This window comes from Sminthopsis crassicaudata, chromosome 3, assembly GCF_048593235.1.
Source record: "Sminthopsis crassicaudata isolate SCR6 chromosome 3, ASM4859323v1, whole genome shotgun sequence".
NCBI lineage: Eukaryota > Metazoa > Chordata > Mammalia > Dasyuromorphia > Dasyuridae > Sminthopsis > Sminthopsis crassicaudata.
The window spans coordinates 228,708,844-228,853,022 of NC_133619.1; the positions used below are offsets into that span (position 1 = coordinate 228,708,844).

Consider the following 144,179-nt stretch of genomic DNA (forward strand, 5'->3'; position numbering starts at 1 on the left):
ATAGAACTCTAAATTTTCACCTCTGGTCCATCAAATTGGGACAAGGATTGGGAGAAAAAAAAGTAAAAAACAGCAATATTTAAAGAGCTATGGGAAGGCTGTAATACTAATTTAATGCTGAAGAATAGAGCTGCAAATTATTCTAACATTTTTGAAAAGCAATTTGGAATTATGCAAGAAGAGTTACTACATCAGTGTATACTCCAAGAAGTCTAACAAGAAGAAAAGAAAATATATATACACACAAATACTCATAGCAATATTAAATTACCAAAAGCTATAAACAAAATATAGTTCAAGTGGTTAGAAAGTGGCCCAAAATATTATGGTATATGAAAGGAATGACTATAATTTCTCAGTCAGGATCAAATATCACAATTATAATGAAACATTAGAAGTCTTGCATGATGCACAGTGAAGAGATGCATCCAAAAGAAAAGAACAATGTAAACAGCAATAAAAATCATCTTCCTCTATCATACCTGCCACTTTCCAACTAAAATGGACATCTTAGCTTTGTAGTAAGACATCTATTTATTCTTGATAACTTCCAGAATTTCCATGTTATCTCAACTAACAAATATACATATGTTATATTTAATAAAAGCATTTGAAAGTTAGGAAGAATAGTGTATTTTTGAACCTAGAGACAAAGGACCTGGATTTGAATCAAGACTACTAATTGTGACTCTGGATAGTCTATCATGATCTTTCTGAGCCTCAGTTTCATCATGTGATACCAAATTCCCAAAGTAAAACTTTAAATTTACTTTAAGAGACTTTAAATTTACTTTATTTTGATACATTTCTTGGTAACTAGATGGTGAAGTAAATAGAGTCCTGGACCTCAAGTCAAGAAATTCAGCCTCAGATATTTCCTCGCTATGTTATGCTGAGCAAGTTGCTTCAGTTTCCATGAGTATAATAACAGCACTTATTTTCCATAGTTGTTATGAGAATCAAATCTGATTACAGTTTTAATGTGCTTTGTAAATCTTAAAGTGCAGTATAAATGTTTGCTATTATTAAATACATGATATGAGATTTAATTATTAAAAAAACAAATTAAGAATCATAATTTGAGAGCTAAAAGGGACCTTAGAAGTCATAGTTCAAGCATCTTCATTTTACAGATAAGGAAACTTGGCTGAAAAGGTTATGTGGAGTTGTCATGAAATCTAACAAAAATGACATGTTATCATAATTTCACAAGTGTTGGGAATTACTGTGTTCACAAACACTTTTGCCATCCTATATAGGTAGTGATAGACAAGAAAAATAATGTACTTGCTAAATCATATGGATAAATGGAAAAGTGTTTACAATGTACTCATATTAGGAAGTTAATGACTCACTCAAACTTTAAGTTCAGTTGGTGGTTTCCACCAAAGTGGTGGTTTAGCACTTAGTGCTAAAGAGATAAAATTTATTCTCAGTCCATCATAAGTTTTCTTCTTGTCTTATAATCCTCAGCAGCCATCTCAGTATATACCTAATCGAAACTTAAATATTTTAAGTACAGGCTTTAGTAATGTTATCAGGCAATTAGCAAATTCTTGAGCTGTTTGTCTTTGTTGTCAAGAATCTTTTTTATATTATTAATGCCTAGGATATAAGTAACTTCATATTTTAAAAAAGCAAAACACACCACTGCATTTTTTGCTCATAACATTTTTCTAAAAAATACTTGTGAACATATATTTCATTTTCAAACAAATATTACAAAGGACATGAACCCTCATAGGCAATTATGATTCTACGTTAGATGCAATCTTCAAAGAAACAAATTTTTAAATAGAAAAAGAGTTGCACAGTGTGTACATGTGTGTGTGTGTGTTTATGACCATTTGGAAATACTTAGAAAAAGTTTGGAAAGCAATATTAAGGTGGATGCATAACTAAAAAACTAAACTTTTGTCAGTTTCAGCATTCCATAGCATTCCCATATGGATGCACGTGTATGATTCAAGAAGCAGATCTAGAAAGTCAACCTAAATGATTCTACTCAGAGAATGACATAAATTGTGGTTTATGGTGTGACACCAAAAACAATGAGGTAAACATGAAAATACATAGTATGTGTTAGTTTCTTAGAAAATAAAAGAAAAAAACCATCTGTAAGAATAACAAAGTTAAAAACATATGGTAAAGCAGTTCCCTCAAGAAAAACGAATTGTAAAATAAATCATGAAACTGGAACGAAGTGAATAAATAAAAATCAAGCCAGTATGAAATCAATGTCCTTTCTGAAGGATTAATCATATAGTAAGAAGCTAGATAGGGGTGTTGCTCCATGTATAACACTTTGCTCCAAAAGTGTCAAAAATTACCAGATTATAAAAATGAAGAGAAGGGAAATTATTGGTATCATTGTCTCTATTGACTCATTCTCTTTTTCTGTGAACATTCATTTTAAGTGCTGTTAATCAATTAATCTCTCTAACATGTATTTAATGGAGGGGAGAAAGCCTATGAACTTTCCTTAATAGATGAAATCTTAAGCTTTAATAATCAACACCAACTTCTTGGCTTTCTTTCTTTGGGTAGAAGTTAATTTTATGATTTGTAACATAAAAATTAATTCCTACAAAAAGCAGACTCTGATACTGGGGAGAAAACACTTAAAATAACTTTTTTTTTTTTTTAAATGGAACAGATGGGTCAATTAATCCTTAGCATCCATCATCCCTTGGAGGCTATAGCCATACCAAACTGGTTTTCATCTGATTGATTTTAAGATTAATGACAGAATAATTGTTTATTTGTATTAATAGAATGAGTTTCTTTAATGTAGCTTCACTATACCAAAAAAAATCAGAGGTCTTTGAAACCATTACCCCATCGATGTGCCAAGAATTGTGAAAATGACTGATCAATGCCCTCTCATACTTTGTCATCATTGTCTATTCTATGTCTTTCCATAAATACTCTACAGAGGGAAATGTTCAATATCAACATTATGAGAATGGCCAACTATTATAACTCAGTTTCTTTATGTCTAGTCCAACAATTTCTCTAGTCATATCTATCCTTAAACACATGCTTTAACAATACTTTTCATTTTAACAATACTTTACAAATCATAACTGGTAAAACTATATAATTATGTCTATCATGCATCTTACTGCTGTAATATTATGATATTGCCTTAATTGTATTGTCCCATGATTTTCATCCATAGAACTAAAAAAAAAAACAAAAACAAAAAAAACACTGGTGTTAAAAGAAATGAACTTTTATACGTGTGAGCAGCTTGAGATCATTGAAATTACTGTGAAGCTTCCAAAATTCAATCCTAACTGATTTCCTTCTTTTTCTATTCTGGGTCCAGTTAATTGTACATATGCAGAATCAATTCAATTTAGAAAATTATCTATCATTTCAAATTTTTCCATGTAAATGATTAGTCCTAATGCTATGTATTTTACTTCACTTGGTATCAATGTTCAGTTGCTCACTGAGCAGTTATTGTTTCTATAGAGGTTAAATGATTTGGATATATATTTGAAAAGATTTGTATGAAAATGATTTTCAAGACAATATTTCATTTTACCATGTTATCAAAAACAATAAACACAGCTTGATCTTGTATCCTTTACATGTTTTAGCCAACTGTATAATTATCATGATGTTGTTTGTTCCAGGAAATAATATTGGAATGTCTGTCTGTTTCTGTCTCATTTTATTCTCATCAAAATTACCTCCATAAGAACATAATTCTTAACTTGTGGCTTGGATTGAAATCTACCAGAGTATTGGAAGTATAGATCATTCCCATAAAAATATTATAGAAACAAAAAGTCAAGATATTGTGAAGAGTTCCTGATGCTCACCTCTTGGGGGAAGAAAAGGGGGAGGCAAAAATATAATGCATAGATGGAAATCAGGAAGATCAGAATTTGAATCCTGTTTTGGATACTTAATAGCTATGTGACCATAGGTAAATCATTTATGCTCCATGAATCTCAATTTCTTCATCTGGAAAATGGGAAGAATAATAACACTTACTTCAGTGGGCTGTCATGAAAATCAAATGAAGTAAAACATATTTAGTTTTTGAAATTCAAGAGGCAGTTCAAAGAAGGAATAAATAGAATGTCTCATTTTTTTTTAAATTTTCTCTTCCATGGTATATTATCTTTGGATTAAAGGGAAAGAAATGCAAATGGTTACTAAGAAATTAATACTAAGAAAAGTGAAGAGATAACACATCACCTACCAAAAAAGCTAAAAAACATATAGATTCCTTTAAAAACTCTTAATGTGATACTTAAACTAGGAATAATTGTTATCATCCCTTTCCCTTGCCTTTATTTTCCATTGTTACAACTGATCCTAATTTCTAAGCACATCTTTTTAAAAATTCTGTTAAAGATTTCATCTAACCAATCAATTCCTATTTCTCAGAAGCATCCATTGCTAAATCTGCCCTTCTCATGTCTTCCTATTCCTTTGTTTGTAGTATGAGGGCACAAGACAGATATGGGATATACACAGGACATGGTTACCTTTTCTAACAGGACTGCAGTCCCAATGGCTTCAATCCATTATAATAGAGTTTTTTTCTCCCTAAATAAAACCTAATCACAAACCATTCATATAAATAAAAACTTCATTTCCAAGGCCAAAATTATTACTTAATTGGGTCTTTAAGTCTGCCCCAATAGACAAAAAGCCTAATATGGTTTTAAAAAAGAAAAGAAAAGCAAAACCCTAACTCAGCCTATATACAAATAGTGCTCTTATTATGTGATACTTGTCTCTAAAATTCCCAGTAGCGTTGAAGCTGGGACAAAGGACACACTATTCTTATGTTTTCAAAAAACTTTCTTGTTTATTTCCCTCTTGGCAGATTTCTCTTATACTATACCTGGCAATACTGCAGAGATGGTAGACAGATACCAGACATACCTTAAAAAAAGCCCTTCAAAGCCATGAATAGAGGTCATGCAAAGCTACCAATGATGCTTAAAGCCCACAGTTGTCAAAACAGATCATTGGCTCACTTCCCTTTATAACTCTAAATCTTACATGAGTATTGTCATCTAGCATCAACATGGCAAACTATTGTTTTCAAGGAATAGCTGCTTAATGTTTGTTGAATTGAAATTAAATTTGTACTTAGATCCAAGTAATTGATTAAAATGTTGAATAGCAGCCATAGAATAAAGAACAGACTCAAAGGACAATCTAGAGACCTCTCTCTAAGCCAATATTGACTTGTGAGAGGCCTGTTCATTTTTATAAATGAGAATCTATTAAACAATAGTCCCAACCTGGACCATATCTCTTCAGATTATCCACGCAAAAAAATGCTTTGTCAAATATTTTGCTAAAATTGAGACACACCATGTCTGTAGCACTCTCCAATCTACTTACCTTGTCAAAAAAAAGGTTACTTGCTTTGGAGAAAACTATGAAGATTATTATTGATCATTACCTCCTTTTCTAAATGCTCATAAATCATATTCTTGATAATATACCCTTAAATTGGAGTCAAACTTACTAGTTCATAGTTTTTTGTTTTTGTTAGTTGTTTCTGATGTGTCCAACTGTTTATATTCCTTTCTTTTCACAAAATCAGAATATTTTCCTTCTTCAGTTTTGCTATATATCTCCAGTCTTCACTATTTTCGATGATTTTATGAAGAAAAAACTAAACATTCACATCTTTCAGTTATTTCAACATCCTAGAATGTAGTTTCTTTCTACATGGTAGCTTGAACTCAGTGACAACAGTTTGGTGATGTGCTATCTCTTCACTTTTCTTGGTATTAATTCCTTAATAACCATTTGCATTTCTTTCCTTTTAATCCAAAGATAATGTATCATGGAAGAGAAAATAAAAAAAAAACTGAGACATTCTATTTATTCCTTCTTTGAATTGCCTCTTGAATGTCAAAAACTAAATAAATATTTGTTTCATTGTCCTTATTCTTTATCATCAGCTTCAGTGCAATTCTAAGCTTCATTCTTCCTGACACTAATTTTATATGACTGTGTCAACCTTTTTGTATTCATCTGTCCTTGTTTCCATTTTTTAAACATTTAACAAAATATTTATTTTGGTTTATATACTCACGGTAGAGTTACATCAGCAATTTTAAATAGTTACCCTTTTCCTTTTCAATGGAGAATTTCATTCTTAAGAGTTCCCATGGTTAGGTCAAGTTGAGACGTGACCTGAGGAGAAAAAGAGCCAGCATACTCAATGAATGCAGAGGCAGTGGAGCTCACAAAATCTAGAACAAAAATCACATTTTTCTTGGCTTTCTTTTATCTCTGTCATAGATGCTCAGATAGAATGGTCACTTGCCTATCAAGTTCCTAAATGCATTATTTCAACAACAAGTTCCTTCTAAGTTAGTCAGCTCACAATGACAAACAAAAATAATGCCCTCCCACCACACTTTTACTGCTTTTTTGAAAAATGCTGCTTTTACCTAAGAGAGAACTAGAACAGTTATCCTAGTAGTTTAAGTTCCTCAACTTACTATACAAGGCTTCTATGCCAGTCTTGGGATAAGTTTCCAGATTCCTAATTCCGTTGATCTAGTTAACTTAGAATAAATAACATCACTTCTGTTTCTCACTCTTTTTATCAATCCAAATACACTTGAACATGATTATCTGCTTCATATCCTAAATTTCCTGGTTATAACTTCTACATATTTCTACCTACTTTTACAATTGTAATCAATTATCATTCTATATATTTTGTTCCTTCTTTGAATTACACCTACCTCCCAGAGCCAAATTTCAATCATGAGCACTAACCCATTCAGGCTTGGTAATACAATTCTACAACCTTGCTAGAATCTCTAATTTATTTTGTTTATTATCTATACACTTTATTTATATATGAAATCTAAACCCATAATTGTGTCTATGGATCATGTATCCTATGAATGACTCTCTTCTGATATAACTTTACTTGCTATTTCCTGTCGTTATTGGCTATATGTATGTATGTATGTGTGTATATATCTGTGTGTGTGATTTTCTTATGTTTGTGTGTGTGTGTGTGTGTGTGTGTATGTGTGTGTGTATATATCTGTGCATGTATAGGGTTTTTCTCCCACCCCTCAATTTTCTGTTGAAACTACCTATTATGTGATTCATAAAACTTCTCCAGCATTGAAAACAAATATAGGCATATAGATACAGATATTATAAATATAAATTTCCTTGTCACTTAATTTAACAAACTGTATACATATACATATGGGTATGTATACACATGTGCATGTATACATATATCTATATTAGTTATGAAATTTTATGTTCTAGTTTTACATATATAAAGAATGCCAATATGTAACTTAATTCTCCAAATATGTCAATTTATTTTTCATTGGACAAAGTTATTTTAATTCAACACATATTTATCATGTTCCCACTATATGCAAAGAATTGTGCTAATATCTATGGATAAATACTGAAATATGAGACTTTACAGTTTACCAACAAGAATATGACATACATGTAAAAAAAAAGTTGGATAAAATTAGGGTAATGGAGAAATTCAGACAGTACAATAATAAAATTAGAGAAGAGAGAAGGATCATTTTCAGATGGAGGAAGGATATGGATTAAAGTGATAGTGATGATAGAAGATTTGAGTTTTAAGAAGAGAAGAGTATATTAATTAAAAAGGATGGAGGAAAGTATGGTCAGTGATTATGTAGCTTCAGGATTACAGGACAAAGTTCAGGTGCTGCATCCTGACATTTCAGTGGCAAAGGGTGTGAAGGTATAATGGGAATAAAGGAATTTACCAATCCTAAACTCAAATATCTATTAGCCCTGGGTGTGGAGGTTCTTACTGAAGAGAAAGCAATTTACTCCAAAAAACAGACCTGACCTGACTTAGAAGAGAGCTGGAAAACCCTTAGGATGTGTGGCCCTGGCCCATAAAGATCTATAAACATTCTCTGGAGGAAATACTAATTAAATGAAGGAGTATCAGATAGCAGTAGAAGCAGCTCAGTGAAGTCCCCTCAGTGAAGTCCTAAAAATATTATAAGGAACTGTCACTTTGAAGAAGTTACTTAATCTCTCTGGACTTCAAATTCTGATCTATAAAATAAGGGAATTGGATAATGACCTTTCAGATGCCCTTTTAGCCTGAACCTAATGACTAATAATTACCCTTTTAGCCTGAACCTATGGGAAAAGCATCCCAGTAGAGAACAATGACTGTGGAAGAAAGAGATTTGGAGAGAGAGAGGTGTTCCAGTTCGAACTTTACCCAAGGTGCATGAATTACTTGTCTGATTTGAGTTGTAACCAGGGCATAACAATTGATGAAAGAATATGTCCCTTTCTGTACACTCAGGGTGTATATGCATGTGAGGAGGTGGGGGAAGGGAGGATTTTTCATTATTATTTTCCCTTTTTTGTAGATGTCCTTTAGTTTGGCCTCATGGGAAATTTTGGGTGGGGGCTCATGAATTGAGATTTCAAATGAATGCTGACCTGAACATTATTATTTTATCTGAGAGTATATCTGTACCATACAAGAAGATATCATTGAAAGAGAGAGAGAAAGAAAGAAAGAGAGAGAGAGAGAGAGAGAGAGAGAGAGAGAGAGAGAGAGAGAGAGAGAGAGAGAAAGTACATTCTATAAATGGGAACAGCCTACCTAAATAGATATGAAAACAAGAGTCAGAGATCAAGAATAGGAAACAGCTGTTTGTCCAATCTTTGTTTATCCAATTACTGGAACACATAGTACATAAGAGAAGTAATGTGAAATAAGTCTGGAGATATTTGTCTGACTCAGAACTTACAAGGTTTTAAATGACACTAAATGACATTGTATTTTTACCTGAAATGGTTTGCATTGTTTTAATTTTTTTATCAATTCATTTTTTTATCTATTTATAATTCATTCATTTATATATTCCTTCATTTATTAATCAGGAAAATGACCTGCTCAGATTTATATGTTAGTAAGATAATGTTGGAAGCTATCTGGAAGACAAATTATAAAGAAAGAAATTTTAAAGAGAGAATGGAGATAGAAAAAAATATATAAAAGATTATTAAAATATAGGTAATAGATGATAAGCGTCAGAATTAAGGTGGTAGAAACAAATATGAGAGAAATAGAGATATAATTTATAAGACATTGTAACTGATTTTATATAAGAAATGGAAAGAACAAAGAATAATATATCTTCAAGGTTTTAAACCTGAATGATGAAGGAGGAGGAGGAGGATGTCATCAACAAAATGGGAAGTTAAGAGGAAGGATATATTTAAGCATATGTGGGAGAGAATGTCACATTTCATTTGCAACACCTGCACATCCAGAATACCAATACTTCAAGAAAATACTTGTAGGTGTAAGAAGTGAACTATTTTACACATATATGGAAAATTAAATATTGTTTAGAAGTTAGCTAGAAAGCATTTATCCAATTGAGTCTACTCTTGCAATTAATTCATCACTGCCTTTATTCTTACTTGATCTTCCTGATCACTAATGAAAGCTATATATAGCCTTTCCCGATGAGAAGTGGGAATACATAGTAAAAAAAAAAAAAAAAAAAAAAAAAAGAAGTACTGAAAGTGGAGCCAGGGGAGACAGGCTCTGACACTTACCTAATATTTGATCCATATCATCATTTAATCTCTGGGAGGTTCTATTTGCTGATTTGCAAAATATCATTATTATATTAGTGTTCTTATCCTGGCTACCTTAAAGGGTTTGTTGTGGTCAGGAAAACAGTATATAAATTTTGAAGCACTATGAAAGAGAAGTAGACAATGTGAGATAGAGCACTGACTGAGTAACTAGAAAGAACCTGTGATTTCAAGTCCCACTTGGGTCAGGAACTGATTAGATGACTTTGAACAAATGACTCAACCCAGACAACTCTCTAAGACTAGACATACCAGAATGGCTACCCTGTCTTCTTTGTTAAAAAAGGTTTCTCTCTTCTGAATCCCCTACACCCACAAAATCACAGATCCTGCTCATCCACCTACTTTTGCTCCCCCCCAAAAATGTGATGCAAATGTGATATAATAAAACATATAATTAGAATATTAACGATAACCATTAGGATATTACTATGTTAATATATATAATGTAATAACGTAATTAGAATGTCCCATAGGGAACATTACAAAGAGGACTGGCTATGAGTCAGAGAATCAGGATTCAAATCTTCTCTTTCTTATTATCACTTTGGGCAAGTCATAATCTCCCTTGGCAACCATCCTTAAAGTAAAAGATTAAAACTATATGGCCCCTAAAGTCTTTCTCAGCTCTACATTTATGATACCGTGATTATTCCTGGTTGATAGTCAAAAAACATTTATTTAATGCCTAACACTTGCCAGGCCCTGTGCTAAGTGCCAGGGCTATACTCTTTTTGCCCTCAAGGAGCTTACAATCTAATGGGGAAGATGCAAACAACTAATATCCAAACAAATTATATAGAGGAAATAATAATCAGAAGGAAGGAACTAAAAGTAAGATTTGTAATGGCTTCCTATAGAAGGTAGGATTTTATCTAGGATTTGAAGAAAATTATGGATGTCAAAAGGCAGGAATGAGGAAGAAAGCATAAGGGATAGCCAGACAAAAATGCCTAGAATTGAGAAATGATATGTCTTGTGTGAGGAATAATAAAAAGGCCAATTTCTTTCTTTTTTTATTAATAGTTTTTATTTACCAGATATATGCATCGATAATTTTACAGCACTGGCAATTGCCAAACCTTTTGTTCTAATTTTCCCCTCCTTCCCCCTCCCCCAGATGGCAGCTTGACCAATACATGTTAAATATGTTAAAATATAAGTTAAATACAATATATGTATACGAGTCCAAACAGATATTTTGCTGTATAAAAAAGAATTGGATTTTGAAATAGCGTACAATTAGCCTGTAAAGGAAATCAAAAATGCTGGACAAAAATAGAGGGATTAGGAATTCTATGTAGTTGTTCATAGTCATCTCCCAGAGTTCTTTCCTTGGGTGTAGCTGGTTCAGCTCATTACTGCTCTATTGGAACTGATTTGGTTCATCTCATTGTTGAAAATGACCACATCGATCAGCATTGATCATCATATACTATTGTTATTGAAGTATACAACCATCCCCTGGTCCTGCTCATTTCACTCAGCATCAGTTCATGTAAGTCTCTCCAGGCCTTTCTGAAATCATCCTGTTGGTCATTTCTTACAGAAGAATAATATTCCATAACATTCATATACCACAATTTATTCAGCCATTCTCAAATTGATGGGCATCCATTCAGTTTCCAGTTTCTGGCCACTACAAAAAGGGCTGCCACAAACATTCTTGCACATACAGGTCCCTTAAAAAGGCCAATTTCATTGAATCAAAAAGTGCATGGGACAGTCTAAGTTGCCAGAAGACTGGAAAGATGTGGAGGAAGAGGGCTAACTTATGAAAGGCTTTTAATACCAAACAAAAGATTTTGCATTTGATCCTGGAGGTAATAGAGAGTCTCTGGAGTTTATTGAGGGGAAATAGGGAGTATGGGTAACACAGTCAAACCCATAATTTGGGAAATTCACTTTGATAGTGCATGGAAGATGGACTGCAGTGGGGAAAGATTTGTGGCAGACAACCAACCTTCTAATAGTCCAGGTTTGAGGAAATAAAGGTACCAGAGTGGTAGTGGTATCAGAGGAGATGATAGAGATGTTACAAATGTGATATTGATAGGTCTCAACAACAGAATGGAAATGAGAAGTGTAAGAAATAATAAGTAGTTAATAATGACATCTAAGTTGTGAACCAGGGGGCCTGAGACTATGGTGGTACCCTTGACAATAATATGGAAGTTTTGAAGGTGAGGCTTTTAGGAAAATGATATTAATTTCAGTTTGGGGCATATTGAATTTAAATTGTCTATAAGGCATCAGTCTTAAAGAAAAAAAGATATTTTTTTGAGATGTCGAAGAGGCAGTTGGAGGTTCAAAACTGGCGGTCAGTACAAATTAGAGCTGAAGTAGATCTTAGAAAAATAATCACAGAGGTAATGATTGAAATCGGGGGAGCTGATGAGAACACCAAATGAAACAAGGTGTAGGGAGAAGAGGGCCCAGGACAGATCCTGCTGACCCATGGTGGGTCCTATATAAAGATGCAGCAAAGGAGATGAGAAGGAACAGTAAGATAAGTAAATGTAGAACCAAGAGAGAGTAGAGGGGAAAAAAAAGTGTCAAGGAGAAGAGATTATTCAACAAGGGCAGCAGAGAGGTCAAGAAGGATGAGAATTGAGAAAAGATCTTTGGATTTAATAAAAAAAATTTCTGGTAATTTGGAGAAAGCAGTTTCAGCTGAATGATAAAGTCAGACACTCCTCCATAGAGACAAAGAAGAAAATGAGAATGAAGGAAATGTGGCCCCTATTATGGATAGCTTTCTCAAGGGGATTAGCCACAAAAAGAATAGAAATATGGAACAATCATGAAGGTGAAAAGATGTTCTTTGTTTGTGGACATGTTTGTAAGTGGCAGGGAAGTAACCATATTGAGAATGCTTAAAAGTAAGTGAAGGAATGAGAAAAGATAGGGCACACTGCTAAAACAAACAAGTAAAAGAAACAAAACAAAAAACCCAGGATGGAATGAAATCACTTGGGCATGTTAGAAGGGTGGTATTTGGTAAGGAGCAATGTTGTCTCATTATATGAGAACAGTAATGAAAAAGGAGATAGTGACAGAAAGCATCTGGGTGATGCAAGATGAAGAGGAAAAGAGAAGAGGGATCTCTGGCAAAAATGGTCTCAAATATTTTAAAGTAAAAATATGAGGCAAGAGTGGTGGGGGGAGATAAGGTAATCAAGAAGTTCCTGTAATTGTGATAAGGAGATGAGAAAAGGTTTGGAAGAGCCACTGTGGTGAGCTAATTAAGGCTTGGTTAGCAGCAGTGAGGGGCTCACTAAAATTATATAATATGTTTGCACTGAACTCAAGAGAGTTAGATGATATTTTTAAACCTATATTCAATAGTACATGTAGATGAGAAAGGGGAGCAGATTGTGAAGGTCATCTTCAAAAAAAAAAAAAACCAAAAAACCAGAGGGAGAAGTGGAATCTCAAGTTATTATGCTCAGATAAAGGATTTTCAGAGTTCATGAGTATTAAAATGGTGCATTTGTGGGTGATGGTAATATGAAGGGTATCTTTTTGTGTGGCTAAGGGGGATAGAGGAGTAAATCACGGGAAATGAGTAAGTTGATTAACTGGGAGGGTAGGGTATGGAAAGAATATCTAATCTATCTATCTATCTATCTATCTATCTATCTATCTATTGATCTAGATAGATACATAGATATGTTGAGTCATTTTGTGTAAGAACAGGAATTAGGGAGGAAAAAAGATTGTAAGTCAGGTTCTGAATTCAGTGGGGAAAGAAGAGAAGTATCTTGAAGTATCTATCAAGAGCAGCCTTTCAGATTTTGTTTGGATAATAAATGGTGATTACTTTTGTTAATTGTAATGGTGGTAGGGAGAGAAACAAATTGGTAATGGGGAGCAAGTAGCAAGTGAGGCTGGAGGGATGACTACAAGGGCAGTCAATGCTGGAAAAAATGGTTAGGAAGGTTGTGATAACAAGAGGGAACCAGGTCTCAGAGTGAGCCAGAAGACTGAAGGAGTGGTTAAGGAAAAGATTAAAATAAAAGGAAGTTTGTTCATATTCATATAATATTTAAAAATCTACAACACAATTTTTTTTTCCCTTCACAACAACCTTGTTTAAATTTTGTAATCCCCATTTTGTAGATGAGAAAACTGTGGCTCTAAGAAGATAAATAGCTAGTGTAGTAGCTGGGATTTGAAGTTGGCTTTTAACTCTAAAATGAGGGGTCTTTTTACCATGTCTGTGGTATGGAAATAGTGATTTAAAAAAACCCATTCCCTCGTTAATGGTATTTCAGCAGGCATTCTTATTCCTTTATTGCCCTTTTCTATTTAATTTGCTGAAGTTAGAAATGTACACACTCAGCCAAAAGAAAATAAGGAAAAAATGAATTTGTTCTTTACAAATGAATTGAGGGCACTCTGCTGGAGCCTAGCAGATTATTGTTATGTCTACTGAGGGGTACAGAACTTAATGAGAAGATGTATAAAAATAGGCTGTTTTCAAAACACATCATATAATAACTTAGAAATCATTGGTTTCTTTAAGATTTTTTTTCTTATATTAGAAATAGTCATTTCCCCAAATCAATTATTTTCCTTTTTCATATTTTAATTCTATTTAGTTTAACTTTTCCTAATTGATGTCTGGAATTTCAATGGACAAAATAGATCAAAATTCTGTTAAAATTTTATAGGGTTTCACATTTGATAGCATAATATGACCTATTTGAAGCACAGTTATAACAAACCTCTCCACACTTTATCATTTTTAAAGAAAATTATGAGTTACAAAATCAAACTTACCAAATAAATTTTTAAGATAGATGTTAACAATTGATTGCATGACATGCTGCTATTTGTCACATTGCTAAGTAACTAGAAGATCTGAAGAAAGGCTGAATGAAGAAGTCAATTTAGTAAATGGCATTCTATATACAAAAAAATCTAAGCTTAACAATAAAATTGATGTTTATTGAAGTTCAAGATGATTTTTAAATTTTGCTTCAAATAATGTTACCTAAGAAGCATTAATTCAGTTATTTAGGTAGGGATTGATGGGTAGAGCTGAATCATTTTAGTTAGTGAGGTAATTTCTTTTCCCTAGATCAAGACAAGACAAACAGCAGTGCCACCTACTGCCAGGACTGCTTTTTTTCTGAAGCCAGTAAGAAGTGGAATTAAAAAGAAAGAGAATAAAATATTCAAATGAGCATGAATAATAATTGGCTTGGCTATTCTTCCTCATACTTGCCTCTAATAAAAATGATCATATTTAAAAAACCCAAAAACCTATTATTGAGGTTCATGGAATTACTTATCAATTTTTTTCCTCCCTCATTCATTTCATTTCAGAAAGGTATAACTATAGCTATTTTTGATATATATCAAATGAAATTTGATTATTATTATTTCTACAGGAATGAAGTATATTGTGTGTGTGTATATATATGTATGTATATGTATATGTGTGTGTTTTTTGCAAAAATACACTAATAAAAAAGCCCAGAAAAGAAAAAGTCTCTAAAGAGCCATTAGAAAGATTCGACAATTATAAGCTTTTTATTATTCTCTAGGGTCATTGATGGTGTTGTTGCTCCTTGCTTGGGCTTCAGTTGTATATCATCTGGAGTCTGTAGACCAAGGAAACTAATTTCATAGGAAGATAATGGTGGTTCTTCTCTCTTTGGGATTAAATATTTGACACTATAATGAACACAGCCAGTAAACTGGTAGTATATGTTGCAGAGTGTGGGGAGGGAGAGGAGATGGAGGAGAGAAAGAGGGTAGAAAGAGAGACAGAGACACAGAGAAACAGAATTAACCCGAGCACATATATGTACCTTCTTATTGCTCCACAGAAATGCCAATGGCACTATCATATATTTGTTTTCAACTCAATTTAATTCAGTTTAATAAAACTTTATTAAACACCTATTGTCTACAAGTCACTGAAAATACCTCTGCAATGAATTGACAAGATATGTAACATTAGGTATCTCTTCAAAGAGAATTTACCGAAAAATTAGAACCTCATCCTATGATGTTGATGTCAAGAAAAAAAAAAAAAAAAAAAAAAAAAAAAAATATATATATATATATATATATATATATATATATATATATATATATATATATATATATATATATATACATTTCACATGGATTACTGAAAAAATTATATGTAAAATAGTCTAAGATGTAACTAACAAATACAAATAGATATTGACTCTGAAATATTTAGGGCTTTTTGGGGGGAGGAGGGAGTTGTATAGAATGCTTCCTTCCAAAAAGGCTATTTTTTCATATTTCCTTCCTGTACTCTAGAGAATGGACCACATACTTCTGCACTGTAGCAATGCTGCCCTCTATACTTCCTGGCTTTGTCTTTCTCTACGAAACTGACTGACAAGTTTCTGCTAATCAGTCTGAGTCTAATATAATATTTTAATGTTTTAGGGATGTGATTTTAACTACTTATTCTTGGCTTAAAGATTGAACACTAAATGAAGAAAAGAGCTGAAAGTTCCCCACTTTGACTTCAAACTTACATTAAAAATAACTCAAATCTCAAAAATATTAGCAGTTTGGTTTTGGGTGCTAACTAGTTTGTCTACCTCTAAGTCTATCCTGGGTGCAGGAATCAATAGGAACAGCTAAGTAGGAGTTAAAAATATTTCAAAGTATCCAAGGAAATATTTTGGGGACTCCAAAATTCTGTCTTTCAATGAGGCCAATTTTTTTAATAATATTTTTCCAGTTACATGTAAAGAAAAGTTTTAATATTTATTTTTAAACATTTTCAGTTCCTTTTTGCTCACCCCCTCCCCAGGCCAGGCCAGGGGCCAGGTTTGCAAAGCTAAGAATAAATGGATGTTTGTTTTTTTCCTGAGTTGGAGTACTTTAACATAAGCCTCTCCTTATCAATTTAATTAAGAATTTTACATGTCTTTTTGGAATCAGGTAGTAGAATTTAGAAACATCACACTTCATTTTCCAAGAAAGTGTACAAAAACTAAAAAAAAAAAAAAAAAAAAAAAAAACACTTATTATTTTAATTAAATGTTATTTTATATTTGTTGTTCAGTCATTTTTCAATTATCTCCAACTCTTCATGAACCCGTTTGGGGTTTTCTTGGCAAAGATCCAAGAGTGCTTTAACATTTCCTTCTCCAGCTCATTTTACAGATGAAGAAACTGAGGTAAACAGGGTGAAATGACTTGTCTAGTGTCACTTAACTCTAAGTGTTAACTCTAAGTGAATGAGGCCAGATTTTAATTCAGAAAGATGAGTCTTCCTGACTGCTGTTATATGCATTGTACCATTAACTGCTCCAGTTATTTCATGTAAAAAAAAAAAAAAAAAATATATATATATATATATATATATATATATATAAATAAACTTCCTAGTTGTGTGACCCCAATTGCCCCAGCAAATATAGATATAGATATAGATATAGATACTTTACCATGAATGTTAATTGTGGTTAATATATAGCATCAGAAAGAATGATTGCTGAATCCTTCAAAATAACATCAATATAATCTCAAATGAAAGTTTTTACATTTCTATATGTGTGTATATGGTGTGAAATCAAGTAATATAACTAACTTTTTGTGATTATAATATGATCTATATTATACAGAATTGTTTTTCTTTTGGAACTACTTTTGGGGCTAGTTTCTGAACCAGACAAGAATATGAAGCTCATTTACTTTTTACTCATGCTTCATTATTTACCACTAAATAATATGTTACATAGCTTTATTAATCTGCTTCATTCACAAAACTTGGGGTTAAATGACTTTTGGACTAGTTGTAAAAATCAAATCCCTCTTAAAAGACAGGTTATTCAAAGAATGTGTTATAGATTCTGAAGTCAATTTCCATTTCTGGTCTTTCCCTCTTTCAAATTTCTCTTGTGGATGCTCCAAAGTAATAATGTTATATTTCTCTACTGAAAAACAAAACAAAACAAAACAAACAAACAAATAAAAATCCTCTCTCTGTCTCTCTATCTAGACATACACATATGTATAAATATAAATATATATGTATGCATACAAACCTCAATTTTTTTTTTCAATCCAAGCCTTTCACTTTCCAAAGGAAGACTCAAAGCCCCTCCAAAATAATGGCTTACGCAAGGTCACTCATACAGAGCAAAGTTGGGCACTGAATCTTGTTTCCCAATCTAGTGCTCTTTCTACTGTACCACTATTTGTTGTTCTTTGTATATATTCCACACTTCTACACCTCATTGCCTTTTCCTGGTCAATTTTCTACATCTATGAGAATCTTTTCCATCCCATATTTACCTCTCACAATCTGACAAACTTCAATGCACATTGGAAAAACCATGAAGTTTTCCATGATCTATATGCAACTATTTCCATCCTCTGAAATCTAATAGCAGAATTTTAGTACTTGTATCATATACTTCTTGTACTCTATATTAACATATTTTATATGGTATTGGATTTCTAGTTAAACCTTCCAGTTCCAGTTAGAACCTAGATAAGTCTAGTTCTCCCATAAACATACTAATAAATCTCTAAAAATTCACCACTAGCAACAGTCATAAAGAAAACTAATAATAAACAAGTATAAGTTTCTTCATCCAGTCCAAAAACAGACTACCAGCAATATGCAAAGAGAGAGTAAGAATAGACTAGCCAGGTCAGGCAGAAAACATGGCTTCCAAGCAGCCAGGAGCAATAGCAAGAGAAAGATTAGTCAACACAAGAGAAGTAACTAGACTAACATTCAGGCAGCACAATACCCAGGTCAATTTGCCCAAGCCATAGCAAGAATTCAGAGTTGTACCTGTGCCCAGAAGAACTCAAGCAGCCTAAGTAAGTCAAAGAAAGAGACCGAGTCAAGACTGGACCAGAACACCTTTCAAAAAGCTTTACTTTAGCCACAATTGAAGACGGGGCCAGATCAGCACCTAGGTGTCTAGGGTCCACCCCATAAATCAGGCAGTCTACAGCCAAATCAAGACACAGTTACCAAGCATCGAATACCCATGTCACAGTAAAATAAAGAGTTAGCTAATTGGGTTCTTTCTGGATTACAACAAGGGATGAAGCCATCCCTTGGGTTTTGGTCTGTGCAAAGAGGAGACAGAGGTTAAAAATTAAGCTGATCCACCAAAGCCCCGAGTCAAAATTAAGAATAGATCTTGTTCTATGCAGAAATTCCTTAGTCATTTACTCTCATTCAGGACCAAGCAGAACCTGCTCAGTTCATCCAGTAGCATGAAGAAAAGCAAAGTGAGCCAAACATAAGCCCTGATTTAGAAACTGAGCCTAAAGATATAAGTAAACAGACAAAAATGCCAAACTCAATGAAGAAAAATTATGGATTGAGAAAAGCCCAAGAGTTAACCCAGGGAAAGAGAGTAACTACACAAAGTGTAGCAGTACCTCAAACAAAAGGAATGCTGTAGATATAAGGAATGCAATAATAGCCAGAATAAATTGAGCAAGAGAAACAAAATATTATACAATATTATACAAGAGATCTAGAGACAAATATATATATATATATATATATATATATATATATATATATATATATATATATATATATATATATATATATATATATATATATATTAATTAGTAGCTTAGAACAGAAGGTGGTAAATTTTACCAAAAAATAAGATTCACTAAAAATTTAGAATACACCAAATAGAAATCAATGATTATGAAAAAAATCAAGAAATATTAAAACAAAATCAAAAGATTTAGGAGTAGCAGAAGGAATACCAACAAAAGAAAATCAAGGCATATACCATCAAAAACAATGGACCTAAAAACATAGATAGAATGTAAGAATGATGAAAGTTACTTGAAAATCATGATCATCATGATGATAATAATAAAACTAAGAAACCAAATTGGTTTTTATTGATTTTTTTTTATTTTCAAAACACATGAAAGTATAATTTTTCAACATTGACCCTTGCAAAACCTGTGTTCCAATTTTTCCCTCCTTCCCCCACCCCCTCTCCAGATGGCAAGTAATCCAATATATATGTTAAACATGGTAAAAATATATATAAGTAAATGAAATATAAGTATACATATTTATACAATTATCTTGCTGCAGAAGATAAATCTGATCAAAAAGGAAGAAAGATGAGGAAGAAAATAAAATGCAAGCAAACAACAACAAAAGAAAAGACAATGCTATGTTGTGATCCACACTCAGTTCCCACAGGCCTCTATCTGGGTGTAGATAGTTCTCATCATCACATTGGAACTGGCCTGAATCGTCTCAATGTAGACCAGAGTCACATCCATCAGAATTGATCATCATATAACCTTGTCATTGCCATTCACTTAACATCAGTTCCTGTAAGTCTCTCCAGGCCTCTCTGAAATCATCCTGTTGATCCAGAAACCATATTGTAAGAAAGAGTTAATTAAAACTGAACAGACTTATTAGGATTAGAAAATAAAATAAAAATTGAAAAAACACACTAATGACCTGAAAAACCACAAAATGAAAACTCCCAGGAAAATCAAAGCCCAAATACAAAACTTTCAAGTCAAAGAAAAAAATATTATAAGTAGCTGGAAAGAACTCACTTAAAAAGGGATCACAATCCAGATCATGAAAGAAAATAAGATCTTAGAATGCAATATTATTACAAGGAAAGAAAAAAGGGCAAAACAACAACTGTGATAAGAGGCAGAGAGAAGAACATAGCAGAGTAAAAAGAGATTGCTTCATTCATAGATTATTATATTAAGCCCAAACTTCTTTTCCTAAATCTAGTCTTCCTAACTCCAGGCATGGCTGGCACTCTATCCACTGTACCATCCTTCTGTCCCTTTCAGCCCTAGATAAATTAATAAAAAAAAGGAAAACAAGAAAGGACCTGATTAGTTTTAGAAAAGTTTGATACATCAGTTTCTAATAATTAGGGAGCATGCATAGATAAAAGTGGATGGTACTTTCACAAAAAATAAATAATAAAACCCTCATAAACAAATATTAAGTTAATATTTAACATAAATATTCATATTAAATATTAATAAAATTAAACTTATCTTTTGCTGACTATAATACAATTGAAATCATACTCAAGAGCACCTAAAAAAAAAAGAATTAAATATTCATTGTAAACTAAATAACTGTATTATGAAGAATTGGTCAATGACAAAAATCACAGAAACAATAGAAAAAAAAAATCATACAAGAAAATTACAACAATGATACACCAAAACTTCTAGAATGCAATTAAAGCAGTCTATAGGGGAAGTTTTATATTCTTAAACTATTCATTCCACTGACAATAGAATGAAGGAAATCAATAAATTAAGCCTGCAACTAAATAAATTAAGATAAAATAAAAAGCAACAAATAAAAAAAAACCCCAGCTAAATAACTAAAAATATCTATCATTGACAAACTTGAAAGCATTTCCCCACATTTTTACTACAGGTCAAATATATTTAAAAGTAAAATCTATCAAATATTCCAAATACCATAATTCCCAAATAATATAAACCATTTCCAAAAATGTAGAAAGGTAGATTTTTAATACATTCCTCCTATAATACAAAATAGATTTGATACACAAATCATAGAGAGATAAAACTGAAAGTCAACATCCCCAATAAATATGATATAAAAATTTAATAGAATATTAGCAAAGATCTAATGGGGGAAGACAACATGCAAAAAGAAGCTGAAAAGCAGGGGCAGGGAGTTCAGTAGGTACCTGGTGCAGGAACATATTGTTCAGTACAAGCAGTGCAGCTGATGGAAAATTGACCTCTATAAAGGTTTTAGGAGGAATTTGTTGTTTCTCCTTCCAGCTCTCCAATCAAAGAGGTGAGGGAACTGAGGATGAGCTGGAAAAGAATAGAACTGGTAATGAGATTTCAGGTTATCTTGGTTGGGGGGGGGGGGGAAGGAGGGCATTTCTTTTATTCTTCTGCCATAAAAGATAATGTTATAGATTCAATTCCATAAACAATTAAATCAACTAATACATTTTTATGTTGCCTGTTTATTTCTTCTTCCAGTGTAAAGGATTTACTTGTACCAGGCATTCATATACAGTTTTACTACTTCTCATGACCCAATTCCAGTCATTAATTGCTTCTTAGATAGAACTTTTGTTTCCCTTCTTGTCTATCATGCTCCCTGGATGAGTCTAATCAATTTCACAGCTTTGATTTTACTACCTCTATGTGAAAACCTAAATTTACAGGAAGACATCTATAGGATTATTGTAAAGAAAAAAAAATGTTAACATTATAGAAATCTCTGCTTCTCTGTTTCTGCCTCTCTTCCTATGAATATTTCTCATAGATTTTGCTATGACATTTTCATTGTTGGTAGAAAAGTGCACAGATGTTGTCAGCTTTAACAGCTCTGCTAAAGCCCCACTAGTGCAGTTTTAGTCATGTTTCTTAATTGCTTTGAATAGCATATTTTAGGGGAGTGTAAAAGGAATCCTCTCATCCCCACTCCACCCAGCTCCTGAGCACAAACTAGAGACCAAGAGATAAAACAATAGTTAAAAGCAATGTTGGACCCTAGCTCAGATAAAAATTTAATCTGAGGAACTCCCAGAGGCAGCAGAGAAAAGGACAGTTTTAGCCTGAGGGCTTCTCAGGCTGATTTTTGTCCTCTGCAATAGCCCAGATGCATGACTGCAGGAGCTTAACTCACTCCTGTAAGAGAAGGTATGGCAGACAAGCTACAATATGGGATAGGACTTGTAGTAGAGGACCCAGGGAGGCTGCACTGCAACCAGACATCAGACGATGGCAGCAGAGACCAGCATAAAGGAACTGGGAACATTCAGCACAGTGGTGTAGCAAAAAAGTGCAGCTGAGAACATTTCTGCAACACAGCAGAATCTGATGACAACACCCAAGAACATTAGGGTACCAACAATATCAAAGGAGAAGGATTTTCCTCACACAAATAGTGTGACCACCCAAATTCTCTGCATGTGTTTTCTGGTGAGGTGGTAGCCTGAGGAGCAATGGTAACCTTGCATGTCTGGGTGCTCTCTTATTTTTCCATGTTGTATGATTTTAAAAATATATATATTTTTTCTTATTGTTGCTATTTTGCTTTACTTTGAACTAATAGCCTATTTTCTGTCTAATAAAAGAAAAATATTCTTTTGAGTGAATATTAACCCACAAAGCAACTTGTATCTGGTCTAACTTTCTGGAACTTTGGGTATTTTTTTGACCTTCACACTCATCGTATTTTCTCTTAAATTATAATTATTTGTATACATATCTTTTCCTCAAAAAAGTCTTTCCTAGTCTTCTTTTGTTTTGGTGCCTTCCTTCTAAGACCATCTCCTATTAATCCTGTAAATAATCTGCTTGGACATAGATGTTTGTGAACTCCTTAAGAACAGGAATTCTATAATGACCTAGAAAAAATAACAACAAAATTTATATGGAAGAATAAAAGGTCGAGAATTGCAAGGGAACTAATGAAAAAAAAGTCAGAGGAAGGTGGTCTAAGTGTACCTGATCTAAAGCTATATTATATAGCAGCAGTCACCAAAACCATTTGGTATTGGCTAAGAAATAGAACTATAGATCAGTGGAACAGATTAGATACAAAGGACAAAAAAGGGTACATCTATAGCAATCTAATCTTTGACAAACCCAAAGATACCAACATTAGGGATAAAAATTCATTATTTGGAAGAAACTGTTGGGAAAACTGGAAATTAGTATGGCAGAAATTAAATATGGATCCACACTTAACACCATATACCAAGATAAGATCAAAATGGGTCCATGATTTAGGCATAAAGAATGAGATCATAAATAGATTAGAGGAACAGAGAATAGTCTACCTCTCAGACCTGTGGAGGAGGAAGGAATTTATGACCAGAGGAGAACTAGAGATCATTATTGATCACAAAATAGAAGATTTTGATTACATCAAACTAAAAAGTTTCTGTACAAACAATACTAATGCAAATAAGATTAGAAGGGAAGTAACAAATTGGGAAAATATTTTTAAAAGGAAAGGTTCTGACAAAGGTCTCATTTCCAAAATATATAGAGAACTGACCCTGATTTATAGGAAACCAAACCACTCTCCAATTGATAAATGGTCAAGGGATATGAACAGACAGTTCTCAGATGATAAAATTGAAACTATTTCCACTCATATGAAAGAGTGTTCCAAATCACTACTGATCAGAGAAATGCAAATTAAGACAACTCTGACATACCACTACACACCTGTCAGATTGGCTAAGATGACAGGAACAAATAATGATGAATGTTGGAGGGGATGTGGGAAAACTGGGACACTGATACATTGTTGGTGGAGTTGTGAAAGAATCCAGCCATTCTGGAGAGCAATTTGGAACTATGCCCAAAAAGTTGTCAAACTGTGCATACCCTTTGACCCAGCATTGCTGTTATTGGGATTATATCCCAAAGAAATACTAAAGAGTGGAAAGGGACCTGTATGTGCCAAAATGTTTGTGGCAGCTCTTTTTGTTGTAGCTAGAAACTGGAAGTTGAATGGATGTCCATCAATTGGAGAATGGTTGGGTAAATTGTGGTATATGAAGGTTATGGAATATTATTGCTCTGTAAGAAATGACCAGCAGGAGGAATACAGAGAGGCCTGGAGAGACTTAAATCAACTGTTGCTGAGTGAGATGAGCAGAACCAGAAGATCACTTCAACAACAATACTGTATGAGGATGTATTCTGATGGAAGTGGAGATCTTCAACATAAAGAAAAGCCAACTCACTTCCAGTTGATCAATGATGGACAGAAATAACTACACCCAGAGAAGGAACACTGGGAAGCGAATCCAAATTGTTAGCACTGCTGTCTATCTATCCAGGTTACTTATACCTTCAGAAGCTAATAATTAATGTGCAACAAGAAAAAGGTATTTACACACATATATTGTATCTAGGTTATATTGTAACACATGTAAAATGTATGGGATTACCTGCCATGGGGGGGAGGGAGTGGAGGGAGGGAGGGGATAATTTGGAAAAATGAATTAAAAAAAAAATGATATCTAACAAATCGTGGTTTATGTAGTAATGATAGAACTGGGGTTCAAGCCAAGGTCCTTTTAAACTTAATTCATCACCCTTTATACCATTTCTTTCCTGATAGGATGTAAATTCCTTGAACTCAGGGATTATTTTACTTTTGTCTTCATGTTCCCAGGCCCTAACCCAGTTCCTTGCACATACTATTTACACAATAAATGCTTATTGATTGACTAATTGTTAGAAATCACAGTCCTCTCTTGACTTACACAATGGTTATAATTTATCTGCTGTGACCAAAAATATTAATCACCTATTAACTATTTTAAATTATGAGCCTCTCTATATTTTACTGGGTTGGTCTTCAAATATTACACCTGTAGGCTATTGCCAATTCTATACTCAAAGCTTTTTCAATTTGGCAGAACCTACCAGAACTAAATGTCCACTGGCATAGTCTTTGAAAGCCCAGGATTTTCATTTTACTATCTAATAAGTCATTTTGTTTTACCATCTGTTTGAAAAATGTGAATTCATATACCCCTATACTGAAATCGTTTTTATTAAAGTCAAACAATTTCACTTTTTATGTCAAAAGTGAGAAAGCCTTGTTATTTTATCAATCACTTCTCTTTGAACTCCCTGATATTTTTGACTAGCAAAATCTGATTGAGGACAATCAAGAACAACAACAACAAAAAAAAAAAAAAAAAAAAAACAACAACAACAAAACAACCGTCTTTAAAATGGCCACAGCCTCTTAAGTTTCCAGGCATCAAGTAAGATGAACTGCCCAAGGACAATGTTTTCAGTTACCTACTACATTTATATTTATGTATACAATAAAGACACACATATAAGCTATTACTATTCTTCAAAGATATATCAACAAATAATGTTAAGATTCACTAAAATATTTAGATTATTCAGCTATCCTCAGTAAAGAAATCTAATAGTTACTAATGCTAAAGCCAGTGAGATCTCTTGAATCCTGAAACAGTTACTTGTCTTAATTTAAGGAATAAATGACTTGATAAACTCTCAAAAGAAATCCAGGAATATGTTAGCAGGGACTGGAAAAACACAAATCCAAAAATAGACACTGAAATTTATATTTGTTCTAAGGTCTTCAGGAAATTTCCCAAAGCTCCAAATAGATCATTGTATCAGTAAAAATAAAACAGCAATAAGAATTAAAAATGAAATGCAAAGCAGCAACATCTTATTTCAAGGACTCCATCCTCTCTGTCATCTTATGTATCATTTCTTACAACTTAAAATGTGGGAAATCTTAGTAAAAATTCTGTGAGCCACAAATTTTTCACCTATCTGTTTTATTTTACAATCACAGTCTGAGTTTCAACACAATATAATAATTATATATAATTTTAAATTTATAAATGATACAATTAAGTATAATCATCATTAAACTGCAAAATTCATGAAGTAATATTTTAATCCTTTGTGAATTATTGCTTTTTTGGGGTTTAGTTTTTTAAATTTGTTTTTGTCAAAACTCAATAATCAAAATACTTTCTAGTACCCAATGTATATAAAAAAGAAACTATAATGTGTTTATAAATATTTTCTTTATAAACAAAATATTATTTGTTTATATAGAGATGGTATAGTCACCGACCTCTCAATATTAATTTTGGTTTATTTTTATATTAGGAAGATATGTAGATGTATTTACATATAAACAGATATATCAAATGAAAAAAAAATTTAAAGCATAACAAAAATACCATAAAACTTACCTTTTTTGCTTTTCCAAACAAAATTCCTATTTTTCATTTGTATGAGACAGTTTAAAAATGTTTACTTTGAATTGTGGATTTTATATCTGATCTTTTGGGTGAAAAGACCCACTTGATTGTCCTCAATCAGATTTTGCTAGTCAAAAATATCAGGGAGTTCAAAGAGAAGTGACTGATAAAATAACAAGGCTTTCTCACTTTTGACATAAAAAGTGAAATTGTTTGACTTTAATAAAAACGATTTCAGTATAGGGGTATATGAATTCACATTTTTCAAACAGATGGTAAAACAAAATGACTTATTAGATAGTAAAATGAAAATCCTGGGCTTTCAAAGACTATGCCAGTGGACATTTAGTTCTGGTAGGTTCTGCCAAATTGAAAAAGCTTTGAGTATAGAATTGGCAATAGCCTACAGGTGTAATATTTGAAGACCAACCCAGTAAAATATAGAGAGGCTCATAATTTAAAATAGTTAATAGGTTATTAATATTTTTGGTCACAGCAGATAAATTATAACCATTGTGTAAGTCAAGAGAGGACTGTGATTTCTAACAATTAGTCAATCCATAAGCATTTATTGTGTAAATAGTATGTGCAAGGAACTGGGTTAGGGCCTGGGAACATGAAGACAAAAGTAAAATAATCTCTGAGTTCAAGGAATTTACATCCTATCAGGAAAGAAATGGTATAAAGGGTGATGAATTAAGTTTAAAAGGACCTTGGCTTGAACCCCAGTTCTATCATTACTACATAAACCACGATTTGTTAGATATCATTTAATAAACCAGAGAAACTTTTCCCCCATAAATAAATAAATTTCTCCCATATTTCTCTGCAAATCAAAGTCCCCAATCTCCTGAGATTAAGTAGTATACTGACTCACTAAACAATTTATTAAAAATAAACACAAAAATAAAAATTATCATTTACAGTATTTTAGAGGAAAGAATTCTGGGAAGATGACAGATTAAGTCAGAAAATATCAAGTTCTCCAAGTTTCTCTCACAAACAAGACAAAATAACACCTTAAGGAGAAGGTTTAGTGATTAAAAACAAGCAAGAGTTGGGGCAGAACAGTGGTCCTCTGGAGACAACCAAAGCATATCTGAAGAAAGCTGTCAGGACAGAGGTGTGGTCCCCAGGTGAATTTCCCTAAACCCACAAACATCAAGTCCTGGGTCTTGCTGGGTTAGGGAGTAGCTTTGGCTCCAGCCAGAAGAATTTTCACCTCCCAGACACTGTAGGGAGTCAGAGTTGGGGGAAAATTGAGGGAACCTCTGCTAATAACTGGAATGACAGCCCTGGGTGAGAAAGAAGCAGCACACACATAGTGAGTGCAGAAGCAGTAGGGCAGGGAGACTAGGCTGCTGGCTGCAGACACCTGTAGAAGGGTTTCTTGGTTTCAGTTCCAAGTAGGAGGAGAGAACTGAAGGAAGATCTGAAGCCAGAGGTACCATCCTCCATACCCCAGTACTACAGGTGAGTATTAGAGGTGATTACAACAATATGCTATAAATTAAAAAAAAAAAAAAAAAGTCAAGCAAAGGAGAAAGAACCTAACCATGGAAAATTAACTATGGAAAGAGTGAGGAGAATACTGAAGAAGAAAAGGCCTTTTCTACTTCAAATGGACACATGCCTCCCAAAAACCTTCAAAGAAAAACTAAAAAAAGACTAAAAATCAAATGAGAAAAATTGAGGAAAAACTAAAAATTCAAAAAAGAGAAAAGAGAAAAAAAAAAAAACAATACAACAAAAACAAGATTTTAAAAAAAAAAAATCAACCAAATAGAAAAGGAGATCAGAAATCTGCATTTATTTATTTATTTGTTTGTTTGTTTGTTTGTTTGTTTGTTTGTTTATTTGTTTGTTTGTTCATTTATTTATTTATTTATTTTTTTATTGAGGCTGGGGTTAAGTGACTTGCCCAGGGTCACACAGCTAGGAAGTGTTAAGTGTCTGAGACCAAATTTGAACTAGAGTCCTCCTGAATTCAGGGCTGGTGCTCTATCCACTGGGCCACCTAGGTGCCCCAATCCAAAATCTTTTTTTTTTTTTTTCATATCTAATAGTTTTATTTACCAGATATTTGCATGGGTAATTTTACAACACTGACAATTGCCAAACCATTTGTTCCAATTTTTCCCCTCCTTCCCCACCCCCAGATGGCAGGTTGTCCAATACATGTTAAATGTGTTAGAGTATAAATTAAATACAATATAATGTATACATGACCAAAGAGTTGTTTTGCTAAACAAAAAGAATCGGACTTTGAAATAGTGTTCATTTAGCCTATAAAGGAAATCCAAAATGCAGGCTGACAAAATTAGAGGGATTGGAAATTCTATGTAGTGCTTCATAGTCATCTTCCAGAGTTCTTTCACTGAGTGTAGCTGGTTCAGTTCATTACTGCTCTATTGGAATTGATTTGGTTCATCTCATTGTTGGAGAGGGCCACGCTCATCAGAATTGATCATCATACAGTATTATTGTTAAAGTATATAATGAACTCCTGGTCCTGCTCACACTCAGCATCAGTTCCTGTAAGTCTCTCTAGGCCTTTCTGAAATCATCCTGTTGGTCATTTCGTACAGAATAATAATATTCCGTATTATTCATATACCACAATTTATTCAGCCAATCTCCAATTGATGGGCATCCATTCAGTTTCCAGTTTCTGGCCACCACGAAGAGGGCTGCCACAAACATTCTTGCACATACAGGTCCCTTTCCCTTCTTTAAGATCTCTTTGGGAAACAAACCCAGTAGCAACGCTGCTGGATCAAAGGGTATGCACAGCTTGATAACTTTTTGAACATAGTTCCAAATTGCTCTCCAGAATGGCTGGATGTATTTCACAGTTCCACCAACAATGTATGAGTGTCCCTGTTTATCCCCTCCAACATTCTGCATTACCTTTCCCTGTCATTCTAGCCAATCTGACAGGTGTGTAGTGGTATCTCAGAGTGGAGTTAATTTGCATTTCTCTGATTAATAATGATTTGGAGCATCTTTTCATATGATTAGAAATAGTTCCAATTTTTTTTTTATCTGAGAATTGTCTGTTCATATCCTTTGACCATTTATCAATTGGAGATTGGCTTGATTTCTTATATATTAGAGTCAATTATCTATATATATTTTAGAAATGAGGCCTGTATCTGAACCTGTGACTGTAAAAATGTTTTCCCAGTTTATTGTTTCCCTTCTAATCTTATCTGCATTGATTTTGTTTGTACAAAAACTTTTCAATTTGATATAATCAAAGCTTTCTATTTTGTGATCAATAATGACCTCTAGTTCTTCTTTGGTCATGAATTCATTCTTCTTCCACAGGTCTGAGAGGTAAACTATCCTATGTTCCTCCCCAATCCAAAATCTTAAAGAAAAAAATATCTCCTTGAAAACTAGAATTGGGAAAGGAAAAGCCAGCAAAGTTATTAACTAAGAAATAACTTAACAAAACATCAGGAATGAAAAAATAGAAGACAATGTGAGCTCAAAGAAAAACAACTGATTTGTATAATAGATGAAGAACAGAAAGCATAATAACTGGACTACCTGAAAGTTACAATAAAAAAAGTCTTGATAAAATAATATAAGAAATAATTAAAGAAAATTGTCTTGAAGTGTTAAAGCAAAAGGAGGAATAGAAAAAAAATCTATTACCATTTCAAAGAGTTCTTCCAAGAAAACCTGCAGGAACATCATAGCCAAATTTTGAAACTTGTCAAGAGAAAACAGGTCAAGGAGAAGATATTTTGAGCAACACGAAAAAAAAAATCAAATATGGCAGAGTCACAATTAGAATCACAGAAACCTAGCAGTGGTTCATTAAAATATCTCAGTCTTGGTATGCTACATCAAGAACAAAAGAGGTGGAGTTGAAAATATTAGACCCAGAAAAGTTAAGTATAATCCTGAATGAGGAAAAAAAAAAAAGACATTCAATGAATTGCCAAACTTTCAGGATTTTGTTGCTAAAAGACCTAAACTTAAGAGAAAATTTGACATTTAAGATCCAAGAGAAATATAAGCTAAACATCAAAGCTCAATTCCAAGGCAAGGTAGCAGGGAGAAATAATAATGATCAATAGTAGAATTTATTAGAATGCTCATTTCATTCAGCATCAGTTCATGTAAATCTCTCCAGGCCTGTCTGAAATCATCCTGCTAGTCATTTCTTACAGAACAATAATATTCCATAGCATTCATATACCACAATTTATTCAGCCATTCTCCAACTGATGGGCATCCAGTTTCTTGCCACTACAAAAAAGACTGCCACAAACATTTTTGCACATGTGGGTCCCTTTCCTGTAATGTTCTTCTCTAAAATATAATGTTCTCTGGGAGCATCCTTAATTTCAACTCAGAGTAATAATCGCCTCAAATGCAGTCAGGGATTAAAAGTCCAGATCCTTTATTGTCTCCTTCAAAACAGCCCGGTTAGCTTTCTTAGAGGTCTATTTCTCTCTTTGGTTCTGCCTCTAGCTCCCTCTGAATCCAAAGCCTCCAGCAGCCCAAAGGTGGAAAATGGAATGAATCTGTCTCTGCCTCTAAGAGTGGGCTTGAGGGTCTGGCCTCCAATCATTACATCACTAGGAAACCATTATTTGTGGTAGGATTAAATCAATGCTAAATTAGATTTAATCATTGTCTCCTCAATTCCACTCAGTACCTTATTTCAAGTTCTGGCCCATAACATTTCCTTGTAAGATCAGATTAATCATACTGAATCATGCTAAATTAGATAATTATTGTCTCTATCAATTCCAGTGTCTTAGTACCTTATAAGAATCATAACACTTTCCCTCCTGTATGATCTATTTGGGATATGTCCATTAGAAATGCTTCTGTATCAAAGAGTATGCACAGTTTGATAGCCCTTTGGGCATAGTCCAAATTGCTGTCCAAAATGGTTGGGTCAGTTCACTATTCCACCAACAATGTATTACTGTCTCAGTTTTCCCACATCCCCTCCAGCAATTGTCATTATCTTTTCCTGTCATTTTAGCCAATCTGAGAGGAGTGTAGTGGTATTTTAGAGTTGATTTAATTTACATTTCTCTGATCAACAGTGATTTAGAACACCTTTTTATATAGCTAGAAATGGTTTCAATTCCTTTATCTGAAAATTATCAGTTCATATCCTTTGACCAATTATCAAGTGGAGAATGGCTTGAATTCTTATAAATTTGAATGAATTCTCTACATATTTTAGAAATGAGGTATTTATCAGAACCCTTGACTATAAAATGTTTTCCCAATTTATTGTTTCCCTTCTAATCTTGTCTGCATTAGTTTTATTTGCACAAAAAACTTTTTAACATAATATAATCAAAATTATCTATTTTGTGTTTAGCTACAATTCTTCTTTAGCCACAAATTCCTTCCTTCTCCACAAATCTGAGAGGTAAACTATCCTTTGTTCTTCTAACTTGCTTATAATATCACCCTTTATGTCTAAATCATGAACCCATTTTGACCTTATCTTGATATATATGGTATTAGGTATAGATCAATGTCTAGTTTCTGCCATACTAGTTTCCAAATTTCCCAGTTTTGTCAAATAGTAAGTTCTTATCCCAAAAGTTTGGGTCTTTGGGTTTGTCAAACACTAGATTACTATAGTCATTGGCTATTTTGTCCTGGTACCTAACTTATTCCACTGATTGGCTACTCTATTCCTTAGCCAGTACCAAATAGTTTTAATGACTACTGCTGCTTTATAATATAGTTTTAGATCTGGCATAACTAGGCTATCTTCATTTGCATTTTTTTTTCATGAATTCTCTTTAAATCCTTGACCTTTTATTCTTCCAGATGATTTCTTGGGAATTTGATTGGTATGGCACTGAATAAGTAGATTAAGTAATATTGTCCTTTTTATTATATTCGCTTGGCCTACCTATGAATATGATATTTTTCCAATTGATTAGATCTGATTTGAATGGGAAGTGTTATCTCTTTTAATTAGATCTATTTTTGCTTTTGCTTGATCTGAGTTCAGGGTTGCTACCCCTGCTTTTTTTTTTTTTTTTTTTTTAATTTCAGCTGAAGCATAATAGATTCTACTCCATCCTTTTACCTTTACTCTAAATGTATCACTCTGCTTTTAAATGTGCTTCTTGTAAACAATATGTTGTAAGATTCTGTCTTTTAATCCAGTCTGCTATTTGCTTTTATTTTATGGGAAATTTCATCCCATTCACATTCATAGATAAAATTACTAACTGTATTTCCTTTCAGCTTGTTTTTCTCCAGTTATACTTTTCTCTTACCTTTTCCCACTTTCCTCTTCCCCAGTATTTTGTCACTGATGACCGTTTCCCTCAAATAATCCTCCCCTTTTGCAGCCTTTACCTACCCTTTTCTTATACCTTTCCTCTTCCATTTCTATTCTCCCTTCTATTAGCTTCCCCTTTTCCTTTCCCCCTTCCTCTCTTACTTTCCTATAGGGTGAGATAAACTTCTCTGAGAAACTAAATGTTTCTGATATTCTTTGAGCCAAATTAATGAGATTAAAATTCATACAATGCTCATCCCCTCCCCTTTCCCTTAATTTCAATAGATCTTTTTTGCCTCCTCATGAGATGTAATTTACCACATTTTAACTCCATTTTCTTCTTCCAGTAGAGTGCCCTTTCCTCCTCTAGTTTTTTTTATATCATTACAAACAAATCAAATTATACCTGTACCATCTAAGTATATTCATTATATAGATACAGACCTCAAGAGTTAAACATAAATCTTCCCATAAGGGATATAAGCTTTTTAATTCTTAAAAGAAAAAAATTTTTTCTTTCCTTTTTACCTTTTTATTCTTTTCTTGAGTTCTGCATTTGAAGATCAAAATTTCTATTCAGCTCTGGTCTTTTCATCAGAAATAAATGAAATTCACCTGTTTCATTGAATGTCCAAGTTTTTCCCTGAAAGATGATGCTTAATTTTGTAAGATAGTAGATTTTTGGCTGCTGACTGACTTATGGTGCTGAGTAAATGTGGCCAGGTCCCACATTCTGGGGTTTAGGGACTCACAATTTGTCTTTTATATTTACTTTGGGTATCTCACAGATAATCTGCTGAACCACTGGCTTGTAACCAGGACACAATAGCCTAAAAGTCTTGCAGTAGATTCTCCAGTGCATGGATGAAGCAAAGTCCTGGCTCCCCACCCTAGTTCCCTTCCCTGGCTCCCTGTCCTGCTGTCTGGCTCAGCAGCCTCTCCCTCTGCCCTATTAAACAGAACTTTTCTGAAGTTCTTTGAAAGAATCTTCTTATGGAAATTTATTGTACTCCAAATATTTGTAGGTTCTGTCACTCCAAAACCAGTTCAGATGTGAGGAACACTAGGAGCTCAGATAGAGACATACTCTGGACCATATTGGCCCCGCTCACTAAAACCGATTTAATCAAAAGAGAAAAAATAAGGGCACTACATTATTTGCCAGCCATATTAATCTATATTGTTTTAGACTATTTAAAAAACTAGATAATATAAGATTAGAATATTACTGTGCTATCAGAAGTGATGGGTTGGTGGATTTAGAAAAGTATGGAAAGACCAAGGTCTTATGAAGAGTGGTTTTATTCACATTCAGAGAAACAGAGAAAGCAAAAATAGTAGCTTTACTACTAGATGTATATGCATGTATAAGAGTTTATGATTATAGCTATCTCTATAAAGTACATACATACATACATACATACATATGTGTATATATGCACACACACATATTTAAACTAGAATTTGGAAAGGGGAAGCCAGCAAAGTTAAAAGAAACCAAGGATGTGGGGAGTATGTAAAAAAGTCTAGCACCTCTGGAGTAAGGGCTGCCAAGCCCCCTAGGAAGCTGCTTTCTCCTTTTGGTGTCTACCTGATCCACCTTAGTCTCACATGTGGCTCCAAGAAGCTGTAGCATGCACAGCAACCACATCCCAGTAAATTGTTTTGGCAGACAGGCTACACCAGGTTGAGGGTAGCCTCTACAGGGAGTTAGAGGGTTGTCTGCTCCAAACCTATAAAGGCTTTCCCTGGGGGAATGGGCAGATGAGAACCATTTGTTCCAAAGGCCATGAAGGCAGGGGAAGTAGGTGTTGAGCTGTGCTCAGAGCTTAGTAAAACATCAGAGACACTAAGGCCATCCACTGCATCTTGAGCCATCACCAGTCATCTTGACTCTGTCCTGCCACTAAACAATGATGGCTTTAGAAGAGAATGTGAGGTTGACAACTTCATTCACTTAATTTCCAATTTACTCATGAATCAAAAGATATCACATACCATTTCCATTTCTCAAATTATCTCGGTCCTATGGCAACAGATGAATGACAAAGCAGCAAATGCTGATAGACTGAGAGCTATAGTCACAACCCTGCACACAAGCAACCCTGGTTGTCAATGGAAGCAACAGTGGGATTCAGCAGCCCCTTTTAAGGATCACATTGCTTCCTTCCATGTGTGAGGAAGAGGCTAAAAAAAAGTGCCCTAAAAATTGTCTGCTTACCTAACCTTGGCCCAATTACTCAGCAGACAGGGTTCTACTCTATGGTAGAGACACTAAAAATGTACAGAAGTTTCTGAAAAGCTTATTCTTCTCACTATTGGTACATGGAATGTGCATACACTTATAGACAAGACAAAATCTAGTGGACTTGAAAGAACAGCTTTTCTTGCAAAAAAACTCAACTGGTATTACAGCCAAATAGCAGCAATAAGTGAAACAAGGTTGGCAAATGAAGATTTCCTTACTAAAATAGGAGCTGGATACACATTTTTCTGGAGTGGCCACAGTGACAGGGGACACCTGAAGCTGGTAGAGGCTTTGCAATCAAAACTAATGTAGGAATGCAATTGCTACTTGCAGGAAAATGCCATGCCACCATCATCAGTGTCTATGCTCTCACCATGACAAATACTGATGAGGTCAGAGAAAAACTGGAGAGCTTTATTATTAATGTGCCCAAAAAAAGGACAATTTTATGATTCTGAACGATTTTAATGCTAGAGTAGGCAGGGAGTCCAGGGAAGAATGGAATTGGAACAATCATAACAATGGTCATTTACTGAAAACTTGTGCATCTCATGATCTTTTCATCAACCAACATTGTATTCCATTTCCCCAAGTGCAATAAAACTTTGAAGCTGTACCCTCACAGCAAACATTAGCATTTAATAGACTATATGATTGTAAAAAGAGATAGACAGGATGTGAAAGTGACCAAGGCAATGTGGTGCAGAGTGCTGCACTGATCATAGATATATCTTTTCCAAGCTGTATATTCACATTCAACAAACATGGTTGTCCCGAAGGCAAAAAGACCATAGAAGAATCAATGTTACCAGATTAGAGTGCTTCTCTGAGAGAGAAATTTGTTGCCAACTTAGAGAGTAAGTTGAGCCAACATACAATTGGCATCAATGGAGCAATAAAGGAGTAGACAGCATTCAGAGATTTGGGGTATAGCACTGCATTTGCTCATCTGGGTCAGAACTGATGTTGAGCAAAACAAGCAGAACCAGGAATACATTGTATACAATAATAGCAAGAATGTATGGTAATCAACTCTAAAAGACTTGGTTGTTCTCAGTACTTCAATGATCCAAAGCAAACTCAATAACCTTGGATAGAAAATTCCATCTGCATTCAGAAAAAGAACTATGGAGAGTGAATGTAAATCAACACATGCTAGGTTTACTTTTTTTGTGGAAATTTTAAGAATTAATTGTAGCATACTTGCTATAGGTGGAAGGAGAGGGGGAAAAGTAAAAAAAGTGCACAGCAGAGAACAAAAGAAAACTTATAAGGAAGCAAACAAAAGATGGTGAGGTATGAACACAATGTATAGGCTTTCTTGAAATGGAAATTTATATTTCATATTTTTAATTCTCTCATCTGTTCTGCTGTGAACATGGAAATTTTTTTCTAGTTTGTATTTGTGTTAAATAAACGCAATTAAAATTTTAAAAAATTTATATATTTTAGCTAAGAGGAAGACCACCACTATTATTACTGCAGTTGACTAATGAAAGCAATTGCACAATTTAATTTACTCAAGATATCCAGTAAAGTCTGTTCTCAAGAATTCTATTTTTCATTGAAAGATAAAAGCCAAAATAATTTCATCAAGAAAATCATTCCATCTTTTTTTTGTTTTCTCAAGTTTTTTTTGTTTGCCTTCAAGTTATTTCTATTAATTCTTTCAGCCTTTTAAAAAAAAACTATGACAACATTTTTCACAAAGAACAACTTAAAATTATTACTCTTCATGTTTCCCTGTTTCTTAAAGGTTCAGCAATATTTGAAAAAGATATATTTCTCCCATTGTCAAAAAAAGTATTACACTGAAAATTTTGGGATATATCAAATTAAAATATAAAACAAATATCTTGCAAAGCAACACCTAATATGCTGCTTTAAATGATAAAAATATATTTATAATATTGAAATAAAAATTAAAATACTATAATACTAATAATAAAATTGTATATCAAAAATATAAAAATATTTTGTATAATTCAGTAATAAATTAAATCTATGCAACATAATAAATTTAGTCAGTTTATAGGGTAAAAATTCCCAATTCTATTGTGATCTATTAATCTTTCTACACATGTTCACAAATTAAGTAATATTATGAGTTCACTACCCATGTTTCAAAATTCTATAGTTGTCTTTTTTATTTATTATTTTTTTATTTTTTACCCTAGCAAATTCTACAACTAAAATTATAGGCAAGAGATGTCCTTTCTCTAAATTTATCGTCTATTCTCTCCTTTTTAAGTGCCCCCTCAGTCTTAGATGCAAATTTCTGTTTTCAGTATGGCTATCCTTGATGCAACTTTTTTCCCAGGAATTCTCTGTGCTTCCCTTTGAAACAAGCTATCCTCAACATTGTCCAACTTGTGCTTCTGTGTTATTCCTTTATTTCAAGCTGATAATTTATTTCATTTCTTAGTTACATAGGCTTCCTTTTCTCCCCCAAGTTCTTCTTTACCTGAAAGTTGTCACATACAAATATTTTCATCTAATTAGAAAATTTCTGTCTATTTCAAATTCCCTAATATTCTATGAACACCAAAATCTTTTACCAAGACTTTATCATATTTCTTTCACTCATGATGTGAAACGAGGGACTCATATCTTTTGCTTGTTTTACATTTGCTCATTTTTTTGCCATCTGCTTCCTTCAAACAAAACAAATATTCTCTTCTTAGGACATAGCTGACATATTTACACACATTTACTCTAAATTTATAATAGTAAAAAAAATCCAAAACAAAACATATAAAAACTTGTTTCCTTGATGATAATATTCTTGTATTAAATTGTGGTGATTTAAGGATGATGATCATTCATTCTTAGTATTTTCAGAATTTGGAACAAATTTCCCTTTACAAGCTTTTTTTTGTTTCTTGATCCTAATCATTTGAAATTCATACAATTCTGCATAACTTTTAAAGTGCTTTCATCATTCATGTTTTATTCAATATTTATAGCAGATAATTCTGATTCTTTGTTTAGACTCTGCTAATTGATACATACTGAACAGAATCTTGGGACTATTGGTCTCTTCATCTTCATAAACAATGAATTTAATCTATTGATAACACTCTTTTGGGACCTTTTGTGACCTTATATATATAAGACCCCTAGTTTCTGCCTACTTATGGATAAGCTGTTACATTCTAAATCAAATATTTCCTTTAACTACCTTGCAGTCATAGTTTTTTTATGAACATCTCTATTTTCTCACTCAACTTTAATATGTCTTATGAACATATTTCAAGATAAAGTCCCCAACGTAAGCATACCTGGTGTTTGAATGATACAGTGTAATTCACAGAATATTTAATGAATATCTTCTTCAGACTGATCTCCCTATGAATTACATCTAAATTATTCTAAAATTTGAAAATTTTATTTTCAGTATTCATTTTTACTTTCTGTATCCAACTTAAAATTAGGAGATAAATAAGTTTCTAGTTCACAAATCACAATACTTAATAAATACCTGTTTCCATTTTAAAAATAGAGATAATATAAAACTATAACAATTGTTATAGAATTGTGATAGAAAATGAGTGATCACCTAGGACAGAAAACAGAGTAAACAGGATATAAATAGCTTTGGCAGAAAATAGTAAAGTTGGAAAGAAGAATGAATTTTGACGGAAAAAATTAACGAATATCATTTTGTAGAAATATTAGTTGCTAAGATTATATGATAATAAATTCTGATTGCCTTGGCTTTTCTCAACAATGAGACGATTTAGGCCAGTTCCAATAATCTTGTGATGATAAGAACCATCTATACCTAGAGAGAAGACTGTGAGAACTCAGTGTGGATCACAACATAGCATTTTCACTTCTTTTGTTGTTGTTTGCTTGCATTTTATTTTCCTTCCCATTTTTTCCTTTTTTGATCTGATTCTTCTTGTGCGGCAACATAATTGTATAAATACGTATATCTATGTTGGATTTACATATATTTTTGCCATGTTTAACATATATTGGATTACTTGCCATCTAAGAAGGGGTGGGGGAAGGAGAGGAAAATGGAACACAAGGTTTTGCAAGAGTCAATGGTGAAAAATTATCCTTGCATATGTTTTGAAAATAAAAAGCTTCAATTAAAAAAATTAGTTGCTAAATCTCAGTTATCACTCTCTGTGGCTTTATACTCAATCTATTTTCTTTTAATTGTACCAGTTATCTTATGCCTCTTATTTGCATTGGAGTCCAAACTTCTTTCTTGCTTGCCTGGCTTCTTTTTTCTCTAAAGTAAGGACACCTAAACATAACTGGAACCCCTACCAGCAGCTTCCCTATTTCTATTCTTTGGCCAAGGAAAAGTGAACTCAATATACATATTGAATTCAAATTGGATAAAGAAAATCCAATTTGATATAACTCCTTGCTTTTAAGTACTTTATATACTTAAATCACCCCATAGTATAAACTCTCCTCTTTGGCATTCAAAGTCTTTGGTTGATTATCTATTACTCTATATTCTAGTCTAGCTGTACTTGCTATTTCCCCATACATGATGTTGTAGTTGACCCCTATACCTTTCATAGGTTATATCTTATAACTAGAATTCTCTCCATCCTCACTTTTACCGCTTGGAATCTCTAGCAACTTGAAGATTCAGTTGAATTGTCACCTCCTTCTGCTTCTCTCCTTATTCTTCCAGTCCATCCTTCATCTCTGTCCATTTATTTTCTATATATGTTATTTATCTGAAAGTAGACTATGTTCCTAGTACAGGGCTTTTTAATGTGTTGGGGACATTGTTCCCCTTTGGCATTCTGATGAAGCCTCTAAGCTTCTAGTTCCCTTCTTAGGATATTGTAATGCTCTGAGATGAATAAAGGAAATTATATTGGATTATAAAGGAAACTATATTGAAGTAACTATCAACTTTTTAAAAATGTATAGACATTTAAAAATCTGCTCTAGTATAATCTAAATTTATTGGTGGCAGAGACCATTTCACTCTTGTACTTGTATCCTCCTTCCATAGCAAACTGATACATTAATAAAGGCTTATGGATTGATTGCTTAAATATATGCACATATATGACATAAATGTTTGTACTACATGGGTATATAATTAGTGGAAGAAAATACAAATTTAATATTTATAAACATCAGTAGATGAAACTCTTCATTCTAAATAATTCATATATATATGTATATATATGCATATATATGATAATGAAATCCATAAACTTATTTGATAGTTGTACAGTTAAAATCAATAGATGGCACAAAAGTGATTATGTCTCAATGAACTTCAAAAAAATTGAATTTTTTTTTTTTTTTGCAATAATGATTCCAGGTAAGGAAATAATTAAAGCTAGTAAACTCAAGAGATATAAATAGGGAAACCACCATATTCTTAATAGCACCATGAACAACGAGAAAAGATTAAATGTACATACATGACAAATGGCATAGTACCTAATGGTTCTCAAACTACGGCCCATGGCCAGATGTGGCCCACTGGTTTATGGCAAATGGGCTGAGGGGCTGAGACAGAGTGTGAGGTTTTATTTTTACTATAGTCTGGCCCTCCAACAGTCTGAGGGACAATGAACTGGCCCCCTATTTAAAAAGTTTGAGGACCACTGAATCTGACCTTAAAATGAAGGCAAACTGCAAAATGACATTAATAGCAACACATTAATAGTAGATCCCTCCTCAGATATTGTCTGAGTCACTTAACTTTGTTGAAATTGTTTCCTCATCTGTACAATGGGAATGATAACATTTAAGTGGCCTTTCAAGCTTTTTACATACATAATTCATGGGAGTCACTTGTCTATCTGGACCTAATGTAGATGCTTCAAAGTTATTCTATGATTTTTTGTTTAATTAATGAGTTAGAAATAAAATGTGAGGGGAAAATCTGGAAAGAAGGGCTTCACACAATGATCTAAATTTGGAAAATTTTACTTGAGGATTTAGAATCTAATGGGTAAAATGTCAGAATGTCAAATGTAGGCATCATTTTAGATAATTTCTTTCATGGTTAAATTAAGGTTGCCATATGTCTGGTATTTGTCCAGACAGTCTAGAAATCAAGGTTTCCATCTGGTGTCTGGGCAAACCTGCTGAAAATCTAAGAGTGCAACAACAGCTGTTACTGCTATCACTCCCTCCAAGACTGTTTTATTTTTCCATTCCTAGATCCCAAGGCAGTTTTTAATTTGGATTGCTTAAAATTTCAATACTACTCAACAGCTTCAAATTGAGGTTACAGAAGAAGTTAATGAAAGTTTTTTTGAAAAAGAGACAGAAGGTCCAGCAATCCTGAATCAAACACTATAAGAAATAGAAAATTTGTTAGGGATATAATTTAAGCCCCTACTTCTACAGAAGAGAAATCCCTGGCCTTAACAGGTCAAATTGAATTTTCCAAAGGAAATGTGATTAGCAAGATTTCATTGTCAAGACTAGATCCTAATGTTATTTCCACTAAACCTGGAGCTCTAGACCTTCTCTATTTCCCAATTAGTTTCTTAGTTGAGGAAGGATGGTGCTTTATTATTTCCTTTTCTACTTAGCCATTTAGACATTACCATTTGGAATCTAGAGGATAGTTATCATCATTAGCATTTATATATCAACTAGTAGTTCAAGCATAAAACAGCAAACTTTATTGAGTAAAGCATTATGTTTTGAAGAGTGGATTTACGGTTGCAGAGCAGGCTCATAAGCCCCATTGAGTGCCAAGATAGGCTCTAGGACATCTCAAGGACCAGCAGCAACTCTATTTGAACTGAAAAACGAAAATCGTGATTGGCTAAGCCTTCCTGCATACGAACAACAATCTTAAGTAAGCCTAGAGACATCAATGAGTCACAGGCAAAAAAAGAAAAACCGAAACAAACTTGCAAACAATACAAAAAAAAACCCAAAAACTAAATAGTAAGAAGAAAAGGGGGATGAAGATGGAGAAGGACAAGTAAATAACTTTGTAAATTCCAGCTCCTGGAACCGTTGAGAGTTAGCAAAGCCTAAAAAAACGTCACAATGTCTGTATTATTTCCTGATATCATGGTCTCAAAATACCTAGATTTGCGTCACAATAAAGGATGTAAAAAAAAAAAAAAAATCACAAAACTAGGTCAATCATGCTTGCGGGTGCTTTCTTTTTTCTTCCCCGCCCTCCCTTTTATCCTTTTTGCTTTGCTTTTTAACATCAATATAGGGAATTAAGGTATCCTAAAGCTGAGGAGTAGAAGTGGAGAGGCAATATGTGAACATTTCAGCTGATCTTGTAGGGAACAAAGAGCATCATCCCGTCTCACGGGGTGCTTCCATGATTGCGACCTTGAGGAAGGTCTTGGAAAAGGCGGGGAGGAATCAATGAGCATCTGATCCCTGGAAATTAGAGTCGTGACACAAAAAGATGCTTGCGCTTCTTGCTTTCTCCCCTCCTCCCGCTCCTGCCTATTCTGGCTGGCACAATGGGTGGGAGGAAGAGCCGCTGCAGAAATGCAAGCAGCCCTAATTTCCAAAGGGTAAGAGGGGGTGAGGAGAGGAGAGGAGAGGAAGCAGAGCAGACAAAGTAATGTGATGAAGGGAGGGAAAAGAGCAGAAGACTCAGTTAAAAGTAGGAATCCTTCCTGGAATCACACACACACACACACACACACACACACAGAGGTACATATAAACAAGCCGAAAGGTTTGTTTTACGAGTCTACAAGCCAAGAGATTAAAGGGATAACAGAGAGCACTGCAAGGTAACATGTACTGAAAGTCTGGGTTATCAAACATTCATATAAAAAAAAAAAAAAAAAAAAAAAAAAAAAAGTACCCGTGACACAGGTACCACGTGGGCAAAAGTCTTGCGCATGCGTAGCAGTGGAGCGCGCTCCAACTTGAAGGAGGGTGGCACCCGCGCTTGCGCAAAGCTCCTCTTTCACTTAAATCCTTTCTTATCCTCTAATTCTCTGTAACTCCCTCTCTCGGGTTAATTTCACTTTTTTAAGGTTTGTTTTACTTTTTAAAAATAAAGTTTCGATTTACACAGAAACCTTGCGCGACGTCCGCATCGGCACGATGACGCGATAATACGCCATATTAAGAGGCGGAGCTCGAGGACTTCCTTGGGAGAGGGGGAACTGTTACTCCTTCCCCCGATCTTTTAATCCTTTCCCTTTACCCCGCTCCTTTCTTCTACCTGGGTTCGCCCCTCCCCCGGCATTACGCCCCTCGAGTTCCGGAAAAAGAACGTCCCCGGCGGAGAGCCAAGCGCGTCCCTGGAGCCCGCCTGGAGGTGGCGGCGCGACTAAGAGGGCGGGAGTTGAGTGACCGGGCGGATCCACTTTATGTGTGTCAAGGGGGGAATAATTCAACATGGATGTATCCCGGGCCAGAATTGGTATGACGGAGAAAAGGGAGAAGAAAAGGGGAGGGAGGTGAAATAGGAATCCAGCTAGAGTTAGAAGTTTCCTCTCACTTAGAACCCCAGTCTTGCCGTATGAGACCTTCCTTAGACATCGGCCGGAGGCTCGTCCAAGAATTGCACTTGACCTTCAGCCCCTGTTTATTTCATCTAGGATCTTTCATTTGTCTCTACCACCACCCTTACCGCCCTCATGGTTGGGACTGTGTGCCCAAGTCCCCCAGGGTGGAGTGTCTGAAGTCTGAACTTGACCTTCAGCCGGCACTCCCCTCTTCACTCACCCTTTCAAAAATAAAAATCTCAAGTGGGGCCCAGCTGAATATAACCCTGCCCACCAATAGAGTTCTGGGAAAAGAACTCAGTCAATATAAAAGCAGTTTTCCCGGGGATGAAACCTACGTCCTTCCACCACAACTAACATTTTTTTTTTTTTTAAGAATTCGAAATTGATGATGGGTTGCTATGTTATGAAGTGAGATCCATCACAAGAAAAATAACTCGAATTAAAAAAAAAAAATTATTTCTGTAGAAGCCCTTTGGTGAACACGTTTCCCTCTCCAGGGCAATGAATACGGGCCTCTGACGGATCTCACCGGAAATGGAGCTCTGAAGGTCCACCTGAGCTCAATTGTACTGCTCTCCTACCCCGTTCGTGGGACTCTTTCATTTTCCTAAGAAAACAATAGGGAAGGCTTATGGGAGGGGGCAGGGAGAGGGAAGAGGCTCTATAGCCGAAGCAAACGTTCTGTACTAGGAGGCTGGAAAGGTATTTTAAGTGACCTATTCAAAATATACTTTCTTAAGGCGTGAGAATTTCTAGGGGTGGGGAACAGATTCATTTTAGTCTTTAACAATAGGCTTAGATTCTATTTAGTAATGTCTTCAACCTAAATGTCTTAAGGGAATAATTTTGTCAGTAAAATGTTGATACTAGATATATATAAAAAAAAAAATAAAGTTAAATTTGAACTTTTTTTTGCATATGTGAGGCTCACTAAATTGTTGGGTAATTGTGGCAGCATATTAATTTGAATTCCAATGATGAATTAGGGGAAAAAAACAACAACAAAGGTAATAATATATCTAGGTTCATTGTTGCATGTGTAAAGGGAATATAGATCCCAGTTGTAACTAGGTATAATCACTGTTAATTTTAACACTACTCGATTTTTAGTGAAAATGTTCCATTTCTTTTAAAGGTCAGAAAAAGACTAAATATTGTGTCTGAGGTAGTAAAAGTTTTTTTCTTTTAAAAAGGAAAGGAATAGGTGATGATAATCTACTAAACAAATATAACACTAATATAATAAGTAACAAAGATAATTTAAATATTGAGGTACACGGTGCCTTGGGGAATTTTTTTTTTAATTTTTTTTTTCCTGACTTCAGTGTTTTATTTCACAGCAAGAATGAAGCACATCAACCTATCCTTTGCAGCTTGTGGATTTCTGGGAATATACCACTTGGGGGCAGCATCTGCACTTTGTAAACATGGCAAACAATTATTAAAAGTTGTAAAGGCCTTTGCTGGAGCTTCTGCAGGATCTTTGGTTGCAAGTGTTCTGTTAACTGCACCAGGAAAAATAGAGGTAATTAAGTAGTAACTAAAATATGTGCCGTGTGGAGAAATTAGGATAAAATATCAAGATTTTTAGCTTTATCTAAATATTAGATTTGAAAAATAGGCTTCATAGGGAAATAAAAATATTAAAAACTTAAAATTGAGTTGATTTGGAATCTGTGCATTTTCCCCTCCCCCTATATACTTTTTTTTTAAGATTATATTTCATTGAAGAGAAGCTGAGGGAAAGGAAATATTGTATTTTTGTTTATTTGTTCTTGGATTCCAGCTCTGCTTTTTTCTCAAAGGGAAATTCTTTTATAAGCATATAGATAATAAATATTTTTTAAAAAACAATTGAGCAATCTCCCTTGTTTTCAGAAAAAAAAAATTCCTCTTTCAAATATGAGAACAAAATTCCTGACTTCGGATGCAGTGACAAAGAGTCAATCTTGCTTTTGATGAAGGTGAAATATTTTCACTTCATTTGTCTCATTTATAGAGCCAGTTCCCTAGGTGCTTTTCCCGTTTTCCTTTGACTTTTTCCTCTTCCTTTTATCCTCCATGTAAGGGAAATTCTTTGTCATCTGTTTTCTTTGTGGGGTCATTTTTACCACTGTTAAAACAAATATTAGTGCATATATATTTTCCTCTTCCCTTTCTCATGCAGCACCCCTCTCCCCTTGTAAGAGAAATTGTCTGTCACCTGTTTTCTTTGTAGGGTTATTTTTACCACTATTTAAACAAATATTAGTGCATTTATCTGTTCAAAACTGATATCTTAAAAATGTGAAAAGAGAACATTTTTAAAAATTGAAAATGAATAAGAATAAAGTTTTCCATTCAAATCAATGCAGATTAAAAAAAAAAAACATATTAAACATGTACTCTTGAATACCATAAATACCTGAGTAAGGTACAAACTCTAGATTATGTAATGTATGTGAAAGGCCTTAAAGCCTAGTCTCTTATTTAGGAGAAAACATTGGAGGCTAGCATTTTAAAGCCATTATATTTTTGTCCCAAAACATATGCTGCCCTCCCCTTAATATTGATCAGTGCAGAATTAAATAGTTAGGAAAGATAATACCAGAAATCACAATGCAGAGAAAAAGAACTTATGAGAATATAGCAAATCAGATGTTCTCAAGTATCAGTAATTCCCCATCCATTTTGTTTTTGCTATATTGTAGACACAATCCAAGTAATATAGTTGGAAAGGCTACTCTTAGATTATCTACAGATACAATGGAAAGAGTGATAAATTTGGAATTAAGGGACATAGTTTTGAATTAGAGCTCTGCTACTTGTATGATCTTGGAGAAATGAATTAACTTTTCTGGCCCTCATCACTTAAGTGAGGACTTGGAGTAGTTGACCCTTGAAATCCCTCGTGGCTCTAAACCTATGATCCTGTGACCAGCAACAGTTCCCAGTTAGATTGGTAAGATTTTCCTTCTGTGTCCCAGCAAAGTAAATATGTGAAGATCCATGAGAGGTCTCCTTAAGTCATTATTTGTATTCTTCACTGCAACTACCAGAATAGTAGGTATATGATATACTTTGTTTTTCTTGTGAGACAAAGGAAGGAGAGAAGGGAAACTGATTTTATTTTTGTAGAATTCTGTTGAGAAAATTCCCTTAATCCAAATAGATTAGTAGTCATTCTGTAACTTAGAATCTTAAAATGTTTTCTTGAGTGTCATTTGGCTAGGATGTACCAGAAAAGAGTTTTGAATCCAAGTCTTATGACTCCAGGTTAGCTGAGTAGCTAGTTTATATCAAGATGCCTGCCCGACCAATTGGAACATTTACTATGGACAAAGCATTGTGCTAAGTGAGAGGAATATAAATTAAAAAGTAAACTTTCAAAGAGCTCACCTTATGGAGGAGAAAGCACATGAATGGTTTTAGGTATAAGTCAAACAGAAAGATCCTTAGGGTACAAAATGGATACCAATGCTTATTTATGTCATTTCCCTTTATAAAATCATATATTTTCTGATATTTAACTGTTTGACAGTGCCAAAGATTTTGGTGGCAAGAGCTTTCTTTTCTGGGTCTTCAGTAACTGGCTATAGCACCTGCAAGAGTGATTGTCAGGCTGCATTTCCACAGAAGATGCTTCCCAGGATGGCTGCAGGCAATGATTGCTACACCAGAGGTTCTTGGGTTTAGGGTACTGGGGTTGGGGGATGATTGTCAACATAGTAGTAGTGGTATTTGGACTTCTCTGGAGCAAACTGTTTCCTGTCCCTTCTTCAGGGTGCTTTGCTGCCTAAGCTAGGGTGGCCTGTGAGTAATAGTTTACCAGTTGGTGGGGATTGTTGTAGCATCCCTGTTTTCTAGTTATTTTCACCAAATGACTAGGACATTCAAAATTCAATAGAATAACTCATTAATCTTTTTTTTTTGTTCCTTTTTGCAATTACTTAATACTGCACTAACCTGTATCATTGAATTACTGTAATATTACGATAATTTTATAAGGGCAATGTGGTCTACTGGGGGTTCCTTGTACATAACATTTCTTGTTCCCATCTCCATGCTTTTTCACAGGGAGTCCTGTGTGCTAGCTAGTCCAGGAACACATCCCTTGCCCCCAATTTTTGTTAAATTGGTCTTTATTTTGTATTTAATTTTCTAGATTAAGGATCTTTTCTGTTAAGACTATAAACTCTTTGAAGGCATGGGCTATTTTGTTTTTACTTTGTATCTCTAGAACCCAGCCTAGTGCCTGGCTCATACATGATAGGTATTCAATAATAATGCTTATTAAATTGCATTAGAATCTCACCTTTATTGCTTTCTACCTATCTTACTTTAGATAAGTAGCTTAGCCTCCTTAGGTCAGAGTTTCCTAATGTATAAAATGAAAGAATTTGATTCTATAGATGACCTTTCAGGTATCTTTCAAATGTAGATCTGTGAGCCTATGAATTTAAATTAGTTTTCATTATTTCTATCTTCTTGTATTATGTTTACAACTACCTTTTCCTCCTCATTTACCAGAGATGCCTTTAGCTAGTTGTCCATGAAATATTTATTGCATAAAAATGTCCCACTTAAAGGATTGGTATTCATCTCATTAGCTATATTATGCTTCCATAATTCCTTGTCAGATCAGTTTCTAACTGATATATATACACACCCAAATATTTTCATTGCTGTGAAAAATTAATGAATTCACATTTTATACATGTATAATTGAGCCAGAAGCAGCTGACACCAGTTATCGTTTAATTGCAGGGCAAATTAAGTCCTTGATATATTTAATACTTGGTTGACAAACACTTTCCCCAAAATGATTTGTGGTTAAGATTTTGTTTAATTCTAGTAAATATCTTATTTTTCAGGAATGTAATGAATTTACATACAAATTTGCTGAAGAAATTAGAAAGCAATACTTGGGTGCCATAACACCAGGTTATGATTTTATGGCACGTCTAAGGTACTTATTTATATTTCCTATGTATTGTGTCTTATGTAAAACCAAGAGTATATGAAGACAAAGTATTGAATACTTTCTTTACAAACTGTGGCATACTCAGCACTCTCTCTTTTAAAATATTTACAAGGTGTTTAATAATTAAAGGTGAATAATGCTTATCGTTTTCTCTTCTCTAGAGAAGGCATGGAGACCATTCTTCCTTCTAACGCTCATGAGATAGCAGAAAATCGACTTCATGTATCTATCACTAACACAAAAACCAGAGAAAATTACTTAGTTTCAAATTTTTCCTCCAGGGAAGACCTCATTAAGGTAAGGAAGTTGCATGTCACCCTATAAGAAATAAAGCAGAGTAGTGATTTTTTTTTTCTTTTGTCCATTTTGCAGAGCCTAAAGATATATATATGTGTGTATATATATTTAATTGTAGATGACATTTTACACTTCTTACAGATTTCCCCTGAAAAACTTAGTTCCGCAAACCTATATAATTTTCTTATTTATTTCGAATCATTTTCAGTTTTATATTTATTCTTTGAAACTGTTCACTGATTCTGTTGAGTGAGCTTGAAAATTAGTAGCATGAGAATTAAATATGCATGGGAGATTCCCTGACTAGCTAATTTACAATTAACAATATGCTTCATAAGATAATGGGTTAAGGGAGATGATGACTGTAAATGGAAAACAGGCAAATTCCATCTTTTAGTGTCTAGGGCAACCTGAGGATTTTTTACAATTACAGCAAGCAGCTATATATTCTGTGATTTAAAACATCATTTATTTGGGCTATGTGAAAGGAGTGCCATTTTTATTTGGTTAAAAGTCCAAATTTCAGAATTATTCTTCATATGTTTATAATAGCACAATTAGTTGACTAGTAGGTGATGGATTCTTTGACTATGGAAACCCATGAAACAACAACAACAAAAAATACTCAGTCCTTAGTCCTCTTCCATATTCATAGAATACTGACGTGTTAAAGCAGTCATAGAGAAGGAATAAGCATCAGGCATGTTGATAACACAGTGTTGGTATAAACCTAGCTCCTTTGACTCCATTTCCTATGTTTTTTGTATTGTAAGAGGAAGATAAAAGCATTAGCAATAAGAATTATTTGTCTATTGGAAAGTGTATCTGTTGCCTTAAACTAAAGAAAACAGAAACCACAATTTTAGATAGAGTGATATAGGGAAGAGGTCACTATAGGAAAGGGGCCTACCTTTCTCATCACTACCAGCTAATTATTTCTCATCAATAAACAAGTAGACAAAAGAGACCTAGGAGTGGCAATATTACTCAGACCAAAAGTCTTGCTATGGGCCAGCCTTCACTGCCATCATCTGAGGAAGAAACTCCTGTGTAGGAGGATCCAGCCATGAGAAGAGGGAAGAAAAGTATAACAAAGTAGAATAAGTCACAGGCTTTCTTTAAAGTTAAAAAAAAAAGAAGTTAGGGGCAACTAGGTGGCGCAGTGGATAGAGCACCAGCCCTGAAGTCAGGAGGACCCAAGTTCAAATCTGGTCTCAGACATTTAATACTTCCTAACTGTGTGACCCTGGGCACAATTGCCTCAGCAAAAAAAAAAAAAAAAAAAAAAAAAATTGAAAGAATTATTTTCAGCCTTCACCCAAAGGCAAGAAAAACATTAATTTATAGTTATAAAAAGACAAACATTAAAATAATTTTAACATTTATCAATATCTATTGTGAAGGATGAAGAGGTAAAGGAATTCTATGAAGAATTTGACAAGGTTCCCCAAACTTGCTAACTTTAACATGAAGGGCAAAGATGGATGGGGTAAAAAATGTTAAAAAGACAAAAGCTTTTAATGCCAAGGGGCATCACCTCTCCTTATAATTAATAAATGAATGCTTTATTAATCTATATTTATTTTTACATAAATGTGCATATTGCTTATATATAATGAATGCTATGTATATGTATATATATATATATATATAAATACACACAAGTGAATTGGAAGGTTTTAAGCATTGTTAATATCTTCTATCACCATAAAATATGAATTTAAATATATTCTAATAGAAGTAAATAGCTTATTTCTCTTAATGGTAGTTATATCAAAATAAACTATGGACAAATAGATTATCCACTAGGGGGAGTAAAGAACAAAATTAATCTCAAAAATAAGAAGTAACAGTAAGAAGAATTAAAACAGCTTCAACATGATCTCTATGAATAAACTAAGGCTAAAAATGGGAAATTTAAAAAGACAAGGATATTGATTACCATCATTTCTTCTTAAAGTTTAACCAATATAAAACAAACACTACAAGGAAGAGTCCAAAAGAGCACAGAATATGTGATAGCCAGAAGGCACTTGATCTCACTAAATGGAGGGAGTTGGTAGCTAATGTCAACATATTTAAAATATAAAATTATTTGTAAACCCATCAGAAAAAAATAGAAAAGATTACAAGTAGTATTGCCTTTCAAAGAAACATAGTAGTGTAGAGAAAACTTGTTATAAAACCCCAATAAACTACATCATCCCAGAAAATTACATGAAACAGGACAAATAGAATTTGTTTTTTTAAATAACAGTGATTTTTAATATTTTATTTTCATCATTAGCAACAGAGGAACTATTATTTGCATTGACTCTTTCCTAGTTCCCAGTATACTATTCAAAGGAATAAAAATGTCACTAGAAAGATGAAATAGGGAAGAGTAAATAGATCAAACAAATACACAATAACAAAATCCAGGTTATAAGAAACACAATCTTGAGAATAAATATTGAGGTGATCAGGTTAAAAAATATGCATGAATATATCTACATGATACATATAAAGGAAAGAAAGATAACAAAAAGTACAAAAAATATTGATGATGTATCAGTCCTTCTCTCTCCCCTCAATAATTATGAGAACATAAGTAACTACTGTCTATGCTTTTTTCAAATTTAGTGAAATCATCTATGTGAAAAATTCAAGCTTTACAAATGATTTCCTGTAACCTACTATATTTTTAAGTCATACATTTGACTAAAATGTGCTTAGAATACAAGAACTTATTGATTATTGATTATTGATTTTGTAATCAATAATTACAAAAAAACAAAAGAAGTCTTTCTTTTGCTAAAGAAAAATTCAGCCATAAAGGCAATCTTGTAGCAATAAATCTCTTAATTATATGCTAAGCATTCCTTGATAATTCATTCACCTCAATAACTTTGTCCTGCAATCATTGGTTTATTGAGGTCAAGCCAGACAAAATAAAATAAGTATACTTGCCTAAAGCAATTTGTCATTTTCATGGAGAATATTTTTTCATAGGAGCCAAATGGAAAAGAGATTCCTTGTAGTTAATGTTGTTCCCCTCGATAGATTATATTGTAATTTCATCCATTCCCAGAATATTACTGAGCCTCCTACAAGAGATTAATGATTACTAAAAACATATTGCATATTGGCAATTAGCAGATATATATGAAAAAAAAAATCCTCAATAGATAAGTGGTTTAAGAACCAGTTCTTAGAAGAATTGAAAACTACTAAGAAACATATGAAAGCATACCCTAAATCATTGCTAATAACAGTCATTCCTGAGATTTGATCATCATCTTGTTCTAAGCCTTTGTGATCCCATGGAACATTTATCCTCTGAGCCACCCCACTACCTGTTTGAGCCTAAAAGCCAACAAATTGGAAAAGATTATATAAGATGACAGTGATGAATGTGCAGGAGATTGTGTAAGATGAACACATGGTCTATTGGTGAAGCTGTGAATTGATTAAGCAATTTGGAATTATAAGAAGAAAATGACTAAAATGTCCATACCTTTTGATCCGGAGATTTGCTGGCATATGCCTCAAAAAGTTCAGTCTTAAAAAAAAAAAGAGCCTCATCTATATCTTTTTATAGTAGCAAAGAACTGGAAACAAACTGGATGACCTTTAATTAGGGAGTGTATAAACAAGTTGTGGTATGTGAATATAATGGCTTAGAAAACAGTACAGTAATTTTAACTGTCTCAAGCTATTTTCTGGTTTTGTTTTTTTTTCCCTCTCTGAGATAATTGGGGTTAAGTGACTTGCCCAAGGTCACACAGTTAGAAAGTGTTAAGAGTCTGAGATCAGATTTGAATTCAGGTCTTCCTGACTTCAGGGCTGATGCTCTATACCTATGCCACCTACCTGCCCCTGGTATATTTTTTGGACTTTTTTTTCCTTATAGTGCTTTATGTTTAGAAATCTTGAACAAAGTAAAATTCCTAAGGAACCAAAGTTGTAGGTGAGCCAAACAATAATAGAAAGCTGGATTAGATGCAAAAAACAGGTACTCATTGGTTAGAGCACTGGGCCTTGTGTCAGGAAGACTTAAGTTCAAATACATCCTCAGACACTTAAAATCTGTGTGATCTTAGGCAAATCATTTAATTTCTATTTCTCTCAGTTTTGTTGTCTATAAAATTGAAATAAAAATAGCACCTTGTGAGGAACAAGTGATGTATTATTTGTAAAGTGCCTATCATGTGATACCTATTAATATTATTAAGAGGAAAGGCTTCAACATTTTTCAATAATGACTTATGCTAAAGTGGCAAAAAAAAGCTATCAATGAGAAAATTGTATGATTAGAAAAAAGACATCTTATCACCCAATGATCAGCTTCACTGAAGACAATGAAACGTTTGAAAAAATAGAGGAAGTCCATTAGCATATTGGAAGTGGACAATATAAGCTGAAAGTCCACAAACAAGCATTCTACAAGATGGGGGGGGGAAACACTTTTAAAAAATCACCTGCATTGATAAGATTATTCTTTTTTTTTTTTTAATATCAAACAATGGGTAAGGAAGGGAAGCAAAGTGATATAATTTATAGAAAGAGCACTAGACTGAGGATACAAACTTTCTAGTACTAATTGTGTTATTCACATATGATTTTAGGTAAGTCACTTAAATTCTGTGACCTCAATTTTTATAATTGAAAAATGAGAATTATTATCATTATTGATTTCTTTCACTTAAGAAAGTGTATCTTTGGATCTTAGATTTGCACCAGTCTAGTAAAGCATTGCTGAATAGTATTCCCTTGGGACTTATTAGCATAATAATCATTTATATGTAAATGAATACTTCTAAAGTGCTTGAAAGTAAACACTTATAATCTTATTTATACCATTAATTTCTCTAGCAAATTGTTTCTTTCATATTACAAAGGTATGTTTAAGCTCATCCCAGGGCTAGAGTATTACAGCCTTTGAATATGGAATCCAAATAGGTTAACAGTTTGCCAACCAATTAATGAGCAATATACACATAAATACATGTATATCTCTAGCTTTGTAATCTATTAAAGCTGACAATGCTGTTAATTTGTCTAAATTGTAAACTGAAAAATGCTTTAGAGGTCATCTACTCTAACCAGTCTTGGTTTGTTCATCTATAAAATTACTTTAGAGATCTTAAAAAGTTAAGATTTTAAAATTTGTGATTGATCCCAAAATAAACAGCTAGTTAATGACAAAATTGGGACCAAATACCGGTCCCCTGATTCCCAATCCATTGTACTTTCCTACTTTATTAATATTCCAAAAGAATGTCATTTATATGTGGTTTTGTCATACATGCTCATTTGTTTTGGTATTCCATCATTATCATCTTAACCATCCCATAACTAACATTTATATGGTATTTTAATGTTTCAAAGGCTTTTTTAAACATATATCATATATATCCATGCAACAACCTGTAAAAGAATTACAGTTTTATACTAACCCTTTTACTGATATGGAAACTGAAGTTGAAATATGTTTTGTTTCAAAAGCAGGATTTGAATCCAAGTTTCTCTATTCCAAATTCAGCATTCTTATGCTTATACCATGCTGTCTTTATAACATGTCATTTTCTTAATATTCCTGATGAATAGTCAAGCCCATCCTCCTACCTGCATGCTTACCCTCCCAATCATTAAGCCAATAAATTCCCCTGGTTTCCTCTTCTCCTATACTTTTGGGATCTCTATTCCATTGCTAGTAATTCCTCTTATAGTCCAAGTCCTGCAAATCACATTAACACTGATACTAGGTTTTTTGCTGTATTCTCTATGTCTCTGCATGTTGTGTGTGTAGCCCACAGGAATTGAAGGTGGAGTTTTCTTAACTCATGCTTTGACTCTCATCATTAGTAACCAATTACTCTTTTCTCCTTAAAATTAGTGCCATTTAAGTATATATAGCCTGATTACTGGAAATAACAGTAAAGACCAAAAGATTTACAGCTTGAAACCTCACGTGTATAGACTACAGTACTTTTACTTTAGGTATGGAAAACTTAGATTGGTGGAGGCAAAGGGATCTGCTCGTGGTCACCCATAGGAAATGGTAAAAGTTGGGACTAAAACTTGGTGGGGAGGGATGTATGTAGTTTGAATCTAGTATCTTTCCATTGCACCTCACTGCTCTTCTGCTATCCTTTACCTTCAGAGACTTCAATAAACAGTTACTTGTAATTCACTAAATTCTTTAAATTCTGTGTTCTCTATTCTGTTTTAATTACTCACTAGAGCAATTATATCTTAGACTTGACCATCACTCAAAACTACTTTACCTACAAAATCCAGAACTCTGAAATTCTTGTCCCTATTTATAATCTCTTATCCTTTCACTTCCCTGCTTTAGTTGTCATTCTATATCTTCTGTCTTTATCTTCTAATCCATCAAAAGCCCTGATCTAATTTTCCTTGCTTCCTAATTTTGATCCTATGGTCAGTCATTGTAATTATTCCTTCTCTTCCATGTTTGAGCTCTCTACTCTTAATGCCATTCTTAAACTACACTTTACTTCAAGGTAGCATCCATCATCCATCATTTACTTCTCTATTTCCCAATTCTTGAGGGATAATATGCTGCTTTAGGAAGTCATGAAATTATTCTTATTTGGCTCACTGCAAATTCATTTATCTGAACTTTCACTGCTGTATAGTAGTCCTTTTTCTAATCTATTGACTGTCTTTCCATTCTGGATAATCTATAGCTATCAGAAGGCATAGAGATAAGAATTGATCTTCCTAGCACCAGGAGAGAGACCAATATAGGCAAAAGTTACTCTCTCTCTCTCTCTTCTCTCTTTATATATATATATATATATATATATATATATATATATATATATATATATATGTGTGTGTGTGTGTGTGTGTGTGTGTGTGTGTGTGTGTAACACACACACATTTAGGTGGGTTTTTTTTTTTTTTTTTTTTTTTTTCTGAGGCCATTGGAGTTAAGTGATTTGTCCAGGGTCACACAGCTGGGAAGTGTTAAGGGTCTGAGACCAGATTTGAGCTGTGGTCTTCCTGACTTCAGGGCTGGTGCTGTATCCACTGTGCCACTTAGCTGCCCCAATTTAGATTTTAATAAAAAAAAAAATTCTTGAAATTAGAGGTCGCTAAAAGTGGAAGAGACTGCCTTATCAGGGAACTGGTATTCTTTCACTGATACTCTTCAGGTACATATTGGGGAGCCACTTTTTCAGGTATGATGTTGAAGAGATTCTTTTTTAGGCATCATTTGGTTCACATGACCACTGAAATTCCTTCCAGCTCTGAATTTCTGTGCTTCAGAATCTCTACCATAGCTGTTCAAAATCCCATTTTCTCTTTTAATGTTCCTTACTTCATAAAACTATCTTTACTCCTAGCAGATTATCTCTCTTTCGACTTTGTTGCAGACATTTGATGTGAACTTACTCAGTTTTATTACTCTAAATCTATTTTTACAACTCTTAATTTTCCATATTCCTAGTCTCATATCTCTAGTGGTATGATAGCCATCACTTCCTAGATTTCTGCCAGAATTTTAGATTCAATAATGTTAAAACCTGAACTCATCTTATCTTTGAAACCTATCTTTTTCCCACTAACATTTCTATTTTTATTAAGGATACCACAATTTTAGATTTATATTCTTGGAATCAATCACCTTTGATGCTTCTTTGCCTTTCCTCCCCCCATTTAATTTCAGACAATTCTTGCTTTACATAAATTCAAATTATATAAATTTGATTTTACATAAAGAATTTTGAAAGAAATTCAGATGAAGTTTTTTTTTTTTTTTTTTAATTCATTTTTCCAAATTATCCCCTCCCTCCCTCCACTCCCTCCCCCCGATGGCAGGTAATCCCATATATTTTACATGTGTTACAATACAACCTAGATACAATATATGTGTGAAAATACCATTTTCCTGTTGCACATTAATTATTAGCTTCCGAAGTTATAAGTAACCTGGGTACATAGACAGCAGTGCTAACAATTTGGATTCGCTTCCCAGTGTTCCTTCTCTGGGTATAGTTATTTCTGTCCATCATTGATCAACTGGAAGTGAGTTGGATCTTCTTTATGTTGAAGATTTCCACTTCCATCAGAATACATCCTCATACAGTATTGTTGTTGAAGTGTATAGTGATCTTCTGGTTCTGCTCATTTCACTCAGCAACAGTTGATTTAAGTCTCTCCAAGCCTCTCTGTATTCCTCCTGCTGGTCATTTCTTACAGAGCAATAATATTCCATAACCTTCATATACCACAATTTACCCAACCATTCTCCAACTGATGGACATCCATTCAACTTCCAGTTTCTAGCTACAACAAAAAGAGCTGCCACAAACATTTTGGCACATACAGGTCCCTTTCCACTCTTTAGTATTTCTTTGGGATATAATCCCAATAACAGCAATGCTAGGTCAAAGGGTATGCACAGTTTGACAACTTTTTGGGCATAGTTCCAAATTGCTCTCCAGAATGGCTGGATTCTTTCACAACTCCACCAACAATGTATCAGTGTCCCAGTTTCCCCACATCCCCTCCAACATTCATCATTATTTGTTCCTGTCATTTTAGCCAATCTGACAGGTGTGTAGTGGTATCTCAGAGTTGTCTTAATTTGCATCTCTCTGATCAGTAGTGATTTGGAACACTCTTTCATATGAGTGGAAATAGTTTCAATTTCATCATCTGAGAATTGTCTGTTCATATCCCTAGACCATTTATCAATTGGAGAATGGTTTGGTTTCCTATAAATCAGGGTCAGTTCTCTATATATTTTGGAAATGAGACCTTTGTCAGAACCTTTCCTTTTAAAAATATTTTCCCAATTTGTTACTTCCCTTCTAATCTTGTTTGCATTAGTATTGTTTGTACAGAAACTTTTTAGTTTAATGTAATCAAAATCTTCTATTTTGTGATCAATAATGATCTCTAATTCTCCTCTGGTCATAAATTCCTTCCTCCTCCACAGGTCTGAGAGGTAGACTATTCTCTGTTCCTCTAATCTATTTATGATCTCATTCTTTATGCCTAAATCATGGACCCATTTTGATCTTATCTTGGTATATGGTGTTAAGTGTGGGTCCATATCTAATTTCTGCCATACTAATTTCCAGTTTTCCCAACAGTTTCTTCCGAATAATGAATTTTTGTCCCTAATGTTGGTGTCTTTGGGTTTGTCAAAGATTAGATTGCTATAGATGTATCCTTTTTTGTCCTTTGTATCTAATCTGTTTCACTGATCGACTGGTCTATGTCTTAGGCAATACCAAATGGTTTTGGTGACTGCTGCTATATAATAAAGCTTTAGATCAGGTACATTTAGACCACCTTCCTCTGACTTTTTTTTCATTAGTTCCCTTGCAATTCTCGACCTTTTATTCTTCCATATGAATTTTGTTGTTATTTTTTCGAGGTCATTGAAATAGTTTCTTGGGAGTCTGATTGGTATAGCACTAAATAAATAGATTAGTTTGGGGAGTATTGTCATCTTTATTATATTTGCTCGGCCTATCCAAGAGCACTGAATGTCTTTCCAATTATTTAAATCTGACTTTATTTTTGTGGCAAGTGTTTTGTAATTTTTCTCATATAATTCCTGACTATTCTTTGGTAGATGGATTCCCAAATACTTTACACTCTCAACATTTGTTTGGAATGGAATTTCTCTTTGTATCTCTTGCTGTTGCATTTTGTTGGTGATATATAAAAATGCTGAGGATTTATGTGGATTTATTTTGTATCCTGCCACTTTGCTAAAATTCTGAATTCTTTCTAATAGCTTTTTAGCAGAGTCTTTGGGGTTCTCTAAGTACACCATCATGTCATCTGCAAAGAGTGATAGTTTGATTTCCTCATTTCCTACTCTAATTCCTTGAATCTCTTTCTCGGCTCTTATGCCAAGGCTAGCGTTTCTAGTACTATATTGAATAGTAATGGTGATAGTGGGCAACCTTGTTTCACTCCTGATCTTACTGGGAAAGGTTGTAGTTTATTTCTATTGCATATTATGCTTACTGAAGGTCTTAAATATATGCTCCTGATTATTCTAAGGAATAATCCATTTATTCCTATACTCTCAAGAGTTTTTAGTAGGAATGGATGTTGGATTTTGTCAAATGCTTTTTCTGCATCTATTGAGATGATCATATGGTTTTTATTAATTTGATTATTAATATGGTCAATTATACTAATAGTTTTCCTAATATTAAACCAGCCCTGCATTCCTGGTATGAATCCTACTTGATCATAGTGTATTATCCTGGGGATGATTTTCTAAAGTCTTTTTGCTAATATCTTATTTAAGATTTTAGCATCAATATTCATTAAGGAAATTGGTCTAAAATTTTCTTTCTCAGTTTTTGATCGACCTCGTTTAGGTATCAGTACCATGTCTGTGTCATAAAAGGAGTTTGGTAGGACTCCTTCATTCCCTATTTTTTCAAATAGTTTATATAGCATTGGGGCTAATTGTTCTTTAAATGTTTGATAGAATTCACATGTAAATCCATCTGGTCCAGGGGATTTTTTCCTGGGGAGTTGATTAATAGTTTGTTCTATTTCTTTTTCTGAAATGGGACTATTTAAGCAATTTATTTCCTCCTCTGTTAATCTAGGAAGCCTATATTTTTGGAGGAAGTCATCCATTTCACTTAAGTTATCAAATTTATTGGCATAAAGTTGGGCACAGTAACTCCTTATTATTTCTCTAATTTCCTCTTCATTGGTGGAAAGATCCCCCTTTTCATTTGTAAGACTAACAATTTGATTTTCCTCTTTCTTTTTTCTGATCAGATTTACCAAAGGTTTATCTATTTTATTGGCTTTTTCATAAAACCAACTCTTGGTTTTATTTATTAATTCAATAGTTTTTTTACTTTCAATATTATTAATTTCTCCTTTTAATTTTTGTATTTCAAGTTTAATTTTTGGTTGGGGGTTTTTAATTTGGTCTTTTTCTAGCCTTTTAAGTTGCAAGCCCAATTCGTTAATCTTCTCTTTCTCTATTTTCTTCAAATAAGCCTCTAAAGATATAAAAATTTCCCCTTATTACTACTTTAGCTGCATCCCACAGATTTTGGTATGATGTTTCATCATTGTCATTATCTTGGGTGAAATTATTAATTGTTTCTATAATTTGCTCTTTCACCCAGTCATTCTTTAAGATGAGATTATTCAGTTTCCAATTACTTTTTGGTCTTTTTATCCCTAACTTTTTACTGAATGTAGCTTTTATTGCATTGTGGTCTGAGAAGAAGGCATTTATTATTTCTGCCTTCCTACATTTAATTTTGAGATCTTTATGTCCTAATATATGGTCAATTTTTGTATAGGATCCATGAACTGCTGAGAAGAAAGTATATTCCTTTCTATTGCCATTCAGTTTTCTCCAAAGGTCTATCATACCTAGTTTTTCTAATGTTCTATTTACTTTTTTAATTTCTTTCTTGTTTGTTTTGTAGTTTGATTTGTCTAAATCTGAGAGTGCAAGGTTGAGATCTCCCACTATTATAGTTTTAATGTCTATTTCTTCTTGCAACTCTCTTAACTTTTCCTTTAGAAAGTTAGATACTATACCACTTGGTGCATATATGTTTAGTATCGATATGGCTTCATTATTTATGCTACCTTTCAGCAGGATATAGTTTCCTTCCTTATCTCTTTTAATTAGATCAACTTCTGCTTTTGCTTGATCTGAGATAAGGATAACTACCCCTGCTTTTTTGGCTTTACCTGAAGCATAATAGATTCTGCTCCAACCTTTTACCTTTACTCTATATGTATCTCCCTGCTTTAAGTGTGTTTCCTGTAAACAACATATTGTAGGGTTCTGATTTTTGATCCAGTCTGCTATCTGTCTCCGTTTGATGGGAGCGTTCATCCCATTCACGTTTACAGTTAAAATTACTAATTCTGTATTTCCTGCCATCATATTATCCCCAGATTATGCTTTTTCCCTTGACCCCCCCTGAACCCCTTCCCCAATATTCAATTTATAAACCCACCCTTGTGACGCACAGCCCTCTCTTTTTTTTTTTTTTTTTTTTGGTATCCCTCCCCCCTCCCTCCACGTCCCTTCCCTTATTCTCCTTTTCCTTTTCCCTTTTCCTCTCCCCCCCTTTTAATGAGGTGAGAGAGAATTCTCTGAAAAACAAATATGACAATTATTTTATATCAGTAAAATCAAATTATCCATGCGTACTTTCTATATACCCACAACAGAGATATAGTTCTCAAGGGTTCTGTGTACCTTTTTTCTATTTCTCTTCAGTCTTGTGGATGTAGATCAAATTTTTTGTTTAAGTCTGTTTTTTTTCTTAGAAACATATGGAATTCCTCTATTTCATTGAATGACCATCTTCTTCCATGGAAAAAGATGCTAAACTTAGCTGGGTAGTTTATTCTTGGTTGCAATCCTTGATCTTTTGCCTTTCGGAATATCAGGTTCCAGGCCCTTCTATCTTTTAATGTGGAGGCAGCCAGATCTTGTGTGACCCTTATTGTGGCACCTTGGTATTTAAATTGTTTTTTTCTAGCTGTTTGCAGGATTTTCTCCTTTGTGTGGTAATTCTGCAGCTTAGCCACAATATTCCGTGGTGTTCTTTTTTTAGGGTCTATTTCAGAAGGAGTTCGATGAATTCTTTCAACATCTACTTTCCCCTCTGTTTCTATTATATCTGGACAGTTCTCTTTGATAATTTCCTGTAAAATAGAATCTAGGCTCTTTTTTTGGTCATAGTTTTCGGGAAGTCCAATGATCTGCAGACTATCTCTCCTAGATCTATTTTCCAGGTCTATAGATTTTCCCACTAAGTATTTGACTTTATTCTCCAGCTTTTCATTTTTTTTGTTTTGTTTGACTGATTCTTGGGTTCTCAATGAATCATTCATTTCTATTTGTTCCATCCTGACTTTTAAGGAGTTATTTTCTTCATTCACAGTTTTTAGTTCTTTATGTAAATGCCCAATTTCATTTTTAAATGAGTTATTTTGCTCTATTGAATTTTTTTCCATTTCCCTAATTTTTTTTTTTTTTGAGAATTATTTTCTTTTTCCAATTCAGAAATCCTATTTTCTTGGGACTTTTTTTATCTTCTCTAATTCAGAAATCCTACTTTCCTGTGATTTTTTTACCTTTTCTCATTCACTAATTTTGTTTCCCTGCATCTCCTGTGAATTCTTTATTTTTTCCAACTCCAATTTCATAGCTTCTCTTTCCTTTCCCCATTTTTCTTCAAACTCTCTTAACTTTTTAATAGTCTCTTCAAGGAGAGAGTTATGTGATGGGGGCAGGAATCGTTCCCCTTTAGGTTGTTATCTGCTGACTCTCTGCTGTTAACTTCCTCGGGGTTGGATACCCGCTCTTTCTCTGTGTAGAAGGAATCTATGGTTTTTTTGGGCTTCTTGCTCATACTTAAAAAATCTTTTGGGGTCTGTCCCTGGGGTAGGAAATTATTTATTTATTTCTTTACCAGCTTCCTCCCAGACTGGATAGATGCAGCGGCCCCTCCGCCTGAGCTAAGAGAGAGCTCTGGGAGAGGGTTCCCCACCCCCTCCCTGGAAGTGCCCCAGAGGTGACTAGCACTGCTGTGCCCTGAGGGCGCTGTGTTTTAGCGGCTTCCCTGAGGTTGAGACTGAACAGTAAAGGAGACTCAAAGCCTAGCCTATGCGTCCCGGTGGGGCATGGATGTCTGCAGCAGGTGATGTGAAAAGCCCCTGCGCTCAAATTGGGAAGTGTCTGCCAGAAACCTCAGTTTCAAAGGTTCCGCTTCTCTGGGCCTTCCGTTCTACAGCCTCCAGCCAGCCGAGCCAGGAATTATGAGTTACCGCCCCACCCACTCTTCAATCTCTTAACTACCCTGAGGTAAAAGCCTGGATTGCCTATGTAGGCCACACCCCCAGTGCCAAGATCTGCTGAGTCACCCCTGGGATCCAGGAAGATCCAATCTAGTTTTAAATTTTAAAGTGGCTTTGATTTCTCTTCTGAACTGCTGTTTTATAAGCAGAGAAGAGCTAACAGCCTGTGCCAGATTCTTCTATCTCAGTGGCTTCTCTGATCCCAGAGCCCTCCCCAGCGCGACCGGCACAGTGTGCCACTACCCCACTGTCTGCGCTGGACTCTCTTCTTCCTCCCCTGGGAGCTGACCTTTCCTGCTGAAACTCCAGATTCTCTTCAGCTGGTAAGTCGTGCTTCCAGTCCTTGTGGATTCTATCAGTCCAGCGCTATTTCTGAGGCTGATTAAATCTAGTTGGTTGTGAGGGAAGAAAGGAGCTTACACAGTGGCGTGTATCTTCTCCGCCATCTTGGCTCCGCCCCCAGATGAAGTTTTTGAATGAGAATCTGACATGCAAGCTACAAAGATTTTAGAAGAAAGGGAAGCTTCAGGACCTGAGGCTTAACCAAAAAGTTTCACAGTGCAACAGTTGGCAAAACATTTTCTGTGAAGGTCCAGGCTAGCTCCTGTGAAGCGCTCAGAATATAAATCCTTGTCAGGATAAGCAAAAGTCTTTGCCCCACGTTAGGCGCCAAATTGTAAAGGTCCGTCTTCTCTTAGTTATCCTTCCAGACTGCTGTCTCAATTCAATCCCAGCCAGACTCGACTCCAGGCTCAATGCTGCCTCTTTTATCCTCCCAGAGAATGGGCCTGTGAGAACTCCCACAGCCAATGAACTTGCTCCTTTTAAAGGTGTTTAAATATGTAAACTCCTCTTCAGAAGTCCAAAGGTGTAAACTCCCCTTAAAGGCCTGAACCAAAGGTGTGAATTCTGAGCTAGAGAATTGCCCAGACAACCTGAGTTATCACCTTGTAATCCTAACAATTTTCATCATTTGAGTGATTTTTTTTTCTTGTATTGAAAAAGATGGATCTAAATGCATCAAGATTTTTAAAAGTTCAAAAACTAATTGTCAGACATATAAGGGGAAAAAAAAAAAAGAGTACCACTGTCCAAACTTTTCTCAACAGCTTCATAAAAAAGTTGTGCTGCCAACCACCAATTATAAAGGCTAGGAGCAGTAGGTGGAGAAAAGGGACAATATAACTTTTGTTAACTGCACAGTACTATGTATGCTTTTTCATTAATTTTTCTTTTATAATTCTGTTTATTATCATGATACAGTATTTAATATGTCTGTATTTTAGTACTTTTTATGACTTAAAAATATTATTTTGTTTATGCCTGTGTTAAAGTGAGTGGTTAGGGACAAATTCACATTGCATAAAATTATTGTATGCTATAGATGGGCCCATTTATACAAAGTGAGAATTGTCTGTATTAACTAAGTCCAACTCATCCTTTTGTTTTATATTTATCTCTTCCTTTCCCCTCTTCCAGACATCCTAGTTGGACTATCATGTTGTTTATTATATGTAATAATATAATAACTGGACTTCTTGGCACAAGTCTATCTTCTCTTTAATTCTTCATAACATTGCCCAAGGAATGGTCCTGAGGTATTGCACTGCACACACTAGCCCAGTACTAAAAATAATCAGTGATTTCTCAGCATTTGTTAAATCCAATATAAATTTTTAATTTTTACATTCAAGATCTACATAAGTCTGACTTCAAGACTTCAATATACATTTTTAGTATTATTTCATATTATTTCACTTTACCTGGTTTTGTTTTTTAGCCAAAATGGACTACTCTTTGCTTTTTTATCTTCTTCCATTCCTTCCCCCACTTCTACATCTACTTATTGAAATCTTTCTTTTAAGGCCTATCTCAATTTCTATCCTTCTGTGAAGCATTTCTTGAGTTTCTCAGATTAACATGATTTCATTTTGGACTTTGAATATCCTAATTATTTGTGCTCAGTGTTTTTATTACTTACCCTGTCCCATTAGATTAATACTTGAAAGCAAGGTTTTTATTGGATCTGTCTTTTATTCTTAGTGCCTTGCATCAATTGGTGCTTAATACATCTTTGTGAGATTCTAAAATGAAAATTTGGATCTTTTATTTGTTATTTTGTTTTCATGATTTAGGTCTAATTAAGTTCTCCTTTACTTACATGGGATTTACAGGAACCCTTCTAGATTTTGTCATTCTACATAGTATAAAACGTTTTCTTTGCTCTACCATATTTTCTTCCCTCCTCCCCAATATTGACTTTTTTTTTTAATTAAACCCCCTGAATGTGAGATAAAGGGCATGAGTTTTATGGAACTGCCTTTTAGCTAAGTTCATTTAAAAAAAACAAAACTTTAAAGGTTAAGCAAGATAAATTAGACATGTGCCAGGAGTAGCCAAAGAGCAACAGAAGGTGTTCTAGACAACTTCATAATATTTTCCTTCATATGTGATCTCATTAACTTAAGATTAATTTAAATTTAGCCATTTTCATGATGAACAGGCTGATTTCAGAGAAGCCTGGAGATACCTGAACTGATACAGAGTGAAGTGAGAGGAACCAGGAAAACATTGCACACAGTAAAAGCAAGATTATGTGATGATGAACTATGAAAGACATAGGATCTCCTCAGCATTTCAGTGATCCAAGACAATTCCAATAAACTTGAGATAGAAAATATCATCTGCATTTTAGTATTTTCACCTTTTTTTTTGCCTTTTCTTTCTCATGTTTTTTTCTTTTTCAGATTATTCTTTCACAACATGATTAATATGGAAACATGTTTAAAATAATTGTACATTTATATCCTATATCAGATTGCTTGTTATCTTGCTCATTTACAAATTAATATGTCCATGTATGGAAAAGAGATTTTCTTTGAGATTAATTTTGAGAATTTATATCACTATAATCAATGAAATATTCATTTTAAATATATATAAGTAGATGAATTTTAACCCAGGTTGTTCTGTGAAATTAGCATATTTCTAAGAACATGAAAAAAAAACCCTGTTATGTAATAAATTCTTTTTTCTATCAATAAAATGATAGCCTGAGTTTCAAAGCCTCAGAAAAAAAAATTAACCATGTCTTGATTTTGAATGCAACTAATCTTGTAATTTTAAGTTTAAGAGATGAAATAACATTGTATTAGATATATTCATACTAATCAGTATTAATCAATACAAAAGAGAAGCCTCAGGTCCTCTGGGAACAAGAGAAGGAGATTCCATGCTGGAGCAGGTCATACTATGTCAGGTTCCTCTCAACTAAAATTTTTTCCTTTGCATTCCTTAAGTTACAATTTTTTTCTTTTACTTTATTTTTAATTCTTGTAAATTCCTCTACCCAAGTTCAGTAATGCTGAGGAACTTTCCTTTATTCTGTAAGTTAATTACAATCAACTTTAAATCTTAGATAAAATTCTGGGCTGCTTTTCATCAGTTTGTCTTTAGGGAATTCTGCCTAATATTAATTTTAATATTTAGAATTAATAGCAGTCTTATATAAAATTTAACTAGATAAAGTGAATTTTTAAAATCATTTAGTGCATCCTAAAACTAAGAAATGATTTTTTGAATTAACAAGCACTATATTATTTTGACACTACTTTAATGCATTAATACAGATGATGAAGATTCATAAACATTTAAAAATAAAGGTAGCTCTAAAATTCTCTAAGTCTGTGAGGTTAGAGCAAGGACATAATTCTGTTTGGACATTAGGGGGCATTCTGAATACAAGCAGGAGAGCCTCAGAAAACTGACTTGTTTTCAGAAACAAACTTTATGACATTTCCTACCCCAACCACTGTTCATGACATTCATCCATCAGTCCACAATAGAATATGTAAGCAAGGATTCAGTGGCATTTAGCTTCTCTAGACAGTCAAGTCCCAGGGACATTTTTGTTTCTTTTTAAGAAAAACATTCCTATTGTGGGAAACAAAGGAAGTCTGGTTTGACCATTGACTCTAAGGATTATTAAAACTTCCTATATTTTTAACATAATGAATAGAAGAGTTCAAACAATTCTAGATATATAATTCTATGAAACTTTTTTATACTTATTTAATCTTCAAGTAGAAATGCCTTCCTTCACAATTTAGCTCAGGTACAGCCTTCTATTTTTATGTCCCTTAATCCCTCCAGTGGAAAGTACTCTCTTCCCACTTCAAATATTCTGGGAATTCTCTGACTTCACCTCTCTTACTACCAGCCTGTTATTTTACTTACTGGTGTACATTTTGCATCCATCTCTTCTTATATAAAATAAATAGCCTTAGTAGAAGTGTTCAACACTTGTTAAACTTACCCATTTGAAGATATCCATGGGTAATTTTGAATTACTCCTTACTCTTAGAATTATCAAACTGGTCATGAGGTATAAGTGTAGTATAAGTTTTTGGTAGTATCTGCCTATACTTCATTAGAAGGACCAATATGGAAGCTGAAGCTTAAATATTTTTTCCACATAATGAAAAGACAAGACTCCTTGGAAAAGACTATTGTGAGAATTTTAGATGTGGAATAGCACCTGTAATACATGTTATTATTTTTTAAATTAGTATAGGCAATATGTCATACTATGACATATTTCAGAATTAATGTTGAAACATTTAAATTCAAAACTCTTTAAAGATGTGCTGCATTTGCTTCATTTTGTGTAAAATTTACCAATCTTACATTAGATTGCTATAACATCTGGCACTATATTTGCAGTACAGAGAAAAAAAAAAGTAAATACTGTCACACTGGAAATGTAGTTTCAGATTAAAACATTTTCATTTTCCTAGTGAACATATAGGTTAGTAAAAAAAATTGTCTAAAATTATAAAATGACTGTATTCTGATAGCCTCTACCTTATAAATATCTGCCTTATAAAGAACCTACCTATATGATTGGCTGTCCCCTATATTCCTAGTATTTAAAAAATATTAATAGAGGAATTTGTTAGTAATAGAATTTAACTTTCTGAAAGTCACTTTCTAGTAGAGTGGGATGCTCCATAGGAGTTGCCTTTAGTCTTGCAGCCATGGTCCTCCCTTTGACCTTGCAATGCCCTATGAAGAAACCCCCATTTGAATCTTTTGCTCTTCCTACTCAAAAAAATTGACAGGCCTTCAAAGCTGTATATAGAAGCCAAGGGAGTCTTGTTTCTATATTCGAATTGAGAAGATTTTGAAATGGGGTCATGATGAGGGAAAGTGTTTATTAATAATACCCTAGGTAAAGTTAGTATGATATAGTGGATAGACAGACACATAACCAGGAAGAGTTGAGTTCAAGTTCAGAAATATAACTTGAGCAAATTACTTAACTCCTGGAAATTCTCTATAAGCCTTAAAATCACAAAGCAATTCCTGTTTGCATTAGTAGAAGTTTATTTACCCACTGGTCTATAAACTAATGAAGTCACAGGTCTGGACCAAAAAATCCATAATAATATTATTGGGAAGAGGATATATATATATATATAAAAATGATAAACAGGAACATAAATTATCGAAGTTTAAAATCCAAATTGATAGTTCATAAATTGGAATTTGTAATATATTTCTCCATAGAAAAAATGTTATAAATGTTGGTTGAGTTCAGAATTTGCTTATATTTTAGGTTGAATAAATTCTAATAGGACAGCCTGAGAACTGAAAAATTGGGGACACTCTTTTGAAAATACATAGTTCATTAAACATAAAAATTAATGCTTAAAACATGTAAAATGCTTATGGTAACATATATTTGAACAAATAACTACATATTAAACATATTTTAACTTATAAACATGTTAACATAAAACATATAAATTGTTTCTTATCTTTTTTTTTTAACCTTTTTTCAATTAAATAAAAACCAAAACTTATTTTGTATATATAGTGACCACTTTATAATGTAATCTGGCCAAATTACAAGAACCTGTTCCCCAGGTAACAAGTTGAAATCAATAGAGTATCTCGGACTGTAGGTTAGAATCCATTGTATAAATCAGATTTAGTTGGGAGGCTGGGATAATTTTAATGCAATAAGTAATTGTTTCTCTTAAAATAAATGCACAGTGCTTTATAAGTATGGTATGTAATTAGAACTTATATTTAGATTTGAAAATATTATTTTACACTGATTTTACTTAAACAGAGCTGGTTAAACTTAAATTCAAAATTAAATTACCTTTAGAGTATTTGTAAGTATTCAAAAAGCATCACATTTATTTTAATTACACATTTTTCTCAAAATATAGTATTTTTCTACATAGTCCTTTTCAAATAAATGTAATGTATTGATTGAACAATATAAGCTTTATAGGAAAGGAAAATACTTGTCTTTCTTAACAACGTGTTTCTTTATCATAAATTTAGGTTCTCTTGGCTAGCAGTTTTGTACCAGTTTATGCAGGCCTGAAAGCAGTGGAATATAAAGGAGAGGTAATATTTTTATATATTCAAAGATATTTCTTATATTAATAATTTTTTCCTGAAACATTCAGTTTTAGAAATGTCTTAAAAGGTATAAAGAAGAAAAAACAATTCTATGAATTAATTCATAAATGGTTTTGTTTCCTTCCTTTAAGAAAAGAAAATTCAAATCCTAGGATAGTCACATTGTACATCTTTGTATAAGGATTAAAAAAAATGTTAACTTAAAATATTTTATTTAATATTAGTGACTGCCTGAAATACATGTTTTAAAATAAATAATGCATTTACCTAAAAGAAATGAACAAAATTTATATGTCAAACATCTGGATATTGTTTATTTTTTTCTATTTTTTGTGGTTATAGTTTATAAGTATGTCAGTGCTTTAAATATCTTAAAGTTTAACTTAGTTGATTCTCCTGAAGTCAGTATCTCATCTTTAAAGAGGTTATTTTGTACTACTGTGTTCTGTAGGAATAGTTTGAACTTCAAATTCTTTCTGCCTTAACTCTTCCTGCAATTTATAAAGTAGGTGCAATTTGTCATAAGATGGGAGAAAGAGGCAGAGAGCCAAGATAGTAGAGAAAAAACAGTGATTTGCCTGAATTCTCCTTAAAATATTTCTGAACACTTTTAAATAATGCCATAGAATAATTCTTGGAGCAGCAGAATCCACAAAAGGATAGAGGTGAAATAAATTTCCTGGCTAAAGACAAATTAGAATCAAGGTCAGAAGAAAAGGTCTGTCACACTTGAGTGAGAGTACATTACAAATCAGGCTCCAGCAATCCATGAGTAGGCCTTCAGAACCACTGAATCAGCTATGGTAGTGGCTGCTTCCAGAGTTCTCAGGTCACAAAGGAATAAAGAAGTAAAAAGTGGTCAGAAGGAGATTACAAAGATCTTTTTGCTGGCACTGGGGGCATAATTTCGTTGTGTAGCCCTTACTCAGATCTGGATTGCAGTTTTGGGTGGCAGTCCCAGGGCCAGATGAACACTAGCAGATCAGAGATCTTCCTCGCAGATCAGAGATCTTCCTCACAGATCCATAGTAGAAGAGAGTACTTGTGGTTACTCACAGACCAAAGCATAGGCATAGGCTAGGAAAGTAATAAACTCACCTCTTTTTAGATCAAATTACTTTGAAAGAAATGAAAATTACAACTCCTTAGAAGTAGCTCTTAAAAACAGCCACACAAAATCCCTGAAATTTGGGGCAGTGCATACTTTACCCTGAAATCAGAACTCCATTTTAGTAAAGAAAAATGAGCAAACCACAGAAAAAAAATTCTGACCATAAAGTTACCATGGTGAAAAGAAAGTTCATAACACACACTCAAAGCTCTTATTCAGAGACTCCAAGAAAACATGAATTGGTTTCTGATCATGGAAAAGAATTTGAAAATTGAGCACAAGAAGTAGAAGAAAAATTGGGAGAGAAATGAGAATGATGCAAGAAAACTATAAAACATGAATCAACAGCTTGGTAAGGAAACAAACAAACAAAAAAAATACTGAAGAAAATAATACCTTAAAAAACAGATTAGGCTATTCAAATGGTTAGGAGAGGTTCAAAAAGCCAAATGATTTTGGCAAGAATGCCTTGGAAAAATTCTCAGATGATGAAATTGAAACTATTTCCACTCATATGAAAGAGTGTTCCAAATCACTACTGATCAGAGAAATGCAAATTAAGACAACTCTGAGATACCACTACACACCTGTCAGATTGGCTAAAATGACAGGAACAAATAATGATGAATGTTGGAGGGGATGTGGGAAAACTGGGACACTGATACATTGTTGGTGGAGTTGTGAAAGAATCCAGCCATTCTGGAGAGCAATTTGGAACTATGCTCAAAAAGTTGTCAAACTGTGCATACCCTTTGACCCAGCATTGCTGTTATTGGGATTATATCCCAAAGAAATACTAAAGAGTGGAAAGGGACCTGTATGTGCCAAAATGTTTGTGGCAGCTCTTTTTGTTGTAGCTAGAAACTGGAAGTTGAATGGATGTCCATCAGTTGGAGAATGGTTGGGTAAATTGTGGTATATGAAGGTTATGGAATATTATTGCTCTGTAAGAAATGACCAGCAGGAGGAATACAGAGAGGCTTGGAGAGACTTAAATCAACTGTTGCTGAGTGAAATGAGCAGAACCAGAAGATCACTATACACTTCAACAACAATACTGTATGAGGATGTATTCTGATGGAAGTGGAAATCTTCAACATAAAGAAGATCCAACTCACTTCCAGTTGATCAATGATGGACAGAAATAACTATACCCAGAGAAGGAACACTGGGAAGTGAATCCAAATTGTTAGCACTACTGTCTATCTACCCAGGTTACTTATACCTTCGGAAGCTAATAATTAATGTGCAACAAGAAAATGGTATTTACACACATATATTGTATCTAGGTTATATTGTAACACATGTAAAATATATGGGATTACCTGCCATTGGGGGGAGGGAGTGGAGGGAGGGAGGGGATAATTTGGAAAAATGAATAAAAAAAAAAAAAAAAAAAAAAGAATGCCTTGGAAAGCAGAATTCACCAAATGAAAAAAAAAAAAAAAAAAAAAAAAAAAGACACAAATAAATCACTGGGGAAAAAATGCTCCTTAAAAAGTAAAATTGGCCAAATGGAAAAGGAGGTTTAAAAACTCACTTAGAAAAAAAATAATAATTCCTTAAAAATTCGAATTGAGCAAATGGAAGCTTGTTACTCTATGAGAAATCAAGAAAAAACAAAAGCAAAAGGATGAAAAAGTCAGACAATTTGAAATATCTCATTGGAAAAATAATTGACAATGGAAAATAGGTCTAAGAGAGTTGCTCTGAAATTTATTGGACTACCTGAAATCTATAATTACAAAATGAACCTAGATATCATCTTCCAAGAAATTATCAAGGAAAACTGTCCTGATATTCTAGAACCAGTGGGTAAAATAAAAATTGAAAGAATCCATCCATCACCTCCTGAAAGAGATCCCAAAATGAACATTCCCAGGAAATTATAGCCAAATTCCAGAGCTTTCAAGTCAAGGAGAAATATTGCAAGCAGTAAGAAAGAAACAACTCAAGTATTGTAGAGCCATGCAGGGTAACACAAGATTTAGCTTCTATATTAAAGGCGTGGAAGGCTTGAAATGTAATATTCTAGAGAACAGTGGAGCTAGAATCACAATCAAGAATTATCTATCCAGTAAGCATGATCATAGAGCTTGAAATACGATATTTTAGAGAGCAAAAGGGCTAAGAATTACCTACCCCAAAAAACTGAGTATTATCATTTCAGGAGGAAAATTGATATGCAATGAAATAAAAGACTTTTAAGTATTCCTGATGAAAAGATCAGAGCTAAATAGAGAATTTGACTTTCACATACAAGATTCAAGAAGCACACAAAAAATAAATAGGAAAGGAAAATCAATAGGAACTTAAGGTTATACTCTTTTCATTCCTACATGGGAAGATGTTACTTATATCTCATAAGAACTTTCTCATTATTGGGGCAGTTGGAGGAGTATATGTAGATAGAAGGCATAGTTGAATACGAAGGAATGATATCTAAAAAATAAAATTTAGAGGTGAGAAAAGAATGCATAGGAGAGGGAAAGACAGAAGTAGAACAGAGCAAAGTATCTAATATAAGGGACAAGAAAAAGATTTTATAGTGGATGTAAAGTTGGGGGAGTTAGGTGAGTGAACCTTATTCTCAGTAGAATTGGCTCAAAGAGGAAATAACATACTCCGTTGGATATAGAGATCATTCTTACCCTGCAGGAAAGTAGAAGGGAAATAAAATATGGAAAAAGGGGAAGGTGATAGAAGAGAGGGCAGATTGGGGAAGGGTGTAATCAGAAACAAAACATTTTGAGGAAGCACAGGGTGAACTTAGAACAGAATAAAAGGGGGGGGGGATGTGATGGAGAAAAATAACAGCAATAGTAGCTAAAAAAAACTCTGAAATAAGTTTCTTTGAATAAAGGTTCTCATTTCTCAAATATATAGAGAACTGAGTCAAATTTGTAAAAATAAGAACTATTTTCCAAATGATAAATTATCGAGATATGAATAATTTTCAGATGAAATAATGAAAAAATGCTCTAGTCACTGTAAAAAGCCTTTAACCTAGCAATACCACTACTAACTCTATATCCAAAAAGAGATTAAAAACTATATAAGAATATTTGTAGCAGTTATTTTTCTGGTGGAAAAAATTGGTCATTAAAGGATGCCCATGAATTGGGGTGGCTGAACAAATTATCAGTAACAGTTAATTAGGATGATCTCAGAAAAAAAACTTTGAAAAACTTACATGAATTGATGTAATGAGATGTACTGTGTACAAAGAAACAGCAATATTTTTAGATGATCAACTGTAAATGACTTACCTATTATCAGCAATATAGTGACACAATTCAACTGTGAAAGACTTAGGATAAAAAACTGTTCTCCATCCCCAAAGAAAGAACTGGTGCTGTCCAAAGATAGATTGAAGCTTACTTTGTTAAATTAAATTTTTTTTGAAATTTTGGGGAGATTATTTTTTCCCCATAACCTATATCAAATTGCCTTCTCAATGAAGGGTATGGGGAGGGAGCAAGGGAGAGAATTTGGAACTCAGAATCTTAAAAATAAATGTTAAAAATTGTTTTTACATGTAACTGGGGAAAAATAAAATACTAAATTAAAAAAAAAATTAGAACCTGACTTTCAGAGGTTATTGTATAACTTAAAAAGAAACACAGATTCTAATCCAAGTGGGTTTTCTAGTGAAAAATGAATGATTTCTCTTATGGAAAATTTACATATTGATAGATATGGTGACTAACACATGTGAAATACCTCTTAATAAAAATATTATTTTATCTGAACTCAGAAAAAAAAGGTGGGCCAATGAAATATAAATTATTTCAAATTCATTACTAATGCTGGGGAAAAAAAAACAACTCAAATAACATGTACTGCTTAATGGTAATATAATCTTTATAAAGGAGATTCAGAGTATATTTTCATGCTATCAAGAAAGGGGATTTCTAAAAAAATGAGGTATTTCAGAAGAATTAGCACTTTTTAGTGTAAAAGCTAACAAAGCCATTTTCAGATCTCCTTATCCACCTTTGCTGTTCATGTGTCACCCAACTCACCTGTGGCTACAAAAAGATATAGCATGCACAGCAGCCACACTTCGTAAAACCATCTTGGCAGATGGGCTAAAAACCATGTTAGGGTGAGTTAGAGGCTTGTCTACTTTAAGCATATGAAGACTCCTTCTAGTAGAAGGGACTTCTTTATTCCAGTGGCCATGAAGACATCTGAAAGCAGGCACTGTGAAGTGCTTTAAACTTGGTCAGACATTAAAGACTCCAAGGTCATTCACTATATTCCAGGCCATTGCCAATCCTAACTTTTGTCTTGCCTTGGACTTTGATGACAGTGGAAGAGAGAGTGAGACTGACAACTTTGTGTAACTTTTCATCTGAAAAAAGTTTTTTTAGAGAATTATATATTACTTATATTATATCATATAGATAGTCCTTCATGGTTTCTTTGGTTGAATTGAACTAAAAAGTTAATCAGTAAGCAAGAAATTACATTTTTAAGAAATTACCTTTAATCTGTTTATTATTTCTTACATTTCACTTTAGTACTAATATTACACAAAAGCCAAACTTTAGTAATGAATGAAGTTCACTTAGATTGTATAATTTCTACTTTTATCTTCTTTTCTATTTCTTCTAATGATTATTTGGGCTAAGCAAAGAAAGAGGCAAAAATAGAAAAAATATTTATAAGGGAGGAGTAGGAAATATCTGAAATTTGGGGAAAGGAAACAATAAAGCTCAATAATGAAAAACAAGGAGATAAAATTAAGAATAGATTGCAACAGGAGAACATTCATCTATAGTTCCAGTTGAATGTGTAAAAATACTTAAGACTGCTAAGTTGCATATTATACAGTATTGTTACTCTTCTTTTGTCAGTTATTTCTGGTCCCTAGAGTGGGTGACTTTTCAGGAAACACTTGCCAAAGAACTCTTCTTATTTTTGTCATCTTCATATCCTTGCTTTTTTTTCTAACAGTGGTCCAGCTAATTGGTGAAATATAATCCAGTTTGCTTTAAGTCAGACTGTCGCACCATGTATGTTATATCCCTGGTACAAATTTCTGCCTATTTTTTTAGGCAAACATTTTGCCTATTTTTATAGATGGCCCAGAGTAAATAGCCTGGTTACAGATAAAAGTCTAAGTTATTAACTTGTCCCAGTTATATTAAGAATAATTGAAAGCTTTACTCTGGTAAAATCCAAAGTAACAGTATTTATTGTATCTAAAGCAATTTGGATTATATGTAATATTAATATTTTATTATTTTTCTTACATTTGTCTCAGTCACAATATAAAGTATGTATCTATAATAACAAACTAATTGCGATTATTTACTTCATATATTGGGAGCCCAAAGTCAAAGAGTACCTATTATAATACATTATAATTATTTGCTCAACCCTTTCCAAAGTCAAAATTCCCACATTCTACTTTCTTGACTCCTGATCTTGCATTACAGAACACAATTGAAAAAAAAAAATTTAAATGATAACAATTCTGAGGACTGGACCCACTACAAATTTATATTATCCCATCTTAATCAAGACTTCACTTATGCATGCCAGACTTTTACTCTTCTTTAGCTGAATCAACTTGCCCTCAGCATCTATTCTAAACCTTCTCTCCTTGAGCCTTATAATAGCATTCTCTTTATACCCTTTTAACAGAATACCTTATGCCTCATACTTCATAGAAAAAATTGAGACCAGTCAGTTGATTCTCTGCAGTTCCACACTTCAAATCACTCCAACATCATTCCTTGTTATTTCCTGTACTTCAACTTTGGCTGGTAAGATGACTCTTCTCTTTAGAAATCCCTACCCATCTCCTTGTGTTCTGTATCACATCCCCCATCCCCCATCTATTCCATGAATTTACCGTTTGAATCATATTCTTCCTCATTTTTAACTTCTCTTCTATTGGCTTCTCCTCTGCTTCCTACAAATATCCTAAAATTTCTTTCATTCTTTAAAAATAAACACAAAAACTTCTCTTGACTGCTTTTTCAAGCTATCATTCTACATGTTCCTAACTGCCTATTCTTCCCAATTTCCCAGTTCTCCAGTCAGCCAGGTTTAAAGCCTAGTAGTTTCCCTTACCCCTTTATAGAGGTAATCACTTGCTAATTCATAGCATTTCTACCTCCTCAACATATCATTCATTCCCTTTTCTCCACACTCAACCATCCTGATTAAGGTTTATATGTCTTCTCTCCTGGACAATGCACAGTCCTCTTAATTAATCTTTCTGTCTTGGATTTTTTCTTACTGTGGTCCATCTTTTCACACAGCTCCCAAAGTAATTTTCCTAAAACCCCAAATCATATAATGTCTCCTTAAAGTTATACAAGCATTTAAAGCCCTTCATAAACCTGGATAAAGCCTATCATTCCAGCTTTACATATTATCTTCTCCAAACACTGCACTCTGTTCCAGTTAAACTAACCCACTTGCTGTTCTCCCTGTACAATGTTTTGTCTCCTCTTAGTATCTTTGTGATGACTCTGCTGCATACTTGAAAATGACTCAATTAAGCTCTTGGAATCTCTAATGCCTTTTTCTCCCAGTGATAAGTACCTTCCTACATAACTTTATATTTGTTTTATACATATCTGACATATCTACATATGCATATAACATCACAAATAGGATGTAAGTTTCTTGAAAGTAGGAATTTTCTTTCTTTTGTATTTGATTCCCCGTCTCTAGCAATTGCTGGTCTTTGTAATCTCTTGCCAAGTGGTTATTCCTGCATTTTATTGTATTTTAAAATTTGACTTTATCTCTCAGAAGTTGTACTTTATTTCCCTAAGATATTTGACTTCATAGAACTTCAATTAACTCCAGGATGCTGATTCTATATTATATTTTTTACTTATATTCTTCTACTTCAGATTGCTATTTGATTATTACTCTCTTACTGCAGGTATCTAAGATCTTAACCTAATTAGCTTCTGCTTAGAAATACCATCAATGCATTGACTTCTGTCTCTATTCCACCAACAGTAAAAGAACTTTTTAGTGTGTCTAGTCAGGGGAAACTAAAGGTTTGGTTTTGTTTAGATATTTTTCATATAAGTAGTGCATAATAACCTGATTATTTTTCCCCTCTAACTATATAAGAGCTTTCAGATAACTGTTTTCTTACTTTTGACTGCCAGGATTATTAACAATGAATTACAGATCCTAAATCCTTACTTCTACCCAACTCTCTTCTTATCCTAAATCCTTCAGTGAGAAGTCTAGCTTTTCTAGGAGATTTCAGATATTCCAGTTATAGCCCAGAACTAGTTAGAACTGCTATTAAATACTGTGATTTTTTTTTTTTTGCTCATTATCTTAGGTAAATACATATGTTCTAAAAGGTATATAAAAATGAGTAATCTAATAATGTTATCTTTTTTTCTAAATTCTAGATGCAAATTGTTTAGGAAGCCTATAATTTTGCATTTTTATCTCTTTTTCAAACTCGTGACCTCACTAATTCATATATTAGTTTGTTTTAGAATTACCAGAAAAAACAACTAATATTTATTTTTTATTCAAGGCTTAATGATGTACTACCTGTCATTTCCTTAAATCTCCAAAAATAAAATAGTAAGGATACTAATTTATTAATTTAACTAATGAAATCCGTACAGAATTCATAGCATGGAGAATCATTTTTCTCCCATTTTTCTTTCCCACTTTTTTTCCCATATGGCCTAACTGTTAAGGACCATGCCTAAGTGTGAAGAGGCAGGTCAATAATCCCAAAGCTCCCATATCTGTGAATCATAACATTACCCTAAAGGAATTGCAAATCATCCTTTATTGACATGTTGCTTGTGGATTGGGAATGAAATAAAATTGGAGGCAAGAGGGAAGAAGTGAGAGGTCAGAGAATGTAACTGCCTTTCAGTCTCCTTGTATCATTACATCTTCTCACATGAAGGCATCTATTCTGCTAGTCAGAATTAGATCCCCAGCAGACACTAGCTGGTTCCTGTAACACCTGTCTCCAAATAAAACCATGAAGTTGGTAAAGTTTATCTCTGGAGCCTTCCCTTGTATTATACTTTTTCCTTCTCTTTGGCATTTAGTGCCCCAGACTGATCAAGTCTTATCTCAGGCTTCTCTTCAGACAAAATTATCCCTGCTTCAATTTCTGCCATTTGTCAGAACTTCCCTGCTTTTTCCCCATGTAACTTCTTGTTTAGCTGTCACCCTGAAATATGACAAAGTATCTTTATTCAAGTAACTTCATATCTTTTAGCCCTATATTTCAGTTTTAACAGAGTTCTTCTAGAAACAAGGAGTTGAACCTAAAGAAATTTATCTCTCCTATTAAGTTTTCCAGCACTGGAGCAAAGCTTGTGAAAGAGTCATTTATAGTGAAGGAGCTTTTGGGTTGATTACAAATCATGATATATAAGCAGATATCTATTCTAATTTTTCTTAAGGTTGATGACACTATGTTCAAAAACTTTGAGACTTTTTAATAATTTCATTGGAATCCCCAAATTACAATACTATCTACATTTAGAATCATTTATTTCACTCCTAAAATCATCTGGTCTAACAGCACATCAGTCTCTTACTCAGTAAGCATTTAGTACCATATTATGCTGGGAGCTCTCTCCCTTCCCACCATCTCTCCCCCTCCCTCCCTTTCTTCCCTTCTCCCCTTCTTTCCCTTCCCTCCCCTCTCTCTTCTCCCTCCCTTCCTCCCCTTTTCCCTCTCCTCTCTCTCCTTCTCCCCCTTTCTATCCCTTTTTCCCCTCCCTCCCTCTTCCTTCCCCCTCAGTTCTTCAACATTAGCCCTTGCAAAACCCTGTGTTCCAATTTGCCTCCCTTTCCCCCACGCCTGATGGCAAGTAGCCCAATATATGTTAAACATGGTAGCAATATATGTTAAATCCAATATATGTATATATATTTATACAATTATCATACCACACCAGAAAAAAAAAGAAGCAAAATAAAATGCAAGCAAACAACATCAAAAAGTGAAAATGCTATAATGTGAACCACACTCAGTTCCCTCAGTCATTTCTCTGGGTGCAGATGGCTCTCTTCATCACTGAACAATTGGAACTGGTTTGAATCATCTTATTGTTGAAGAGAGACATGAATTAAAAGGACTTTTAAAAGGGTACCTGTAAAACATGGGGTTTTATTTGAGACTTGAATGAAACCAGGAGGCAGAGGTAAGGGAAGAGAGAGCATTCTAGGAAAGGAGGCTAGCCAGAAAAAACAATCAGGAGCCAAGGGGTGAAATATGTAAATCATGAGTTGGAAAGGAGGCCAGTATTATTTGGATCAAAAAGTACATGGCAGGGAATAAAGGGTAAAGACTGAAAAGGTGGGAATGGGGAGCTATGTTATGAAAGACTGAAGTCTAGAAGATTTTGAATTTGATCATGGTGGTGTGATAAGGAGCCATTGAAGTTTATTGAGTGTGGAATGGAGAGGGTGACATGATCAGACTTGTGCTTTAGAAAAATCATTTTGATGGCTGAATGAAATGTAGATTGGAGTACTGAGAGACATGAGGAAAGCAGATAAACTTGCAGCAGCCTGTTGCAGTAGTCTAAGTGGGAAGTGATAAGGATCTGTTTCCAGGTGGTAGCCACATCAAAACATAAAGGGGGAATATTTGAGAGATGTTTCAGAGGTGAAATGGACAGACTTTGAAACAGATTAGATATGTAGGAGATGAGGAAGTGAGAGACAGTAGGTGAGGATGGCCTTTAAGTTGCTAGCCTGGTGAATGGTGCTACCCTTCACAGTAATAGGAAAATTTGGCCAATGGAAATGGGTAGGGTGTTTTGGAGAAAAAAGATGAGTTCAATTTTCAATGTTGGGGGCAGCTAGGTAGCGCAGTGGATAGAGCACCAGCCCTGAATTCAGGAGGACTCAGACACTTAACACTTTCTAGCTGTGTGACCCTGGGCAAGTCACTTAACCCCAGCCTAAGGGAAATGATAATAATAATAATAATTTTCAATGTTGAGTTTAAGATGTCTACAGGATATCCAGTTCAAAAAAGTCTGAAAGGCAGTTGGAAAGGTGAGATTAGAGATCAGTAAGAGATTAGGGCTGGATAAGTAGATTTGAAAATTATCAGCATAGAGATAATATTTTAATCCATGACAGCTGATGAAACCATCCAGTGAGATGGCCCAGGACAGCCCTCTGGAATGTCTATGGTTAAAACACATGGCCTAGTTAAAGATCTAGCAAAGGAAACTGAGAAACTGAGTGGTTAAATAGGTAGGAGAACCAGAAGAGAGTAATATCTTAAAAACCTAGAGAGAAAAGAATATCAAGAAGGAGAGAGTGATCTGAGAATAGGTCATTAGATTTAGTAATTAAGTGATCATTCTTTTCTTTGGATAGATCCCTTTCAATGGAATGTTGAGGTTGGAAATTGAATTATAGGAGGTTAAAAAGAATGAGAGGGATAAAAGCATAGGCACTTATTGGAGAAGGCCCTTTTAAGGATTTTAACCATAAAGGACAAAAAAGGCATAAAAAATAACAGGACTGAAAGAATCTAGGGAAGATGGGGAAGGAAGAGAGGAGTAGAGGCATGGGCATGTTTGCAAGAAATAAGGAAGAAGCCAGGAGATAGAGAAACTGAAGTTAAGTAAGACAGTAGGAATGGCAAGAGAGGGCAGTCTGTTGGAGCAGATAGCATGGACCAAGATCTCTTCCTCATGTTATCTTTATAAAGAATAGGACAAAAAAAAAAAAAAGAAAAGAAAAGGAGAAAGGCCGCCCATGGCAAAGATCCCAACTATATATATAATGTAATACAAAGTTGTTGGTTGAAAGAGTGGGAGAGGAGGCACCCATGAAGATTTATGAAGGGATGAAAAAGTTTGGAACAATTGCTATAGTAAGTGAGTAATGAGTTGATAAGGGAGAGGTAGAAAGATTACCTAAAAGTTTTGAGGACTCAGGGTTGTGTAATGTAAATAAGTAGTGGACTCAATTAGAATGGTTGTATGATTTTTTATTTTCCAAGGAGGTTTATAGGAGTGAAGGTGGCGAATCAAACTAAAACTTGGTAGAGCACAATTGGCAATATTATAATGGGGCCAAGAACTCAATAGAAGATAATAGTAAAGAGTTTGGTGGTCTATTTATTACCCCTTGGTTAATCTCCCTGATATGATATTCTCAAATTTCCAGACTGAAGTCATCTATAATATGTATTTTAAAATATGTTGTCATCAATAGTATTTCTATGATCATCATGATACCATTACATGTTATTCTGAGGTTTGCAAAGTGCTTTACATAATATTATTTCTTGTGATTCTTATTCTTAACTCCATGAAATAAGAATTGTAATTATCATTTTCACTGATAAATGAAGAAAGAGATTGAAAGAGGTTATATAATTAGTCCATAATTACATAGTGTCAGTGAGGATTTGAACTCAGGTATTTCTTGACTTCACTCTACCATGCTGCCTCTCATATTACAATTTCCTTAATATTTCAAAAGCTCTATGATTTTATCTAGATTCACATATTCTCTTTTAATACAAATTGTTACCCTTTTTATCTTAAAAGGTTTTATGAATTGCTATGGCCAAACAAATTTATAAATTGGTTGCTGACTTTCTGGTTATGAGCTTATCCAGACTTATCTAGGCTGCTCCTTGATGACTTGTTGAACTCTGACTTTATCAGATCTTCAAAAAGTCAATGTTAACTTCATATCACATGACATTATATGTCACTGGATATGTAGAACTCTGGCAGTAGAGATAGGGTCTACACATCTTATTTTATCCTAGAAATGATTATCCTATCACTTTCCCTCACAAGCTAGTTATTAAAGCCCATCTGGGGTTTTTACTGCACTGCCTTTGACTAATAATTCTGTTAACTGTCTATTTCATGACACATTTTATTTAAATGAAGAGGGACAGGGAGTATAGAAGAGAAATCTTTTGATAATATCTGTAAGATTTTTATCTCAAAGACATGGAATTAGAAAAGCCCAGAAGCCATACGTGAACAAGAAAAGCCGATCATCATACTTGCTATCCATCTACTTCTTGATAGCATTTCAAAGCCAAAGAGGTGTTGCTAGAACAACTTCAAAAGGCTGTGATAAAACACTGGTGTACAAACTTTATAGTATTGACAATTGTATATATGATTTTATAATAAACACTTTTAATTAAACAAAGTATATTTTTAACTAAAATATAAATTGGCAATTAATTTTGAGACAAAAATTTATAGGTGAATTGTGAGGATTTTTGTTTAGTAATTTTTTCAATTGTGTTTGACTCTTTGTGACCCCTTGTGGGATTTTTTCAGCAAAGATGTTGAAATCATTTGTCATTCTTTCTCCAGCTCATTTTACAGATGAGAAAACTGAGACAGACAGGTTAAAGTAAGTGATTTGTCCAGGTTTAGACAGCAAGTAAGTGTCTGTACCTGGATTTTAACTCAGAATCTTCCTGATTCCATGCCATCATTCACTATACCACCCAGATGCCCACAAATTGTGAAGATACTACTTAACAAATAACAGAAAAAACTGAAATGTTATACCATTTCATATTTATATGTGCTTTACAATTAACAAAATACTTCCTTCATAAAATCACCATGAAATGAATTAAATACATTGTGGTAGTCCAAATACCATTACTCAATGTTTGGAAAGTCTCGGGAGGCACAAACATTAAGTATTATATTTAGAGTTATTAGCATATACACTCAGTAGAGAAGTAACCAATGAATCTTTTTTTGAAATCATGAATATCATTGAATCATGTTTCCAGAGTATATAGTAGAGAATAAGATGTAAGAAGGCTGGAAACTTATGAAGGACTTTGAATAACAAAATATTTTGTATTTAATCTTAGAGGTGATAGCAAGACTGTATACATGTGAAAATATGCATCTGTGTGCATGTATATGTGTATACATATATGTGTATATATATATAGAGAGAGAGAGATAGATATGTTTATTTTAAATTAGTTACATTTTTGAGTTCCAATTTGCCTCCCACTTTCCTCTCAACCCCACATTAGAGAAGGCCAACATTTGATAGAGATATATGTGTGGAGCCATACATCCATATATCATCAGTTCTTTCTCTGGAGGTGGATAGCATTTTCTTTTATATGTCTTTCATATTTTTTGAATATTCATATTACTCAGAATAGCTTAGTCATTCATAGTTTGAATAATATTACTTCCAATAACATTACTGTTACTGTATATAACATTATTGAGGTTTTGCACATTTCACTCAATATTATTTCATTCAAGGCTTTCCATATTGTTCTAAAATCAGACTTCTCATCATTCCCCCCTCCCCCCCCCGGGCTGGGATTAAGTGACTTGCCCAGGGTCACACAGCTAGGAAGTGTTAAGTGTCTGAGACCAGATTTGAACTTGGGTCCTCCTGAATTCAGGGCTGGTGCTCTATCCACTGTACCACCTAGCTGCCCCCTTCTCATCATTTCTGTGATTTTTTTTTTTGGTAAGTCTATTCATTTTTTTTAATATGAAATTTGTGGATATTAATGAATTATAGAATCTGCTTCATTGGCCATTTTTGAGGAAAGCATGTTGTAAACCTGAAAATGCTACAAATTGTGAATTGTTAGTAATAAAGCTTCATAATATAGTTAGTGCTTATTGGATATATTTAGATAATAAGTCACATTATATATTAAACAAATCTCACTTTAGGACATTTTTTTGAGCTAAACTTTTCTTTAATCATATGATATATCAAGAATTTCAGCAAAATAGATAAATACACCAAAATGACATATAAGATAATTAGGGATTTCTTTTTCTTTATTAAATGCTTCTTGAAAAACTTTTTGTGGCCCTGAAAAACCCCTTTTCTGGAACAAAGTTGTCCATCTTCTTAGTACTAACATTCTATTCATGATCAGTCTGATTTACTATAGAATGTTTTTGTTGTGTTAATACTTCTAGAAAAAAATACAAAAATATTGATATTCATTGATGACCTACAGTGCTGCTAATCAAGTGAAATATGGTATTCTTTTATTTTGACACCTACACATTTTGGTAGATATAAAACATTGCTAAATGTTTAAAAATTCTAAAGGAGGTTAATGGAATGATATTGCATAGTTAAGTTTTAGAAAAGTAGATGCACAAAGGTCTGTGAAGCTATGGAATGTTTTAAGTGGAAATAAATAATAGTTTTATGCTATTGTTAATCTTCTTGTAGATAACAATTAGCAAAAAGTTTTAAACTATGAATATAATAGATACTATACATGATGAGTTTTTAAATGCTCTTAAATTTAATTTTAAAATTTAGAAATTATTATACCCAGCAATTTTATAAGTCTCTATAATTAATTATGTTGGATATACTCTGTTCATTCCATTGGACTACCAAAGATTATTTTATCACAGGCTGTCTACAAGCATTGTCATTTAATTTACTAAAATATATTAATTGTATATTTCCCTCAATCATATGGTAACATATTGTAATAATATGTAAGTCAGAGTAATACCTACAAATATCACCAAGTCTTAGGAGAAAGGTACCTTCACATATTAGTTTCTAATTAATTAAATGCTTTTCTATTTAATGAGTATAATTGCCCATCTTTTCATTAAGTTGAGTAAGTTAAATATCATATTATTTAAAGGTATGAAATAAAACCTTTCTTTTTCCTAATGAAAGGCACTTTTTAATGTCAATATTTACAAATTCCAAATTGAATATGAAATGTGATGATTTCAGAGCCTTTTTCTTGGCAGGTAGAATGTCATTGGTAAGCTAGTAAGCTTTTCTAGTGAGCAAATCTAAAAGATAACAAGGTTGGGCCATATCTTGTGGGGCTTGCTTTTGCCATATTTTCATGTATTTTTAGTCTGTATACTCAGAGGTCATTTCAAAAGTTACAAAAATTTACATGTTAAATTCTGACCTTATTTTATACTACACACACACACCATATAACATACATACATATACCATATAACATACATTTATTGAATGACCAATAAACATGTTAAATTATGTTAATTTATAAGTATTCAATTTACAGAGACAGAGATAAACATTTCTTTTATATTCACATATGTGTGTTTATGTAGGTATATAGGTGTATATCTTCCCTTGCTATGTTCTTGAAAACAGGGAATTGGGAATATAAGATGGGTGTGTACATTCTTGTGAAATGTAGGCATACATGTTACATGGTATATAGAGTTACACTGTACCTCTGTATACCTATGCCTACGCATAAATATGTTACACATATACAACACATCCATAGACAATGGATATAAGGTGATTTTAGTGAAGACGGCACTAAGATCTGGAGGAATTATAATTGGCTTTATTCAGAAGTGGTACTTGAGCTGAGCCTTGAAGAAAACTGAGTCCGAAGTGATTAGAATATACATTCCAGAAATTGGTAACAGCAAATCCAATGTTACACAAATAGAAAATGAAGTATTATGTTTAAAGAACAATAAAACCAGTTTAGTTAAACTGTGATACATATGAAAGGTAGTAATGTATAATAATATTTAAAAGGTAGAATAGATGTAGGTTGTGAAAGACTTTCATTGGCAATTGGAAGACTTAATATTTGATTCTAGAGGTAATTGAGAACCATTATAGTTTGAGTAGGAGAATAACATGGTTAAACTTATACTTAGGAAAATGGCATCTTACCTTGTTAGTTTCCTCATTCATAAAATGGTACATAGTCTTGAGTCTGATTCATCTTTAAAATATGTATTCTATGATTTAAATCACAAATCAATTTAGTGATTTGAAGCTTCAGCCTTAATCAAATTCACTGCCAGTCTTTTTCTTCCCACAAAAACCAACAGACAGAAAAACCAAAGCTTAATTCTGGTCCTTCAAGATGAGATATATTTGCCGGCTAAGATGGCAGAGAGGACACATGCATCTATCTAGGCTCTCCTTCTTGCCCTCAGAATACTTTTTTTTTAATGATATGATCTTGGAATTAGGACTTGACTGAAAAAACCCATGAACACATTACCAACAGAAAATGTCCTCAAAATTCACTAGAAAAGGTCTGTTTTTACTTGTGGGCAGGGACGGTTAGACCAGATGCAGACTGAAGACAGGCAGTGAGAGCACAGAAGGCAGCTCACATTGAGCAGACTGGAGGGGGCAGGGTGTAGTTGCAGTGGTAGAAAAACTTGTAGGGAGAACTTTACCTAGTGTGAACTTTTTTGCCTGGCAGAAAGCCAGTAGATCAGCAGAGAAGTTATAAATACAGGGGGTAAAGACCTCAATCCTGAAACACTGGAGTCTCTCTGGACCTGACCACACTCACCCAACATGCAGTGTGACTGAGCATGCTGTCAGAGTCTCTGGGAGTGGCCACTGTGCAGGCAGCACAGTCATTGCTGTTCCATTTCTGCTTCACTGCTACTTCCTGAAGTCTGTAGAGGGAGCATGGTGACACCACACTGCTGAAAAAACAGACTGCAATTGCTTTTTTTGTTTGTTTTCCTTTATTCTTTTTTGTCAAAATGAGCAAAAAATTAAAACTTGCTCTAACTATAGATAGTTTATATACAGATAGAGAGCAGACTTCAAACCCTGAAGAGACTAAAAACAGAGTGTCCCTAGATGAATCCCCAAAGGGGGGATCATATCTGGTCCCTACCACACAATGCTCTCATAGAAGAAATTAAAAAGGTTCTTACAAGAGAGCTAGAATAAAAATGGGGAAAGGAAAGGGAAGCTTGGCAAGAGAGTATGGATAGTCATTTAAAGATAGAGTAGATAAAGAAATAAAATCCCTGAAAAACAGAATTAGTGAATTGGAAAAAAAAATAGCTCTCTAAAAAATAAAATTGGCGAAATGAAAAAAAAAATTCCATAGAACAAAACTCACTTAAACACTCAATTGGACAATTACAAAAGAAATTTAAAAAGTAAGTGAAGAAAATAATTCATTAAAAATCAGAATTGAACCAATGGAAATGAATGACTCGAGGAGATACCAAGAATCAGTCAAGCAAAACCAAAAAAAGAAAAAAAAAAAAAAAAAAAAAAAGAAACAATGGAGAAAAATGTTAAATACCTACTTGGGAAACAACAGACCTGAAACTAACTAGACAGGAGAGATAATCAGAGAATTATTGGACTTCCTAAAAATTATGATAAAAAAAAAAGTGTGGACACTATTTTCCAGGAAATCATCAAAGAGAACTGCCCAGATGTTATAGAAACAGAGGGTAAAACAGATATTGAAAGTCCCCAAAATCAAAACTACAAGAAATATTGTGTCTAAATTCCAGAACTATCAGACCAAGATAAAAATGTTGCTTGTATTAAGCAACTAGGAAAACAAAACAAAACAAAACAAAAAAAAAAACAATTCAAATATAGAGGAGTCACAATAAGGATTACTCAGCATTTAGCAGCGTCTCCATTAAATGACCGAAGGGCCTGAAATCTGACATTCTGAAAGGCTAAATAACTTGATATAGCCAAGAATAACTTACCCAGCCAAAATGAGCATTCATTTTTTTCCCAGGGAAGAAGATGGACATTCAATGAAATAGGTGAATTTCATCTATTTCTGATGGAAAAAAAAAAAAAAAAAACAGAACTAAACAAAAAGTTTGATCTCCAAATATAGGACTCAAGAGAAATCTAAAAAGGTAAAAAGAAATATTTGGAACTCTATTTCTGTTATGAATATTCATAAAGAACACATGTGTAAGTAATCTGGTTTTACAGTTATAATATTAAAAAAAAAAAAAAACAGAGACGGAAAGGAAATTGTACCAGAAAAAGGGTAAAATGGGGGTACTACATCTCATGAAGAGGCAAAGGAAACCTATTATATCTGAGGAAAAGAAAGGAGGGTGATGAACACTATGTATCTGACTCTCATCAGAATTGGCTTAAAGAGAAAAATATTAGACATATTTGATTTACAGAGAATCTTCTCTCACCTCATTGAAAAGTGGGAGGGGAAAAGTAAAAAGGGAAGGAGTAAGCTAAGCAGAAGTGAATACAGAAATTGTAAGGAAAAGGGGTAAGAAAAGGAGAGGAACTCTAAGGTAGAGGGAGGGATCCTAAAAAGGGAGTGCTGTGAAAGGCAAGTGGTGCTCACAAGTTTAATACTGGGAAAGGGGATAAGGGGGAAGGAAAGGAGAAAAGCATAAGCAGGGGTTAATATGATGGCAAGAAATACAGAATTAGTCATTTTAACCATAAATGTGAGTGGGGTAAAAAGCAAAAATTGATCTAATTAAAAGAGATAAGGAAGAAAATTTTTTTCTTGCTAAAGGGTAGCATAGATAATGAAGCAATATCACTATTACACATATATGCACCAAGTGGTGTAATATCTAAATGTTTAAAAGAGTAATTAAGAGAGCTATAAGAAGAAATAGACAACAAAACTATAATAGTAGGAGATTTCAACCTTGCACTCTCAGAATTAGATAAATCAAACCACAAAATAAATAAGAAAGAAGTCAAAGAGGTAAATAAAATACTAGAAAAGTTAAGTATGATAGATCTTTGGAGAAAACTAAATGGAGACAGAAAGGAGTACACTTTTTTCTCAGCAGTTCATGGAACCTATAAAAAAATTTGACCATACATTAGAACATAAAAACCTCAAATTCAAATGCAGAAAGGCAGAAATAGTAAATGCATCCTTTTCAGATCACAATGCAATGAAAATTACATTCAATAAAAAGCCAGGGGAAAATAGACAAAAAAAATTGGAAACTAAATAATCTCATCCTAAAGAATGATTGGGTGAAACAACAAATCATAGACATAATAATTTCACCCAAGAAAATGACAATAATGAGACGTTATACCAAAATGTGTGGGATGCAGCTAAAGCGATAATAAGGGGACATTTTTTTTTTTTTTTTTTTCTGGGGGGGAAATAGCATTTATTGAAATTTTTTTTTTTTAATTTATTTTTTTTTTTTTTAAATTTATTTTTATTTTATTTTATAATTATAACATTTTTTGACAGTACATATGCATGGGTAATTTTTTACAACATTATCCCTTGCACTTACTTCTATTCAAATTTTTTCCCTTCCTCCCCCAAACCCCTCCCCCAGATGGCAAGCAGTCTTATATATGTTAAATATATTACAGTATAATTTAGATACAATATATGTGTGTAGAACCGAATTTTTTGTTGCACAGGAAGAATTGGATTCAGAAGGTAAAAATAACAGTTTACATTCATTTCCCATTGTTCCTTTTCTGGATGTAGCTGGTTCTTTCCATCATTAATCAATTGGAATTGGATTAGCTCTTCTCTATGTTGAAGAAATCCACTTCCATCAGCATACATCCTCGTACAGTATCATTGTTGAAGTGTATAATGATCTTCTGTTTCTGCTCGTTTCACTCAGCATCAGTTGATGTAAGTCTCTCCAAGCCTCTCTATATTTCTCCTGTTGGTCATTTCTTATAGAACAATAATATTCCATAACATTCATATACCATAGTTTACCCAACCATTCTCCAATTGATGGACATCCATTCATCTTCCAGCTTCTAGCCACTATGAAAAGGGCTGCCACAAACATTTTGGCACATACAGGACCCTTTCCCTTCTCTAGTAGTTCCTTGGGGTATAAGCCCAGTAGTAGTATGGCTGGGTCAAAGGGTATGCACATTTTGATAACTTTTTGGGCATAATTCCAGATTGCTCTCCAGAATGGTTGGATTCTTTCACAACTCCACCAACAATGCATCAGTGTCCCAGTTTTCCCACAGCCCCTCCAACATTCATCGTTATTTGTTCCTGTCATCTTAGCCAATCTGACAGGTGTGTAATGATACCTCAGAGTTGTCTTAATTTGCATTTCTCTGATCAATAGTGATTTGGAACACTCTTTCATATGAGTGGAAATAGTTTTAATTTCATCATCTGAAAATTGTCTGTTCATATCCTTTGACCATTTATCAATTGGAGAATGGCTTGATTTCTTATAGATTAAAGTCAATTCTCTGTATATTTTGGAGATGAGGCCTTTATCAGAACCTTTAACTGTAAAAATTTTTTCCCAATTTGTTACTTCCCTTCTAATCTTGTTTGCATTAGTTTTGTTTGTGCAGAAACTTTTTAATTTGGTGTAATCAAAATGTTCTATTTTGTGATCAATAATGGTCTCTAGTTCTCCCTTGGACACAAACTCCTTCCTCCTCCACAAGTCTGAGAGGTAAACCATCCCATGTTCCTCCAATTTATTTATGATTTCGTTCTTTATGCCTAAATCTTGGACCCATTTTGATCTAATCTTAGTATGTGGTGTTAAATGTGGGTCCATGCCTAGTTTCTGCCATACTAATTTCCAGTTTTCCCAGCAGTTTTTGTCAAATAATGAATTCTTATCCCAAAATTTGGGATCTTTGGGTTTGTCAAAGATTAGATTGCTATTTTTATTCACTATCTTGTCCTGTGAACCTAACCTATGCCACTGATCAACTAGTCTATTTCTTAGCCAATACCAAATGGTTTTGGTGACTGTTGCTTTATAATATAGCTTTAAATCAGGTACACTTAGACCACCTTCCTCTGACTTTTTTTTCATTAGTTCCCTTGCAATTCTCGACCTTTTATTCTTCCATATGAATTTTGTTGTTATTTTTTCTAGGTCATTAAAATAGTTTCTTGGGAGTCTGATTGGTATAGCACTAAATAAATAGATTAGTTTGGGGAGTATTGTCATCTTTATTATATTCGCTCGGCCTATCCAAGAACATTGAATGTCTTTCCAATTATTTAAATCTGACTTTATTTTTGTGGCAAGTGTTTTGTAATTTTGCTCATATAATTCCTGACTCTCCTTTGGTAGATATATTCCCAAATATTTGATACTATCGACTGTTATTTTGAATGGAATTTCTCTTTGTATCTCTTGCTGTTGGATTGTGTTGGTAATGTATAAAAATCCTGAGGATTTATGTGGATTTATTTTGTATCCTGCGACTTTGCTAAAATTCTGAATTATTTCTAATAGTTTTTTAGCAGAGTCTTTGGGGTTCTCTAAGTATGCCATCATGTCATCTGCGAAAAGTGACAATTTGATTTCTTCATTTCCTACTCTAATTCCTTGGATCTCTTTCTCGGCTCTTATTGCCAAGGCTAGAGTTTCTAGTACTATATTGAATAGTAATGGTGATAGTGGGCAACCTTGTTTCACTCCTGATCTAACAGGGAAAGGTTCTAGTTTATCACCATTACATATGATGTTTACTGAAGGTTTTAAATATATGCTCCTTATTATTTTAAGGAATAGTCCATTTATTCCTATACTCTCAAGCGTTTTTAGTAGGAATGGATGTTGGATTTTATCAAATGCCTTTTCTGCATCTATTGAGATGATCATATGGTTTTTATTAATTTGATTATTAATATGGTCAATTATACTAATAGTTTTCCTAATATTAAACCAGCCCTGCATTCCTGGTATAAATCCCACTTGGTCATAGTGTATTATCCTGGGGATGATTTTCTGAAGTCTATTTGCTAATATCTTATTTAAGATTTTAGCATCAATATTCATTAAGGAAATTGGTCTATAGTTTTCTTTCTCAGTTTTTGATCTACCTGGTTTAAGTATCAGTACCATGTCTGTGTCATAGAAGGAATTTGGTAGGACTCCTTCAATCCCTATTTTTTCAAATAGTTTACATAGCATTGGAGTTAGTTGTTCTTTAAATGTTTGGTAGAATTCACCTGTAAATCCATCTGGTCCTGGGGACTTTTTCTTAGGAAGTTGGTTAATAGCTTGGTCTATTTCTTTTTCTGAGATGGGACTATTTAGACTACTTACTTCTTCCTCTGTTAATCTGGGCAAGCTATATTTTTGAAGGTATTCTTCCATTTCATTTAAGTTATCAAATTTATCGGCATAAAGTTGAGCAAAGTAGCTCCTAACTATTGTTCTAATTTCCTCTTCATTAGTGGTGAGTTCACCCTTTTCATTTTCAAGACTATCAATTTGCTTTTTCTCTTTCCTTTTTTTAATCAGGTTTACTAAGGGTTTGTCTATTTTGTTGGTTTTTTCATAAAACCAACTCTTAGTTTTATTAATTAATTCAATAGTTTTTTTACTTTCAATTTTATTAATCTCACCTTTTATTTTTTGAATTTCAAGTTTTGTGTTTGTCTGGGGGTTTTTAATTTGTTCCTTTTCTAGCAATTTTAGTTGTAAACCCAATTCGTTGGCCCTCTCTTTCTCTATTTTATGCAAGTAGGCCTGTAGAGATATAAAACTTCCCCTAATTACTGCTTTGGCTGTATCCCACACATTTTGGTATGATGTCTCATTATTGTCATTTTCTTGGGTGAAGTTATTAATTGTGTCTATGATTTGCTGTTTTACCCAATCATTCTTTAGTATAAGATTATTTAGTTTCCAATTATTTTTTGGTCTATTTTCCCCTGGCTTTTTATTAAATGTTATTTTGATTGCATTATGGTCTGAAAAGGATGCATTTACTATTTCTGCCTTACTGCATTTGATTTTGAGGTTTTTATGCCCTAGTATATGATCAATTTTTGTATAGGTTCCATGAACTGCTGAGAAGAAAGTATATTCCTTTCTGTCTCCATTTAGCTTTCGCCAAAGATCTATCATATCAAACTTTTCTAGTATTCTATTTACCTCTTTGACTTCTTTCTTATTTATTTTGTGGTTTGATTTATCTAATTCTGATAGTGCAAGGTTGAGATCTCCCGCTATTATAGTTTTGCTATCTATTTCCTCTTGCAGCTCTCTTAATTTCTCTTTTAAGAATTTAGATGCTACCCCAAAGACTCTGCTAAAAAGCTACTAGAAATAATTCAAAATTTCAGCAAAGTGGCAGGATACAAAATAAATCCACATAAATCCTCGGCATTTTTATATATCACTAACAAAATGCAACAGCAAGAGATACAAAGAGAAATTCCATTCCAAACAAATGTTGAGAGTATAAAATATTTGGGAATCCATCTACCAAAGAAAAGTCAGGAATTATATGAGAAAAATTACAAAACACTTGCCACAAAAATAAAATCAGATTTAAATAATTGGAAAGACATTCAGTGCTCTTGGATAGGCCGAGCGAATATAATAAAGATGACAATACTCCCCAAACTAATCTATTTATTTAGTGCTATACCAATCAGACTCCCAAGAAACTATTTTAATGACCTAGAAAAAATAACAACAAAATTCATATGGAAGAATAAAAGGTCAAGAATTGCAAGGGAACTAATGAAAAAAAACTCAGAGGAAGGTGGTCTAAGTGTACCTGATCTAAAGCTATATTATATAGCAGCAGTCACCAAAACCATTTGGTATTGGCTAAGAAATAGACCGGTAGATCAGTGGAACAGATTAGATACAAAGGACAAAAAAGGGTACATCTATAGCAATCTAATCTTTGACAAACCCAAAGATTCCAACATTAGGGATAAAAATTCATTATTCGGAAAAAACTGTTGGGAAAACTGGAAATTAGTATGGCAGAAATTAGATATGGATCCACACTTAACACCATATACCAAGATAAGATCAAAATGGGTCCATGATTTAGGCATAAAGAGGGAGATAATAAATAGATTAGAGGAACAGAGGATAATCTACCTCTCAGACTTGTGGAGGAGGAAGGAATTTATGACCAGAGGAGAACTAGAGATCATTATTGATCACAAAATAGAAGATTTTGATTACATCAAACTAAAAAGTTTCTGTACAAATAATACTAATGCAAACAAGATTAGAAGGGAAGTAACAAATTGGGAAAATATTTTTAAAAACAAAGGTTCTGACAAAGGTCTCATTTCCAAAATATATAGAGAACTGACCCTAATTTATAAGAAACCGAACCATTCTCCAATTGATAAATGGTCAAAGGATATGAACAGACAATTCTCAGAGGAAGAAATTGAAACTATATCCACTCACATGAAAGAGTGTTCCAAATCACTACTGATCAGAGAAATGCAAATTAAGACCACTCTGAGATACCACTACACACCTGTCAGATTGGCTAAGATGACAGGAACAAATAATGACAAATGTTGGAGGGGATGTGGGGAAACTGGGACACTAATACATTGCTGGTGGAGTTGTGAAAGAATCCAGCCATTCTGGAGAGCAATCTGGAATTATGCCCAAAAAGTTATCAAACTGTGCATACCCTTTGACCCAGCAGCGCTACTACTGGGATTATATCCCAAAGAAATACTAAAGAGCAGAAAGAGACATATATGTGCCAAAATGTTTGTGGCAGCTCTTTTTGTTGTAGCTAGAAACTGGAGGATGAATGGATGTCCATCAGTTGGAGAATGGTTGGGTAAATTGTGGTATATGAAGGTTATGGAATATTATTGCTTGGTAAGAAATGACCAGCAGGAGGAATACAGAGAGGCCTGGAGAGACTTAAATCAACTGATGCTGAGTGAAATGAGCAGAACCAGAAGATCACTGTACACTTCAACAACAATACTGTATGAGGATGTATTCTGATGGAAGTGGAAATCTTCAACATAAAGAAGATCCAACTCACTTCCAGTTGATCAATGATGGACAGAGGTAGCTGCACCCAGAGAAGAAACACTGGGAGGGGAATGAAAATTGTTAGCACTAATATCTGTCTGCCCAGGTTGCATGTACCTTCGGATTCTAATGTTTATTGTGCAACAAGAAAATGATATTCGCACACATGTATTGTACCTAGACTATATTGTAACACATGTAAAATGTATGGTATTGCCTGTCGTCGGGGGGAGGGAATAGAGGGAGGGGGGGATAATTTGGAAAAATGAATACAAGGGATAATATTATAAAATATATATATATATATATAATAAAAAAAAAAAAAAAAAAAAAATAAATTGCCCCTCCCCAAAGTCATAAAATGATTTATTGCAACAAATCCATTAAAGTTGTTATAATAAGACTAAAAAAAAAAAAAAAAAAAAAAAAAAAAAAAAAAAAAAAAAAAAAAAAAAAGAATTTAGATGCTGCACCACTTGGTGCATACATGTTTAATATTGATACGGCTTCACTATTGATGCTTCCCTTTAGCAGGATATAATGCCCTTCCTTATCTCTTTTAATTAGATCAATTTTTGTTTTTGCTTGATCTGAGATGAGGATGGCTACTCCTGCTTTTTTGGTTTTGCCTGAAGCATAATAGATTCTGCTCCACCCTTTTACTTTTAGTTTGAATGTCTCATCCTGTTTCAGGTGTGTTTCCTGTAAACAACATATAGTAGGATTCTGACTTTTAATCCAGTCTGCTAACTGCTTCCTCTTTATGAGGCAGTTTGCCCCATTCACATTTATGGTTAGAAGGACTAATTCTATATTGCTTGCCATCCTATTAACCCCTGCTTATGCTTTTCCCCTTTCCTTCCCTTTTACCCTCCTATCCAGTATTAAACTGGTAAACACCACTTGCTTTTCACAGCCCTCCCTTTTTAGGATCCCTCCGCCACCTTAAAGATCTTCCCCTTATTTTATCCCTTTTCCTCGAAATTACTGTATTCCCTTCCCCTTAGCTTACTCCTTCCCTTTCACTTTTCAATGAAGTGGAAGAAGTTTCACCATAAATCGAATATGTCTATTGATACACGCTATGTTCATCTCCCTCCTTTCTTTCTCTCAGATATAATAGGTTACCTTTGCCTCTTCATGAGATGTAGTACCACCACTTTATACTTTTTTATGATATAATCTCCTTTCCACCTCTAGTTTCTAAGACAAATTGTACATATGTTCTTTACATATTTTTTTGACAGAAGTATAGTTCTCAAGATTTCTTTTTACCTTTTTTAGAAGTCTCTTGAGTTCTGTATTTGAAGATCAAACCTTTTATGTAGGTCTGGTTTTTTCATCAAAAATAGATGGAATTCATTTATTTCGTTAAATGTCCATCTTCTTCCCTGGAAAATGATGCTCATTCTTGCTGGGTAAGTTATTCTTGGCTGCATACCAAGTTCCTTAGCCTTTCGGAATATCATGTTCCAGGCCCTGCGTTCTTTTAATGTGGACGCTGCTAGATCCTGTGTTATCCTTATTGTGGATCCTCCATATCTGAATTGTTTTTTTCTAGCAGCTTCCAATATCTTTTCCTTTGTCTGATGGTTCTTGAACTTGGCCACTATATTTCTTGGCGTTTTGATTTTAGGGTCCCTTTCAGTAGGTGATCGATGAATTTTCTCAATGTCTATTTTACCCTCTGTTTCCAAAACGTCTGGGCAGTTCTCTTTGATAATTTCCTCGAAAATGGTGTCCAAGCTCTTTTTTTCCTCCCATTTTTCAGGGAGTCCGATTATTCTCAAATTGTCTCTCCTGGATCTGTTTTCCAGGTCTGTTGTCTTTCTGGTAAGGTACTTGACAGTCTTTTCAATTGTCTCATTTCTCTGGTTTTGCTTGACTCCCTCTTGGTTTCTCCTTGAGTCATTCATTTCTACTTGTTCCAGTCTAATTTTCAATGATGTATTTTCTTCACTCACTTTTTTTATATCTCTTTGTAATTGACCAATTGAGTTTTTATCTTCTATGGAATTTTTTTCCATTGTATTTTTTAGAGAGCTGATTTCTTTTTCCAGCTCTCTAATCCTGTTTTCCTTGGAGTTGTTTACCTTTTCCAGCTCACTAATCTTGTTTCTCAATGATTTGATTTCTTTATCCATTCTGTCTTTGAATGCATGGGATGACTTCTCCAGGCTCTCTTGCCAAGCTTCCCTTTCCTTTTCCCATTTCTCTTCCAGCTCTCTTGTGAGAGCCTTTTTGATTTCCTCTATGAGGTTCTTTTGTATTGAGGAGCAGCTTATATCCCTCCCAGGGGATACATCTGGGGACATTCTGTTCCTAGTCTCTTCAGCATTTGAAGTCTGCTCCCTCTCCACACAGAAGCTGTCAATGGTTAGAGCCCTTTTGAATTTTTTGTTCATTTTGTCAGAGTAGGAATCAAAGAAAACAAACTGACAAGAGAAACAATTGGTCTGTTTTGCGGGGGATAGGGCTGGATGGTATTAATGGGCTTCCTCTACAGACTGGGGGTAGGGCAGCAGAGAGCCACTAACAGAATAGCAATGACTGTACTGAGTCTGCACTCTGAGGCTCCGAGAACGCACCGAGTCAGTCCAGGTGGGGGTTGGGGGTGGCCGGGCTCTGAGAGACGCTGGCTTTCTGGCGTTTTAATCTTCACCTCCAATGTTTACACCCTCTCCACCGCTCCTGGCTTGCTGCCAAGACGGAGCATCCACACTGGGGCAAAAGCCCTTTCACAGAAACGACAGAGATCACACCCCTCCCCCTCCGGTCTGAGCTGTGTGAGCTGCCTGTCTTGCTCTGGCTGTCTGCCCTCAGTCTGCGCCCAGTCTGATTGACCCTCCCCAGAACAAACACAGACCTTTTCTGGCGACTTTCAAGGATGTCTTCTCTTGGTGATAATTTGTGGATTTCTTTCTGGGTCAAGCATTAAGTCAGAGGCTTGTCATGAAGTAAGTTCTGAGAGAAAACGAGGAGCTCAAGCAGCTGTCTGCCTCCACGCCGCCATCTTGGCCGGAAGTCAAGGGGACATTTTATATCTCTAGAGACCTACTTGCATAAAATAAAGTGAAGATCAATGAATTGGGCTTGCAACTAAAAATGCTAGAAAAGGAACAAATTAAAAACCCCCAGTCAAACACTAAACTTGAAATTCTAAAAATAGAGATTAATAAAATTGAAAGTAAAAAACCTATTGAATTAATAAATAAAACTAAGAGTTGGTTTTATGAAAAAACCAACAAAATAGATAAACCCTTAGTAAATTTTATTTTAAAAAGGAAAGAGGAAAATCAAATTGTTAGTATTAAAAATAAAAAGGAAGAACTTGCTACTAATAAAGGGGAAATTAGATCAATAATTAGGAGTTCATTGCCCAACTTTATGCCAATAAATTCAATAACTTAAATGAAATGGAAGAATACCTTCAAAAATATTGCCTGCCAGATTAACAGAGAAAGAAGTAAATTGGTTAAACAGTCCCATTTTAGAAAAAGAAATACAACAAGCTATTAATCAACTTCCTAAGAAAAAATCCCCAGCACCAGATGGATTTTTATGTGAATTCTGCCAAACATTTAAAGAAAAATTAACTCCAATGCTATAGAAATTATTTGGAAAAATAGGGATTGAAAGAGCCCTACCAAATTCCTTTTTTTGACACAGATATGGTACTGATACTTAAACCAGGTAGGTAGAAAACAGAGAAAGAAAATTATAGACCAGTCTCTCTAATGAATATTGATGCAAAAATCTTAAAATAAAATATTAGCAAAAAGATTACAGAAAATCATCCCCAGAATAATACCCCGTGACCAAGTAGAATTTATAGCAGTAATGCAGGGCTGGTTCAATATTAGGAAAATATTAGCATAATTGACTATATCAATAACCAAATCAACAAAAATCATACGATCACCTCAATAGATGCAGAAAAAGTATTTGATAAAATTCAACATCCATTCCTAATAAAAACACTTGAGAATATAGAAATAAATGGACTTTTCCTTAAAATAGTCAGGAGCATCTATTTAAAACCTTCAGTAAGCATTATGTGTAATGGGAATAAACTGGAACTATTCCCGGTAAGATAAGGAGTGAAACAAGGCTGCCCACTATCACCATTACTATTCAATATTGTATTACAAACACTAGCTTCAGCAATAAGAGTTGAGAAAGATTAAAGGAATAAGAGTAGGTAATGAGGAAACCAAATTATCACTCTTTACAGATGATATGATGATGTACTTAGAGAACTACAGAGAAACTACTAAAAAGCTATTAGAAATAATCCATAACTTTAGCAAAATTACAGGATACAAAATAAATTCACATAAATGCTCAATATTTTTATACATCACCAACAAAACCCAACAGCAAGATGTACAAAGAGTAATTTCATTCAAAATAACTGGCGATAGCAAAAATATTTGGGAATCTATCTGCCAAAGAAAAGTCAGGAATTATATGAGCAAAACTACAAAACACTTTTCACACAAATAAAGTCAGATTTAAAAAATTAGAAAAATATTCAGTGTTCTTGGATAGGCCAAGCAAATATGATAAAGATGACAGTAGTACCTAAACTGATCTATTTATTTAGTGCTATACCAATCAGACTCCCAAGAAACTATTTTAATGACTTAGAAAAAATAACAAAATTCTTATTGAAGAGCAAAAGGTCAAGAATTTCAAAGGAACTAATGAAAAAAAAAATCAAATGAAGGCAGCCTAGCTGTACCTGATCTAAAACTATATTATAAAGCAGCAGTCACCAAAACCATTTAGTATTGGCTAAGAAATAAACTAGTTGATCAGTGGAATAGGTTAGGTTCACAGAACAAAATAGTCAATAACTATAGCAATCTAGTCTTTGACAAACCCAAAGATCCCAAGTTTGGGGATAAGAATTCTCTATTTGACAAAAACGGCTGGGAAAACTGGAAATTAGTATGGCAGAAATTAGGCATGGACCCACACAACACCATACACCAACATAAGATCAAAATGGGTTAGGCATAGAGAACGAGATTATGAATAAATTAGAGGAACATAGGATAGTTTACTTCTCGAACTTGTGGAGGAAGAAGGAATTTGTAATCGAAGAAGAGAGCATTATTGATCACAAAATAGAAAATTTTGATTATATCAAATTAAAAAGTTTTTGTACAAATAAAACTAATGTAAACAAGATTAGAAGGGAAGCAATAAACTGGAAAAATATTTTTACAGGTAAAGGTTGTGATAAAGGCCTCATTTCCAAAATATATACAGAATTGACTCTATAAGAAATCAAGCCATTCTCCAATTGATAAATGGTCAAAGGATATGAACAGACAATTTTCAGATGATGAAACTGAAACTATTTCTACTCATATGAAAGGGTGTTCCAAATCACTATTGATCAGAAAAATGCAAATTAAGACAACTCTGAAATACTACATTCCTGTCAGATTGGCTAAGATGACAGGAAAAGATAGTGACAAATGTTGCAAGGGATACAGGAAAACTGGGACACTGATGCATTGTTGGTGTAGTTGTGAATGGATCCAGCCATTCTGGAGAGCAATTTGGAACTATGCTCAAAAAGTTATCAAACTCTGCATACCCTTTGATCCAGCAGTATTACTACTGGACTTATATCCCAAAGAGATATTAAAGAAGGGAAAAAGATGTGCCAAAATGTTTGTGGCAGCCGTTTTTGTAATGGCTAGGAAACTGGAATTGAATGGATGTCCCTCGAATAGAGAATGATTTGGTAAATTGTGGTATATGAATGTTATGGAATATTATTGTTCTGTAATAAATGACCAGCAGGATGAATACAGAGAGGCTTTGGACAGTTACATGAATTGATGCTAAGCAAAATGAAAAGAACCAGGAGATCATTATATAGTTCAACAACAATACTGTATGAGGATGTATTCTGATGGAAGTGGATATCTTCGAAAAAGAGAAGATCCAATTCAGTTCCAATTGATCAGTGATGGACAGAATCAACTATACCCAGAGAAGGAACACTGAGAAATGAATGTACTTGTATTTTTGTTTTTCTTCCCAGGTTATTTTTACTTTCTGAATCCAATTTTTCTTGTGCAATAAGAGAACTGTACGAATTTGCATACATATATTATATCTAAGATATAGTAACATCTATGAGACTGCCTACCATCTAGGGGAGGGGGTGGAGGGAGGGAAGGGAAAATTTGGAACAGAAGTGAGTGCAAGGGACAGTGTTGTAAAAATTATCCATGCATATGTTCTGTCAATAAAAAGCTATAATAATTTTTTTTAAAAAAGGAAAAAGAAAAAAAAAAAAAAGATGAGATATATTCTTACCAGTTTTTAATGCTATGATGTTTCAGGGATTTTGTCATAGAATAGTCTCTACTCCCCAAGTGACAACTAGGTGATAATGAAGAATTTTTGTTTCCCTGTCAAACACTTGCCCAATTCAGGTTTTCTTTAATGCATACTAAGTATGATTTAATGATGAATATGTATGAGTTCTGCTTAGTAGTCTTAGGAGAAAAGTTTAGGCCCCTTAAGACACCAAACTCATTTGACTTTTTGTATTATCCCCTCTAGTCTAGCCTATGCTTGCTTTCTGATTGGCTAAACTGTACCTGAAAAGTAGGTAGTAAATTCAGACACATTTTGTATATATATTCCTTCAGGAAATGGTCTTTGGGAAGTGAATTTGTGGCTATTTAATTATAGTTAGTTATACTTCCACTGGGCATAGGTGTAATAAAAATTGGTAGTTCATCCATGGAAAACCTCTAGAAAAGTTTACAGTTTTATATTCCCTCTCTCACAGGACTTTTGCAAAGACTAATGTCTTGTGCTTTCATCTTGCTTAGGAGAATTTTGAAAGCCATAAGAAAAAGACCACCCCAAAGGATTAAGATGACTTAACTACTTCATGACTGTTTAAATTTATTTATTTATTTGTTTGTTTGTTTGTTTGTTTGTTTGTTTATTTATTTATTTATATTCTCCTAGCCTGTATGCCATATTCTGCTCTCACACTGGATAATCATGCATGTAACCAGAACTGTATTAGTGAAAATTATTAACACACGTATAATCTATATTACTATATCTTAACTATACTAACTATATATATATATATATATATATATACTTAACTATATCTTTTATGCCTTTGAAGGGGAAAGGAAGGGAGAGAAAATTTAGAACTCGTAGATGACTGTTTCTCAATGATTTCAGTGGTAGAACACCTACTGAAAATTTCTAATAATAGGACTATGCTTTTAATAATTGGACACTTACTTTTTCTCAAATCAGAAGAGAATGAGAACTAAATTATAGCTTTGTTTATGTTTGAGAAACATTACCTTTTTATTTGTTACTATTATTAATGTTTCTCTGAATAAGAGTCACCTATATTCCCCAAGTTCTAAGATTTGTGAGTATGTCATAGGAAATTGAAACCAAGACCAGAAGAAGCATTGTATCCTTTTCTTTTTCTATGTTTCTGACATTCTTATTTCTTCTTGCTATATAGTTCTTTGGTCTTTTTCATCCTCAATTTTATCTTTGGCATTGCTGTTGAAAATTGAGAAAACTCTCATGAGGAGTTCATGGTTGTACTAGTAATTTTTTTTCATTTTCATATCATTTTAATTACTTATCTATTTCTTTGTGCATTCAGTGATTAAAAATATGTTTCTTTCCTATTAGTTTGTAATTTTGTTGTGGAAAATGCTAATTTCATGATCCAATCATTCTGAAGAGCAATTTGGAACTATGCCCAAAGGAGTATAAAATATTACATATTCTTTGATAAAATAGTGCCTCCAGTGGGCTAAATCCCCTAAAAAAATCATAGAAGAGGGAAAAGTATCCACATGTACAAAAATGTTTATAGCGGCTCTTTTGTGGTGGCAAAGAAATGGAAAATGAGTAGATGTCTATCTTTTGCCTAATGAAAGCCACTTTTTATGTCAATATTTACAAATTCTAAAAAGAATATCATATGTTATGATTTCAGAATCTTTTTCTTGGCAAACAACATGTCATTGGTAAGCTAGTAAGTTTTGCTAGTAAACAAATTGAAAAGATAACAAACTTGGGCCAGATCTTGTGGGGCTTGCTTTGGCTATATTTTCATATATTTTTTCATATATTGGAGAATGGCTGAATGAGTTATGGTATATGAAAGTAATGAAATATTACAAATAATCTATGAAAAATGATGAACAAATGGATTTTAGAAAGGCCTATAAAGATTTATATGAACTGATGCTACAAGTAGAACAAATAGAATGAGAAATACATTATACACAGTAATATCAAAATTGTGCCACGATCAATTGTAACAGACCTGGTTCTTCATTGTTCCAAGGTAATCCAATAAACTTTGGGCCCAGAGAGAGAACTATGGAGACTGAATGTAAATAACACATGCTATGTTCCCCCTTTTTTTTTTCCTTGTTTTATTTTTTTTCGCTTTTGTCCTGATTTTTCTCTTATAACATGATTCATAAGGAAATATATATATATATATTATATATATATATATATATATATACATATATATATATGAATGTACATGTATAACCAAAAATTAAAAATAAAAGAAAATGCTAATTTTAGATCTCTCTGTATCCATATTTATAAGTGTATACACAGAAAGACAGAGAAAGAGAAAGAGAGAGAGGAGAAAGAAAAATAATAGAACTTCCTGTCATGATAAACTGTTTTGTCCAGTATTAGATAATGCTATCACTCAGCTCTGATAAAACAATACTAAGTTCCCAAAGAAGTCTATATAATATAGTAAGTTAAAATTTAGGCAACTATTATAGAGAATAATGAAATCAAAATCTTTCAGTTTTTTATATTTCCCAACTTGAGAGTTAAAATAGAATAAAGGAGGAAGAACTGATCTCAGAAAAAAGAACTGGATTCATGTTCTCTGACACATGCTAATTGCATATAGAGAGTTTCTCTGCCACTAAAATCACAAATCCCATCTGTAATCCCACTACTAAATACTAAATCTCTGTAGAGTATTTGTAATAGAAGTAATATTTGTACAGCAATCTTATCCTATTTTCTAAAATATATTCCAAACTAGATCATTATATAAGTATTAATGAAATAGAAGTGATATTCTCAAACTGCATTTTATTTGGTTGGTAATTTTTTTTTTAAGTCAATTCATGTTTATACTATGTAGTGTGAAGTTGCCCTACAATTGCAATGGATACTTTTTTTTTTTTTTTTAATAATAGAAATGGGTTGATGGTGGGCTTACCAATGGCCTTCCTATCTTGCCTATGGGGCGAACAGTGACTGTTTCACCTTTTAGTGGTCGATTAGATATCTCTCCAGAAGACAAAGGACAGCTGGATTTATATGTTAATATTGCCAATCAAGATATTATGGTAAGATTTTTTTTTTTAGTTATTCAAAAAATTTGAATGAGTAATTCTTCTAGGAGTAGCACTGAATTTAACAACCTTCATAGAAGTTTTTAATTTTAGAAAATGTTTATAAATTGCATAATCAGGTAAACAATTTGGATATTGCTTGAAAATATTTATTTTATGACAAGAAGAATAAAGAATACTGAATATTGTCTGTCTACTTAAGCACTTTGAACATTATCCTGACAAAGTTTATTATCTTTTCACTTATTATTATTTTTTATTTTCTCTATCTTTTGTGAGGCTAATTTTAAAATCAGTTTTGAATTAGGTCCTTTGTTTAAAATGATTGCAATAATAAAGCATGTCAAATATATAAGATCAAATAAATATTCTTATAGGTATTAATACATAAGATTTTAGATTAGATTACATTATTTTTATTATGAATTCTGCATTTTTTAATTAAATTGATCTGTAGTGAGTTTAGACTGACAAATTCATATCTGTCTTCAGTATCTCTTGTCTCATAATTAAAATTTGTTTCTTTTCATTATAGTTGTCTATGGCCAACCTGATAAGATTAAATCAAGCTCTTTTTCCACCAAGCCAAAGGAAAATGGAATCATTGTATCAAAATGGATTTGATGATGCTACCAAGTTTTTACTAAAAGAAAATTGGTTTGAATAAAATGCTTAAAGTTTATTATGCAAAACAGAATTTAAAGGACTTCTGAAATAGATTCTAATTAAACCTGAAAAATTCTATCATCTGTCAGTTTTCTTTGTCAGTAGTAAAGACAGCAAAATATTTAAAATTAGGACTTGTAAATCATTAAAAAGAAGCATACTCAAATGATAATCCTTTTTAAAGAATACTAATGTTTTATAAAAATGAATACTAATTACAATTTTACTAAAGTAATGGTTTGAACCCCACTTCTTACTAGAGAGTGACACTATGTATGTCACTTATCTTCTCTGGACTTCAGGTTTTTAAAAATTTCTTTGTCTTAAAAATTTCTAAAGTTCTTTCCAGCTTAATAGTTTTGATCCTGTGATTCTATATTCTGGAATAAACAATGGGTTGTTTAAAAAAACCAAAAAAGGAGTATTTTAGCTCTCCTGAGGAAATTGTAATAGCTCATTTCTGTCTTGTAGATTGTATTGTGTCTGCAGTACAATGTCTTCCTATCCCTCTGTCTTCATAAGTATAGTAGTACTCAGGTCAAAGAAATACTCTTTCATAATGAGCTGGTCCTATTAAGAGGGAACCTCAGGTACTCATTATAGGAGTTGAGGCTTATAATCTCAAGAGGTCTATAAATCAAGGGAAAAAAACAACAACTAAAGTTTGTTTCTGATACAGTTACTCTGAGTAACTCAATAGTAGGGATCAGGTGAGGAGGGAAGGGGAAACTAATTGAAATTCCACAGTGACCCTTGAACTGACTTGTTCCTTCTTTTTTCTCCATAAATATTCTTTCCATTGTTTCTTAACTGAAATGATTTTTCTGATAGAGGAAAGTATCTAAATTACATTGAATTATCCTGGCCTCCACAACCTCAGCAATAAAACTTACAGGCTCAAATATTAAGATTTAGGCATGATAGCTACAAGATTCAGGGAAGCAAATAAAGTTTATAGGTTGAAAATAGCCTTTTATAGTAAGTTTTACAACTGATAATAATTACCATGGATTACTGTTGGTTTAGAAGTTATTTGAGCATCAGAACAAAGCCAAACAAGAATTCCTAGAGAGAATCCTTAAAAGATAATCTTATGTTTTATTGGTTCAAATTCCGAAACAATTCAGAAAGTTCAGAGAACATCTTAGGCTCCATTGTCATGAACTTTTAGATGTAAAGAATCCTATCTGCCTGCAGTTCTTATAGTCTGTCTACAATTCTAATGTTCAGTTAAAAAGATAAATGTGAGGTGTTTCCATTCCCTAGGAGCTATGAATTGTTATGGTACCTCTAAGAACAATGAATTAGATAATTCTTAATTAGCCTAATAAACATTCTTCAAATCTGAAATGCCTATTTATAGGTTATTTTTAAAACATACATTTTATTTGACCAAGTTGTTTTTTTATTTGCATCATGCACTTTTGAGTGATTAAAGCATTTTATTAAGCACTATGTGCAAAAGCACCATATGCTAAACATTGGAGTTACAAATGGAAATGTAAGAGTTTCTGCTTATTACATTCTAATGAAAAAGACACACATAGATAGATGGTTTTAGCTGCAAGTCAAATGGAAAGGTTGGGGTCCTTAGGGTGTGGTGGCAAAGCAGGTAGTAATGATGAAGTTTGATACAGAGCAGAGAGTTGTGGGAACCCCTTCTGATTGGCACAGGTCCAACGTGAAAAAATTCACGAACCCGAAAAATTAGACTGGCAAAAAGAAGTTTATTGGCACTGAGAAGTCAGCTTTTACTAGGAGCCTGACTGACTTCCTCGGTGGCAAGGTCCTGACAGTGAAGATAAAGGTCTAGCAGAGAAATTCTGGCAGAAAGAGAGAACGAAGTGTTAACTCTGAGAAGAAAATGTCTTCTCAGCAGGTAGGGGGTCCTTGCAGGCAACTATGCCAAGAAGAGAGGAAGGTTTCTACAAGGCATGGTCCTGCTTTTGGGCCTCTGCAAAGAAATGAGCCCTTTAAATAGGAAATCTGAGTCTGAAGTTTCAATTGAAAGAGATTACTTCAATGTCGTTTGTCCCCAGGCCTCGATTTCTGGTTGAATGACACCACTTACTGGGAGTGGTCCTGAGCCAATCTTAATGAAACTACTTAACTTACCTGAAGAGTGGGTCCCTGTCAGGAGGGTTTCAGGGCTCACCCCAAAGGTCAAGGAGGACAGTTTCAGGATTCTCCCATCAGTAATGCTTTTTAAAAATAATTTCTACTGACAAATTATGGGTTTCTAATGTTGAATCATTTGATAATGCCAGATTTGATAACAAAAACTTTTGCTTGATTTATATTCATTTATTTGAACAGTTTTTAAAATCTGGTTTTATGATGTTTTGTCAGGCATGGACTCTTAATTACAAGGAGACAGTTGGAAACAAAACCCAACTGAATTGCTCTTCCTTAATTGTTTTGCATTTATTTTCATATCATTTGAAATTCCTCTTTAAATCAATTTTATGGCTTTTAAAATACTAAAATAATACCATTTGTAGGCTAGAAGTAGTATGCCCATCTTTCCATTAAGCATGCTGCATAAAATTGGTCCAGTGTTGCCTATATTTTGTTATTTTTTCCCCCTCTTTAATTGTAATTTAATTAAATCTTTAAATGTTTGGAAATGTGTGAGATATTTTTATGCTGTTATTAATGGTTATCAAAGAAATTTTAATCTTTAATCATTGTGGTAAATATTACTTTTTCTTGAAAAAGTGGAAATTTTAGTATGAAGAAGCATATCAGTTTATATCCATTTTTGGGGAAAGGAAGGGGAATATACCATAAAACATTATAATGACATGTTAGAGACATTGGTTAAGGTACCATATACCAACATATTATATGAAGCATGCCTAGGAATGTTTAAATTTCTCAGTGCATTTGTGAATATTCTCAGATATATGTAGATCTAAAATGTGCATCTTTTACTAGCTAGATTTGAGACAAAAAAATCTTTAATAACAAGCATAGAAAATCTAATTATAAATCACTTACTTCTGATCTAGACATTTGGATTATTATTTACTATATTATGATAATTATGATTTATTATAATTTGAAGTTTGGTAGATTTCTGGATCCCTATTGGGATAATTTTACAATATCTTCATATCTATCTTTTAAAATATCGTTAGTTTTTTAATTGCTTTTCAGTAACATTCGTCACTCTGTTACCATGGTAACTTGCCATTTTTATGGAGAAAATTGAATTGGTTTTAAATTCAGTAGTCCTCAAAAGGAAAAAGAAATACATCCAAGAATCTAAATATGTGCAGATTTCAAAAGATCATAAGAATATTTTGAAATCAAACTGGAAGGTAAATTGAAGGTAATCTATTTTACATGTGACTAAACTGAAGTCACATATCAGGGCTTTGATTAAGCCCCAAGCCTCATGACTCCTAATCTAGTTATTTCTAGAAAAAAAAAAAAAGTGAAAATCTAGTTATATTTTTTTTTTTGGCAGTCTTGATCTATGAAATTATGGTTCTAGAGAACTTCCAGTCAAAAAAAGTTCTTCTAGCAACACTTGTTATTACAATCCCATTATTGGGTATTTTGTAGTCTTAGAGCAATTTTAATCTCTATATATGAACTGGACTTACAGCTTGACTTTTCAATATTTACTCACCTATTAATAAATAATCTTTGAAATTAGCTTTACCAATATTTTACTTTTCAATTTTTAATTACTTTTTAATAACTGAGCAAATAAGAATCAACATTAAACAAATTTATTATATACTTTATGTTGATAGAAATGATGATTGAATAATATTAGTGATTTCTAGTATTTTGGGTATGGACCTGATTGATAACTCCAAGTTAAAGAACTCATCAGTAAAGATCAGCAACTTTCTGCAATTTATAGTCAGAGAATTGTGTTGGGGGCACTAAGAATGTGATAGTCAAAGTCATATTGCCATTATATGTCAGAGGTGAGATTTTTCCCTAGATCTTGTTGATTCTAAAGCAGTCTTCATTAATTATGCTACCTCTTTGCCCTCCATTTTATGGTTAAATACTTTAAAGATATTGGTTTCATTGATTTAGCCACTTCTTTTGGCCATGCAGATCACAGCTCCTTCATAGGAGGACAATGTGTTATTGTGGTTTAAGAATATCACCTGGTGATTATCATTCCAAAGATTAACTTCCTCAAATTTATCTACTTCTATTTGAATAACAGACATAGCTATCACTATGCTCTATTTGAACCTTCCAAATAGCTGTGCATTTAATATCTATTTGATCTTGGGTATATCATCCAGAGGGCATGTAGGTAGGGCAGCAGATAGAGTGCCAGGCCTGGAGTCAGGGAAGACTCATATTCCTGAGCTCAAATCTGGCCATAGAAAAGTAATATGTGACTCGTCAAGTCACTTAAACCTATTTTCCTCAGTTCCTCACCTGTAAAATGATCAAAAGAAGGAAATAGCAAACCTCTACTTTGAAAAGAAAACTCTAAATGCTGTCAGAGTCAAGCACAACCAAAAAACAAGACTTAAAAAATATCATGGAGAGGAAAAAAATATTATCCATATTGCTTTCTTCTCATTCCTCATCACTTCATCACTTTTTAACCAATTGCCATTTGGGAGTTTCTAACCTGACCAAGCAAACTCTTAAAGGTTTTTAATTCCTTATTCAACACTTTTTTAACGACATTATTTTTAATTTTCTCTTTGTGTTTATCTTTGGATAGGTTGTATTTCAGTTTAACATTAAAAATCTACTATATGCAAAGTGACTTTTTTCTAGAAATTTGGTTGTACAAAAAAGAGAACTTTGATGATCTTAAAAGATGATAATAGGGTCATGTGCTTTAAGGATGGAGATAATCTGGAAATTTAGTAGAGAAAAAGAAAAGACCTACTTGCGGTTAAAGAGACTGTCAGTAGGCTCTACCATTGATAAACCAAAAGACAGCTTTGAGATGGGAGGGGATATGATTAAGGACATAAGTAAACTGGTAGACCTTGGTAAAAAAAAAAAAAAAAAAAAAAAAAAAAAAAGTCTCTGCAAGACAAATACAAGAAGAAAAACTAGGGAAAGGTAATGAGTAAATTGAAAAATTGAAGTTTAGAACTGGGGAGAATAGGGAGCATGTCTTCAATTTTCTTGACCAAAACTTACTGTTCAAAGGGAGAGGGAAAGGGTTACATGTGACTTGAGAAAAGGGATGATTTGTAACTGATGCTGTGAGCAATTTGATAAAGTGGCAATTAGGGAAGAGTGAAGAACTAGTTGAAATATAAATTTGTAGAACCAAGCCAGTTTGGTCTTGTGACTTCATTAGCATTCATTGTCATAGCAGCAAGAGTGGGAGAAAAAAACAGATCAAGATTTGGAAAGGGATAGATGGTAAATGAGCAAGATATTAGAAAGCAGAGGATGAAATTGAATTGGTTAATTATAGATTCAAGATGTTGAAGAGAGGCCAGAGCAGTTATAATGTAGTAGCAAAAGCAGGGAGGTGTAGAACGACAATAGATAGAGGAATTAAGCAGGGGAAAGATATTTTCCTGTTTGAAATATGTAGCACACTTTTTGTGCTCCTGATAAAAAGCATCATCGCAAGATTTCGTGCTTGAAGGAACCTTAAAGAGTTTCTAGTTTAGCACTCATTTTTTTAGACAAGAAGACTAAAGCAAAGAGGGGTTTAATGTCTTACTCTGTCACATAGGCAAGGAGCAGATCTGGAATTTGTACCCAAATCTTTTGATTCTAAATTCAGTTCAAAAGCTATGCTGCCTCAGTATAGTAAGCAATTTCATCACCTATTAAAAATAGGCAACCCTAAGGTGAATTATTTTGGGGGAAAATTTAACCTCAAGAAGTTTGACATAACTTGGATTTCTTATTGCACATTGGGGCTATTCATGACCTCCACCGAGGGTGGGACTATAAGGCTAAACTGATCCCTATCAGTGTCCTTGCCTTAGGGAGTAATTTTATAATTCAGGTTGTGTGTAATTAACTGAGAGAAGACACTTTCATAGGAATACAGCCTTAAACTATAACTTAATTGTGACTTGAAAGTAGAGCTATAGCTAACAAAGTTGCAAGTGTTGGTCCCATCTTGTTTCCCACCATCTCTTAATTAGCATTTAAGTACCTCTTTTAAAAGCAATTTATATTTTTATTTCTGGGTTAGATTTCTGCTATTAGAATGTAAACCCAGATTTCCCCCTAATAGTGGAAGAAAAGGTCAGGCAGGAGTGGGGGCCTTTTTTAATTTTGTATTTTGCAGTTTTACTTTGTACTCCTTTTGACAAATACCTGGTTAGATGGGCGATGCCCTTTCTTGCAAGATCATAATAAAGCCCTTTTTGCTTTTTCTTACTTTGAAAGTGTCTGTTTTTTGGATATTTCACCATACAAGGCTCTCTGCCAAACCCATCTAGTAACTCTAGACCCTATTAGCTTAGGAGGAAAAAAAAAAATGACCTGGTCATAAAACTTCACAATCTGGCCACAATCTTCCTTTACAACTAATCAGATTACATCTTTCATATTATTTAAGTCAAAATGGATTGCTGGCTGTCCCTTGTGTTATGCCACAATTCTCTTTTATTGTCCTGACTCAGTTTCCCTAATTGTTCTGCCTCAATTTTTAATTGTTCTGCTTATTCCTTCAAAACCACCCCTCCCTCTTAATTAGAATATCTGATAAGGATAAAAGATTTTATGTTTTAGGATATTAGAATGCCTCCCATCCCAAGCTATCAGATATACCGTCTTATCAAGATGCCTCTCCCCATCTCCTTCCCCCATTATGTTATCCCATCTCACCTCACCCGGTCAGAGTCCCCTTTTGCTCTCAGCACCTTGACTCCATCTCTGCCACAGTCTACCCCCTGAGTCTGAGTCACATATATACAGGTCATCGAGAACTCACATTGTTTGCTCAATTCTTGAAGACTATAGTCTCATTTAGCTGTGAGACCAAACCATGGATCCATTTGGCCCCAGTAAATCTCTCCTTTTAAAATAAATTATTAAATACTCCCTAATCTCTATTTTGCCTCAGTGTCTCCCACATTAGACTTGGACTCTACAATCCATTTTCCATCACCATGCATTTGGACAGTCTTGTATAATATTCAAAATGTACTCCTTTCTTATCTACACTTTTATGAATGCCTATCTTCCTACAAGAATTGGCTCTGGTGGTGTAGTGCCACAGTTCTGTTTTAATGTCCTGACCCAGTTTCCCTAATTGTCCTATTCAGTTACTCTGCCTCAGGATATAACCATTCCCTTTTAATGTTAGGATAAAGGTTTTATATCTTAGGCTATATTTATTCCCTCTTAATGTTTGATGGGATAAAGGTCTTTATCCATTTTAGACATCATTAGAATATAGCCTCTCTAGTACTTCCCATTATGTCATCCTAAGTGCCTCCCCCCATTATGTCATCGTTCTTGTTACCCCATAAAGAATGCTGTATCCAATATTCAAGGCTGGATTCTTTGAGATGATTGTCTCATTCAGCCTTGGGACCAACCATGGATCCATTTGGTCCCAGTAAATCTCTCCATTTAGTAAATTCTGTATTGAATACTCTCTAATCTCTATTTTGCTCCATTTCTCTGGCAGTACAGTGGTACTGATCCCATGAACACTAATGGTCTCTTCCATCCTGCACAGTATACTGATAGATTCTACCAGGATGATAGGGGTGTGTTTGGGTCATAAAAGTCCTTTTGTGTTAATCTTGGCATCTGGTAGTTAATAAATAAATGCTCAGATTTATAATTTGTAATTGCTTTGTGGATATCTAAAAATTTCCATTCTGTTCTCAAAATTAACCTAATTGAATTATTTTTCTATTGCTGCATTCCTCAGAAAAATAATGCATGCTGCAAGTACACAAAAAAGATTTCTGCAAATGCATGGTATAGACATCTGTTGTAATAATCAGCAATTATATTGTTGTAAATAGATATTACCTTGAAATTCTGTTACTTTATTCAAGTTTATTCTTGAAAACATACAACAACAAAACATAATAAAGGGTCCACATAGTTAAGCCTCCTCTGACCCTCTGTATGTGAAATCCATGAGTCTCATTTGCATTGCAATTTGATGTAGGCCTATGTGGATTTTCTTTCTGTTTCTGAATAAAGAACAGGGTTATATTTATGTCTTGAACTGCTTTGAATTTTATGGACCAGGAACTTTCTGTAGCTGTTCACTTTGCTGTTGATAATGAGGGAAAATTTGGTGGATTCCTTCTTTTATTTTAACCACATAATTAAAGAAATTTAGAGGAAAGAAACTGATTATATTATTTTACATCTAGTTTAGACTTTGAAAATTCTAGGACAAGAGTTGTTTTGGTTTATTTTTCTATATGAACAGCAATAAGCCAGTTAAGTCCTGAGAATGACCATTCAAGGTTAAGTCTGTAGAGGCCTGGAAAGATTCAGAGAGCTGGAACTCTGAAAAGGTGTACTTGAATCCAGAACAGCAGAATATTTAAGACTACGTACCTACTCAATGTGATATAATGGTTCTATAAACAAATACTTAGATAATATGGTGATGTTATGGCTCTCCTCAGGATGGTACCTGCTGAATGTGGTGTGGCAAGAGGTAGGGAAGGATTGGAGGGCTGAGGGAGAGGGACAGAGTTTCTCTTCCACAGCAGCTCAGTAGAGAAGACTTCAGGCTCCAGGCTCCAGATTCCAGGGTCCAGGATCCATCTTGGAAGAACCTCATGGCAGCTTGCCTGCCTCCTTCACTTCTCTTCCTAAAGACCAAGAACTTTGATCCTGACTCTGACAGATCCTGAGGCCCTCTAGAAAAAACTAGCCCCGGACATTATAAAGTCTGTCCATAAAAAAGAAAAATATTAAATAGATATTGCTGATTAATTTTATAAATGCAACATGGCTAAAATACATACTTAAAACTGTACAAAGCAGGGGGAAAATAATTATTCTGAAGATTTTCAAAGAGTAGAAATAAATCCAAAATTAAATGAGATCCTAAATATAATTTGTGGGTATGTATTTGAATACATCTGCAAATATATCAGTGATGTCAAATTCAAATAGAAACAGATCCTTGTATTAGCATGTTGATTCAGAAAATCACAAAATTAACATTACCTATGTTGTATTTTTTTTTTTTTTGGGTAAATCTTTCCTGATGATATTTTAATATGGTTAAAGTTGGACTCTAGAGTGTGCACAGCACCAAGTTGACAGCTCTGCTCTAGACACACTCTGAAGGTCCCTTTAAAATGAAAATAAAACAAGTCCCCTCCCCACTTTGGGGTATGTGGGACAGGTGCTAAATCCCCTTCCCCAAATTAGCTAATCAGCAACATCTTCAGGTACAAAGGAAAAGCATTTATTTAGTCCCTGCAAGGAGAGACCCAGCACACCTGGGAAGCATTTCAGCTCCCAGCATGTGCCCACCTGACAAGCCAGAAACAGTGGAGCTGGTTAAATAGCAAAAGACCCAAGCCTTTTCACTGGATAGACTAAAGGAAGTAACCATCACCAACCAATGGTCACCAATGTTGTCTGTTCCTGTGGGCCACTTCACTTCCTGTAACTAATTTAGGTTTTGGCCTTTAGAGACCTGGGCCCAAGACCTGATCTTATGGTTCTGAAGACCTCTGGAAATAGGGATCACATTCATAGGCTAGATTCATAGACTTTTTGAGAAAACTTCACCTATCTCCCTCAGGGGGAAGGAATTACTTTAACAAATTATTACCTCAGAGTAATATTTCTCACAAATTCTCATAAAAATGATATATATTTTCAAATCAAATAAGCCTATGAAATGTTTACCAGCTGTGTCATTTATATACTCATAATATAAAATATTAAACTTGAAAACCTCAGAGTTCATTTATTCCAACATATACCTGAGGATACAGTGAAATGACACATTTAGTAATGATCATCATCATCATCATTAGTTCAAATCAGCATAGTAAAGTATTTGATTTCAGTGCTTAAAATCTAAGAGAGTATTTACTTATGGGCTTATTAGATGATGGCAATTTAGAGAATGAATTCTTTATGGTAATGAGGTTATATTTAGGGATCCAAAAAGCAATGGCCTAAATTTTATTCTGGAGCCTACAAAAAAGAAAGACCCAGAGAGGTATCTCTAACTTTTTAGATAGATTCTCTATGGCTAATCTGTAGGAAAACATGGACAAGAATTGAACAGGTTGCAGAGATTGTCATGTGGTGACTGGGTAATAACCTTATCAGTGAGATAATTATTATTATTTTTCCTGAGGCAATTGAGGTTAAATGGTTAAGTGATTTGCCCAGGGTCACACAGCCAGGAAGTGATAAGTGTTTGAGGCCAGATTTGAACTCAGGTCCTCTTGACTTCAGGGCTGGTGCTTTATCCACTTCACCACCCAGCTGCCCCAAGAGCATACTTCTTTTGAAAATAGTCTGCAAGGTACTATTCTAGGTCAAGGAGGCAAAGATTAAAAATAACATTCTCCCTGCCTATAGAAAGATCTATTAAGGAACATACAGACAAATAAGCAATTTATAAAATGCAATATGGTGAGAGCAAAAGAGAAATAAAAATACAAAACTAAGAAAATGAGTAGAAAAAGATCACTTTTAGCTGGGTGTACCAGGGAAGGATTTGTGGAGTTAATGGTTACTTGACCTTGAAGGAGGAGAAGGATCTCAATAGGCAAAGATGTGAAGGAAATAAATTCTAAGCATAGGAAACAGCCCATGTAAATGCATGGAGGCAGGAGAGGGCAGCATGAGATTGGAGATCAGCTAGTAGTCCAGTTTGGCAAGAATCTAGAGTGTATAAAGGGAAAGTATATGAAATAAAACAGGAAAGTAGATTGCAGGTCAGCTTTAAGTGTTAGAATTAGGAGTTTGCATTTTTATACTGTAGGCAGTAGGAAGCCCATGGAGCATTTTAATAGGAGAATTACATGGTCAGACCTATGCATTAGAAAATTTATTTTGGCAGCTATTTGAAGAATGGATTAGCAATAGGAGAGAGTGGAGGTAGGAAGACCAGTTCAGAGACTCTTAATAGTCAAAGTTGGGGGGAGTAAGCAGGGGCTGAACCAAAGTCATGGCAATAAATGGAAAGAGAGAAAACTGTTTAAAATATAAATTGGAAATAGAATTGCCAAGAATTGACAACTAGAAAAATCAAAAGAGAGTTGTTTCTAGCCCAGTTTTCTGGAGAGATTATAATGCCATCAAAAGATATAAGGAAGTTTGGAGAAATTGCAAAATTGCAGGAAATGTTATGAGTTTGAAATATGTTGAATTTTATTAACTAGTCAAACTGACAAGATTTTATGAGCAATGGATAATATAAATATTTGATTTACTCTCTTTGACACTTTGAAAGATCTTATGATAGTTAGTAATCTACAGACTTCTTCAGATAATTTACAGATACCTTCAGTATAATATTATGACCTTCACAATCTGGAACTCTGCCTAGGGATCTATAAAATTGCACATATCTTTTGACCCAGCAATAACATTAATAGGTCTGTACCCTAAAAAAAGATCAAAGAAAAAGGAAATGTATGTACAAAAATATTTTTAGCAACTTTTTTTGTAATGGGACAGAATTGAAAAGTGAAGCAATGCCCACCAACTGTGGAGTAGTTGATTAAGTTATATTATGTGATTGTGATAGTACTATTGTGCTATAAGAAGTAATGAGTAGAATGGTTTCGGAAAAACCTGGGAAAATTTATATAAACTGATACAAAGAGAATTGGTCAGAATTAAGGGAACATTGTAGCAGCAATATTGTAAAGATAATTTAATTGTGAATGACTTAGATCCAATGATCCAAGACAGTTCCTAAAGACCCATGATGAAAAATACCATTCACTGCCAGAAAGAAATGATGAACTCTTGAGTGTAATTTAAAGTATAATATGACTAATGTGGAAATTTTTTGCATATTTTTGCATATCATGTATATAATTGATATTCTTGTCTTCTCAGTGAAGGGTTGGGAGGAAAGGTTGGGAGGAAGAAATTTGGAATTCAAAGTTATAAAAAATGTTAAAATTATAAAAAAAAAGAATTTGTGATATAATTATTATTTTTACTTTGTCTTTTCCCAGGTTTGAGCTGTTCATCATTTATTTAAACAAGTATTTCAGATCTGTGATTTTTCATATTTATTTGTTTTTTTTAACTTGATATTCATCTTGATATTTGCTTTTATCAGCAAACTTTTTTAGTTAATTAAAAAAATTATATCATAATAATTTAAATCTAACTTACATTTCACTACCTAATGAGCCTTTGTTTATAACAAAATTTTAAAAATAGCTAAACAAACCACTATCTTTTGAAAATTTATGGAACTTCTCAGAATCACAGTTCCTTACCTCTCCAATGAAATGAAAATGATACAAGCCAATATCTGACTTCATACTAACAATACTGAAGTGAGCACTATTTTACCAAAAAATTATTAAGCAGTTACTATGTGCAAAGTACTATAATTCTTTAAAACATTGTCAGATTCACATTTGATGATAATAAATATTTTTCACTCTACATTTATTGACTTCCAATACTTTTCTCATGGAAAACATCTGTGATCTAGATTATGAAATATCTGTATACTTTACAAGTCTTTGATCTCTTTCAATTCTTAATAACCATATTTTCCAATAGAATTTTCCCCATCTTTTTCTGATTTTTGATGTTGTAATAATGGTATCTCACAATGTCTGCTGCTTTGATTTGAAGGATTTTGTAAATATCTGTTTAGGACTTATATACTCATTCTGTGTAAGACTTCTTCTCATACATTGAATTTTTCTTCATGACCCTTCATTTTATTTATAATAACTATAAGGTAAGATTACCAAATATCTCATGGAAAAATATTTTGTTGCCCTTAAGTAAATAATAACATGTAAAGTATGCATTTATGTCTTTCACATTTTAGTTGATTTCTGAAAGATTACTAAGATTATGATGAGAAGACATAGTACTGATAAAAAGCAAAGGGAGTAGAATCAACAAAAGAGTTCAGATAATGGCATCAATATTGTAAAAAAATCAATTGTGAAATTTTAATTAATATAATTATCCACAGTTCCAAATTGTGAAAAAATACTATCTATCTCCAGATAGAGAATTAGTGGGCTTGGAATGCAAATTGAAACTTTTTTTTTTTCTGAATATGCTTAATGCATACATGTTTTTGCATGACTTCATTTGTGTAATGAATATTTTTTTTCTTACATCCTCAATGGGTAGGAAAGGGATGGAAAGAAGAAAATTTGGTATTGAAAATAAAATTTTAAAAGAGAATACTACAATTTTCATAGATGAAAGATCACAGGGAGAGTATTCCAGTCAAAGGAAACAATGTGAACAAATGAAATGGGCAAAGGAAAAGTGAGTTTTTTAGTATGCCTAAAGGATAGATCACTTGAACTGAATAGTGTCAACGAAAGCTGGAAAAGTTAGAGTCAGATTAGAACTTTGAGTGCCAATTTAAAATATTTGTAATTTGACAGCCATTAGAAACTTATGAAGGGTTTTTTTTTTTTTTTTTGAATAGTTGAATGATTAGAAGTATGTATAAGAACAAACTTGATCAGACATAATGCTTTCTAGGGAGAATTGGAAAATGGAGAGATTAGAAATTTTAGGGAGTCTTTCCAGTAGTTCATATGACAAATAATAAAGATATGATAGATATAAATAAGAATTTTTAAAATGGGACTGCCAGTGGAGAAGGGAAAAGGAGAATTGCAAAATGATACCAAGGTTTTAAGGATAAATAATTTAGAGAATGCCTGTGCCATTCATAGAATGTTATGAAAAATTAGGAAAGTTAGGAACAGAAATAAATGAATTTTAGCTGAGCAAAGATGTTGATTTTAGTTTTGGACACATTTGGCTTGAAGCAGAAGGTCAAGGTAGAATAGTTGTAAAGAAAACAGCATGGGGTGACGGCACAAAACAATTGAATCTCGGCTCAGAGATTTGATTTGCTTTGTAAAAAACCTCATACTCTGAAATACTTTAAGAAAAGGGAACAGGATACAGAGGCAATTAGAGAAGATTATGCCACCAGCTCTCCCATTTCTTTTAGGCTCTGTATGGAGTCATCTTTATCTCTCTCCTTTATAAGAGATTTCAAAGTGGGGCTCTTCAACACGAGAGAGAAAAGCACACTCTCCCTCCCCCCATTTCCAACCAAAAAATGTGGCACAAGGCTGTTTTTTTTAATGGTTGAGAAAGTTTAGAATATTAATTGCTAAATAATTTTTGCTCCTGTTTCAATATATTGCTAAATTAATCTATGTTTTCTCTCATCCTCCCCCACTTATAATCAAGAGAGAGAATAAAAATACATAGAACTATTCAGGTTGCTAATATCCTGCTTTAAGACAGTGGATGTGTTAAAATACATATTTGGGTAAAAAATTCAAATCTTTTTATAGATATATGTCAAGAAGTAGAAAATACATATCAAGTATACATATCAAAAATGTTTTTTTTTTCCTTTTAAATGATATTTGGGGTGATTGAGACTATCACTAAAATGATTGACTGTAGAATCCAGTCTGGGTAGAGAAATCAGTAAAATTGGAAGAGGGCTGATGACATAAGAGAATAATATGGGGTCAGTGGACAGATGAGTATAATGAAAAGAAAGAACATTTATTAGTAATAGAGGAATGGGAGATATGGATCTATCAATAAATCTTTGTTAAACATTTACTTCAATTCAGACATCATTGTGGTAGAGACACAAAAGCAAAAATAAATAGTACTTCTTGCTTTTAAAGAGCTTATCAGCTAGGAGACTCACTATTTCTAAAAACCTGCTTTGTATATTTTCTTGCACATAGATGGCATTTATTCTTCAATGAAATGAATTGAATGAGAGCTTTACAATATGAAGAGATCTAATGTGTCAGAACAATAGGGATTTTTATTTAGAACTGAAAGTGACTTTTCAATTCATTAAATCCAAGATCTCTGTTCTACAGATAAGAAACTGAAACTCAGCACCAACCCTAAAGTCAGGAGGACCTGAGTCCAAATCCTGCCTCAGACACTTAATACTTCCTGGCTGTGTGACCCTGGGCAAGTCACTTAACCCTAATTGCCTCAGCAAAAAATTCCAAAAAACAGAAACAGAAACTCTTAAAGATAAGTGACTTGCCCATGGTATGGTCACACAGTTAGTTAATAAATGTCCAAGCAGTGATATGAACTCATGTCTAGGTCTTCAAGCTCAGATCTCATTGCATTGCAACTCTACAACTACCTTATCTACCACTGATTTTTTTTTTAACCCATTCATCTCAAATATTGAACTTTCACAAGCCCATCTTAATTCATATATTGTAACAAGTTGCTTTTGTGCCTAAATGTCACTCTTATATACCTGTCCAAACTCTTTAAAGGAAATGTTAAAGAAAACTAGGAAGGTGTTTTTGAAAGCCATCTGTCCTTGCTGAAGAACTAGTATCCAGCATCCATTCAGATTGCTACCAGCTGTGACTTTTGAGCTGGATTGGTCCCATGGAAATAAAAACAGGTGTCTTACACAGTGTAAATATAGTTAGACAGATGGAATGTTTAGAATGAAGATGAGTATTCCAAAATAGATAGCCATTATCTTTCTCTTCCTAAATAATCCATGAATATCAATACAATATTGTTGGGGAAGGTAGAGAGCTGGGGGAAAAAATTATGCTGAATTTTAATGAGCACTATATATCCAAAGAGCCAATATAATGTTTTAAAAATACTTAATTATTTCACTCGTTTAATACTTCTATTTTTCCATGTTACTTTTGTGCTTATTTATTTGCTTCCATTGTGAATCTGCTCTTACCACTGACATCTACATAATCATGATAAATACTGTTATTAAAATCTCTTTTAGATATCTGTTGGATTTCTTCATTAGGAACTTGTTTCTTTCATCTTTTACAATATCAGTTGATCTGTAACACCATTTGTAAAAACATCACAGAAATACTTTGTGGAAAATAAAAATAATTATTTTATACAATTGTTATGTGTAATCAATTAATAAGAATTTGTTAAGATCTACTTTGTGCCAAGTACTATGCTAGAACCCAGGGCATACAAATGCAAAGACTGAAAGAATACCCACCAGTATGATGTCTACATTCTAATGAAAGAGATTACTTAACATTTATGATATTTTTTTATCCTTTCTATTTATTTTAATTTAACTCAACATTTTTAAGCATCTGCACAAGTTTCTTCAAGAAGTTGCTCAAAGATATAAAGTAAAACAGTCTATCCTTGATTGATACATAAGAGGCAAACCTTGAATACATTGTATCTTAGTTTCAAAAAAGCATTTGACAAAGTCTCTTATGACACCCTGGTAGACAAAATTTAAAAATGTGGTGGAGATGACACTTCATTTAGTTACAGCTTATTCAACAACTATACCAAAAGTGTTTTGATTAATGGATTATTGTCAAAATGCAGAGATCTCTAGTGCCATACCAAAGGACTGATCTGGCCTTCTCCTGTTCAATGTAATCATCAATGTCTTAGATGAAGACATAGAAGCTATATTTTTATTGAATTTTCAAGTGACATAAAAGCATAAAAAACAACTGATATGGTGGAAGACCAAATCAAGATTTTCAAAGAACTAAACTTGTGGAAATGGTGTGACAAACTCAGTAAGATGACACTCAACACTTAAAAGTTTTATACTTTGGATGAAAACTAAATCATCAGATTATGACTTTAATAGTAAAGAAATTGCATCTATAAAATTTCTTCATTTTTTTCTTTATCTTGCCTTTATTTTTATAAAATGAATTTTATTTTAATTTTTATTAGTTATCTTACTGGAATTTTCACTAAACTTAAAACTTCCGAAGAAATTAAGTGGGAAATAAAAGAAATTAGTTGAATAATACTGTACATAGTCCCATGAAGCAAGAATAAACAAGTACTCTATTTATTGGCTTATTATTATATATCTTTTTGTTATTGTTTAGTCATTCAGTTGTGTCTGACTATAGATATACACAGGCTCTTCTATCTTGCAAAGTTTGTTTAAGTTCATGTTCATTGTTTCCATGGCACTACCTATCCATCTGTCCTCTGCTCTCCCCCTTTGCCTTTTGTCTTCAATTGTTCCCATCATCAGGGTCTATTCCAATGAGTCCTATCTTTTGAGTCCTATCTTTCTTTTTGTAATTTTTTTATTAATTTTTATAATTATAACATTTTCTTTGACAGTACATATGCATAGGTAATTTTTTTTTTTTTTTTTACAACATTATCCCTTGTACTCCCTTCTGTTCCGAATTTTTCCCCTCTTTCCCTCCACCCCCTCCCCTAGATGGCAGGCATTCCCATACATATTAAATATCTTATAGTATATCCTAGGTACAATATATATGTGCAGAACCGAACTTTATTGTTGTTGTTGCAAAGGAAGGATTGTATTCGGAAGGTAAAAATAATCTGGGAAGAAAAATAAAACAAAACAAACAAAGAAACAAAACAATGCTCACAGTTTACACTCATTTCCCAGTGTTCCTTTTCTGGATGTAGCTGATTCTGTCGAGTCCTATCTTTTTATTATGTTGCCAAAGTATTGAAGACTGAGTTTCATTATTTGACATTTCCATGAATAGTCTGAATTAATTTCTTTAAGTATTGATGGATGTCATCTCTCTGATGTCCAAGGGATTGTGCAAAGTCTTTTTTAACATCACAATTCAAAAGTGTTGTTTCTGCAGCTCTCACTTTTCCTTATAGTCCAATTCTCACAGTCATACATTGCTAATGGAAAAACCATAGCTTTTGCTGTAAAGGACTATCAGGAAGATGATGCCTCTGCTTTTAAGTGTACTGTACAAATTTATCACAGCTTTCCTTTCTAGGAGCAAGTGGCTTTTAATTTCATGGTTGCAGTCACCATCTTCAGTGATTTTTGAGCCTTAGAATGTAAAATTTGACCTGGAATGGAAAGATTTTTTCTCCTATTTTCCAGGAAGTGAAACACTGTGCTATGAAAACCAGCAAAGCACAAAACGTTTTGATTTAGAAGTTCTAGCTATAAGAGTGTGTGTGTGTGTGTTGTGTATGGTTGTAGGTATAGATGTGTCAATGTCTACATGTTTACATACAAATACACATATACATATACATATAATTATTCACATGTTGTCTTCCCTATTAAAATATATAATCATTGGGGATAGGGACTGCTCCGTGGATACACGGGAGCCACCTGACAATGGCTGTTGGAGAACCAACCTGCAGAAAGGATCTCCTCTTGTAAGAGTATGATACAAGAAGACTGAGAGGCAGTTGCTATTGTCTGATGGAGAGGCTTTTGTGTTGTCTGACCTCTTTCCTCTTGCCTCTGCCTCTAATTTATCTCATCCCCAGTCCACAACACCTGTGTCAGCAAAGGCTACCCTGCAACTCCTTCAGATGTTATGATTCACAGCTGTGGAGCCTCTAAGAGAATTGACCTGTTCCTTAAGAAGTTTTTTGTTTGTTTGCTTTATTGTTATTTTGCTTTTCTTTGTATGTCCCACTCTTTACATAGTGCCTGACATATTAGTAAGGACTTAATAAACACTTATTGACTAAGTAGAATTATAAGAACTAATTCTTTTAGAAAGTACTGATATCATGCTAAAACTTTATAAAGGAAATGGACTCTTTAAAAAGTCTTTTTAAAAATCACCTGCTTAATTTGCGTATGTTTGATTTTGTTCACTTACTTAAAGAAGGTAGTGATAACATAATTAGGAGTCAGAGGTTTGTGTGTGACATAATGTATCTCTAATTGATTAGCTCAGGGTCCAGAAAAGAACTTTTTGTAAATAACAAAACTGAATCCTAGTGGTTTGCGTACAGTCATTTGGGCAATAATAGCAATGAGTATTCAAACTCAGGTTTTTTGACCTGAAATTCAATCTTTTTTCCCCTATTTCACTGAGGTGCCTCAATGGAAGACGTCTCTAAACAAGATATTATGATAAAATCAGTGATTTGAAAATTAGGGCAAAACCAAAGCCAGTACATGTGCTGGGAGGAAAACTAAACTAAACTAAACATTCTGTAAGACAGTAGATAAATAGCTTCCTAGAGTGGGAGAAACCAGTTGATTCCATCTAGGTAAGCTAATTGAGAGTGCTTTATTATATAGACTAATTAGACTGGGGCAAGGGTTCTTAACCTTTCCTGTTTCCTGGACCTCTTGCAAATCTGATGGATTCTGAAGACCATTTCTCAGAATAAGAGTTTTCAATACATAAAATAGAATATATTACAAAATATTTTAAGAAACCAATTCTATTGAAATATGGTTATAAAAATATACTATAACTTCATGGACACTAGATTAAGAACTCCTCAACAAGAATTTGTTAATGAAGCTTAAGATACATTGGGCTGATTTTTTTGGTAGCACCCTAGTTTTTAATACCCTATGTAAAATTTCGAATTTACTCTTTTGTTTATGAATAAAAACAAAAACCTCAGAAATCATGATTTTCAACAACAAATTGTATGCATGGTAAGAGAAAAGAAAGACTAGGTAAATGGAATCATGGATATAGTGAAAAGTGCATCATTTTGGCAAGAAGGAAAAAAAAAAACACCATTTATTTGGCACTTATTTTAAACAAGGCCCTATGTTAAATGTGTTACAAATATCTTATTCGATTCTCACAACAGACCTGGGATGTAAATGTTAAACAAAGGTTAAGTGACTTGCCCAGAGCTGTACAACTGGTTAAGTATCTAAGACTGGACTTGACCTCAGGTCTTTCTGCCTATGATTGTGTCCACTACATTATGTGGCAGTAATAGGTCTTTGGACCATGATTATATCACTTTAATATGGAGTAAGTGTCATGAAGCTTAAATCAGTTAAATTTATCGAATATTTATTGAAGGCTCAATAGTAAGATTGAGACTTATTAAAAAGCCCAATAGAATGAAACTGATCTACGACAGGTGAAATGAATTTAGGCATGATTAGGACATCTACCTTGGGGAAATCAGAATAATCAGAGCATGTTCTCATGTAACCCAGTCTTATGGCATCGGCCATGTTCCCAAGTCCAATTGAGCTTGCATCATCATTTCCACTTCTTTCTTAGATAGGCTCTTGATTTTAACTTATTGGCTTATTTAAATCTCTGTGCCACAACCTCAAATAATCAGTAAGATTAGATTTCATAGCCCTCCACTCTCATCCCCCAATTCCTTCCATACATATATTTATCATACCTGGTAATAACTACCTCTACCTCAACTCCAACCAAGGGCATGTTATATGTATAGCACAAATAATTTATGAATGGAAGTCTAATACTAAAATTACCTCTAAAGGATCACACAGACACTCTCAATCCTCTACATATCTATCTAAGAATGAGTCAAGACAGGTTTGTTTATTTATTTTTAGAAAGAAAAGCAAAGGGAAGATGCCAAAGATGATGTACCTATACTTAGAAAACTACACAAAATACAATTTGGATTATAGATTAACTTGAAAATTTACACATAAAATAGAATGTGACTATCTTTATTTCTGTTGTATTTCATATGCTAGTAACAAACTATATAACCTTGGGGAAAAAAGTAAGCAGCAATAATAAAGATCTAAGTTCAAATACTTCCTCAAATACTATTAGCTATATGAATGAAGTTAAGTGACTAACTTTTTTAGCCTAAGTTTCCTCTTCTGTAAAATGTAAATGATAATAACATCTACCTTACTGAATTGTTCAGTTTTTCAACTGAATTCAACAAGTCAACATATCTAAAGTTCCTTGCCAATATTAAATTCTATTTAAAGCTAGCAGTTATTATATGGTGGGGACATATAAATGCTTCACCATAGGCTTGGACACAGATATGGATATGCTTTGGAAACAATGAAGTTAATAATATTATTAGATTTTTAACAAATGTATTTATAAATATATATCACCTATAATAATATATAATAAACATATAATTTACAAGTTATAACTTTATATATGCACTTGTGTGTTTATATATGTATATATGAATATGAATTTAAATTTTTTTTTCAGAGCCAAGGCAGCAGTGCTACATCCAAGATATAAATCCACTTTATATAATATTTAGAAGTTGCATCATAAAAACAACTGGCATCTAAATCCTGAAAAGAAATTTAAATAAGTACTTAGGAAACATGCCTTTTAATTGTAATGCTTCAAATAGAATATACTTACTTCTTTTGAGACTATAATAGGATTTAAACAAGGTTAAACATATTTCACAATGTGTTGTACAGTAAAAAGGGTAAGTTATCTGATTTGGGATTATATTTTCTATGGCACTTCAGAACAAATGAGAAAGCCTACTGGGAGTTGCATAAAGGATTATTATGCAATAAGATAACAGAAATGGTTAGAAAGATAGGGCAAAAGCTAATCCAAACATACTTCTCTATCACCTTCATGATATATTTACTCTGTGTTACAGACCTATTTATCTACTAGAAGAATTAAAAGTCTAGAAACAACTATAAAGTTTGCCCTCAAAGGCCCAAGCCTCATGGGAAAAGTTATCCATAATCATATGCCTTCTTTCAGCTTTTATCTATCCCCAGTTAACAACAAAAATATTCTTATATCATTGTGTTAAATTAGATATTTCTAGTCAGAAGAAGAGAGGAATAGTTGTGGATGGCGAGGGAAGCAATGAGTAACTGAATAAATATACATAATATAGTATTTGAAAATGTTCAGACAAGAAAAAAAAGCAAACAGACTCTTCAAGAAGTTTTATCTAGTAGTCATTGTGGAGATATGTTTTGTTATTCATTTTGTTATATATTTTGTTTTAAAGGTTTTCTTTTTTTTTCAATTAGGAAGAAAAATATACATGATAAGTGGAGGGGGAAAGAGTTTGCAAAAATCACATATAAAAGAAGGAAAACCTGATGTTACCTTGTTAACTTCGTTTTAAAATGAATTCTTCAACCCTTCTATGTAATTAGGTCTTCCATGTGTAGAAAGACTTCCATATATATTGAGGGGTCTATATCTAGTGTGGGGTGTTATTTTGTGGCTTAAAAGAAGGCAGAATAGTCATCTCTAGCCTATTCTTCCCCCACCCTTTTCTAAGGGAGACTTTAAGCCATGCCAGGAAAAAAAAAAAAAAAAAAAAAAGAGGTGGAAGGCAGAAAGTGACAGAGAGAGACAGACAGAGAGAGAGAGAAACAGAGAGAGACAGAGAGACACAGATACAAACATGGACACAGACACATACAGAAAGAGATAGAAGGAGAGAGAATACCAAGCTAAAATTATAACTATCTGCTGACTTAAATATTTTTATTCTAAGGGATGTAATTATGTTCAAGCTAGTTTCTGATCACTGTTTTGATTATTGGGGAAAAGGAAGATCCCAAGCCATTACCAATTCATTACCAGAGTGAAATAACTTTTCCATTGAAAGAAATATAACAACTGAACTATAAAAATAGGGAGAATCCTGAATCTCACCCAAGGGGATATTTCCTCATCTCTAGCATAGCAAACTGACAATAGAAACATAATGGTGCCTTCTAGCTCTTCCCGTGTCTTTCCAGAGTCATTTATCTTTTGATTATCTATCTATTAATAAGTCCTAAGGAAGACTTGAGGCTTGACTTGTCTTGTAAGAATCCTAGTGAGGAATCCCAGTGAGTCTCAGGCATGCCTTTGTATAAATTTGTTGAGATCTTTGGAATGTGCTCCCAATTATCTGATATAATTTCAGAAAGCACAAGAAGGGTTGGCCACCCTTCTGGCTCCCTTCTCAGAACTGATCTCCATTCATAAATGAAGTAATCTATGAATGGGTAGTTCAGGTTAAGAACTGCTCCAAATATGTTTATTACATTGTATATGATCACTGTCTGAGTTTATCTTATTTGACAATAAATAAGCTCTAGTAAATTAGAGACCTATTCTGGCTTGTTAAACTTTGTCTCTTCATTCCACACATATCCCAGAACCTAATAAAGTGCTTTGTACCCCATAGATAATGAATAGGTTGTTGAAAAATGAAGGCAACAAGGTAGTAGAAGGAATAGTGTTATTGGATTTGGAAAAGCTGCATTAGAATATTACATCTAATATCATCAGGTATCTTTTTTTTTTTTTTAGCAATCTGGTGAAGACTGTGGATCCTTTCTTAGAAAAATTGATTTTTGAAATCATAATCAAAGGAAATGTTAAATTTTAGTTAATGATTAATGAAAACTATTTTAAATAAATGAAAACAAAATGTTTATCCTATGCAAGTTTGGGGGTTCTCCTAAATTTTTTCTGCAGTCCCAGTGTGGGGGGGTAACTGGATGCCACGATAAGGACTCCCATCCTTTAAATGAAAGTATGACCAGCAAAGAAAGTTAGTAGCTTTTTATTGAATTAAATAAAAACTCCTCAACTAGACATTTTTTATGTAAGTAATATAAATTGCTTTATGAATCATGTTGAGTAAGAAAGATCAGAGCAAAAGGGAAAAAAACAACATGAGAGAGATTAAAAAAAATAACATAAAAAAGAAGTGAATATAGCATTTGTTGAATTACATTCATTCTCCTTAGATCATTTTCTGTATCAGATGACATTTTCTGTCCAAAGTCTATTGGGATTGTTTCGGATCACTAAACCATTGAGAAAGAACTAAGCTTTGATCATTTCACATTCTTACTACTATTGTGTATAATATATTGTTGGTTCTGCTTGTATTTTCTATTTTAACCATATCAGATGATTTGTAGATTTTCCAATTAGTAGAAGGAAGAGAAATAGAAAGAAAATGGAGAAAAGAAGTAAAAAGGAAGAACTTTTGTAAATTGTTTTTTCTTTATCATGTAATTTTGGTTCCATTTCCAAAGGCATGATTTCAGGGAGGGGGAATGACTTTTAAAACTTCACAGAAATAAATGCTACTTGTCAAGTTGAAGATTGTTCTAAGATAGTGTATCTTTCAGAAATGTTCCTATTAATCTATATCTATGACTTTTGAAAATGTGAGAATGCTTTGGAGGGTCCTGTGTAGTAAAGATCTTTAATCTAGTAGAGATGAAATTTTATATCAGTAGGGATTCAATTGCAGTCATCTGTATAGTCAAATGCAACATTAAAAAATTGCAATAAGGGAAATTTTGGGAGAGCAATGCAGAATATAAATTTCAAGATCATTGCTTTATGTAGAAGAGAAATATACCAAGAGTCAGACAAAGCAACTAGTAACATTTTTTTTGGAAGTGAATAAACTCAGAATTATTTACATTTTAGAGAAACATTTTTTGATCGGTTAAATTTAAAGTTATTGTGTCCTACAACTTTCTTTACTTCCAAAAAGAGCTATATTTCCAAGTTTCAAATATGAAATTTCGAAGACTTTGCTTTCTGTACAATACCTTTAGCTCCCTCCCTTCACCCCTAAATATCACTTTTCTATGTTTAGGAATATGTCATTAGTGTTATGCAAAAATACACAAAAATATAAGGAGAACTCAACATCTTTCCCTCTCACCCTTATCTCCTTTTACTTACTCTGTTATAGCATCATCTGCCCAATCCTTCAGGCTCATAATGCAGAAGTAATCCTGTACTTCTCGCTATCTCTCACCACTCTTTTAAAGCTGTTTCTAAGGTTTACCAAATTCACTTTTGCAACATCTCTTGCATATGTTTTCTTTTCTCTTACAATATTACCAGTCTATTATAGGTTGACTATTGCAGTAGCTGCTGGTGGATCTATCTGCCTGCCTTGCCTCTCTCCCTTCCAATGGAACCTTCATTCTGCCACTAAAGAGATTTTCCTAAAATGGAAATCTGATCGTGTCAACCCCTCTCCCCCCACTCAATAAACTCCAGTGACTTCTTATTGTGTTGAGGAACAAATACAAAATTCTCTGTCATAACTTCCCTTCATAACTACAAAGCACCTTCCTAACTTTCCAATCTTCTTATACTTTACTTCCTCCAAATGTACTTTTCAATCCAGGGATCCTGGCCTCTGTTCCTATGAACAAGACATTCCATCTCTGAGATCTGGGGTTTCTCTCTGGCTATCACCTATGCCTGTAATGCTCTCTCTCCTCTGTACTGACTACTATCCTTTCAACTAAAATCCTATCTTCTACAGGAAGCCTTCCTTAATTCCTCTTAATTCCAAGGTCCTCTCTCTTTTAATTATTTCTTATTTTTGTATGATCTGTTATATTTTTTTCATCCTGTTTCCTACATTTGAAGTTGAATTCTTTGAGAGCAGGAACTTTTTGTTGTTGTTGTTTATTTTGTGTCTTCAGATTTTAGCACAGTGCCTGACACATAATAGATGCTTAATAAATAAACATTTATTTATTGAATAAATCAAAAGTGTTAGATTTTCATAGTTGTTTCTTGACAGAATCAAGATAATAGGATCAAAGGTTTGGTGGCAGAAGACCACCGATGTCAACTCTTTTGGTATTTCCGTATGAGTTAAGTGAGGCCTAGAGGACAGTGTTTTACCCAAAGCAACTAAATAGCAAAGCTGGGATTTGAACCCAAATCCTTTGATATCAAACCCAGAACTAACATATTTTCTGATGTATGCTTCTCCCTAAACACCAGTTCTTCTAACAAAAGTAGTTACTTAGGTTGATCTAGCTAGTTGTACAAACAATATATGTATCAGTCTATATATAATATGTATTTTATGCATATATTATATATGTATGTATGCATATTTACACAGATACTCCAGTTCTTCCTGACTCCAAGTTTAGGTATTTATATGCTAGCATAGTGTCATACGTGATACACAGTATGTGCTTCATAAATGTTAGTTGATTGAGTAAAAAATTGATACAATAATTTAATTACAAATTAAATTTCAGAGGAAACTATTATGCTGGAGAAACTGAGGCAAGAGAGAGATTAGAGGTTTTTATATTTTATTAGTGGAGAGTCTGGACTAGTGATGCATATCAGCCGATGGGATACTTGTCTCAAAGCATCCAACAATGAGCAAGGACTCCCAAAGATTCTTATAAGGCTCCATTGATCAGGGAAACAAAGTCAAGGATGGAGGGATAGAGCACTGATGAGTGGGAACTCCACGAAAGCACCATAAATTCAGTTCTGACATGTTAGAGGTAAGGAGGGAAGGATCATAAATTCTGATAAGTTGGAAGTAAAGAAGCTAGAAGCCAGGATGTCTGAGCCAAAAAGTAACCAAGTGTTTGAGATAAGCCACCTGGAGTTTTATGACTCTGTGGAATGCCAGAGTAGCCAGGGCTCTCAGCCCTAATTATCTCAGTCCTAATGGCCATGTAGGAGGGTTGCCATTAGGGAAACTGAGGCAGAACAAACTAGATAATGACGATCAAAAGTCTTTGAGGACAAATGATGGATTATTTACAAAGCAAAATTGAAAATAGAATTGGTGAAATGAGATAATAAATAAAGTAAATGCCAGCTATTACATTTGCATTAAACAGAACTACTATGAGCACTATGAATCCAAGGAAAGTATCTTTTCAGAAAAAAAGTAATCTCTAAGGCCAAAGAAATAGGCCTGTTTTATTTATTGGCAACAACAGGATGAGCAAGACTGATTTTATCTTTAAGGAGCCCTCCATCATCTTAGAGATTTATTACCAACAGTATAAATCTGATAAGACTACTAGAGAGAAATGCATTTTCCTAGAGAACCAAACTTGACCTTTATCAATTAGAGTGATCCTAAGGCTTGCATACTTCTCATTATTTCACTTCTGCAGAATGCCATAGTTAACTATGTATTCTGAGCTTAAAAAGCAATAAAAATCAAACTTGCACCCTAAGAAGCTAAAACTTACACTACCTTTTTAAACAATCTTATTTAGCACACTCATAAATACATATTTTATCTTTTCAGTTTGACTACTCACTGTATTTGATGTCCAGTCAGGCGCATCCATTTTCAGTCTTTTCCAACATTGGGGTCTTTGACATGGTGGAAAGATAGTATCATGGATACAATATACATGAATTTGGATAGAATTCAAGAGATAGTGAAGGATAGACAGACCTGGAGTGATGTGTTCCGTAGGTCATGAAGAGTCAGATATGACTGAATGACTGAACAACAAACATTAAGATTTGCTGGTAGGTGAGCTTCTCCCTGGACTCTAAAGAAATTTCCCCAACATTATCTGTTATTAAATCTAATGTAGGAAAGTTGCATGAAAGTTTATTCTAAAAGAAGATAAGAGACTACCAAGAATTTAATCTTTCAAAGCTTCTAAAAACAAAGAGAGTCCTATCTTCCATCATTTTCTTTTATTGTGGTCAGGATTATGTATATATGTATCCAATGTGTAGGAAGAAAATCTTCCCCAATTATTTTCTCTTGAATTCTTCTATTTGCCCTCCAGGCCCAGCTTAGTTATGTTATGTACACTCTATTTTATTATGCACATCATTTAAAGGGAGCTGATGGAAAAGGGGGAAGAAAAGGAGGAAAGGGAATGAAGAAAGGAAATTAAATATTAAGAATGTTTTGTGATTCTCTTGCAAGAGCAATCAATAAAATTTTTGGAAGGCAAACTTCCTTATATAAACTGAAGTTAAGACATTCAGGCTTTTAACTTAAACCTGGAAATGCTTCCTTATAAGGGGTACAATTTTACATGAGGTAAATGGGAACCTCCAGTTACAATAGTAGTTGATAAAAATACTAGTAGAAAATAAGATGGTTCATGGAATTAGAAATCTATGCCTAAATTTTTGATGGATCTTAATCCTTTTAAAACAATGAAAAGAAAAATATCTATGCATATTTACATTGCATGAGATAAAAAGATTATATTAAAGAGCTAAATTATTGATCAAATGAGCAAATGTAATGAAGTTTTAAAGACACTAGCTTTCTTGCCAGCCTGTCTGCCAAATTCATAAGAGTATTCCATTTCGTAAGTAGTAACTTTATAAAACATAAAGCTATTAACATTTCACCTCAATCTATCTATTGCAGAGATTAGAGTCTGAAATGATAATTAACAATGGGTGAACCTCAAAAGGTTTCCCATTAGTGCCTGAAACATGTAGTTTGCAACACTGGGCTGATTATTTTATAATTTTATTTATATCATTTGTTGAAATAGTTATAAGGTCTTCCTTACAATATATGAGCTCCTGAGTTCAGAGTGATGAGTTTAAAAGCAGCTTCGTTTTTTTTTTTTTTTTTTAAAGCAGTGTTATTTGCATAATTATATCTGCATTAAATGAGCTTTTAGTCTCAGACAGAATAGAATTCCAGCAGAGTAAAATACTTTCTAAACTCTCATGAGGCTGCACTAATTTAAGGAAAACTGAAACTTATATGTAGGTAAAGCCCAGAAAGGCCAGTTTGACCTTGAATGACCTAGATTTTGTGACCTAGAGTTTCATATTTCATATTCATATCAAACTTAATACAATAGAGTAAGTATGTTACAGGGTGGGGGAAAACAGGGGAAGGCTTTGATTTGAAGATAGAGGACCTACATTCAAGCTCAGCTCTGCCTCCTGTTCTTTGTGACCTTGGGCAAATCATTTAATCTCTTTGGACCTTAATTTGGTCATTTTAAAAATGAAGTGAATGGACCAGATAATTTCTGAGATTTCTTCCAGCTGAATCTATGAAACTCAACTAAATGCTCATTTGCACTGACTAGAAATTTTATATCATGATTCTTGGTTATTTTCCAGAGTCAGAATAATTCTGAAATTAGCACATTTTCTCACTCTGAGCTCAAAATTACAATAGATCCTTCAAGTCATACTGTTTGGAATAATGTCTTTCAGGTTAAGCTGGTTAAGCTGGTAATACGATACATATCCACAGGATTTTAGGATTTAGATATGGAAAAAAAAAAAAAATAATATATATATATATATATATATATATATATATATATATATATATATGAAATGGGCCAGGAAAGGTCCCAATCTATTCCTTTATTTACTTATGAGGTTACTAAAGCCTTAGAAATAAAATGACTGGTATAAAGTTGCCCAGGTCATAAATAGACAATAAAAATAGGAACCCAGGTATTTTGACTGGATGTGTTGAGGTACAACTTTCTAAATGTATGTGATTTTGTTTACATTCCACCTTCTCTAACAGAATGCCCTTTCTATCTTTTTTATCTTTCCACAATCTTCTGTCTCTTCTTGTTTTCTGATCATTCCCTTATTGTCTACAAACATGCCCATGTTTAGAGATTAAAGGATATAATGATCCCATCCTCAAAAATCCGTTGCTTGATCTGTCCATTCCTCTCCCTTCCCCCCATCTATCTCCTATATCTCTTCTTCCTTTTAAGGCTTCACTCCTTGAAAAGACCTTTTACTATAGGTTATTTCCATTTCTTTTACTCTTTTCTCCTTAAATCTGTCATTGATTTTTGATCTTATTATTCAGTTACTCTCCAAAGTTACCCATGATCTCTTAATCATCATATCTAATGCCCCTTTCTCAATTCTCCTCCATCTTAACTTTTCTATAGCCACTAATAAAAACAATTGCTCTGTTCTCCTTTATACTCTCTGCTCTCTAGGTTTTCATGATATTGCTCTATCTTGATACTTCTGCTATCTATCTTGCTATTTCTTCTTGGTCTCCTTTGCTAGATCTTCATACAATCCACACCTAATACCTGTGAGTGTACCTAAAGCTTCATCCCTTCTCTTCTATATTCCTTATATATTATTTTGCTTGGTGATCTTGTCAGTTTTCATGATTTCAATTATTGATCATCTCTATGCTGATGATACTCATATCTATCTAGTCTTCACCTTTTTCCGAACATCATTCTCACATCTCTAAAGGATTACTGGGCATCTGAAACTGAATGTCGTGCAAAATTTAGAAAATAAAATTCATTAGTCCTTCCCCTATCCCAAACCTTCTTCTCTTTCTAAATTTCTATTTACTTTTGCCATAATCACCATCCTCTCTATCAATTAGGCTCACAACCTAATCATCATTTTTGACTCCTTACTCTTTTACACATCTCAAATTCAATCTGTTTTAATTCTTCTGATTCTTCTTTACATTATCTCTCACATGTGACCATTTCTCTTTGATAGTGCTACAAGACCTTATTACCCCACTCCTGTACTACTGCAATAGTCTTCTGGCTGGTCTTCCTACCTCAAGTTTTTCTTCACTCCACTCTATCTTCCACTCAGCTTTTAAAGTGGTTTTCTTAAAGCACAGAACTGATCATGTCATTCCCACTCCCATTCCCAATGACTCCCTATTTATTTTATTTTATCCTCTGTTTGGCACTTAAAGTCCTTTATAATCTTGTTTCCCCTTCTGGTCTGTAAGAGCCCTTTAAATGGGCACCACAGTGCATCAGGAGATTGAGTGGTCCGGAAGTAATTTCTATGGATATTAAGACTGCCTTGTAAGGGGGTTCTTGTCCATTTTGAGATAGCTTCGTAATGGGTGACTCTCTCACTGATTGGCTGTGTGTGTGACCTCACAGGCCCTTTATAAGCCCACTGCAGGCAGCAGGCGCTCTCTTTAACCTGGCGCTCTTCACCCTGGCTCCCTAGCCTGGGTGGCCAAGCCAAGATGGATAGCCGAAAGAGGTAAGGATTTTAGTAGTGAACACATGGGTCTTCTGACCAAGTGTTCACTAGGGAACCAACAAGTCAGGGCATCAGTCAGGGCATTATGTGAGTAGGTATAATAAAGGCTTTTAAGATTACACGTGGCTGTTCTTGAGTGCGCTACCGGTTATTAAGCTATAGATTCAAGAGATTGTGGCCAGAGACCTTTGAAGGCCTCAGAGGAGGCGAGCCGGGTAGAGTTCACACTGCTAAGCACAGTGGTCAAAGGTACTCTGGTGGGTCTAGGACAGACTAGTAATTGTAACTGCCTGGAGAGCACGTTACACTGGTCTTCTTATATCTTATTCCCTTTCACTTAATCTTAGATACAGTGAAAATTTCCTCCTTTTTATTTTCCCATATAATACACCATCTCCGACTCTAAGCCATTTTACTGCCCATCTCCCATGCTTGGGATTCTCTCTTTCTTCATCTCTACTATTTGGCTTCCCTGGCATTTTTAAAATCCCAGCAAAAATTCCACCTTCCACAAGAAACTTTCCTAGATTACCATTAATGCTAGGGTTAAGAAGTTTCTATGACTATCTGATGAACAAGTCTATAGTTTCTTAGAAACTATGGTTTCTTAGAAACAGATTAGTAACTTAAGAGATCTATTCTCATGGGACAGAGATTCGGGTAAGGCAATTCCTTACATAACATACGGATATGATTACTGCCTTGCAAGTTAACCATCAAATAATCTGTAAAATAATAACTCATAAAAATCCCTAAAAAAAGTCTCTCTTAAAGGCATGGGTATGTCAACTGGTATTGATAAGAGGTCAAGCTTTATGTATACATATTTAAACAGTTATCTTGTTGCACAAGAAAAATCAGATCAAGAAGAAAGGAAAAGAAAACTGAGAAAGAAAACAAAATGCAAGCAAACACCACCAGAGAGAATGAGAATGCTATGTTGTGTTTCACACTTTGTTCCCACAGTTCTCTCTCTGGGAGTAAATGGCTCGCTTCATCACTGAACTAGTGGAACTGATATGAATCCTTTCATTGTTGAAGAGAGCCACGTCCATTAGAATTGATTGTTGTATAGTCTTCTTGTTGCTGTGTATAATGATCTCCTGGTCCTGCTCATTTCACTCAGTAAGAGTTCAGGTAGTCCTCTCCAAGCCTCTCTGAAATCATCCTGCTGGTCGTTTCTTACATTCACATACCATAATTTATTTAGCCATTCTCCAATTGATGGGCATCCACTTAGTTTCCAGTTTCTTGCAATTATAAAAGGGCTGCCACAAACATTTTTGCACATGTAGGTCCCTTTTCCTCCTTTTAGATCTCTTAGGGATATAATCCTAGTAGAAACACTGCTGGATGAAAGGTATGCACAGTTTGATAACTTTTTGAGCATAGTTCCAAACTGCTCTCCAGAATGGTTGGATCGGTTCACAATTCCACCAACAATGTATCAATGTCCCAGTTTTTCCACATCCTCTTCAACATTTGTCATTATCTTTCCTGTCATTTTAGACAATCTGATAGATGTGTAATTGTATCTCAGAGTTGTCTTAATTTGCATTTCTCTGATCAGTAGTGATTTGGAGCACTTTTTCATATGACTCTATGTAGTTTTAATTTCTTGATCTGAAAATTGTTCATATCTTTTTGACATTTGTCAGTTGGAGAATGGCTTGAACTATTACAAATTTTAGTCATTTCTCTATATATTTTAGAAATGAGCCCTTTTTCAGATCCTTTGGATGTAAAGGTGCTTTCCCAGTTTATTGCTTCTTTTCTAATCTTGTCTGCATTAGTTTTGTCTGTACAAAAACTTTTCAATTATCTATTTTGTGATCAATTACATAGTCTCTAATTCTTTGGTCACAAATTCTTTCCTCCTTCACAAATCTGAGAAGTAAACTATCCTATGTTCTTCTAATTTGTTTATAATGTCATTCTTTATGTCTATATCATGAACCCATTTGACCTTATCTTGGTATACAGTGTTAAGGGTGTGTCTGTGCCTACTCTCTGCCATACTAGTTTACAATTTTCCCAGTAGTTTTTTTTTCAAATTGGTGAACCTAACCTGTTCCACTGATCAACTTGTGTGTTTCTTAGCCAATACCAAATGGTTCTGACAACTGCTACTTTATAATATGGTTTTAGATCTGGTACAGCTAGGCCATCTTCATTTGCTTTTCTCCTCATTAATTCCTTTGAAATTCTTGAGAGGTCAAGCTTTGATGGAAAATATCATTGTAAAGTATCATAAGTAATATAAACTCTTTCTTCTTCTTATTATTACATCTAAGCAAATATCAACATTCTTATATCTGAATTTCTATACCAAATATTTCTCTAAGAAAAAAAACAATATTTTTGACTTATCCTTTGGTATAAGTGAGCTCAAAGTGCAAGCTGATAAATGTTTTTATGCAAATATTTTTATTTGCTTTTCTCTGAAACATAAATACTCAAGTATTTAAAATATTTTCATATAGTAGGTCATAAACAAGTAAATAAGCTCATCCTCTGCATTAGTGTGTATTTGCATAAGAATAACATCTAATCATTTAAAATGACAATAGGTTCATTTTTATAATCACGCATCAAAGCAATGAACAAAAAGCAATAGGAAATCTGGAACAAACTCTTCTGTCTGAGGCAATTTTATGTGTGTGTGTGTGTGTGTGTGTGTGTGTGCGTGTGTGTGTGTGTGTGTGTGTGTGTGTGTGTCCAGGCATATGATAGTTGTTTTATGCAATTCACTCCTACTCTGGCTTCTTCTAGCTTCATCTCAAATCCTACCTTCTAAAAGAAGCCTTTCCTGGTAGATCCAGACCCAGAACCTTCCTTCAAAGATTATCTTCTTGAGTATATACTAAGTTGTTTGCATGCTATCTCCTCCTTTAGAATGTGAACTCCTTAAGTGAGAATTTGTTGTTTTTGCCCTATTTCACATCCCCAGCACTCCTTGACATATATTAACTGATTAGTGATTTTTTTTTTTTCTCTGACTATCTCTATCTACCAGTGGCAACTTATCCAAAATTGTCTGGGGATGGTGGGCATTGAGAGGTAACAGATATCATCAGGGTCATATGTATCAGAGATGGGCTTTAGTTCCAAGTCTTTTCAGCTCTGAGGCCAGTTTTATATCCTCTACTCCATGCTGCCCCTCTTGGGTCATTTGTTTAATTAACACATAGCTCTATTCATACCCACACATCCAGATATCTGAAAACAGAATTTCTGACTGACTGAATGAATGAATATGTGTAGTATCAAAGACAAAAGCCCTCTTAGAATTCATATGCATCTATTTGCTACTTGTATAGTGTGTATATATGCATGATTTTATGTAGTCAAAATTTCTCTGCAAATAGATTTTTGAAATGACAGAATTAAATAACAATTTACAGATCTATTTGCCCATCCCCCTCATTTTATAGAAGGAAAAACTGAGGCCCAAAAAAGTGAAGTGTTTTGCTTGAGGTCTGGTAATCACATAGATGGTGGTAAATCTAAGACTTCTATACCAGGGTTATACTTTGACTCATATCTGAATCATGAGCTTCATGGACTAGGAAACTGGCTAAAGGAATTGTTCAGTGGGAAGATTATGAATTAGGTGGAAGGAAAACTGGTTTCGAGCACAGTCTTGCTACCAAGTAGCTGTTTAACCTTAACCAAATATTCTAACCCCTCTTGTTTTCCTCAAATGAGAATAAAGGGGATTAGAATAAATGTCTAAGGTCATTCTACTAGGTCTAAGATTTTAAGAATAAGGAGGTTTCATACCTAATCATTTTTTAACATTTTTAGTTTTTTATAATTAAATTTTTAAATGTAAAGCACAATAAATACTTAAATATAAGTGTTAGAAAGACGGATAGAAACATCCTTTTAAAATATATTCAATGGATTGTTCTGGGTAAAAGTATAAATAATTTACAACATTAGCAGCATATTTTGCAAGTAAGTTTAATGTTGAATTGGGCTTAAATAATATTAATCATATTATTATTATAATTAAAACTAAATTATTGAGAGTAATCATAATCAGTGACTACTGTCATGATAGTATCCTGGATTTTCTGGTTTTTTTTTTTTGTTTTGTTTGTTTTTGTTTGTTTTTTTAATTGTTTCATAATTAATTAATTAATGCTAACCATACGGAGTAGTGGTATCTTATATATACATATATATGTGTGTATGCATGTGTGTGATATTTGTATATATACATAAACATACATACAAGTTTTCATTCCTTTTTTACAACTGGAAAATTCAATACAATCTATATTTTTTAAAAGAAAAATAGTAACTTCATCATATGTATAAATCAGAAAGCTATAATATTTGCCCAAAAAGAGAGAAAAACATAATTAGGAAATTTCCAACACTTCAAAGCACTGTAAAAATTGATTAAATTAAAACAAGTTTTTTTTTTCCTTCAGTTAGAGACAATTCTAATAGATTTTTGTCAGTCTAAAATTTTTATTATCAAGAATAAATAGAATGATAAAGTTTCAATCTATTTTTTATAAAACTTTCAATCTGGTACCAATGTCTGCACATAAGTGAAAATGCTGACCTTTTTGTCAAATTAAATAAGCAAATAAATAAAGCATGCTAATGCTCATAAATTCTGTTTATGACACTTCCTGGTTGTGTGATCATGGGCTTTCTTCTCTGATTCTCAGTTTCCAAATTTGTAGAATGAGGCTAAAAATACCATAGGATTTGTGAGAACCTTAAATGAGAAAAATGTGTAAAGCACTCTAAAATGTCAGCAAAGGAGACAGAAAGCTGCTGAATAAGTAGGAGCAAAACTAGGAAAGAATTATTAACCTAGCAAAAGACAGTGTCAAGGAGAAGACAGTGATCAATAGTGTCAAAGGTTACAAAAAGGCAAGAAAGATGAGAGTTGAGAAAAAGTCCATTAAATATGGTGACTAATAGTTTATTAATAACTCTGGAAAAAATAGCTGTATCTGATTTTTTCAAGAATTTAGTTGCAAAGAGCAAAAAATATATAAGATGATTGGTAGTAGGGAATAAAAGGTTTAAGTAACAGTTATTTCATGGAAGGAAAGACATAGACCTATATGTAGGCAGTGAGAAATGAGGATGGCAGGATAATCTTTTGGAGGAGATGGGATGGAATCACTTGAAAAAGTAGAGTGGTAGGCCTTGTTAAGGAGTAAGATCATTTCATCATGTGATACTGGTGAAGAAAAAAGTGGTAAAAAGCATCAGAATGATAAGAGGAAGTGCATGGCAAATGGCCTCATTTTTTAATAATAAATAATGAGTCAAAAATCTCAGCTCAGAGAGTGAGGGAAGAAGGAGACATAGAGATTGGAAATGAGATGAAAAGTTTTGGAAGATTTACTGTGGACAGTGGGATAGTCAACTGATAAGGAAGGCATGATAAGATTGCCTAGCCCTAAAGTGGTTGAAGCCGAGTTTATGTGGATTGGGAGAGATTTCAGTCAAGGGTTTAGAGATCAAGATGTGGGCAAACAGTGGAGTTATGTAAAGAAACACAGAGGAAGAGGTGAAAAGCCAAAAGATTATGGTTCAACAAAGAAATTTCAGAATACTTGAATATGGAGGTGATATATTTGTGGGTGATAGCACAAAGTATGATCATTTTTTTTTTTTTTTTTGTATTTTTAAGTCATAAAATAATTTCCAGTTATTAAGAATGTCTTTATTCTGATATAAAAGGTCCAGACAAAAACCAAACAATAAATACTAGTAATTACTTTCCCCCCTCGTCCCTTAGAAAATTTATTTTCTAAGAAGCTTATTCTCCAACAGAATATCTTACACATTTTTGAATGACTAAATGAATGGCAGAAGTACAGTACTTCTTTGTCTTTAGTTTCTTTGCCATTTTTGATAAGTGTAAAACTTGACATTTGCTATCTTTTTATAGTGCCTATTTGTTAAATTTAGTTCCTAGAGAAGGGAGTCTGGCTGTGGGCACTTGGCATCTGACATCCTTACTTTCAATACATCAAATGTTTTTTTCCATTATAATCCAGTGCCTCTGTTTTGTCTTATATAGTCTCTATTATTGGTTAGAACACAATTAACTGGATTTTACATAAAGCTTAGTCAGTTATGCTTTTTATATAAAAATTTTGCTTTCCAAAAATATAGGTGTATCTGCTGTGCCCATGCTACTCTGAGGGAATAAAGTGGCCTATATAACCTTCATATGTATCAATTATCTCAAGCATAATTGCTATTCTCAAAAAAAAATTTCTCAAAAATATACATCCCTTGAACCTACTCTAATTCCTAAATACATTGTACTTCTCTTTCATTGATTGTACTATTCCCACAGCTAATTTTTTAAAATAAAAAAATCCACAGTGTTACTTATTATTATTATATTTTTATTATTATACTTTAGACCTCTAAAAATCAGGAGCAGCTATATACTAAGACAGATGTTCCTACTTTTACCTAAGACATCTCCAGGCTTTATTACTATGACTAGATTGCTAATAGGACTTTAGCCTCCTTGATTCAAAACTGACTTGCCTCTTGAAAAGAGGAACCCACCATGAAACCTCAGATCTGATACAGGGCTTAGAATGCAGAAGTAATATTTTCCTAGACTGTGAAAGCATGCTTAACAATAAGCAAAAATTCTTAAACAGAGGCCTATAAACTTGCTTTGAAAAATATTTAATTTTTTTAAAAATTGGCAACTTTTAATGTAATTGTTTTCCTTTATAACCTAATGTATTTTATTTTATTCATTTAAAATGATGCTTCTGAGATGTCAGAAGATTTAAGAACCTCTACTATAGAAATTTTAACCAAAAAAAAAAAGGAAAAAAGGAGGAAATTTACTTATAGCCTAACAAGATTAGAAATAGAGGTCAGGGCTTAATGATGCCCAAACCTTCTGAAATTATGTTTTTCTTAGGCTTGTTCCTTGTAAACAGCCTTGCTTTCTTCTCGACCCTTCTTGGGCAATGGGAGAGCAGATCTATTTCTTTGGTGGTCAGGAGAGAAACTAGACAATTTTTCTCTCTCTGATTCTGAGAGACCTAGTCCTCATTTGGCAATTTGTCAGGAATCAGAATAGGTTCAATTTGGTCAAAATGAGACAGTTGTAATCCCATTCGTCTTATAAGAATGTTTATTTGTTCTATGTCACTATCAAGAACTACTTCTTTGATTTATTGAAGTCAGTTCTGATGCATTTGTATGATTGTGTGAAGCTAGATATTTCCCCAAATATACATATGGTTCCAAGTCATCATTAAAAACCTCTCTCCCTTTTTATTTGGGTATAACTTTGAGATTATTTAACAGGGTAAAACAAGACATGCATCCTAATGTTCACTGTTTTAAAGACCTCAGGTGATTAACCATTGCGTCTTCAAATGCCTTTTCTATTTGATCAAGAATACAAGAACATTAGATTTTTTTGTTTTTGTTTTACTAAATGGAAACTTACATGTATGTAATGGTTCAAGTTTTATAAAGTGCTTACTTTAAGACAATTCTATGAGATAAGCAGTATATGGGGTATTTAAAGAGAACCAGCACCTCTAAGAGCTTTGCCAAGCTCTTTTCAGGATTGCTCATCTATCTTTGGTGTCTACCAGTCATTCAACTTTCACCTGTGGCTCCAAGAAACTATAGTATGCACAGCAGCCATACTGTGGTAAAACTGTCTTGGCAGATGGGCTAAACTAGATTGGTGATAATCGACATGTCACAAACCTGTTGGTCAGTTAAGGGGATGTCTACCCCCAAGCATGTGAAGACTTTCCCTAGTGGAATGGATGGGTGAGAACACTTTGTTCCATCAGCCATGCAGGAAACTGAAATAGGTGCGATGGAGTACTTAGAGCTTGGTCTGACATTAAAGAGATAAGTTTATCCACTCCACTCCAGGACATTGCCAATGATCCTGACTTTTGTCTTCTCACTGCACTTGGATGACTCTGGAAGAAAGAATGAGATTGATGACTTTGTTCAACTTTGCATCATTTCACATGAAAGACAAAATATTATCTGTGGTGATGGCTCTGGTACTCTTCATAAACTAAGGATGAACAATAACAGAATAACCCTTATTATCCCTAATTCATAGGAGAGAAAACAGAAAACCCAGAGAGCTAACAATAGCATTTGAAATAAATCAAATGCTTTTCAAAACTTAAGTTAAACACTGAAGCATTTCAAAGAGAGAAGTGATTTTATAATCCTTGCTTGACTAAAAGCTCCACAAGGTCAGGGACTATATTTTATTGGAACCTCTTTATACCTCTGGTACATAGTAATAGCTGAATAAATGCTTGTTGATTTAATTGGTTAAAATGAGCTAAAAGCTTTTTATGTCTCATGGAATATCTTATGTCTTATGAACAAAACTCCAGGTTTCATTCCTTTGGTTTAAGGCCAAATAAAGTTTGAGTTGGCAGTGCTCTTCCAGACTTTAACCATATTTAACTTTAATCATCAGAGAGAAGACAACAAATCTTTTTTAAACTGATCAGTCTCTGTTCTTCTGCTACTCAGGTGGAAATTTAGCCTGCAACAAATTGATTAATATTATACAGTTACGAGCAAAAAGAAGGTAGCTTTCATTCTTTGCTTTGTTTGCTGTTTGTTTCTTAACCTTTACTAGAGCTTTGGTATTAATAAATAATATTCATCATAGCTAACATTTATCTATGCACATTGTGCAAAGAGTTTTATAATTATTATCTTGTTTAATCTTTACAACTTTGGAAGGGAGATGCTATTACTTCTCATTTTGCAGATGAGGAAACCAAAGCAAATAAAGGTTAGAGGACTTTT

At 33.6% G+C, this 144,179-nt stretch overlaps 1 protein-coding gene across 7 annotated transcripts; it reads left to right on the top strand.

Moving 5' to 3' along the window:
- Positions 1-42,857: 42,857 nt before the first annotated feature.
- Positions 42,858-104,781, top strand: PNPLA4 (patatin like domain 4, phospholipase and triacylglycerol lipase). 7 transcript variants are annotated; one of them, XM_074300188.1, is made up of 8 exons: positions 42,863-43,328; positions 44,757-44,941; positions 48,270-48,364; positions 48,541-48,676; positions 62,725-62,841; positions 68,876-68,941; positions 103,879-104,031; positions 104,573-104,781. In XM_074300188.1, exons 1-8 carry the CDS (start codon positions 43,304-43,306, stop codon positions 104,702-104,704), a joined length of 909 nt encoding a protein of 302 aa, XP_074156289.1. In that variant the 5' UTR covers positions 42,863-43,303; the 3' UTR covers positions 104,705-104,781. The 7 variants fall into 7 exon arrangements, with proteins under 7 accessions (XP_074156295.1, XP_074156296.1, XP_074156289.1 ...); XM_074300189.1 differs by lacking the exon at positions 42,863-43,328 and adding an exon at positions 43,344-44,118; XM_074300190.1 differs by lacking the exon at positions 42,863-43,328 and adding an exon at positions 43,344-44,118 and having other exon boundaries at positions 44,761-44,941.
- The last annotated feature ends 39,398 nt before the right edge of the window (positions 104,782-144,179 follow it).

Bases quoted from the DNA above. Each gene is read 5' to 3' on its own strand.
- PNPLA4 (XM_074300188.1), top strand. From the start codon at position 43,304: ATGGATGTATCCCGGGCCAGAATTG. The intron at 48,365-48,540 runs GTACTTATTTAT...TCTCTTCTCTAG, and splicing joins GATTTTATGGCACGTCTAAG to AGAAGGCATGGAGACCATTC. The intron at 104,032-104,572 runs GTAAGATTTTTT...TTTTCATTATAG, and splicing joins TTGCCAATCAAGATATTATG to TTGTCTATGGCCAACCTGAT.